General features: G+C 49.9%; 5 protein-coding genes and 1 long non-coding RNA gene across 12 annotated transcripts; 5 read left to right on the top strand and 1 right to left on the bottom strand.

Moving 5' to 3' along the window:
- The first annotated feature begins 8,257 nt into the window (after positions 1-8,257).
- IDH2 (isocitrate dehydrogenase (NADP(+)) 2) lies at positions 8,258-16,442 on the top strand. The gene is made up of 11 exons (XM_082199269.1): positions 8,258-8,475; positions 9,982-10,073; positions 10,899-11,064; positions 11,454-11,614; positions 12,980-13,123; positions 13,302-13,438; positions 13,647-13,798; positions 14,548-14,660; positions 15,234-15,331; positions 15,787-15,879; positions 16,000-16,442. Exons 1-11 carry the CDS (start codon positions 8,361-8,363, stop codon positions 16,082-16,084), a joined length of 1,356 nt encoding a protein of 451 aa, XP_082055395.1. The 5' UTR covers positions 8,258-8,360; the 3' UTR covers positions 16,085-16,442.
- A 138-nt stretch (positions 16,443-16,580) lies between these two features.
- On the bottom strand, positions 16,581-39,315 carry ZNF710 (zinc finger protein 710). Of its 3 annotated transcripts, none has more exons than XM_082199266.1 (6): positions 39,080-39,315; positions 35,985-36,140; positions 18,857-20,312; positions 18,238-18,429; positions 17,650-17,824; positions 16,581-17,410 (listed from the first exon to the last, which is right to left on the bottom strand). In XM_082199266.1, the coding sequence occupies exons 3-6, from the start codon at positions 20,279-20,281 to the stop codon at positions 17,241-17,243; spliced, it is 1,962 nt and encodes a 653-aa protein (XP_082055392.1). In that variant the 5' UTR covers positions 20,282-20,312; positions 35,985-36,140; positions 39,080-39,315; the 3' UTR covers positions 16,581-17,240. The 3 variants fall into 3 exon arrangements, with proteins under 3 accessions (XP_082055392.1, XP_082055393.1, XP_082055391.1); XM_082199267.1 differs by having other exon boundaries at positions 39,147-39,315; XM_082199265.1 differs by lacking the exon at positions 39,080-39,315 and having other exon boundaries at positions 35,985-38,311.
- Positions 27,070-28,995, top strand: LOC309518787. Its single transcript, XR_014213614.1, has 2 exons — positions 27,070-27,735; positions 28,643-28,995. It is a non-coding gene; the product is annotated as an uncharacterized lncRNA (long non-coding RNA).
- Positions 35,207-47,292, top strand: ARPIN (actin related protein 2/3 complex inhibitor). Of its 3 annotated transcripts, none has more exons than XR_014213612.1 (7): positions 35,207-35,450; positions 40,273-40,348; positions 43,721-43,853; positions 44,294-44,500; positions 44,903-45,066; positions 45,279-45,469; positions 45,500-47,292. XR_014213612.1 is itself a non-coding variant. In XM_082199270.1 (6 exons), exons 1-6 carry the CDS (start codon positions 39,458-39,460, stop codon positions 45,285-45,287), a joined length of 918 nt encoding a protein of 305 aa, XP_082055396.1. In that variant the 5' UTR covers positions 39,443-39,457; the 3' UTR covers positions 45,288-45,491. The 3 variants fall into 3 exon arrangements, 1 of the variants encoding a protein (XP_082055396.1); XR_014213613.1 differs by lacking the exon at positions 35,207-35,450 and adding an exon at positions 39,443-39,786; XM_082199270.1 differs by lacking the exons at positions 35,207-35,450; positions 45,500-47,292 and adding an exon at positions 39,443-39,786 and having other exon boundaries at positions 45,279-45,491.
- A 3,990-nt stretch (positions 47,293-51,282) lies between these two features.
- ANPEP (alanyl aminopeptidase, membrane) lies at positions 51,283-82,729 on the top strand. Of its 3 annotated transcripts, none has more exons than XM_082199263.1 (21): positions 51,283-51,422; positions 63,654-64,484; positions 65,578-65,720; positions 66,983-67,119; positions 67,289-67,415; positions 68,557-68,711; positions 69,047-69,160; positions 70,099-70,242; positions 70,570-70,635; positions 70,932-70,997; positions 73,425-73,597; positions 73,834-73,910; positions 75,503-75,642; positions 76,787-76,842; positions 77,934-78,081; positions 78,323-78,414; positions 79,167-79,277; positions 80,217-80,384; positions 80,986-81,126; positions 81,236-81,317; positions 82,192-82,729. In XM_082199263.1, the coding sequence occupies exons 2-21, from the start codon at positions 63,826-63,828 to the stop codon at positions 82,339-82,341; spliced, it is 2,949 nt and encodes a 982-aa protein (XP_082055389.1). In that variant the 5' UTR covers positions 51,283-51,422; positions 63,654-63,825; the 3' UTR covers positions 82,342-82,729. The 3 variants fall into 3 exon arrangements, with proteins under 3 accessions (XP_082055389.1, XP_082055390.1, XP_082055388.1); XM_082199264.1 differs by lacking the exon at positions 51,283-51,422 and adding an exon at positions 60,057-60,383 and having other exon boundaries at positions 63,647-64,484; XM_082199262.1 differs by lacking the exon at positions 51,283-51,422 and adding an exon at positions 60,057-60,387.
- Positions 82,730-100,182: 17,453 nt separating this feature from the next.
- LOC309518660 (uncharacterized protein) lies at positions 100,183-102,272 on the top strand. The gene is made up of 2 exons (XM_082198988.1): positions 100,183-100,913; positions 101,410-102,272. Exons 1-2 carry the CDS (start codon positions 100,209-100,211, stop codon positions 101,470-101,472), a joined length of 768 nt encoding a protein of 255 aa, XP_082055114.1. The 5' UTR covers positions 100,183-100,208; the 3' UTR covers positions 101,473-102,272.
- The last annotated feature ends 8,558 nt before the right edge of the window (positions 102,273-110,830 follow it).

The raw sequence follows: 110,830 nt of genomic DNA, 5'->3' as shown, positions 1-110,830 counted from the left end.
GAGCGGGATTCCCTTCTGACCACCGCTCGGAGCAGCGGCAACCCCCCAGGGCTGCATTGAAGACAGCAGCAGGAGCGCCGCCCCCCGATTTTGGCTTCCTCCCCGCTCCCAGGTTGGGTCGAGTTCAAATCCTTCCCCTCCCCCGCCCATAGCATTCCCTGCTGCCTATTAGGATGATTGTAAGCCGCTTGCGGGCAGAGACCGCTCCTTCCATTTCCTTATGCAACTCGATCAATGCCCTCCAGGGGGCGCTCCTGCAGGGAGGATTTTCCAGAATGCGGAATTAAGCGAAGGGATTCCCGAAGGTGAAAGCAAGTGGCGCTGCCACGGAGCGAGGAAGCAGCGGCCTCTGGCGGGCAATGGCGGGATGCGCATGGAGCCCTATAAGGCGGTTGGTACCTGGAGGGGCGCCTTTGTTCATCCAGAGAAGCCCCTACAGCAGGGGTCAACAAACATTTTCAGCAGGGGGCCAGTCCACTGTCCCTCAGACCTTGTAGGGGGCCGGACTCTATGTCGCCATGATTATGACCCACATTTCTGGCAAAAACCCTTATTGGGACCAACCCCAACGTTGCCCAAATGTGATTTTTTTTTTTGGGGGGGTGTTCCCACATACACCCACACTGCTTCATTTGCGTTTTAATCGTTGACAGTTATTATTTCTCTCATAAGGCAGGGTGGGAGGCTGAGGTAAGTGTGCCATTTCTGTCAGCCCTGGAGAGCGTGTGTGCATGTGTGTGCAGGGAAAAGCCGTTGGCCACGCTAAGTCAGGCCAGTGCCGCTCAAGCAAAAATGTTCTTTTCCCTGCGTGAGGGAAGACAAGGCGGCGACGGCTATTTACCTTTCCATGGCTCACACCGTGTAGCTAACGAGCGGCCTCCCCAGCAGAGCGCAGAACTGCTTTGGAGTGCAGCCTCCCAGGTGCTCCCTGCTTCCTTTGGTGGGGAGCACTGCCGCCACAGACACCAGCGGGCATCGCTCCCGAGGCGCCTTCAAGCCCCTGCTGCCGCAACTGCCCTTCCTGAGGTCAATTGCCGGCAGCTCCATGGTGGAAATCCAAACTCTGGATCCTTTTCCCTCTTCCCCACCCCCAATCCTGGAAGATATGGTTGCTGCGCATGCATGAGGACGAAGAAGGGTCTTGTCTTGAGCAGCCACTAGCCTCACTTTTGACCCCCAAGCCTGGCTGAGTCACAAAAACCATCATGCGCGCTCTCGCACTACTCTGACTGTCTGAATTCCCGGACCGTCCGCAGACCGGATCTAAAAGGCAATTGGGCCTGAACTGGCCCGCGGACCTTAGTTTGCCAACCCATGCCCTACAAGGACAGGTGTCTGTTCCAGTGATCTTCCTTGGCGAAATGCCAGCAGCAGAAGAAAGGAAAGCAACATTGACTGTCTTTGGCTTCCAGCTCAAACCCACCAAGAATTATGCCAAGAAAACCAGCCAAAGAAAACGAAGGTTAAAGAGCAAAATGTGTCCTGAGCTGTATTGGTTCTTGCAGGGAAGAGAACACCTCCAAACCACAAGAGAGCAACCACTTCACTAAGAGAAAGGGCAGGAGGGAGGGAGGGAGATTCCAGGTTCTCCAGGCCTCCTCTCCAGGCCGGTTGTGAAGCAAAAGACAAAACGGAGAGAGAAAAAGTAACAGAGACACAGCAAGTGTCCTTCCCAGAGGCAGACTATTGTTCCATCTAGCTTAGCACTGTCTACACGGACTGGCAGAAGCTCTCCAGGGTTTCAGGCAGGGTTATCTCCCATCCTTACCTGGAAATGCCACCAGAAATTGGGCCTAGGACCTTCTGTATGCAAAATGGATGATGATGATAAAAAACTGTTTCCTTAAATATTGTGCTTATCTTTCTTATTCTTGATGTATAAATGAAGTGAGAGAACCTGAAGGAAGGCCTTCTCCTGTATGCACCAGCCCAATTCAAGGATCCTCGGATGAGCTTGTCTTGCGTATGTGCTGAGATCCTTCCTGCAACAACCCAAATAAGGGACTTTTCTGTTGTGGCACCCAGCTTCTGGAATGGCCTCTCCTTTGAAATAAGGCACCAGCGTTGATGGGCTTTTCCTGCTTGCTGAAGTCAACCCAGAAGGCATTTTTGGGTGACATCTGGCTGGCCTGTGATGTATTTTATTACTGTATATATTTTAATGTACCAGTTTTAATATAATTGCATTGTTTTGAACCACCATGGTATTATTAATGAAGGGTGGTATAAAAATATTTTTCAGGAATAAGGAGTTTGTAGAATCAATTCTTTGAGTGAGCAACTTTTTTCTGGCTTCAGCTAATATTGTCTCCTTTGTTTTATTGTGCATAAATCTTGCAAGTCCCCTCCACTGGGATCTTTGCTTCTCCATGAGAGGAGAAAGATGGTGTATGCTTTATTGTGGAGGCCGCAGACATGTCAGGGCTCAGGGGCACCAGCTTCCAAGCCTGCTCAGGACTTACCTTCAGTGCATGGAGGCCTTGCCCATTTCTTCCAGTTCCAGGAGCTGGCCAAGTCAACTTCCAAGGGAGATTTCTGTGCCTGAACCCCCTACTGCTTTAGCAAAGTCAGAAAATGAAGCTTTTGGTGGCCATCTTTTTCAAGGTCTTCTTGTTTGAGATACTCTTCATTTATATTTTTACAACGCATCGTGTACTTTGTTCTGCAGCTCAGCTGTGCTATCTCCTATGTTTGCAGTTTGTTTAAGAGTTGCCTGGACCTCATTTAACTGCTGTCTGAGTGGTCAAGCTTAGAAGCTTATCATGTGTTATAAGTTCAAGAGAAGTCATGGGTTAGCTTTGTTTGCTTGTTTCCTGGGCTGTTCTTTCCTGCTCTGCTCTCCAACTGATGCTATGTCCCATTCCATCCCACTAAGTATTTAATTTCTCCTTTTTTTCAGGTGTTCCTTTCTGTATGGGGAGCCCTTTGGGTAGGAAGGGGTATCCCGTGGGGGGTCTCCAGATGTTTTTGGACAATTCCCATCTCCCCTGACCATTGGCTATTCTGCATTTGGGTGCCTGTTTGTTCTCACTGATCAATATCCCCCATGAAGCTTCTGAGATTATTTCTGCTTGTTTGCGACTTTTCCTTCCCACCTCTCTTCCAGTCTGGAACACACAGATGCCAATGACAAAAATTAAATAAAATCACCATGCAGCAATAAGACACAGTAAGAACCACAAGAGGACTCTAATGCAGACTAGAAACTTTTGGTCACCAAAACTGGCAGAAATGACTGGCAGAATCCGAGACCAGGGAGAAGAGTCGGTGGAAGAAGATTGGAAAAAGTTCAAAGATTATTTACAGAAACATTGTAAAATTAATGAATGTTAGAATGATGTTGGATAGAAACTAAGTGGTCTTTTGCTGTAATGCTATAAGGGAATATGAGAAAATGGTTATTAATAGGTAAAAAAAATTAATGTTATAAACATTTCAAAATTGAAGATTAAGATGAATGAAGAGGGGAGGGATTTGCTGAATTAACAATTGGAACTGGAATACAGAAAAGGAAGGCGTGAGGAGGTCTGGGAAATAAGCAAATGAAAAATATGTGATAGAAAGATTGAACTGGTTTTTTTTAACTATTTTTATTTTGTATTTTGTATTTTTCCTTTTTCCTTTTATTCTGTAATTTTTCTGAAAATCTAAATAAATATCTTATTAAAAAAAACCAAAAACTTTTGGTCACCAAGACCAATCCCAAATAAATTGGTTCATTTATATAATGGGACCAAAACCGAACTTTCCAAGCCCAGATCATAGACTCATAGAATTGTAGGGTTGGAAGGGATCCCCAAGGGCCATCTAGTCCAACCCCTTGCAATGCAGGAATCACAGCTAAAGAATCCCTGACCGGAGGCCATCCAACCTCTATAATCCAGTTGAAACATTTCTGTTTAAACCATCCTGGTTTTGAAAGCATTGCCATATGGGCATGAGCCTTAGCAAGCAGCATAGGTGGGGTTTTTTTGAGAGAGAGAATCTTTATAAATATCTGCACATAAAAAAGTTGCAATCTTGCCTCGCTTGTCCAAGAGACAAACATGGCTTCATTGGATCTAAGCTAGTGTATTTGCTTCTGTACCATAAACACACATGGACCTACAGACCCTGCGGATCTGTCCATGCTGCAGATGCAACCTCAGGCTCTGGGTACCTGATGCAGTGCAGAAGATATTTGCACCATAGGTAAGTAGAAGGTAAGAAGAAATGCCAGAATCTAGCCGTCATTGCTACTGGTGAGTGGCTGCATCTTTTTACAGTCAGGGCCAATTAGGGCGATGGGGGGCGGGGCAGACAGGTAGGATGGCCATTTGCCCAGGGTCCTCAAGCTCAAATCGGGCCTCAGATTTAGACACTTGTGAGTTTTCGGTTTGTCCAGAAGCAGGGGTTTTGTATGCAGCCTGTTCCAATAGGGGCCCTGCCAAGAGCTAGGACTCCAGCTGCACAGCTGCAAATAAAACATCTTAAGTGTGTTGTGTGACACTAGATGGTGACAGTGAGCTATGGCAAATTCAATGTATTTTTCAAAACGTTTTTTTAAAAAAGCATTTTCACAGTGGTTTTTTAATATGTGTGTAGATTCCACTCAAGTTCTCTTTCTGTTTTCTCACTCTAACTCTGTGAGAGATGTCAGAAGAGCCACTTGTGCATTGCCACACATTGTGTATAGGCACAGGAGGTGGGTGAGTTGTTTTTTGCAGCCAGAGCAACTCCATTCTCACCCTCTCCTAAACATGCAATATGCCTAATCTTGGAGCTGAGAGACACGTATTGTCTCTCCAGGCCTGCCTGAAAAGCACATTGCGGTCTGCAAAGGACCACAGTCTAGGCGGTGCCTAAATCCAACAAGACAACTTTTGCAACCCATGAGAAGATTTTACACGCCGTAATTATGAGGAAACTTTGTGCTTTAATGTCTGTTAAGTCATCAAGTCTGTGCTCAATTAAAAGATCTTGTCTGAAAGTTGGCGAGGCTGGCAATTCCAGAAGATCACAGCTGCTGTTGAAAGGGATCCTGGGCAAATGCAGAGTTTGCATGGAAGGGTGCCCAACCCTGCCTGCAACCACCAGGGTGCCAAACTGGCACCCTTTCCTGCCCCGTGGGAAGCAGAGTCAAGGAGGCCCAAGTGAGAAGGAGAGCAGTACCAAGCCTCTTCCTAAGGAGGGGAGGTAAACAGGCTGGCCTCTTGGAGTGCCTCTGGGTCTGTCTCCTTGGCTCAGTCAATCAGAGAATACTAGGAACATAAGAAGAAACTGCCAGATCAGGCCAAATGGGCTCATGTAGTCCTGCATCCTGTACTCACAGCAGCCAGCCAGATGCTGTGGGAAACCTGAAAGCAGGATTCAAGCACATGAGCCCTCTCCCCTCCTGGATCCATTGCCTAAGCCTGTCCAGCACCAAGGAGGCCTCCTCCAAGATGAAGCCAGTCATGGCCAGAGCGGCCAACTCTTGCCAAGTAACTCTAGCCTGGAGCCCAGCATGCTGCCAGGGGAGGAGCCCAGTGGCTCAGGGCAAACAAGCCATGCCCAGGAGGCAAGAAGCAGAGGCTGGTGCTTCAAGGATGAAGTTTGCCAAAAAACATGTGCTTTCTAATCTCCAATGGCCAAGCAGCACAACACAGTTCAGATGCCAATTGTCTCATGAGTAGCAACTATGAGTGAGCCCAGTGCAGGTATCCCAAGCAGCTGGTGAGCCCTGTGGCAAATAGCATGTCAAGCTGCAGGTCCAGTGCAGTCTTATGCACAGTCATTCTAGAAGACATCTACCCATTTCACAGATAGGTAGTGTAAAGGATGGGAATCCATTACAGAGAACTGAAAGAAGCCGCAGAACAAACGGCTGGTCTGTTCATGCATGAAAAGGTCAAGGAATTTTGAGCATGTAGGAAAGAAGCAGTTATATTCTGTTGTCACAAGTGCTCACACTCAGCATGAGCCAGTGCAGCCCAGACTGAGTGACCCCTACAGCCCTGGAGATTCCCTCTCTCTCACACACAGGGAACCCTGGCTCTGCCCTGGTGCCCCCTAGCCTTCCTGTCCCCCTCTCCTCTCTTCCCCAGGGGGATGTCCAACTGGCCAACCACTCGGTAGGCAAGGCTGGGTAAGGGGGAAGCTCTAAAGCAGACCTTTGCCTATAACTTCTATTATCCTTCACTGTTGCCTCATTATGCCTGGGGCTAATGGGAGTTGCAGTCCATGCATGCTGTCTCTGATCTAGTCAAGAACATTGGTAAATCAAACTTAGTGGCATCTCCACCAGGACTGGAGTGGGGCGAGCCTTTGGCCCTCTACATGCTGCTGGACTACCCAGCTCCCGTTTAGTTGGAACTTTGATGCGTGTAGGTGTAGGGGTCAGCTATATGGTGCCCTTGAGGCAGAGCTTTGGGGCAGAAGCCCCCACTTGGCAGAATGGGCAGGACAACGCCACCCCATACACAGTCAGCACACAACTCTAAAGGGGGTGATGGGCAGAATTAAACTGAATTAAGTCCAAAGTCTAAATTGCTCAACTGCTCTGCTGGCTGAGGCCTTGCAGCCAAGAGGGCAGAGGGGCAACTCCTCCTCTCTCCCCAAACTCAAGCTGGGGTGGTCTTGGCAGGCTGCTTCCTGACTGGTGGTGTTGCTGGTGAGTGTGTTTGTGTGACTCCTTTCTTGTGTTTCTGCCCTGAGAGCATGCAAGGTCCTGGCTGTGTCAGTCAATCAAAGTTTATTGTTCTAGCCAAAGGCTAGAAACCTGCAGCCACAGTCCCAATAAAACAATAGAGATCATACATCCATAATATGAGGCAACATCAGTGATGTAAGACAGAGGTTGCCAGATACACCCACAAACTCAAATCCAGTTTGATTTAAAATTAAACCTCACCACAACTTTATAGTGTTCTATCGAACTCCCTTTTCCTGATAGTTATTTGCAGCTGGTGGATAGAGGGCCACGCTGTATGTTACAAAGCTATTATTGTCACCCAAAGGAAACTGGACCGTTTCTGCCGGGATGCACCTGCTTGCTTCTGTGAACAAAGGTTTCAGAAAACGATCTTTTGGGTCTCTATATAAGGGGCAGACTAACAGATGTTTAACAGCGATGTGTTCCAACTGAGGCTGACCACAGATACAAGGATTAAAGAAATTCAAGGAAGAGATTGCTTTGCGCTACCTCCACTGCCGGAGGCAGGATGCCTCTAAATGCTAGCTGCAGGGGATCATGGCCTTCCTTCTGGGGTATCTGGTTGGCCACCATGAGGACAGGATTCTGGGTGGCCCCTCTTTGGACTGATCCAGCAGCCAGACTGTTCTTGTGTTTTGACCTTAACAGCTCAGCCAGTGCTGACCCTGGGTGGTTCAAGCCAAGAGCAAAGCAAGGGCTGCTTGGATTGCACTGTGCTCAGTGCCAGCTCCGACTCCCACCATGCCAACGGGTACTAGCCCTCCAGGCCCAGTGCCTGCCTTCCCAAAGGGGCTCCCTCCTCCCTTTGGCTGGGTTGTCAAGAGGGCTTCTTGCACCTCCAGGCGGAATGGAAGGAGGGGCCCTCGTAGGAAGTCCCCACGGGGCTTCTCTCTTGGGCACCACGCTGCAAGGCAGGGGAGCCAAGGTTGCCCTTCCAGCCCAGCCTGGACCCTGATCTGCTCCGCTCCGGCCCCTCTTCCCCGGGGCTATTTGCTGCGAGCTCCTGGATTAGTGGCGATCGGCGGCTGTCGTCTGTGTGCAAACAAATGGCGCAATGCCCTCCGGCTCTACCAATGCCCTTCAGCCCCGACGGCGGCCCAGGCAGGCCACGTCCAGCACAGGAGCGCATCCTGGGAAGCTGGCCTTCGCCTCTCGTCTCGATGGATGTCTTTTATCAGCAGCCAGACCTGGCCTTGGCGCTCCCGCCCGCCTGTCTGGCGGTTGCAGCTACTGTTGCCCAAGCACAAGGCGAAGCAGTGGGGAGTGAGCTGGGTAGCCCTCCGTGCTGGGCGTCTAGGGCACCCCACCGCGCAGCGCCCCCGCGAAGGCCACATTTGTAACGCGGGGGGGGGCGGGGGGGGCGGGCGGGCAACAAAGGCAGTGGAGATGCTGTCGCCCAAGGGAGGGCAAGAGCGTGGCACTCGCGGGAACCAAAGGGGCAGTAAAAGAACAATGGCTGCTGCCGCTGCGTGTCTATTTCCCGGGTGGCCCGCTTCGGACCTCGGCGCCCCGCCCCGACGGGGAGGTTCCCAAAGCGCGGGGACTTAGGGGGCAGGGCAGGCGGGCGGCCGCTTCATCTGCTCCGCCTGGCGCGCTTCGGCTGCTCGGCTTCTCTTTGCCGCCGCCGCCGCCGCCGCCACTGCCGCCTGCACGTCCTCCATTTCCTCTTCCTCCGTCCGCCGCCACGATGGCCCACTACCTCCGCGCTGTTGCTCCGGCCGTCGCCTCGGCCGCTTTGGGCCGCTCTCCTGCCGCGCTGCTCCCGGTGCTAAGCGTCTCGCAGCGCCCGCCGCACCGGCACTGTGAGTGGCGGGGGGGGGGGAGCGGAGGAAAGAGGGAGGGGGGTTAGAGCAGAGGGTCCCGGCGCTGCCCCCCTCCGAAGGCCTGGCGACGGGAGCCACCTCTCTAGCCCCGCAGAAGCCGGCCAGGCGTTTGCCCCCTCCAAGAAGCCCGGCGCCATGGCCGTGCCCTTGTGTGGCGGGGTCCTGGAGCGCCCCGGCCCCCCTGTCCGTCGGTGACCTTGCGATGCCCCGCCGGCTGCCTTCCTCTGCGCCTGGGCTCGCTCGGCCCCGCCTGCCATGCTGGGCCTCCCCAGGGACTATATTTAGAGCCGCCTCGGGTGGAGCCGCTCCCACTCAACTCCGGGGCGGCCTCGGGGCACCGGGAGACTTGGAGGAGGAGAGACCTGCAGCTGGGGGACGCGAGGCCCACATGCCAGCCCCTCTTTTGCCCCGTCTCGAAAGTGGCCCGGGTGGGGGGGTTGGCGGGCAGAAGGCTTGCCAGCTTGGCGGGTTCCTGTTGCATGGAGCAGAAACTGGCACAGCACACAGCTGGCCTGGAGGGGGCATTAAGACCCTGTCTGCATATACGTGCTTGACTCATTGAGGCTGTGCCAGGCCTGGGTATGTAGGCCGGCAGTTGCTTTGCTTCTGTGTCGCCATGGAAGACCCCCCCCCAGCCCCACATGGACACCCTAAGGCTAAGCCCCTGTGGAGGCCTCTTTCCAGCTTGACCAAGACTCCTTTTCCTTCCTCTGTGTGTGGATCTCGAACAGAGGATTTGGCTGACCCCTGCCCTGCCATTCCTGCTTTGAACAGCTAGCAGCTGGCTCCAGGACCTGTTGGAGAGCCTTGCCAGCTCACTCTCGGAGGGGCAGGGAGGAAACCGCAGAGAGAGGGTGTGCCTGCTACTCCCCTGCTGTCCTCTGAGGGTGACCTTGTCCCTTGACCAGCTGGCTGGAGCCGTGGAGTTGCAGGTCCAGTCTGTGGAAAAGGGGCTGCGGGCAGATCCCCAGCGGAGGAGCCTCACCCCAGGCGAATGTGCTTGGATTATGGCTTGTGAAAGTCAGCAGGGCTTTGGGCTCAGCTGGGATTAGTTAGAGAGCCACTGGGCAGCAGTTAATTCACTTTCTCTCCTGCCAGGGTCAATCACAGGGTAGACACAGCAGGCACCTTGGCCTGCCTGCTTTAGCTCCACTCTGTGTTGTGCCTATTCTCAGCAGAGCTGGGGAAATACTTCAGATTCTTAAGAAGCACGGGAGTCAGTTGCTGTTTACATATATGAAGGGGGAAAGGCTTGCAGGAGAAGTGCAGGCAGTTTCCACAAGGGAGGCAGTTTATCAGTCCCTAGACCCCAACAAGGATTTGTTTTGAGAGTGGTGTGCTGGGATGGAGACACACACCAAGGCCCTGGGATTTTTCTTCCAGTGGTTCTAGCAGCTGCACCCTGGCACAGCCCACATCACACAATTGTTTGGGTGCTGGAGGTTGTCTCTGGTGTCTCTTCAGCATTCTGACATTTCTCCACAGATGCTGACAAAAGGATCAAAGTTGCCAACCCTGTGGTGGAGATGGATGGTGACGAGATGACCCGGATCATCTGGGCTGGCATCAAGGAGAAGGTACCTGGAAGTTTTGGATCCGAGGGGCTGGGAATAAAGCAGCAAGGACCACGTCTTGATGGCCTGTACATTGGTAGCACAGTCATGTTTCTAACATGCTCACAGTTTGTGGAAGGGTGAGGAAAGGGGCAATAGAAAGTTAGAGGACTGGAAGATGTTTCTTCCAGTAGGCTAAGGCGGTCTGGGCTTCTCAGCTTTGAAAAAGTTCCCAGGGGAAGTATGATAAGAGATTTATAACATTATGAATGATGTGGGGAGAGAGCCGGGTTTTCTCCTTACAATTTTCAACATCCTTGGATATATCTTAGGTAAACCAGATGATGACATCTGACACAGCCGTATTCCACATGCAGCAATGAATGAGTTATATAAAGTCAGGCAGCCCCTGCCAACCTGGTGCCCTTCAGCTCTTTTGGACTACAGCTCCCTTAAGTCCCAGCAAACATGGCTGTACGATGATGGGGCTGATGGAAGCAGAGCTATACTGGCTGAGACTGATGGGGGTTGTAGTCCAAAATATCTGGAAGGCCCCGGTTTGGAGCTGGGGAGGCTGGGGCAGGTTAGTGTCCCATTTCCCCACAGACCAAATGGAGCTTGGAGAAGACACCATCCTTGCAACAGGAGGGAAATTGTGTGAATAACATGTAATTATTATTAATTTTTTAAGTGTGTTTTTTGCATGCACGGGAATGGTAGTGTGTTGAAGCTTCCTGGGGCACGTCTCTGATGAGCCTTCTGCACTTGCTCAGTGGTGTGTTGATCTCTACTGCGGGGTCTGCATCTCTATACCGTTGTCCTCACTGCCTTCCTCTCATCCTGGCACAGCTGATCCTGCCCAACGTAGATGTCCAGCTGAAGTACTTTGACTTGGGGCTGCCGAATCGGGACCAGACGGATGACCAGGTCACCATAGACTCTGCCCTGGCCACCCAGAAATACAGCGTGGCTGTCAAGTGTGCCACAATCACCCCCGATGAAGCCCGCGTGGAAGGTACATGGGAAATGCCCTTGGCGGGGTTCAAGGAATCTGGCATGACCTGCACTCCAGGCCCCCTCTCCCAAGAGGAAGTCCCTCAGCCCAGAGCAGATCGCAGCTCACTTTCTTGTGGGGAATGTTCCTCTTTTCTCTTGGGATGGCTGGAGTGGCTGGTGCTAAGGCAGTGGATTGGCAAGGAGCCATTAAAGCTACCTTGTTTGAGTCAGGCTCTTGGTGTAACAGGCTCCACTGACTTGCAGCAGCTCTCCAGGGTTTCAGGCAAGGGACCTGGAGATGGAGCCTGGGACTGAATCAGGGATCTTCTATGTGCAAAGCAGATGCACTCTGCTGAACTGCCACCACTGGTCTCTTGCTCTGCACCTAACTACTTCTTCTTCCCCTAGAATTCAAGCTAAAGAAGATGTGGAGGAGCCCAAACGGCACCATCAGGAACATCCTGGGTGGGACAGTCTTCAGAGAACCAATCATCTGCAAGAACATTCCTCGCCTGATCTCGGGCTGGACAAAGCCCATCGTCATTGGCAGGCATGCCCATGGTGATCAGGTGGGTTGGAAGGGAGAGTGGGTGGGTGGATGGGCTGCTGGATTGGGAACAAGGTGGGATGTACAACTGGGAGAGTAGAGCATTCTCTTCTCTACAAACACTCTGGGATAGAGCAGGGCCAGTCAGTCTCTCTTACCCCTTGGCAATTGTGTTTTGATTATCTGTCTGGCTCCAATCTGCTCCCCACCTCAGACAGGCATGCACAAAGTCAGGAGTAGCAGGGGGAATGTTGTCGGAATCCTGCTGGCTGCGTCAGGAAGTGATGGCAAGAGTACAGAAAGCTTTGAAAGAACCTCACTGATAAATCTCCTTCATCCTTGAGTACTAGGTACAGTGGTACCTTGGGTTAAGAACTTACGGTAATTCATTCCAGAGGTCCGTTTTTAACCCAAAACTGTTCTTAACCTGAGGTACCACTTTAGCTAATGGGGCCTACCGCTGCTGCCGCCGCCGCGTGATTTCTGTTCTTAACCCGAGGTACTACTTCTGAGTTAGCGGAGTCTATAACCTGAAGTGTTTGTAACCCAAGGTACCACTGTACTTGGTTTAAATACCTGTCCTAAATTCAGATGCTGTATAATCTTCTATAGGAATAGAATCAGAAGAGAAAAAACTAGAATTTTCTTATAGTAAATGCCCTGTTCTGCAGTGAAGTGAGGAGGACATTTGGAATCCTTTGGGGTTGGACCCTCCCATCTTCAGGAGGAGAGACCAGCTGCCTTGAACTTGACTCCTCCATGCTCTCTGTAAAGCAGACTTTGCAAAAAATGTGCAGGGAACAAACAGACCCTCACTCAGACTTTGGCAGCCTGGAAAGCCCTGCTGTGGGTGATGAGCATGGTATGGTGGAGGAAGGATGGATGGTCACTGTAAATGCCCAGCTACAGCTGCCATAACTTCCTTTGGTTCAGTTGCCCTTGAACCTCCCAGAGGCAGGTCATAACTGGGGGGGGGGGCAGGCATATTTGCCTCCCAATTCCTCCACCTTCACCCATGTGGTTAAAAAAGCTATGTCCCTCTCTAGGGTGTGTGGAGGAGGTGGGTGGCTGTAAGCAGAGAAAAATAAAAACCGAAATTAACTGGAAAAACCCAATCCCTTAGTGAGGGGCTCATGAAACAGGGCTAGTCTAGAAGCTAGAAGTTCAGCTCAAATTGCCCCTGCCTCCTACAGGTGGTGGGGTAAACCCAAAGGATTCCAGAGGCTGCCCCCTTGTTCTTCTACAGGACAGTACTGTGGATCCTAGCTACAGAATACATTGGGAGGGAGCAGGCCGCAGCATGCGGCTAATTAGGGGGTTTGATGTGGGGAATTGAGACACTTTGATACTGTTGGGCTCTCCTAACATGTGGGTTTCTGCTTTCCAGTATAGAGCCACAGATTTCGTTGTGGAGAAGTCTGGGACGTTTAAGATGGTCTTCACTCCCAAGGATGGCAGTGGAGTCAAGGAGTGGGAGGTGTACAACTTCCCCGGCGGAGGCGTCGGCATGGGCATGTACAATACAGATGAGGTGAGGGCAATGCTAGCTGGACCCCTGCATTAGTTGCTTCCTGGGTCCCCTCCATGGGACGAGGCTGGCTGGTACATCCTGGGGACCTGCTGCTCCCCTTTGAATAGCAGGGTGGCAGCTCCTGCAGGCTGCTGCTTCTGGGTCACGTCCCACTGAGGGCCCTGTCTTCCTTTTGCAGTCCATCTCGGGCTTTGCCCACAGCTGCTTCCAGTATGCCATCCAAAAGAAGTGGCCCCTTTACATGAGCACAAAGAATACCATTCTCAAGGCCTACGATGGGCGTTTCAAGGACACCTTCCAGGAGATCTTTGAAAAGTGAGCCCTTCTGACCCCACCTCTTGGCCTAAGCCAGGAAGCTGTGGGTGAGAGTTGCTTTCTCCCACCTTCCCCAAAACCCAGCATTGCCTGCTGAGATCCTAAGTGCCAGAGCACCTCCCTGTTGGGATGGGTTGGAGGTGCTGTGTGAGGAGGATTAGAGGGTTGATGCTGCATGAGTAAGTAACCTCTTGTTCTCCACTGCCAGGCACTACAAGACTGATTTTGACAAGCTCAAGATCTGGTACGAGCACCGTCTCATTGACGACATGGTGGCCCAGGTGGTAAAATCCGCAGGTGGCTTTGTTTGGGCGTGCAAGAACTACGATGGAGATGTCCAGTCTGACATCTTGGCCCAAGGTGCGGCGCTGGGCAGGGGAGAGGGCAGCTGTGAAAGGCTGCAAGTGGTGTGTGTGCTTGCAACTTGTAGGGACCGGAAAGCAGGGGGAAAGAGTTTTCTCTATTCTTGCAATAGCACCGCAGAACATGGCTTCCTGTGTGACCAGGGCACTTCAGGGGGCTTGACCCTCCCATGTAGGGAGCTGCCGCTGGTTCATCTTAACTGGCAGCACCTCACCAGGAGCCTTTCCCAGCCCTCTCTGGAGATGCTGGGGATGGCACCTGGGATCTTGTATGCGCAAAGCACGCACTCTGCTACTGAGCTATTGCCTTTCTCCAAGACTGCATAGCACTCAAAAGGGTAGGTTTCTGCTCTCAAGGGGGGAAGCAATGTTGCTGAGGTCTTCGTTAGATTAATGGTTCTCAGGAGGGAGACTGCACAAGGCAAGGCCAGAACATGGCTTTTCTCTCCCTGTGGCTGTTCTCCAGCTCTGCTGCAGTTGTCTGTTCTGCAGAGTGCAGGTGGCAGATCAGATGCCCCGCTGATGGTGAAGCTGGAGAATTCAGATGTTTCTTCCTTCCTTGCGAGTCAGCTGAGCACTTGGCTTTAATCTGTTGATATAGAGTGCCAGGTACCTCATGCCCCAGAGGGGAGCACCTCATAGGCACAGGAACAAAGTGGCCCAGGGACCTCCCCTTCCCCACAGAGGAGGGTGTGGAAAGCTGCTGTTGCAGAGACAGCCAACAGGAGTTTGGCTTTTCCCCCCTAGGGTTTGGCTCACTCGGCCTCATGACTTCCGTCCTCGTCTGCCCGGATGGGAAGACCATCGAAGCGGAGGCAGCTCACGGCACTGTTACACGCCACTACCGGGAGCACCAGAAGGTGGGTCAACTGGGTGGCTGTGGAGGGGGCTCACCTGGCCCCTTCTTTAGGCATATTGTCTCACTCTTTTCCGTACCAGGTGAAGACCCTTTCAGCTTCCCAGGCTTCAAATAGCTTCACCCTTTTAATCCACTGAGTCTTAGAATCGCCATGTACTTTTAGTGAAGATGTGCTAGTTTGCTTGTTTCTGGCTGAAAATATGCTGCTTATTATAGTTTTCCCATTTTATTTTAATGTTTTATTGCTGTAAGCTGCCCAGTGAACACTGTGATTGGAGGATATAAATATGGCCAATAAAATAAATGAATGAAATAGACCAGTGGGAGGGATGTGAGCGCCCTCTTCTGGCCAACTTGCTGCATCTGTGTTCTCACCGCAGGGATAGGGAAACTGTAGTCCTCTAATGTTGCTTTAAGTCTCTTTAAGTATTGTCCATGCTAACTGAGACTGATGGGGTCCAACAGCCTCTGGAGGAACACAGGTCTCCCCCTCTCTCAAGCTAAATGCTTGGTCTGCTACCTCTGTAGCAGTGGCTGGCAATTAACTGTGCCTACCTGTTTTCCTCCCCTGCAGGGCAATCCCACCAGTACCAACCCTATCGCAAGCATCTTTGCCTGGACAGGAGGCCTGAAGCACAGAGGCAAATTGGACAGCAACGCTGACCTCATCAAGTAAGGGCCACTGCCCATCAGCATGAAAAACATTGCTGTGGGAGAGCAAGTTGGCGGGGAGGGAATAGGGCTGCAATTATGTCAGGCTCACGACAGAGATTTTTGAAGTACAGGCATAAGAATGACCCAGATACTGTAATGGGAGAGTGCCCTGGGCCCCCCAGGGGAAAAGGGGGACCCTGAAGAAGGAAAGGCAGGGCTCCTGGAAGGTGTTGTGAAAGACCTGCTTGAAGGTGAGCGTCAAGCGTGTTGCTGGCACACTCCATATTGTATATAAGTGATGCACAAATCAAATAACAGCAGTAGCACAGCAAGACTGAGAAAACAAACAAGCTTTGCTCCCTGCAAAACAAGAGTGAGGCTGGGCCTGTCCTGTCCGCCAGAGGCTGCAGGGAGATGTTGGGCCTTGCTGTTTTTCCTCCTGTGCTAGAGGCTGTTCTTTTTTCCATGGCCAGGTTTGGTGAGACTCTGGAGAAGGTCTGCATTGAGACGGTGGAGAGTGGTGCCATGACAAAGGATCTGGCTGGCTGCATTCATGGATTAAACAAGTGAGTATTCCCGGGCTGCTGCAGGGCTAGCCTGTGGCTCCTACCTTCTCTCTCACGAGTTGAGGAAGCCCAACTTGCCACTGGCTTGGGCTTCTCATGCTCCCCCTTGTGCATTTTCAGTGTGAAGCTCAACGAGCATTATTTGAACACCACCGACTTCCTGGAAGCTATCAAGAACAACCTGAACAAAGCTCTGGGCAAATAGGAGGAGCTGGAGGGGGGCGCTGGAACGTGCTGGTAGTGGGTGGAGGAGGGCACAGCATAGCATGGAGGCACATGATGAAGGAAGGGGGATTGCCTCATTTTTAACAGAACAAATTATGGCTGTTTGTACTGTCAACCAGGGACATTTTTGTAACCTGGTAGTTTTTTAAAAACTTTTTTAGCCGCCCTACTTGGGCTCCAATAACATGTCCCACCTGCTGCTACTGCTGGCTTGGGGGAAGGTCTCAGTGCTGGACCCCCCACCCCCTGCCAGGCGGTCATAATGGTTTGTGCTGTAATTTATGTACTGTGGTTTGGGCCTCGTGGTGCCAAATAGAGCTATTAAATTATAGCTTTTACACATGGCTTGTTGTTTTTATTGATTCCCAGTGTTGACTGTCTGTTATGGTGACTCTTTTCTGGGGAAAGGCAAGTCTCAGCCCCCCTTGAACCTCTCCCACACCCCGTCTTTTGCTTCAGCACCAACTCATCTGGCTCTTCTTCCAAAGAGTATTCCTTTATTGCTGAACTTCTTCAGAACAGAAAATAAACACAGTAGATCTATGCACAAGTGGGACAATCCACCTTGTGGAAATGACATAATAATTTAAGATGGCCACAGGCTGCACAGGGATGTTCTCCACAGCAGGCTGGCTTAACTGCTCTGCCAGGGATAGGGGATGGGCAAAGGGGCACTCAAGACCCATTTGGTTTTGGGGCAGAGACCCTGCTCTGTGTCCCCCTCTTTTTGTGCGCAGGGCAGAGGTAGTTTGTAAGAGAAACATACAGGAGCTGATCCAGTTTGGCTCTGCAGTACAGCCTGGTGTCTGTAGCACTCAGCTCTAGCTGGTCCTGGCCTATCAGCACCACTACAAGGCCTTCTGCTTCTTTGTGCTGGGTGCAAGGTGCTGTGGGAGGTAGTCTAAGGCAAGTGCTGCCCCCTCCTGGTCCTTTCAAGCTGGAGAGAATAGTACTGCCAGCTCAGTCCAGCAGCAGAGCCCAGTCAAGGGTTGGTGGCAGCAAGACTTCCACAGATCCAGTGCAGGACTAAACGGCTGAAGAGGACAAGAGTATCAAATTCCGTGCTGCCCGAACAGAGCTTTTCGGAGGGGGTGGAAACCGCTGCTTGTCCCCTTCTTCACTCAGTCTGCCCCAGGCTACAACATGCTGTAGTAGGCCATTTCCTTCATGGCGTGTTCGGTCAAGGCAGACTCGTTGGCAGGGTTCCCCACCACCCCATAGTCATACGAGTTTTCCTCCTCGTAGTCCTCCATCTCCTGCTGTCCGTCCAGCTCTGCATGATCACCTGCCAGCTCCAGCATCGGATCTGAGGGGACAACAGGACAAGAAGTGAGCAGCACCTGGGCGGTAGTGCTGCAATGGCAGGCAATGTGGATTCAGCACTGGCCACCACAGCCTCCTTTGCCAGCAAGCCAAGACAGCCTGCAGAGGGAGCTGCAGTGCAGCCTTTCAGCATGAGAAGGCTGCCTCTGCCTTTCAGGGCTTGGGGGGGGGGGGTAGGATGCCTTAGACCCATCCCTCCAGCTCCCTCCCCACTCCACCTACCTTGGCTGTCCAGGCTGATGTCCATCACCCCATGCTTGACCTTCATGTGCCGGCTGAGGTTGCCCTTCAGGTTGAACTTGCTGGAACAGTAAGGGCACTTGAAGGGTTTGCTGCCTGCGTGCAAGTGCATGTGGCCCAGGAGGTTGTACATGCGGTTGAAGGATTTCCCACACACCTGCGGAAGGTGGGGTGGGAAAAGGAGATGATCACCTGTCGGCAGAGGCTGGGGCAGCTTGGACTGTGGGCAGCAGGGGTGGGATTCACCTGCCTGCATCCACCCCAGTTGCCCTTCCAGGCCAATGGCAAAGAACCAGGATCCACTCCACACTCAGCTCTGAAAGCCGTCAGCAAAATAATTTCCGGGCTCAGTCCAGGCAGCTGGCAAAACCGGAATGACTAAGCTGTGCTTGAGAGGAGGGTGGATATGTTGCTTATGTGGGAAGTCTGTTCTGGAAATGACCACTGCCACTCTGGGAGTTGAGTCTGGCCTGTCTTTGCAGCCTCTGCCACTCCGTTTTGCCCTGATCTCAGGCTCTTCATAGTCCACCACCCATGGCAGCTTCTGCTCTTTGCACTTCTGCCACCTACCTTGCACTTGAAGGGCTTGACGGGCGAGTGGACGATCATGTGGGTCTTGAGTGTCTGCTTCTGCACAAAGGTCTTGAAGCAGATGTGGCACTGGTAGGGGCGCACACTGGTGTGGATCAGCATGTGGCGCTTCATGTTGGCCTGCAGCGTGAACTCTCGCCCGCACACTTCACACTTGAACTCTTTCACGCCCTGAAGACAACAGCAGGCAGGTAACAAGGCTTCATTGCAGCCAAGAGGTACCACCCTATCCCACCTTGGCCAAGGAGGACAGTGCTAACCACGGTGATTTCATGCTCAGTAGTGTTTGGGGGATTTCAGAGCAAGGGGGAAGAGACCAGGGCACTTTGGATCCCCACTCCCTCCCTCCTATGGAAGCAGTTTTAACCCAAATTGTGGCAAGGCCTCTTTTTCAGAATCCAGGTCTGTGGTGACCCGAGGACAACAAAAACAGCAAGCCAGCTAAGGTGAAACCCTTTGGGTACCCCTTCAGGGCACTGCAGGTAGACACACACATACTCCTTAATAAAAGCCCTTAGAGCCACGGATGGGAAAAGGCTTTGGTTATCCAACAGCCCCCCTCATGCCCTTCAACTTGGTGCTCTGCTGCCTGGCCTACCTTGTGGGTCAGCGAGTGCTGCTTAAGGTGATGGATCTGGCTGAACTCCATGCCACACTCGGTGCAGACGAAAGGCCGCACGTTCTGGTGCTTGAGCATGTGGTTCTGCAGCTGGCTGCGATAATGGAAGGACTTGTTGCACTCTGGGCAGGGGTAGAGGGTGGGCCCCTGGTGGGTGGCCAGGTGGCGCTTGAGCTGGGTGAGGGTGGAGAAGTCCAGGCCGCACTCAACGCAGACGTGGCAGCGCCCGTTCTCGTGCTTGCCCTCGTGGGCCTTCAGCTCGCTGGGGTAGGCGAAGCCGCGGCCACAGAAGCGGCAGCTGTAGGGCTTGATGTCGGAGTGCAGCAGCATGTGGCGCTTAAGGTGGCTGGTCTGGGTGAAAGCCTTGTGGCACACCTGGCACTTGTGGGGCCGTGTGCCCTGGTGGGTGAGCAGGTGGGTCTGCAGGTGGCTAGGCTGCTTGAAGAGCTTGCTGCAGTGCGGGCAGGAGTGGGGCTTGATGCCGTTGTGGCCCAGGATATGCGTCACCAGGTTGTACTTGGACGTGTAGGACTTCTCGCACAGGCGGCACTGCCAACGCTTCTCCACCAGGTAGGAGTCATCTATCTGGACGTTGATGTCCAGGCGGTCCAGCTGAACCTTCTTGCTGTGCTCGCCATGGGCCTCCGCCTCAAATTCCAGGGGCTCCTGCCACACAAAGCCCAGCTCACTCTTGCCCTGCCCCGGAGGAGAGTGTGGTACAGGATGCTCCAGATTGATCAAGGGAGGTGGAGCACCAGCCTGGAAGCCGCAGTCACTGGAGAAGGCCTCTGCACTCCCCGGAGTGCTGTCCAGGGTGGCTTGTGGGGTGCTTGGGAGCCTCTCCTCATACCCGCCCAGGGACAGCTCTTCTGGGGCTTGCTGTCGCAGGTGCCGCAGGCGTCGAGGCTTCCTGTTGAACGTGCTGAGATCTATCATCTTGGTAGTGCTGCTCTGCACCGTCTGCTCACAGGGGGACTCCTCCAGGCTCACAGGGTGGCTGCCCATCTGCTCCTCCTTGCCCTCACTTGCTACTGATGCTTCGTAAGCGCCGTCCTCCTGCCCCCACTCCCCCTTCTCGGGCTTCACTTTTGGCACCAGCCTCACAGGCGGGCGCTTCCTCCTCCTGGCATGTTTCCCGAAGGAAGCCTCTGCTGCTTCATCCTCCTCCGCTGGCTCGATGTGACCTTGGCCTTCATTATCCAGAGGGCAATGGCTTTCCGGCTGCTTCAACTCAACCATGGACATGCCGTCGAGCCTGCCCGCGAAGCTGGAGAAGAAACCTCCGGGGCTGACGGTGGCACCAAAAAACTCGTTCTCAGTCACCAAGCCCAGGACGGCTGCTTGGGCCAGAGACAGCACCACCACGGCATCTGTCTGTGTTCCAGAGTGGGCAAAGCGGTCCATGGCTCATACCATCAAGCACAGCTTCTGTTGTCTGCAGGAACAAAAGGGAGAAAGAGAAGCCATTACCCTGTTGGCCAAGCAGAGGGCTGTGGGCTGAGAGAACCCAGTTGGCCAGCAGGGGCCCTAGCTGGCAGCTCCAAAATCATGGCAATGGAAAGTGGCATCTACTCTGGACATAGCCTTTAAAATGAAAGGAACACCAAAGGGCAGAGCTTAGAACCTGAAAGCATCCCATGTTTTGGAGCTAAACAAATATTCTGTACTCCCGAAACTGGAGCAAAACCTGAAATCTAAACATGGGTGTGCTTCACTGGCAAGATGAGGGATGGTGGTGGTGGGAATGCCTAGTGGCCAGATGACAGGCCAGACATTTGTCTCCTTACCATTTCCCAAGACTAGCAGAAAACATATATTCCATAGAGCCCTGTACAATGGCTCAGTTGTGCTGTGTTTATTCTTTATTGTAAAGGGCTCAGCGTGTAGCAAAATCTTGTGGCCTTCTATCTGATACCTGGGGGGGGGGGGAGGCTTCTGCATGCCAGGTCAGGAGCCTCCCCAAATGTGGCAAATTCTGCACTTCTAGAAAGAGCAGGTAGTCTGATGACTGCACCTCCCCAGGTATTGGGATGTTGTCACCCACCAGGTTGGGCTGGATTCCTTTCTACAAGAAAGGGCACAGCAGCCTCCTTGGTTGTGAAGGTGGCAAGCAGGGCCAGGCAGGACTCGCACCTAGGAGGCAGCCCTTAGAACCCTAGGACCTCCCCTCTCAGTGTGTGCTTTTTGTGTGACTGCGAAGCACCAGAAAGCCAAGCCAGAGAGAGGAGAGCATGGGGGGGGGGGATACTGCTCCTTCCCCCAGTATGGGACTAGCAGGACCAGAAGAGCCAGAATAACTGTTCCTCGCCTGAAATACAAAGCCAGTCTTCCTGGGTGCAGAGCAGAAAGACAAGCCAGGCTTGGACTAACCCTGAGGCAAAGGAAACAGCTAGACAGAACAACCTCAGAACTTCCCACTTTTGAACCACTGGAAATAAATGAACCTCATTCTCCGCCAGAGCTGCCTGCATGCTCTTAAACTCTGTGCGGGTGAGGATGGCTGGTGCAGAGAAAAGAAATGTGAACAAGGGAAGACAAAAAGAGGAAATGGAGGGGGGAAAGATAGCAAGAGGCAGGTGGGGGGAGGAGGGGAAGGAGACAGCAGTGTATGGAGGCAGCCAAAACAAAGGAGAGAGGGGAGGAGGCAGGAAGGAGAGAGGAGGAAGAAGAAGAGAAGAGGGGGCTGGCAGGCATCGGAGAAGAAAGGAAGAGAGAAGGAAGGAAGGAGGCTGGGTATGGGGGAGGATTAGAGGAGGCAGAGGCGGCAATGAGCGCAGCAGGGCCAAGAAGGGGCCCATCAGGTCACCCAGAGACAAGCAGGAGAAGGCCATGTAGTGACCCGCAGGCTGGCCTCAGTGCCTGACCCATTTTGCATGCAAGCTGCACCACAATGAAAGGAGGGCCCCTGTTAAGCACACTTTCATGTCAATGGGCTGTAGAGGCAAAGGGGAACAACAGTATTGATTCCCTCCTCACAGGAGGCAGCCTTGAAGCTGGAGACTGGCCATGATGGCAGCCACTTCTGTGCCAGCCAGCATGTCCTGGGCACAGAATGGTAGCAATCCTGAGCAAAGGTGCCAGAGGGGAGCCCACCTAGAATTATTGATTGTGGGCATAGGCAGCTTTTTTTTTTTTTTGGTTGGGGGAGGGAGTCAGCCTGTCCAGCCACTTCAGTCTTTAAAATCCATCTGCTTCTCTCATTCACCCTTTAAAATCCATTGCCTGCCCTCCCTCCCTCCCTCCCACTTCCCTTCCATTTCTGATTCTTGCCTCTTCTCTCCATCTTTCTCTCTCTCCCTCATTCTTTCCGTTACCCTGGCAACGCCTCTCTCAGCTTGATAGTTCAGTCCTGTGTGCCTCTCTTATCTCCTCTCTCTTTCTCTCTCACTTTCATCAATCTCCTAATCTCCTTCTGTATTCCAACCCCACTCTCTCACCCACCTCCATCTCCTCTAATGTCCCATCTCAGCTTCCAGGTGACATTAGATCTGAATCACATATTTCGGTGGGTGGGTGGAAGAAACTTTCAAAGCCAGGCTCTGCAAGGTGTATGGATTTTGGATGGGGTCCCTTCTCATTGGCTACCTCCCTCTTTAATCCCCAAAGTGTGGGGCTGACCACCCACACCAAGACCCACTTTCCTACCTGAAGGGGACACTCTTCACACCAAGCCAACCTTCAAGAAACCAACCAGATCCAACTGCTACGTAGGGACAGCCAGGATTGCTTCCCACAGAAGCAGGCACATCACCATCACCATACAACCAACCCAGGTGCAGGTTTGGCTTCCAGACAGGTGTGTCCCTGCTCCCTAGTCATCTGTACCTTTGCTTTCATTTGAAGCAGGTTCTCTCAACCCTCCTACTTTTGAGAGCATCTCCATCACAGAAAACAAGCATCTACATCAGCCCCCTTCAGACTTTTTATGCCCTGACATGAATGAAAGCATAAGCACCTAAGAATTGGCTTTTGCTGGACTGGGCCAGAGGTTTACCTAGCCCAGCACTCTGGCTCCCAAGACTTGTTCCATTTCTCTCTTTGGAAATCCATGTCTACTGGATGACTCCTGTCTTCATTTCTTGACCAACCATCTCTTGTTGAGGAATTGACGTAGGACTGCAACCCCGGCCAGTCCAGCCATGTGATGCTGGAGCTGATGGGCGGTGGCATGTGGAGGCCACTGGTTTAGGGAAGGTTGCCATAGGAGAACCATCTGAGAAAGGGCCAGGCACTCTTGTATCATAGACTTTCACAGAAGAACTTGGTTTCTCTCTAATGGCACAGGAAGAAGTATTTGAGTTGCAGTTTGCTGCCCTTGACTATACCTCTCTTTCCACCACCTGCAAGCCTGATCCTCTCCAGCAGGAATGGAGAATTCACACTCTTTCCCCAAAGCAAAGTGTTTATCAATACTACAGAAGACAATTACTACTAAAAGGCACTAATTCAACAATGAAATTCAGGAGATAAGAGGCTGGGAAGTCGTAATGAACAAAGGGCCCGTATTCGTGGCATCCTGCCAGAGCACAAAAATTCTGATTAATGTGGCTATTGGGGGCTAGTCAATGCTTTAAGCAATGCACATCTAGAGATCTACAAACTTGAGATTACACAACTTTAAGTCTTCACTGCTGCTTTCCACAAAATTGTTCTCTGCATTAGCATGGAGATCTCCTAAGCTCCCTGCTGAAGGTTCACCATGAAGGACAAATTGTTCTAAAGGCAGCATCCAGCACCCAAGTGGGCCCTGCAGCCCACAACTCTTGGTGCAGAGCTAAAAGAAATGGGTGATGTCAGAAGTTGCAAAGAGGGGCATCAATGGGGTCTATCCAGGAAAGCAGCCATGCCTCTTGTGTTTCTAGCCTCTGCACCAAAATGCCCAGGGCAACATAATAAAGAAGCAAAGCTGCCAGTATTTTAGCATATTACTGGAGATGTGATCACTTATGAATATTTGTGGGGGGGTGTTTGTGGGAGAAGAGGCAGGAACAAAATAAAGATGGGTTTCTTTTTGTCGCCCTTGGTTCTCTTGCTTTAAAAACAACATTTGCTGAAATAAATGGAGAAAGACTTTCAGGTTCCTCCTTTCTGAAACGACTTCTCTTCCTACATGTTCCCTGTCCTCTCTGAAAATAGAAAAGCTATTTTAAAAGAAGCAACCAAAAAAAAGGGAACTGAATAGAGGAATGAGGAAAGGGGAAAAAAGAGCCTCTAGGGGGGTGGTGGAGGGAAACAGAATGAAAAGAGATGAAAAATAAAGGAGGGGGAAAAGAGAGAGAGAGGCAGAAAAGACTCTGAAAAGAAAGAATGCTTCCAGCCTGAATAGATTGTGCATGGAAGGGGGAAGAGAGAGAGAGAGAAAGAAAGAAAAAGAGAGAGAGAGAGAGAATGCTTGAAAAGAAACAGCTACACAAAATGACCCTTGATTCACAGGCTGTGCCAATCACCACAATGCAAAAGTCTTTTTTTCTCACCCCCCCTCCATTCTCCCTCTTTCCAGTGGAGGCGGAGGGAAAGAGACTTGATTCTCAACCTAGCAGAAAATAAATCTGGCCAAATGGATGGTGAAGCGACTTGTAAGAATCCTTGTTTGAAAAAAAGCACACACAATCCAATGAAAAATAAATAGGTTCTTTAAGAGGAAAGCTTCTGCTTTAACAAAGCCTCCTACAGATTAGGAGAAGGGCTCTCTCTTATGGGAAAATATTCAGAGGCAACAGAAACAGGGACCTGCTTGTCAGAAACACCCAGCCCTGGAGCTGGCAGAGAACAAGTTGCTTTCCATTGAACCTCCAAACTAGACAACAAGAGTGTCTGTCTGGGCATGTGTGTTGGTGAGGAGATGAGACCCTTTGCCTGGTCCTTAAAGGTCCCATGCCATAGAGAGAGACAGAATGAATGAGAATAAACCTTGAAACCCCCAAGCAGCCAAAACAGCTCAAATATTTTTCAACAACCTCTCAACATTTTAGATTTATTGCAACTGGACCAAAGTGTTGGTTGGTCAATAGGAAGAAAACTGTGGCCTACTGGCCAACTTTGGAAGGGTTCTGCGTCACCTTCCTCACAGGTGGGTTAATGCTGGCAGGGCTCATCTTCCATCCAAGAATTGCTAGAGTCAGAGCACCAGAATAAAAAAGCATTGGGTTTTTGGGAATAGCAGGGATGGGGTCTTGGAAGGGTCCATAATTCAAGTAATGGAAATCATAACTCAGAAGAATTACACACTTGGAAGGCAGTATCTTTAAAGACAACTGAGGATTTGTTTTTAAAAGGAAATAGTAAATCATTGGTTGGCTTACAAGGCCATGTAAGTTTACAAAAGCATTTAAAAGTAATTTCTGACACACACAGCGTTGCTAAGCTAGTCTGTTGAGGGCTGCGATTTCCTTGCTCAGTTGCTCCGCATGCTACACAATGACTGGGAGGGAATGAAGTTCACACAACACAACCACCCCTCTGCTGTCTATTTAAGTCATAGCATTGTTGTCAATGCTTCTCAAGGCAGACAGGTGTGTCAGCCCTAACCTGCAGCAGGTCAGACCTACAAGGCACATCATCATTTTAACTTCCTGTGGATGTTCCAGTGTGAATGTCTGAGCTTTATTTCCCACACCTGAACTCTCTGTGATACAGTGTTAGAAACATGCACAGCAAAGGAATGCCATTTGAAGGCAGATCTACCAGCCACAGCTGTGGACCAGCAAAGACAATGCCTCTCCCCTTTCACAACAGTGGACTTCCTCCCTGCACAATGTGAAACCCAATACAGGAGTTGTGTGTGGGGGGGAGTACAGGGAGATCCAAGCTTCTTCAGGTAAGCTCCACGACACAGAAGGTGAAGGAATAAGTAGAAAATGCTTTAGAGCTGGAGTGTACTGTCCCAGTTTGACCCATTGCAATATAATACAGTAAGTGTTAACTGCATCAGCCCCAGCACACAAATGCTTTTCTAGGTAACTGATTGATATGGAAGTTAGCAAAACACTGAGATTGAAGTTCCAATCTTAAAAATTACCGTATTTTTCACTCTATAACACGTACCCGACCATAACACGCACATAGTTTTTAGAGGAGGAAAATCCGTAGGCATGCCACCCGTAGGCATTCCCTCCATAACACGCACAGACATTTCCCCTTACTTTTTAGGAGGAAAAAAGTGAGTGTTATGGTGCAAAAAATACGGTAATTGCATGCACTCTAACTTGAAGAACCAACCCCTCTGCAGAAAGACAGGAGTCAAGAATGCATTTCAAATCAGCAAGAGTCTGCACGACAACTTAAGCCATCACACAGAGGATTTGCCAAGTTCAGCAGGTTGGAGCAGCCACCACAATGGACTTTCCAAGAGCAAAAACTAACACTTCCTATATCTGCTGTAATCAAAATTTATCTTTTTACAAGGAATCCATAAAAGCTTAGTTTGGAAAACTGAGAAATGCATAATAGAGTAGCCTTCCCCAACCCAGTACCCTCCAGATGGTTTGAACTACAATTCCCATCTCAGCTCCAGCCACCACAACTGTAGCATGGTGGAGCTGATGGGAGCTAATAGCAGTTTCAGTTCATAACTTCTGGGGGCTGATGGGAGTTGCCATCCAAAACATCTGGAGGGCTTGAGGTTGGGGTGGTTGTAACAGTGGGCTAAGCTGGCTGGGCCCTCCGCCAATGACCAGCAGGTTTTTTTTGTGTTTGAGTTTATAACTTTATTCTAACAGGACAAGTTCCACCTGGGCCTGGCCAACATGGTGTCCTCCAGGCGTTGCTGGACTCTTCCCTGACCACTGGCCATTCAACTTCTGGAGGATACTGCACTTGTTACCTCTGGCATATGGTATGGATTTGGAAAACGTGTGATTTCCAACTGCACCAGGAGGAATGACAAAGCAGACATCACAGGACATTTGTCATCCCTTAGCCAAAATACTGAATCATACAGGGTCTGCATGGACATGTTAGTTCTGCTCCTGGGTACCACACTTACTTGAATGAGGGGATCTTTTGTAAACTGCTTTGAGAGCCTCTTAAGGGCTATGAAGCAGAATATATGCATTTTGAATGAATATGTCAACCTAAGCAACTGCCACTATACTGATTCTCTGACAGACCCAGTTTTCTGGCTTGCATCCCAGCAGGTCTCACAGTCCTTTCACCTCAACTTTCACCTCTATGATTCTATGATTCTATGACTGTCTCATACATCACGGTGGCAGCACTCAACCCAAGTTGGAACATAGGAAGCTGTGTTATATTGAGTCACAACCTTGATCCACTCAGCTTGGAGTTGTGTACACTGACTGGCAGCAGCTCTCCAGGGTTTCAGACAGGGGACATTCCAATTACTACCTTGAGATACTGAAGATTAAGACATTCTGCATGCAAAGCGAATTCTCTACCACTGATTGATGACCTCTGTAGAGTCTGAGAGGTCTGCCACCCTAATGATGCTTGGAGTCTAAGTAGACAGAGAGTGGAAAGGGTCATTAGCCCTGAGCTCTTGCAGGAACTGTGGGAGATTAGCAGCCAAACCTAAAAAAAATGCATATTCTTACTAGTTAGCAATAGGAGGAGTGAATACCACAGAGTTGTATTGCTGATAGGCAATACAGACCATAGAAATATAATTGGTAGACAGGACAATTGGTGTCATTTCCCTTCGTCTCCTGGACAGGAAGGAGCATATAGTGCTTCCTATTCCTCTCTCCTCTCTTCTTTTGACCAGCATTGGATGCAGACATGGCTTTGCTTCCTTCAGCTTTAGGCACATGCCTGAAGCTCGTTGTAATGTACTGTATATATATATCTTTTTCCTGCATAGTTTTTACTACTGCCATTGCTGTGAACCAATGCAAGATTATGTGAGTAAATTATATTTTTAAACTTTGCAAGTTGTTGGCTGATTCTTTGCTAAGCAGGGTAAGAAGGGGGAAGCCAGCTGGACTTGCCCAAAACAAGACATTGCAGCCTAATTCCTATGCTTTTAATTTTGCTGCCAAGGACGGGATTTTGAAACTCTGTTCAACCTACACATGTGGCGCCTGGATAGATAAATTGCAATTAATATATGCTCTATCCATTAAAATCTATCCATTAAAATCCTCTATCCACAGGAACATGCTTCCTAGTCCCTCTCCCGTCCTGAGGCCAGCTTAACATGACTAAGATAGGGAGGACATGGCGAAGCCTTAGTAATAAAAAAATACCACACATGGCAAAGTTATAGCCTTTATTGAATAGCCTTTGGGGAAGTGGGGGGTGAGATAGAGGCCTAAACAAACATAGGCCTGTTTTCAGACTGGTAGCCCCAGCTGGGCTCCTGTGCCTTTGAAAGTTGCATGACAGACAACAGAGTAGCAGGAATTGTGCTGCTTACAGAGGAAGAACTGGAAGTGTGGGGTGGTCAGGTGGGAAAGTGGGCAAGGCTTCATAGCTGTGTAGAAAGGATAATCCCAGCAGGTGCAGCTTTCCTGGAAGCCTGCATGTAGCTGGGCATAAGGAAGGCCCTCTTGCCCTCTTCCTCTGTTAGAGAGCTGTGAAGGGAGACACACAGAGAGTAATGAGCAGTGATCAGCAACTGGAACAACTGGGCCCTGGATGCAGAGGTGCTTGTGAGGGTGACAGCAAGAGAGGGAGTGGTGCCACTTAAGCACTCATCCAGCCCCCTTGCCTCAGTCTCCCCTAAGAAGTAGGCAATACACACCCCTTCCCCTGCAGGGGGCTTGCAGCATGTGTGCAGCGGCTGTTCGTTCTGTTCCCTATGTCCAGGCTGTGATCCTGCAAGGCAAGAGTTCTTGGGCAGGATCAGCACCCTCCAGCAGAGAACACTTCTGCATGCTGACCCTCACGTTGCCTAGGTGGGAGATGCTGCTCCTCGCTGGTCCAGAGGAAAGAGGCTTCCAGCAAGAGGTGATGAAGACAGCTGCAACACTTAAACTTAGTAGCTTGTTGTAGGGATGCTTTGTTCTGGCCTCCCCAGTTTGAGAGAGGGAGTAGAGTGTTTTGACCTGATGTCCCAAGACAAAGTACCTGTAAGAGGTCTGGGGAAGAAGTGTTACCAATGTGCTCTTTCTATATATGCATGACACGAGATCAGAGCAATAAAGTCTCATGCCCCGTCATTTGAGTTGTGGTCTTTCTCTCCCTGGGATTTTGACACTGATATTGGTGTGCTGCAATTAGATTCTGTGGCATCCTGAGTAGGGCAGGAGGGTATGGGGAACAGTGGTTCTTACTCCAGTCCACTGAGTGGGTGATATTTCACATACAGCTGTTCTGAAGTTGGCGTTGAGGTCAGGACTTTTTTCTGGCTTTGGGGCAGGAAAAACATCTGAAGCACTACAAGGTTCAGCATAATTCTGCTTCTCCCCAGTTCCATCCACATCTCAGCATTGTTTTGAGCTTATGCTACAAGAGTTCTGCTGGTGCTGCAGGTGTGTTGGTGTTATCTCCAGTCCAACAGACACTATCTTCAAGTTATGCTAGGACAGTGGGGCTTCCACTATACTGTACCTTATAGCTCCCATTTGGCCTAACTTGATTATAGGATTGTGCTGCAAGTGTGTTTTATGGATTCACCCCACCCTTATATTTCAGTTCAACTACTTTTGACTGTTGGAGGTACTTGCAGTACACAAAATTAACATGGCATTTTGTTTTCACTTGTTTACTAAATATGAACCAATAAACATGCCAGGTCAGATCTCAAGTGATTTAGGGGAGTGGGAAAATTTGAAATTTCATGGAAAACATCCCACAAGACTAGAACCAATTAAACTGATTGACAGTAGGGCCTGGATAGATGAAAGCAGTACCTCCTCTCACAACACATAATTAATCCACAGATTTTGCTGTCTCAAGATGTAGCAATGACAAATTCATGGCAGAGAGGCCTATCAACTGTTATTAGCCACTGGTATCTCCATGTTCAAGAGGCAAGGGGTCCACATAGCTGTGGGAACGGTCTCTTTCCTTCATGCCTGGGCTTGTGGGCTCCCCAGGAACATCTGTTTGGCAGTGGCTTCTGCTGGAGACGCGGGTGGCACTGTGGGTAAAACAAAAACCTCAGCGCCTAGGACTTGCCGATCGTATGGTCGGCGGTTCGAATCCCCACGGCGGGGTGAGCTCCCGTCATTCAGTCCCAGCTCCTGCCCACCTAGCAGTTCGAAAACACTCTTAAGTGCAAGTAGATAAATAGGGACCGCTTTCTAGCGGGAAGGTAATGGCGTTTCCGTGCGCTGCGCTGGTGCTGGCTTGCCAGCTGCAGCTTCGTCACACTGGCCACGTGACCCGGAAGTGTCTTCGGACGGCGCCGGCTCACGGCCTCTAGAGCGAGATGAGCACGCAACCCCAGAGTCGGACACGACTGGCCCGTACGGACAGGGGTACCTTTCTGCTGGAGACAGGATGATGAACAAGATGAATCCTTGGTCTAATCCAACAAGGCTTTCCTGAGGTTCCAAATTCCTCCAGGGACACAGATTTCACAATCTGGGGCATAGTTCTGCAACCCCAATAGACCACAACCTGCTCACACTCTATTGTGCAAGCACTAAAGAACTATGCTCAAACAACAGAAGCACAATGACCAACAACCATGAACTGTAGGAGAGCTTCTGTCTTGGGTTGTTAAAAACTTTTTTGAACATTTCTGATAAAACTTTTTTTGCTTGTTCCACATCATCCCAAGTTGGATTTTATTATCAAACTTTTTCAAAATGAAGGGAAGTTCACATGCAACGGGCAGCCAGTCGGAGATGATCTTGAGACCAAAATGTGAGATCAGAATACTTCTGGAGCTTATGTGTCTAAATATTGGTCAGTGGTTGCAGACCACAGAATGGCAGGCAAAAAGATGATATTAGAAAAAGGAACAGGTGTGACAGGGGGATTAACTCAAAAGGCTGATAAGAAGCAGAGGTGGGAATAATACTCAGCATCCAAAGAACAGAGTGCATATGTGACAGCAAGCTTGAAAACATCCATATTTTAGTTTTTGAGAACAAGAAAGCAGCAGAGTAAGTTTAGTGAACAAAGACCTCTGCAAGGGAAACATTGCTCTGTTCTCCCATAGGCTCACTTCTTTTAATTTCAGTGCTGTTACCCAGGAACACACAGAAGCCAAAGTGCCTTTAATCTCAAGGGCTGTAAGAAGATCCACAGAACAGCTGGCACACTGGATCCTGGGAGGGGAATAGCTCCCATGGAAACACTCCCCCCCCCCCACACACTGCAGACATGGCTAAGGAACTGAGGGGGGGTTGTATAGCAGTTCTCAACATTTTTCAGCTGGACAGGCAGGGGGAAGGGATAGGAAGGAAAACCTCAGAGCAAAACAGCTACAAAGCTGATGGGACTGAGAAGACCTAGTGTCTATACAACTTGAAGGAAATTACACCAAAGTACGCATCTGTGAAGATAACAGAAAGACAGAAAATGTGTCTGTGGCAGGAATACTGTAAAATATTTGAGTACATGCACAGGCAACACAAGACAGAGAGCGAAACAGGAAAGATAAAATTAGAACAAGCTAGCATTCTTCCTTCTGTAATTCTAGCACTCCCTCCTTCCTTCCTTCCTTCCGTCCTTTTCATTCCTGCATTTGATCACTTGGGATAGCCACCAAAACTGCAGACCAGACCTTCACTGATAGGTCCAATATTACCGGTACCTTCTTGGATACACTGAAAGCATTTTAAATGTTTTGCTGGGAAACCAACTACAATATCACATGCTTGTGTGTTTCTGCTCCAAAAGCTAAGTCAGTGGAATTCTATGAGACAGTTTCACATCCTGAATTCTTGATAACGGTTCCCCACCTTTAACTGATGCTTGAAGCTGCAGCTGTAGCTGCTTTGAGGACCAAGAGAAAGTGAAACTCCTGCCTGGGAGAACCTAGCATAATGGTATCAAGGCAAGAAACAGTGACTGTCAACCCTTTCCATACATAGGCCATTCTTGCTACACTGAGCACTTCCAGGTTGGCCTCAGAGCCAGAGCTTGCCCACTGTCTTCTGACTGGCCTCCCTCTGCCACCTAGCCATGCCATAGTAATTGGCTGGACCAGCACCAGCACCAGCACCTTCTTATATGCTGATTAAAGGTGGTCAGGAGAGGGGGGTGGGAGGAAGGAAGAAGGCTTACTTCCTCTGATGGGAAAGGGCTGGAGGAGGTGTTGAAGGAAATTAGCTAGTGAGATAAAATGTTGTTACAAAATTACATATTACTGATGATGATGATAACTGGGAATAGAAAGGAAGGGGATAAGAGAGGAAGAATGTAGGAGAAGGAATGTTAGAGTGAATGTAACAGGGCTAGAGAGGAGAGATTAAAAATGGCACTTTTTGTGGGGGAGAGGAAGGAATAAGGTTCAAGTTGAGTGTGGCAGGAGAATGGAAGATAAAATTACAGGAGAAGAGTAAAAATACTCTGAGAGGCATGTGAGGGCAGAAGGAGAAAGGAAAGGGAAAGGGAAAGGGAAAGGGAAAGGGAAAGGGAAAGGGAAAGGGAAAGGGAAAGGGAAAGGTATTCTGCATTTAAGAGCCTCTAGATTAGCATATTCTGCCTAAAAAACAAAGAGAAGACCTCACAATCTCATCAGAGCAGATGTCTGTACTTAGCTTAAGGAAAACTGAGCTGTGGAACTCCTTGCCGTGAGGAAATGTCAATGGCATAGAATCTAGCAATTTCCAAATAAGGATTAGCTATCAGAAAATGTCTGCAACTGCTATGCCAAACTCAGCTTCCACCTCCTACCACTTTGTGACTGGTGGGTCTCAGTAATTTTCAGATGTCTCAAGTGGGCTCTGGGGGTAGAAAGTTTGAGAACTCATGCTCTGCAGGTATACTCAAAAGTTTAATTGGGCTCCATGGAACGGCCTGCCTCAGGAGGTGGTAGATTCTCCTTCCTTGGAGGTTTTTAAGCAGAAGCTGGATGGCCATCTATCGTGTATGCTTTAGTTGAGATTCCTGCATTACCAAGGTGGGTGGGTGTGGACTAGATGACCCTCGGGATCTCTTCCAACTCTACAATTCTATTATTCCTCCTGGAACTTCATTCTCCACACCACCCAAGTATATGAAGCTGCCATATACTGAGAGAACATTGGTCCATCTAGATCACTACTTTCTACACTGGTAGGCAGCAACTTTCCAGGCTTTCATGCAGGGTTTTCTTGTAGCTCTATCTGGAGATGCTGGCACCTGGGACCTTCTGCATGCAAAACAGTTGTTATACAGTAAGCTACAGCCTTTCACTATAGTGAGCCGGGTAACTGGTTCATGTAGTTCAGTATTTACAATGACTTGCAGTTCTCAAAGTTTCAGATGGTCTTTTCCTGGCCCTATCTGGAGATGCTGGGGATTGAACCAGAGGCCTTCTGCATGCAATCCAGATGCTCTGCCACTGAGGCATGGCCCTTCCCCACCACAGTTCAAGAACCACTGCCCTAAAACTTAGCCCTGAACAATCTCTCTCTCCTTTTTTTCTGGTTAACCTTAAATTCTACACCAAGAAAACTTTATAGCACCCCAAACAGAAAAAGAAAACATTTCAAAAGTCTCCAGTGAACTTTCGACATCTTTTCTAATTAGACACACTCCAATTATAAAGTTTCTACTGCAAGAATAAAGGAAAACTTTAAAAGGAGAGAAAGGTATGTGCATGCTTTTAGAAAAGTGATGCACCATTTTAGACAACTGGGTCCCTTCCGACTCTACAGTTCTATGATTCTAAGCATTTCTCATAGGAACGTCACCTTCCAATGACACGAAAAGCTATTAAACAGCAAGCTATTCCACACAGTAGACCATCTCTGAGCTCCATAAGGAAAAGGCACTGACCTCTTGAGGCCGACCCGTGGTACTCTCTCTGAGCCTCAGTTTCATAAGGGAGTAATGATTACTGAGATAATGTATGTCGGGGGTGGGGAACCTGTGACCCTCCAGATGTTGTTGCAGCTCCCATCAGCTCCAGCTGGCAGGGACAAATATGATGGGAGTTGGGAGTACAGAGCTGGGAGAGCACTGCTGCACTTAGGTCTTGTTTGCGGGCTTCCCAGAGGCATCTGGATGGCCACTGTGAGAACAAGGTGCTCAACTAGATGGATCATTGGCTTGATCCAGCAGCCAGGCTCTTCTTATGTTCTTAACACCAGAACATCCACAGGTTCCCCACCCTTGATATATGGAAAGTGCTTTAGTAACAGTTCCATACAAGTATGACGATTATTAACAAAAACAGTAACATACTCTATATGGGGAAATGAAATCCTTGCTTTAGAGGTATACATTATCTAATAACTTATCTAATACCATAGGTATTACTACCTTCCTATGAAACACCCTCCCTTGTTAGAGTTTTCCTCTCAAGCTATGTCAGGAAGGAGGCACCATCTTCACCAGGCAGTCATTTTACAGTCACAGCCAGTTGCAAATGTAGCTTAAAGAGTTACAGACACCATTCCAAAAGCAGATCGGAAGTCTAAGGTTGCATTGATTAAAAGGTGAATCTTTGATTTTCTGCCAGGACAGAGTTGCTTTGAAACAGTCCTTGGAAGATGGCAAGCAAGCAACCTTTTCTGTGCTGCCTGCTGCAATCCATCTGGGGTGCCCCACACAGTGCATACCTGATACTCAAGTGCCAATAACACTTTAGAATTTAGATGTGAGTTTTTGTTGTTCACACTGTTTAGCCTATACTGCAAGGACCATACCCTCCATTCAAGGAGACAACTGTAGCTGAAGCATTTCTGAGATAAACATTTTATGTTGCTAGTGGGTTTTTTTTGGGGGGGGGGCAGCAGCGGCAGGGGGAATCATCATTGGAGAGGTCCATCAACAGAATCATCTGCTGCTTTCCCACCACTCATTTCCTCAAAGTATCTAGATAGTACTAAATTCTTCAGATAGTTCTGGAAGTGGGAGAGGAAGGGACATGGACAGGGCTGAGAAAGGTGCCCAAGAGCACAGACCAGCCCACTCTGCAAGAGCAGCTTCTATGGGCAACACCTCTGAGTATGTTTAAGAACCATCTCAATGACACAGACCTCTGCAGGGCAGTCAAGGAGAGAGAAAGCAAAGATGCTGCACAGAATGACTCCCACTGAACAGCGCAGATCCCAACACATGCGAGTCCACAGAATCAGTCAAGGAAAAACACATTCTCATCTGTTAGAGTTAACGGAAGGCACAGGGGTTGGGCAGACAAAGAGCAAAGTCCCCCCTTCCTTTGCAGCCACCGCTCCAGGAAAGCTGCTTCCTAGCTCTTTGGCAAGGCCAACCAACAGCAGGCAGAGAAGCTTCAGGCACTATCCGCAGGCTGCAGTTTGAGGCGGCGCGCTTTCCTAGAGAGCGAACCCCGCTACTACTGAGCCTCCGCCAACATGCAAGGGACCAGGTCCGTCCCCCTCCAGTTTCTTTCCGTCCCCTCCAATCCTATCCGGAGGATTGTTAAAGGGAAAGTTCACCGCGGCCAGGCACAGAATGGGAAAGTCCAGCCGGCACTTCCCTCTCCAGGGGCGGTTCGAGAACGAGGGCCTCGTCCCCCTATGGCCAAGCACAGCAGAGACGGCAACAGGTAACCCACCGGCTGCCTCCTCCTGCAAGCCGACCAACCGAAGAGGGGTCCACTCCATCAGCTCCACGCCGGCACCTCCCGAGACTCCCCTCCCGCGGTTGCCGCTGCCTGCTTCCCTCCCTCCTCCCCGGATCGGCTCCCTGCAGAGCAAAACTTTGTGTTGTAAAGCAGCAAGAAGAGGGGAAAGTTGCAAGCGAGCAACAAGGATGTGGGGGAGGCTCCTCGAGTGTTAGCCCCCACGTGCTGCGAGCCCCAGCAAGGCAAGAAGCGCCGCAGTCCAAGCCCAGTTGTGCGTCCTCCTCCCCCTCCTCCCCCTTCTTTCTATCCTTCCTTCCTTCTTTCCCTCCCTCCTTCTCCAGACGCCATCACTCTTTTCTCTCTCTCCCTGCTCTGGCATTAGAGCGCCGGGATGGATAGAGGCGGCAGCGGTTGGGGCAGCCCACCGGGCCTCCCGCGGGGCTTTCGGCGCCCGCCTCCTCTCCGGCCCGGGAAGAGAGGGCTTGGCTCAGCTGGCTGGGGCTGAGGCGAACTCACCCTGGGACTCCCGAAGAGGCTTGGCAAGGGGGGCGGGTAACGGGCAGGCAGGCAAGGGAGGCCGCTTCACCTCTCCTTCTGGGGCAGATCCTCGTCTGGGTGCTGCCGGCTCCTCGCTTGCTCGCAGTTCCCTTTCTCTTTTCTCTCTCTCGCTCTCTAGCAGGAAGGAAGAAGGGAATGAGGCAGGGCTGACGTGAAGGGATGCAAAACAGCCCCTCCTAACCCAGCTCTGAGAAAAAGGGAGAGAGAAAAAGAAAGGCGCAGAGGAGGGAGAGCGAGAGCAGCAGCAGCAGCAGCAGCCCCTTTTATCTCGCTTTTGTTTTCGCACTTCCTCTCTCTCCGGCCCTGGCCAAGTTTCCTTTTCTCTCCCTCCTCCCCACAGAGCTTCTCCCTCTCTTTCTCTGCCCTCCTTTCCCAGCACCACAGAATCCCCCCCCATCTCCCACCCTAGTCTCTCTTAGCGAGGTGTGCAAGTGCACCCAGCCAGGCCTTTGCACAGGTGAGGCGGGGCGGCCCAAAAGGGCTCCTCTAATTGTCCCCCATGTCTGGGGTTAGGTGAGACTTCTAATGGGTTCTGTGTGTGAGGCAGCCAGAGACAAGCCTTTGCCTCTTGATCCTGCTTGGTTATCACTGTCAATAGATGACCCTGCAAGTTCTGTTTACTAGAAAAGAAAAAACTACCCTCCATTCATGCTTTTCTCATTTATAGTTTTATAATCCTCTACACTGAAGTGCTCCAAACGCAGGGCCATCAGATGGCCCTTGTGCTCCCCCAGCAGCTGCTAGGCCACAGCTACTGCCAAGCATAACACAGTCACGCTCCTCCTCTGGTGAACCAGCAGCAGAGTCAACAGCAACACTGAATAGACACACCCACCACAGCGGGCCTGGCAATTCTGCCACCAACCACAAAGATTATGCTCACCAACAACACATCTTCAGCCAGGCAAGGAAGGCTCCTAGCACTGCATAGCAATATTCAGGTGACCTTGTGGGGCTACCCAACCCTGGCCATGCTACCAGAACAAGCTATATTGTCTTTCCCTGCACAAGCCAGCCAGGTACTTGTGGATAAGAAGAAGCCTGTGCAAAGAGCCCTCTGCCCCATGCAGGATTTAAGCCCTGCCGGCAAAAGAATGCTTCCTCTGCAGCAGCCATGCACAAAGTGTTTGGAACCAGCCTTTTGCAGGGGATAAGGGACACCACACAAAAAGGGGGAATAATGGAACTGACAGTGGTAAGACTATGGTTGGCACCACCCACCTTGTGTGGGGATTAGTAGCAACATAATAAAAAGGATACAGGACCTGGACGTTAGGGAGATCTAAAAGCTCCTATTTTGGAGGCCCTGGTGGGAAGAATAGTTTTAGGTGAGAAAAGGATGGCACAGCAAGACCACAGGCCTTGCTCCTTGTTCCATGCAGCCGGACACAGACGAAAGTGCCATGATGGAGCAATTGTATTAATTTCCTAGGGTATCCCCCTCTTTTCTTCTCCTTCAGACCCATAGACTAGCTTTCCATGTAGCCATAGCTAAGCTGGAAAAAGCAGACTCAGCACACATGAGATCCTGAGTTCAAACCCTGGCTATGGACTCCCACGGAAAATAGCTGCAAAAAACACTTGATCTGGATCAAGGTAGCCTAATAGCTTGTGTAATTGGCCTATGACCCAATAATCACATTCAGGTTTAGGATGCTTTCATTTTGTGTAGCCCCCTTAATCTCAAACAGCCACAGAGCTTCATTTTTATTTCCACTGTCTGCTGGCTGTTATCCCAGGTCAGCTGCATACCCAACCTGCTGCTCCCACTCTCCACTTCATGCAGTCCCAAGTTTTAGATTGATCATCACACCAGCAGTAATGAGGGATGGAGGATGCAGAGATCTGCACTGCAGCAAGGGAGGTGGAACAGGGGGAGGAGGACCAGAGTGGCAGCCATCTGAGGCTCCCTATTGACGTTAATGTGGGTGCCACTTTCCCCTGCTGGCAGAATGTTGCCCTCTGGTAGTGCAAGGGGCTTTAGAAGTGATTCCTTGCCATCCAGTGGGCATAACTCGACAAAGGAATTGTAGTTGTGATTGTAGAGCTAATGGGCTCTTAAGCTTTTGCCAACATAGTACCCTCTAGCTGTTTTGGACTTGCTGGGCACCAGGTTGGCAAAGACTGCATTAATGAAATCCTCAATCTGCACTCCACTTCCCTCAATTTTAGTCAAACATTTGCCCCCACCATGACTTTTTAAGAACATTACATTAAGGGGGCTGCTGCCACAGAAAGTAAGGGATGACCCCTCTGGTTGCAATTCCCATTTTCCCAATATTCTTTTTTTTTAGATGCAGTGGCACCAAGGATGGACATAAGAGCAACATGATCCTTGCTTCTAGGCTTTCCCCACATCTTACCACTCAATTCACTTTTCTACTGCTACAGGACTCTGGGGCAATATCCTTGGAGTGATCCACAATGACCCCAGAACATCTAGTTGGCCACTGTGAGAACAGGATACTAGACCAGATGGACCATCAGCTCACCAGCAGGCTCTGCTTAGGTTCCTGGGGAGGGACGACCCTCCTTATTTTCCTTCTGCCAGCAGGTGAAGACTGTTTTGTTCAAAGAGGCCTTTGGAAACTTTTTTTCCAAAGAGGTTTTAACAGTGTACAGTATTTTTGTTTTTCATATTGTTTTAATTCTATTAGAGTTTAACTGCTTTTTAACAACTGCCTTTTGTATATTTTTAGCGTTTTGTATCTAATCTGTGTCGTTTTGATTTGTGGAAGCCGCCTTGAATCCCAGTTTGGGGAAGAGGTGAGATATAAATAAATTGTGCATAATAATAACAGTATTAATAGTAGAGCTCGGGGGTGGGGGGTGCCAAAAGGATCCTTATGTGGCTTTTCTGTGCTCTGCATGGCACCTCTGCACCTGCCATCCTGCCAGGTTTTAAAGGCTCCTGAAGCACTTCCTTCCCCTTCCTCTCTGCTCACTTTCACTATGGAGGCCAGAGAGCTTGAAGCAAAAAGCCCTGGCAGTGCTGAGCCTCCTGGCTACACAGAGCCACTTTCTGAGTCCTCTCAGCCCCTTGCTCTTCTCACCTGCGGCCACAGGGCCTCGATTACCAAAAAGGCAAGAGAGAAGGGGGGGGCCCTTCCCACGGCCCACCTGGGGCGCTTCAGCCTTACAAGGAGAGGCACAGGCAGGCAGCCTCAACGGGGTGCCTCAGGCAGCTGCTTTCAGCTGCGTGCTTTGAAACGTCCCCTGAGCTGGCTTCCCTCGCAGGGTCGTTGTGGGTGCCTCGCCTCACGGGAAACACGCGTAGGTGAAAGTGCGCAAGCGCGTAGTCGCCCCTGTCTTCCTCCCCCCTTTTCTTTCCCGCCATTTTCCTCCTCTCGCGTGCAGGGGGCGGGGATTCGTCCATCCGTCCTCCCTCTTAATCACCCAATCAATGCCTTCACCGGCCGAACCGCGGACCAATGCCTGGCTCGGAATCGGCCAACCCCGCGGCGACGGCGACTCGCCTCTATCCTTCCACTCTCCCTCCCGCAGCTACACTCGGAGCCCTGACGCAGCTCAAGTGGCGATCACAGTTCTGTCCTTGGCGGTGTTTCTTTCCCCCTTTGCCGCTACTGCGCAGGTGCAGGGAGGGTGTGGGCGGAGCCGCTGTCTCCCGTAGCCCCACCTCCCCCGGCCTTGCTGCGTTCGCCGCCATCATGAGCCGCATTTACGACCAGGGCGCCCTGAGCACCAAGGCTGTGCACACGGAGCGCCTGCGCGGCCGCTGGGACCCCGCCTCCTGGCAGCGGTAGGCGGTGGGCCGCTTCAGCGGGGAGGGGCCTCTGAGCATGTGCAGAGTGCGCAGAGACGCTTCCCGCCCTTGCAGGCTGAGGGGGTGCAGCGTCGAGGGGTCGGGTTTGATGCGGTCGCCCAGGGACATTTGTGTGGAGGGAAAAGAGCTGAGCACCAAGAATGAATCCTTGAGGGGCCCCTTAAGAGCGAGAGAAATGAATGAATCCCCCACCCATTGAATATTGGACAATTAGGAAGTTGGACCACCCAAGAACAGAATCATGGAGACCTATGGGGTCCTTTAATGCTATTCTCACAACAGCCCTGTAAGGTAGGTCAGGCAGAGAGGGAATGGCATAGATGGAGAAGTGAAAAAAATAAGTTTCCCCTCTATGGCATCAAAATTCCCTGATATGATATAACCCCAGGGGATTGTGGGGCGATTGACATAAACTCTTCACTTGGAGTTCTTCCCCTGTGTCTTAACTTTTCTCCCCTGCAGTGGTGACGGTGTGATTGTGGAGGGGCAGCTCTTGGACGTGTCCCGCCATCTCATCTTGGATGATGCTGACAAAAAGGTGAGGCTTCTAATGAGAGCAGAAGAGCGATCCTGCTGGATTGGACCAGCACTCAGCCTCCCGTTGCCCTGCAGGTGCCTCTGAGAAGCCCCATAAGTGCAGGGCAGGAAAGCCATAGCCTGTTCTGAAGCTCTGGTGCTGGAAGTCTGACACAGCCATCAAGACCAAAAGCTATTGATAGCGTTATCCTCCATGAATTAGTTCTCACTTGTTCACGGCATTACACTGGGAGGTAGTTTGCATTGAAGCGGTTCGTGTGACCCTCTCCTTGCCATCTGCACCACTCAGAATGCTGCCTTTGCTGTGGGAAATGAAGGGGTGTGTCTGCACCACAAATACAATAATCCCACCTGCGAATCCTGGTGTGGGAGTAAAAGATACATAACCTCCTTTACCATAACAAAAAAATATCAGTTCTCACAATTCCTGGCAGGTCGAGGTTGTGTGCCTTGAATTGGAGAGATAATGGGGTCCTGCTAAGTAGCAGTTTTAGGCAGGATGAGGGCAATAAACAGCAGTTTGGGAGAGCTGGCTTTGGCTTTGCTTCTAGATGGCCAGGTGGCACCAGTGGCCAGGAGTGGTTTCTTTTACTAGCTGTGTCTTAAATGCCAGCTGTGCTCTTTTCTTAAGAAACCAAGGCTGGTCTTGTCACCTCCAAACTACACTACAGTGGTACCTCGGTTTAAGAACAGCCCTGTTTACAAACTATTCGGTATAAGAACTCCGTAAAATCAGAAGTAGTGTTCCAGTTAGCAAACTTTACCTCGGTCTACAAACAGAAGCCAAACGGTGGAAGAGCACTGGTGGTGGGAGGCCTCATTAGGGAAAGAGCGCCTCGGTTTAAAAACAGCTTTGGTTTAAGAACGGACTTCCGGAACTGATTAAGTTCATAAACCAAGGCACCACTGTGCTGTATGTGGGGATGCCCTTGAAGACCCTTCAGAAGCTTCAGAATGCAGCTGCTATGGTTTTGATGGCGCCAGTCATTCTGATCAAATTAACTTCAGTCTCATTCCATCTACATTTACTGTCACTTGCTTCCATGTTTCCGAGCACAATTCAAAGTGTTGGTGCTGACCTTTAAGCCCTAAATGGCCTCTACCCAGTATACCTGAAGGAGCGTCTCCACCCCCATCATTCAGCCCGGACACTGAGGTCCAGCTCCGAGGGCCTTCTGGCAGTTCCTCACTGCGAGAAGTAAGGCTACATGGAACCAGGCAGAAGGCCTTCTCGGTAGTGGTGCCTGCCCTGTGGAACACCCTCCCATCAGATGTCAAGGAACTAAACAACTAGTTGACGTTTAGAGGACATCTGAAGGCAGCCCTGTTTAGGGAAGTTTTTACAGTAATGTTTGATGTTTTATCATTTTTTTATATTCTGTTGAGAGTTGCCCAGAGTGGCTGGGGAAACCCAGCCAGATGGGCAGGGTATAAATAAAAATCATCATCATCATCATCATCAAACCCTAAAGCACCCAGGACTGGAATATCTCAAGAAATGCCTCCCTGTATGCAAGTCTGTCTGAGAACTTTATTCCTCTGCTGGGACTCTGCTTTGGGAGTCCCACAGTCTTCAGAAATAAAGCCAGTCTGTTCCTTGTGGTTGTGGCACCCAGATTTGAAACAACTTCCCTGCAGAAATTCCTTGGCCTGACTAGATTGCTTCCCATCACTTTTAGAAGGGCAGTAAAGGCAGCGTTGCTTCAGTGGACTTTTTCCAAAAAAGATGGTTTTGTTGCTGCTGCTTTCATCAGATTTGGCTATTAATGCATATTATTTTTATTTTAGGCTGCCTTGAATATTTCATAGTGCACATTTTGATGATAATATTGAATAACCTGCAGATCCAAGGGGTTTTTTGTGTGTGGGGGAGATTAGGAACTGGAGTCTGTCCTCAAAACAGGAGAGGCCCTTGGGTCCTAAGCCTCCTGTCCTGCCCCACCCTGAGAGGATGAGCAGGTGATCCTCCTTGCTGGTGGACTGGATTATTTGCCAGATGGGGAGAGAAGGGAGGGGACTGACACAACCTGAAGGTTGTGTCATGTAGCCAGATTGTATTGCTGACGTTTCTCCTTGGATATTTGTTTGTTACCTTGACATCCTGCCTTTCCATCAAAAGGTAACTAACAGTACTTCGTCCAAGGTAATTAACAGTAATAAAATCCGCAATAAAAAAGGATCAGTCTATAGACAACATGGCAATAAAACTGGATAAAAGCATATAGAAAAAGGCAGTTAATAGAAAGCATAGTTAACTTAGAAGTACATATTTAAACACAGCAACAGAGCCAAACAAACCAGCCTAGTGAGCCAAACACCTGTTTGAATGAAGATGGTTTATCCTGGCTAAATGGAGTCCGTCCTCAAGGGGACTATATGGCCTTCCCCCTGCCTCTGGATGCAGTCTCTGGGGAAACTCTTTTCTCGAGTTCCCAGCAGTGTGCATCAGATGTTGGCTGGACAGATAGAAAGGCCTCTCTTGAAGACCGCAATACCAGATCAGGGCTGTGCAGTAGAGTGCCCTTCAGGGAGTCTATCCCTGAGCCTTTTAGGGATTTATAAGTCACAATTGGCACATTGAATTGTGCTGGAAATGGTCTGGGAGGCAATGGTAGCTGTTGTCACCTTAGAGTCCCAGGCCTTCTCTCACCCCTTGTCAAGGTCCAGGGGGCAATTGCCAGAAGCAATTCCTGAACAATCTTTGAGGGACGGCTCCATGTAGAGTCACCCATGTAGCAGTCACCCAAACAAGATGTAACAAAGGCATGTCTCACCAGGGCCAGAGCTGACACCTCCATGCACCAACCTCAGCTGAGTAAAAAGCACACCTGGGGATCTAGAAAAGAATCTAGGGAGCAGCCCCTAAGCAAGGAACCCCATGTTTTTTCAGTGGAAGTGCAGCCTCATGCAAAACCAACTCTCCTGATCTGACTTTCAGTTTTGCAGGAGCAGCTCTGCCTTGTCTGGTTCAAGTTCCAGCTCGCTCACCCTCATCCAGTATGACACTGATACCCTGCATATTGTTCTAGAGGAAGAAATATAGAGTAATTCATTCTTGCTAGTTGTGAGTGTGATTTTTTTTGCGCAACCCACTGTAATTTTTGCATTGGTTCTGTGACTGTTGGAAACTAGAAATGAGCAGTTTTCGTTTTTGTGTCTGTCTACTTCATGATGATTGTTGACAATGGCTGGTGCTGGGGATTGTCAACACTGGCTGGTGAACGCCAACATGCTCCAGTTTTTTTACATCCACAGTAATACAGAGTTGCAAATGTAGTGGCAATAGCACTGGCAGGTGGTAACAACAGTCAAAAGTGATGGTGTTTTCTGAAGACTCAGAGTGAGCAGATTCTCTGTCCTTCCCAAACCCCAGGAGCGCTACTTCGTGCTATACATCAGGCCAAGGCTTGTTCATCGCCGCAAATTTGACCCCAAGGGGAAGGAATTGGAGCCCAACTTCAGCGAAACTCGGAAGGTCAATACTGGCTTCCTCATGGCATCCTACAGTAAGTTTTGCCCAGAAGTCTCTCCTTGGTCTGCCTTAGCAGAGCAGAGGGTAGTGTTTCCGCAGAGCAGACTTGGGAGGTTGCCCTGTTTTCCTGGGTAGTGAACTGGGTTGTCTCAGCATGTGATCTGCCTTTCCTTGTCGCATGAATTTCTCCTGCCATGTGGGGTGGGGAGATTGAGAGCGTCTCAGCAGTGGAACAAGCTGTCCAGCATGGTTGTAGAACTGTAGCCCCAAAATATTTGGAGGGTACCAAGTTGGTGAAGGTTGCTCTAGGATCTGCTTGGGTGTAGAAGGCTTTTTTCAAGGAGGGCAGGTGTGGTCCCCAGCCTAAAACCAGGAGATGGGAGTTGATGGCTCCTTTGTGTGTGTGCCTGGGCCTTTGGGTAAGGCCCTCCCTGTACTCATCTGTCTTTTTTCCTTCTGTGTTGTGATGGACAGAGGTGGAGGCCAAGGGCAAGACCGACAGGCTGACCCCAGAAGAGCTGGAGCACCTGGTGACCAAGCCAGAGTTGGTGAAGGTGACGCAGCCCTACACACCCAACCAGGCTGTGGCCTTCTGGCTGCGTGAGAGTGAGATGGAGAAGATGGAGCTGGAGGTGGGGATGGAGATCCGCCTGAGGACTCTGGGAGATGGACCCTTTGTCTGTAAGTGCTGCAGGCAGAGCTGCTGCCCCAAATCCTCTTTTCCCCGGTCAACCCCTTTACCCATTTACCATCCCTGCTGGGCCAGCCTGGGGAATGAGCCTTCCTCGTGATAGGACCTGGATTTGCCAAAGCATTAACACTTTCTGGAAGGGGACACCCTGGTGTGACTAGACTCCTTCCTCCAGTCTGTATTCCATGTAGAAACTTCTGGGACGTAGGAGGCTGCCTGCAGCTGAATCAGGCCATTGGTCCATCTAGCTCAGTACTGCCTACACTGGCTGGCAGCAGCTCTCCACAGGGGACTTTTGCCCAGCCCTACCTGGAGGTGCCATGGGGAATTGAACCCCCATGCCAAGCAGCTGCGCTGCCACTTAGCTCTTGCCACTTTTTTATTCTTTCCAGTCTCCTTAGCCAAGCTGGATGTGGGGACAGTGACCAAGTGCAATTTTGCTGGTGACCAGCAAGCTGGGGCCTCCTGGACAGACAACATCTTGGCTTTCAAGGATCACGGGGAGCCATCTGATGAACCCCGAGGGCATGGGGATGGTGCGGAAGATGCCGAATGGGTATGTGGATGACCACTCTAGATTGAGCAGCCAGGGCAGGAGGTTCTCTCTGGTATGGGCTGAGACTTGGAAACTCATGGATTTTCTCCAGCCCAGGAGCCAGACTGACCCTGTTCTGGTGGGGCTGACTTCAGGGGCCTGTGCCTGGGGCCCTGGGTGGGAACAAAGCCTGTCTAGGGGTCCCTTGGAATAACTGCTGCTGTTCTCTGCAGGATGACTGAGGCAAGAAGAACTGAGAGGACGCAAATAACTCCCTGCTGCTCCTGGACTCTTCTCTATTCTTCTGTTTCCAAAGCTTCTGGGGAAGGAGGGGGACACTTGGGGGTGGGGAGGGAGTGGTGTGTGCTCTCTCAGCAGGGCTGGGATTCCTGCAGCCTTCCTGAATCTTGATGATTCTTCCTGGGTGCCTGAGGGTGGCAGATCAGTGCCTGAGGTGCCTGAGGGTGGCAGATCAGAAGATTTTACTTTTAAACGTTACCCCAGGCTAGTTGTGGGCTCTTCTACGGCAGGCACTGCCACAGCCCCTGGAGCAAAAGCCTCAGCCCTTCAGCAGCATACCAAAAATTACTGGTAGCAGTTTCAGGAAGACCAAAGAAAGTGATGGCCACCAGCCACTGAGCACCAAGCAGTGGGAGAACCACCGGGAGCAGCAGAGGTAGCTTGACCAGCCACAAGTGTGGAGGACAGGTTGGTCAGTGTCTCTGGCCACAGTGCTGAAATAGGCTATTGGAACAGGGAGCTTCCATCTCTTGAGTACCAAATGCTGTGGGCAAGCAGCAGGCGATGGCTGTGTCACCATAGCAGCTTGAATGGCTAGTGGTACCAACTGCAGAAGGCTGGTCCAGTTCTGCTTTGTGTTCTCATTTGGTGCCACACGCCTTACCTTTCAGTGGACTGTTTCCTGCTCAGAGCAGCAGCGGGATTCACCATCATGTGCTGGTGATTTGAGGGGCAGACTAGGTTTTAGCTTCATGGGGCTTTTATTTGGTGCTTGGACAACACCTTCCTTCCTTCTGCTTCTCTCCCGTATTCCTGCCCATGCTCAGCCCACTCTTCTTTTTTAAAAAAAACTTTTTTATTCACTTTTACACTGTACATTTGAATTCAAAGATTAATCATAACCATCAACATTTAGGATTCCTTGAACCCTTAGACTTCCCTCCACTCCTCCATGGTTTCCATTATCAAACTTTTCCTGCTGCATCCTATTTTTTCTCTATTTTTCTTAAAATAGTCCATTTTTTACCTTAGTTTTTTATACATTACACACATTACACAAATTCTGCCAAAGTTTTTAGTTGTTTACAGTGTTGTAATTTCCCCCCATTCCTTATTAACGTTTCTATCTTCCTGATTTTCCCAGTCATTTTCGCCATTTCGGTGTAGTCCATCATCTTTATCAACCATTCATCTCTGGTCGGGACTTCATCTTCTTTCCGTCTCTGAGCCAATAGTATCCGCGCTGCTGTCATTGCATACATAAATAATCGCCCACTCTTCAGTCTGATCCTTCTGGACCAGCTGAATAGATTTGTCATATATTGTACCAAGAGATGGAACATAACCCTTATTGATGGAGGCTGACCCATTTCGTAAATAACTTTTTTTTGTGTGTGAAACCAATAAACACATTTAACAAAATACAACTTGATGGTTGTTTCATCAATACTGAAAACAGTCCATAGAGCATAATAACTTACCCATTTCACACTAGAGATTTACACGTGATTGTGGTGGTAGAGTTTGGTCATATCTCTGTATGTACAAGATGAAAGGTGGGTGGAGGCCTTTCCTTAAGTACATAGGAACGCAGGAAACTGCCTTACATTGAGTCAAGCCCTTGGGTCCATCTAGCTCAGTTTTGGTGACACTGACTGGCAGCTGCTCTCCAGGGTTTCAGGCAGGGGCATTCCCAGCCCTACCTGGAGATGCTGCCAGGGATTGAACCTGGGACCTTCTGCATTTCAAAGCAGATGTTCTACCACTGAGCTACGGCCCCTTCACCAATTCCTTCTGGATGTTTCCAAAAGATGGCTACAGGATGCAATCTTCAGCTGCTGTCTTTGGGGGCAGCAGCAGCTTGGTGGAGGAAGTCCTAAACAGTTGCCATTTGGCCTCTGGGCCTGCGCTAAGTAGGCAGGAGCTGGGAAAGGCCTGGTAAGAGAACCTCAGCTCTGCTCAATGCTCTGTATACATTCTGTAATAAAATATTTCCATTTCCCCCCAGTCTGCCTGCCTCTTTCTGTGGGGGGAGTCTGGGGAAAGTTTGTTTCATTGGCTGTTTCTTGGGCAACTGCGACCACCCTCCATCCTGATCTAAATATATCTCCTCTGGGCCCAGAAAGACCACCAGGTGGTTGTGGGGGAGATTTCCTAGACTGTTGCATCAATGAGCCAAGCCACTGTAGACCCCTAATGGTGTATTGTTGTGGAAAGGTTGAATCCTTATGGCAACATAGGCTAGGCTGGGGGCTAAAAAGTCAGCATTCATTAGCTGCCCCCCCCCCATCCCTTAATTTTGCCCTTCCTGGCCACAATGCCTATTTCCCCTCTGTAAGGAACAGGATGTATGCTCCTGAATGTCTGCTGCTGGGAATCGTAAATGGAGAAAACGCTGCTCTTGCACTCAGGACCAGCTTTTGGGCTTCTTCTCTTTGGGGTATCTGGTTGGCCACTATGGGGAGAGGTCGTTGCACTAGATGTGCCCCTTTTGGCCCAAACAAGCAGGTTCTTCTTAGGCTCCTTGACTGGACAGGCTTTGAGAACAACCCCCTTTTTTCTTCCTTTGCTTTACTGACCTTTTGCCAGAAGGTGGCGCCTTTAGGATAAGCTTTCAAAGCAAAGGAAGCCTTTGGAAGTGCAGCAAATTTTGCCCTGGGCATCTCTCTCTAAAGGGTGGTTGGAGTGAAGAACTTATGCCAGAGCTTCTGCCTGCATGTCTTCAGGACATGGGCAGTCAGGAGGGAGAGGAGAGGATCTCCTTGTAGTTCTCTGGGGAGATTTGTGTTTGATTGGCAAAGGCTTTCTGACCCCTTCAACCATTGCAACGTCAAAAAAGGCTCCCCCCTCCCCCCAAATGGACTGCTCCACTTAAAAGCTTAGGAGAATAAACCTCTGCCTGGTGGCTGGAAGCTGATCATATGAATGTCAGGGCAAGTGTTACTGGGATGTGTGTTGGGGGAGGGCTTAATGCCTTAGGGGGGTGTCTTTGGTTGTCATGCATTCATCCGACACCTGCAGCCAAGGTCACCTGTGGCAAGGCCTCTGACTGAACTCTAAACAAACAGGCAGGTTCTCCTGGGAGCTCAGATCCATCCCAAGCGATGCAGAGCTTTAGGGGTCAAAAATCAGCACCTGGAATTGTGCCTGGAAACAGCTGAAGCCAATTTGGATTTGTTTTGAAGCCAGTGCAATGTATTTCCAAGCAGCCAGTGGCAATAAGTAATCTGCCTGTGGTACTCTGTACCAGCTAGCCTCTTCCAAGTGGCAGCCCTGTATGCGGCAATTAAGCCTGTGTATTGGTTTGGCAGCCCTCCCCTCATAATGCCACAATCGCAAAAGCAAAGCCTTTTGGCACTTCCAAGACAAGCTATTTTATTGTCACTTGTTTATAAGGTGCTGCAAGAGACTTGTTTTTGCTGCAGCTGACAAGCAGAATGCTGTGTCAGTGCAAACTCAAGGCGGATTAAATAAGGGTTGGTTGCCACTGAGGACTAGTTCCCACACGCCTGCTCCTTGCTTCTTGGCTGTAGCCTCAAACACTGCCTGGCTTGGCTGACTCATTGCCTTCCCTGTGCCTTGGCCATGGTTCTCAGCAGGAAGAGGGTAGCCCAGATGAGGCCTCTTGAAAGTGATCTGTTGTGTCACTTGGGTGAGGCAATTTCCTTCAGCGCAGAACAGCTGTGCACAAACTTCCACAAGCATAAAATATGGGAAACTTTCTGGGAAAACCCGAAGCTGGAAGGGGACTCGTGTGTGGCCAGCTGGGGTGGAGTGTCCAGGGGGAAGGGAAAGAGTCATCTAGCCTCAGAAGAGTTAACTGTTGGCAGGTCTCTAGGGCAAGCTTCTGCCCAGGCCTCTGGACTTCACTCCCCTGAGGCTGCAGAGAGGCTGTTTTTGAAGCTCAAGAAAAGTATGGGGACGATGCTCTGTCCCTTGGTCTTTTAAGTCCTAAAGAGGTAAAGGAGGATGCTTGTGAGCTCTTTGAAACAAGGGACAGGAACACCATGCCCATGGGCTGTCCAGCAGGACCACCCTCCCACTTTCTCACCAGGCTTTGTCCCACCCTGAAAGATTCCCCCAACTTTGCTTGCAAAGTCAAGGAGGTGGCACATCACCTACTACAGGGGGAAAAACAATTATATAGCATGTGACACAGCATTGACACCCCATCTCTTGATCTATGAGAAAAGTAAACACAAAACAAAGTGAGCGTCCTAAATCTTTTCAAGTGGTGGGAGGCTTTAGGGTTGCCAGCACCCACCTTGGATTAGGTTTCCTAGGAACAAAGGTCACCGGAGAAGGAAGTGCCTTGGTGAGATACAGGTTTATTTACACATATGTCTATCCTGAGCATTAGATGGCAGGGCTCACAGCATTCCCTGCCCCCAACAGGTTTTGCTCCCCTGCTAGGTTACCAGGATGATCTCAAAGTCCTCACTTCGGTTTCAGCAGAGAGAGAGTCAGTCAAGCCACTGTGCCTTCCCAGTTCAAGCCAAGACTGGCCTCTGACCAGTTGCTCCCCTATGCTTAGGCTGAAGTGTCCTCCAGCCAGGTGATGGCAGAGGTGACAAGCGTGGTGGTGGTGGGGTGGGAACTGGTACAAATTACCAGGGCTGGAGATCTGGAAAGGGGATCCAGGGTCCAACTACCTTGCCTATGTTTGATGCTGGGATTTTTTTTTTTAAGCTGGAGCTCAGCTCCAACACCTCTCAGGTGGGCGCAATTGCCATTCTAACAAAGGAAAAGTTCGTGATGAGCTCCAGCATCTCTTTTTCTAGAAAAATAGCACTGGTTTTATGGAATTCTTAACGAAGCATATATTTCATGATTGATGCATGCACAATTCTGTATAATGGCTTGCAAACTTACGTCGTGAACTAAGCACTTCTGATTCTATATGAACATTCATTGCTGTGCTTTGACAGTATGACTGCAGTCTCATTGTATTATGCCTAGTATCGTTAGTATGTTTTCCTTAGTGAACACTGTGCAAATACAACAAAGCTGTTGTGTGATACACATTGTGGTGGGCTGCACATAAAAGTTAAACATTTAAAGTGCATTGCTGGTTCAGCAATGATTGTCTTGACTGCTTACTTTATTGGCATCATTAGGATCTTAATATTCTTAGCAAGTATGAATATTATTATATCTATTATTAACATAAAAATGAGAACACATTTATTGTATATCCCATGTAAAGATTTTTAGCCAATCTGCCCTTGCTGTGGGGGTCCAAACGTTTTTGGTTTTTTTACTATGGCCTGAACCTGCTCTCTGTGGTCCTAGCGAGTGAGGGAGAGTCTGCACCCTCCTTGTGGAAGCCCTGCTAGGTGGGTGTTTCTGGCAACAAAGCACCTGTACTTGGCCAGCTCTTCTGTCATGTAAAAAAGATGCTTAAGAGACTTGGCTAGTGCTGTCAGCTTTTTAACAAAGAGACTAGTCTGACCACTTCAGAACTTCCTTCTACAGAATCCCATCTGACAGATATCAAGCCACAGGCTTGGAGGGGACCCAAAAATAATATCCAGACCAACACCCAATCCTACAAGAGGGTCATATTCCTAAATAGTAACAAAACAATATTGTTTTCCGCTTGAAGACCAGCATTTCTTCTAGCATAAGCTTCCATGGACTGCAGAAGACTGAAGCTTGTGCCGTAAGAAATCTGTTGGTCTTTAAGGAGGCACAATACTTTGCTGTTTTTGCTGCTCCCATCCACCCTGTGACTGAGAAGAGAGAAGGCTCCCTTATTCCAGGCTGTGACCACCATGCTTGCCTAATTCTTCTCTGCTGCCCCTGGTAATGGTGGAACCCTTGCTGGGCATAGGGCTCCCTTCCCATCTGCCTCTCTGGGTGGGTGGATGGATGGGTGGAGGCAGTGGTTATCTTGTTTTGGCACATCGTAGACCCATCAGCTTCCCTTTCCTCAAAACCACAGTGGCACTCCTAGAACCAGCTCAGCAAGTCCGATAGCGGGACGTTCCACCCACAGGAGGTTACCCAATTTGATACTCTTTGGAAGTCGGTTTCACTTTACAAGCCATGACTTCTTCCACCTAATGAACGTTAGGATCCTTTTCTTGGTCATCTCACACAGACCTCTCCCTTCTGCCTCAGGAAGCTGCAGGTTGGTTCATTTTGCTCATTCTTCAAGTAAATCAGAGTGGATAAATGGGATGTGAAGGGTTGTCAGGACTGGAAAATGTGAAGCTGTTGTGCTTCCTATTTTGGCCAGTTAGTATTTGGGATTATTTATTAATTTGTTTGACTCATTAGTTGCCTGTTACCCAAAGCCCTATGAGCAACTTAGAGCACATTTTAAAATGTAAACATGAATGCATTGGAGCAGCTTGCAGGATGCAGAAGCTTCTGAGTTGCTTAGGTGTGATGTGTAAGAATTGATGGTCAGCAGAGGAACAGAGGAAGCTGTCTTATACCAAGCCAGACCAATGGCTCATCCAGCTGAGTATTGTCCTTTCCTTTCCCTACTACATGGAGATGCTAAAGGGAAGTGAACCAGGGACCTCCTGCATGCAAGCTCAGTAGCTATGGCCATTCTCAGCAGCTGCTTGGGCCACTCAGACTTGTGACGCCTTTGGCTGTTTACTGAGGTCGGGGTGGCATAAGTGCCCTCCTTTTGCTGCCAACTATTGTTTCCCCGTTGTATTATTTTATTTCGTTAGGCTGTTATAACAGGGCATTGATGGATGACTGGAAAAAAACTTTGAGCACTTCCTGATCTGAATCAGCCAGGGTGACAATTGAGCAATGTTCAAAGCAGAGGATAAGCCCTTTTACAGGCAGTCAAACCCCCTGGACACGTCCCAGAGTGGGGAAGAGCTGCTTTTTCTTAAACAGGATAGCCAACTGTTCTCTTGGCACCTTGCAGGGCGCAGGTTCATCAGTGCTGCAAGCAGGTATGAGCAACCATCTCGTCATAGTTCAACTGCTGTTTCCCCTGAGCCGTCTGTCCTCGTGGGTTCCCGATTTGCCAGTGACCCTGAGGAAGCCCATAAAACAATTCAGCAGCAATAATCAACTGCATCACGAACATATATACTCTCCTGATGAACATCTTATCTTGCAGGCTTGGCAAGTGTTAAGTGTGGGGCAAAGGCTGCTGACTGTGGAACTTGCTCCGACAGGAGGCAGAGATGGCCACCAACTTGGATGGCTTTAGAAGACCATTAGACCAATTCACAGAGGAGAGAGCTATCTGTGGCTACTAGCCATGATGGCTATGCTCTGCCTCCACTGTTGGAGGGAGCAATGCTTCTCTGAATCCCAGTTGCTGCAGGATGTGCTTGTGCACTTCTGCTCAGTTCCTGCTTGTTGGTTTCCCACAGGCATCTGTGAGAACAGGATGCAGGGCTAGACGCAGGGCTATTAGCCTGTTTTAGCAGGCTCTTCTAAGACCATTAAGGAACCTATTATTATTTTGTTTTTATGATGCATAAGAGCATAAGAAGAGCTGGCTTCTGGGTCAAGTCAAAGGGGGCCAGTCTAATCCGGCATCCTGTTTTCTCAATGGCCAACCAGATGCCTCAAATAGAAGAAGCCCACAAGCAGGACCTGAGTGCAACAGGAGCAGCTCTCCTCACACGCAATTCCCAGCAACTGGTATGCAGAGGCTTCCTGCTTCTAGCCACCGTGATTAGTAGCCACTGCATTGCTTTGTCCTCCATGAATTCCTCTGATCTCATTTTAAAGCCTTCCTGGTTGATGACCATCACTACATTTTCTGACAGGAAATTCCATAGCATCGCTATGTTGTGTGAAGAAGTCCTTCCTTTTTGTCCGTCCTGAATCAGCTTCATGATTCCAGCTTTCAGAACTCCCTGCTCACTTTCCCCCACACCACTCAGCGCCTTTCCTCATGGATAGCTCAGCAGGTTAGAGCGTGGTGCTGATAATGGCAAGGTTGCTGGTTCAATCCCCGTATGGGGCAGCTGTATTGCAGGGGGCTGGACCACATGATCCTCAGGGTCCCTTCCAGCTCAATGATTCTATAGGGGACTTGCTGTATCCCTGTAGGGAAGGGCTGCTAAGGACCACCCTGCTACACCCTTATGGGTGGTATTCAACTATGTTTTTCTCCAGGTAGACCTGCTAGAGCTGAAATTAATGGACCTAACCTAGCATTATTCACTGAAGTGGGTCTGCTCTGACTAAAACTCAGTTGAATATCCCACTATGTTTCCCACCTACTTGGATGCAGAGTCAGAGCCTCATTCTACAGGGAGCAAATCCCTGACAGCAAACAGCTGGAGTTATATGCAGCTGCAAGGGAATGCATGCATGTCCTGCTTTCAGGTTTCCCATCGGGACATCTGGTTGGCCACTGAGAGGACAGGATGTTGGACTAGATGGGCCACAGCTTGACCCAGCAGGGCTATTCTTAGGTTCTATATTCTCAAGTGCCTCATATCCTTCTATAAAAGGAGCTCTGGGGGAAGGGAAGGGGGAGAAACACTAGAGCGGTCAGCCGACAGACTGGCTTGGATCCCTATGGAGCCAGAGGCAGAGGGGGGAAATCCTGGAAGAGGCACCTGGGTGGGCACTGAGCTGTGGTCCTTGTGTGAAGAATGGAGGCATCCTGTGTCCCTGCAAGGTCTAAGCACAGATAGGGAAGCAGACCTGGCAAAGTGGGGAGGTCCTGAAAAAGAGGTTCAAGAGGGTTTTTCCCTTCCTCCTGCTTGCCCCAGATGAATGTTGAGTCAGGGCTGCCAGGAAAGGAGCTGCTTTGCTTGAACAAGGAAAGCGAAGGCAGCACTCACTCCTTGCAGGAGAGCCCTAGAGTGGCCTGGGCTGGGGGTTTCGGGAAGAGGAGGGCCATGAGCATGGGGCCAAGTCCAACATCTACCATCATTTTAGCTGCTCTTTTCTGAACCTTTCCCAGCTCTACAATATCTCTTTTAAAGTGCAGTAACAAGAACTGTATTCCAAGTGTGTTTGTAGCATAAATTTGTATAACATCATTATGACGCCAGCAGTTTTATTTTCAGCCCCTGTCTTAATGACCCCTATGTATTTTGCTGCTTTCCCCTCCACAGCTGCCACACACTAAGTTGACATTTTGAGCTTTCACCACGACCCCAAGATCCTCTGGTCAGTCACCCCCCAAAACATCTATGTGAAATTAGGATGTTTTGCCCCAATGTGCGTCACTTTTTAAAGTTGAACTAGGACAGAAATCTAAACAAGCAAGCAAATAAAGGTGCTGCATGGGGAATCTGGCCACTGTCTGGATTTGTCCTCAGTCAGCCTTCCCCAACCTGGTGCCCTCGAATGCCTTCAAATGTTGGGAATCATAGAATTGGATGGTGTCTCAAGGGTCATCTAGTTACAGCTAAAGAACCCCTGACACATGGCCATCCAACCTCTATTTAAAGGCTTCCAGTGGAGGATAGTCCACCATTTCTGAGGTAGTGTGTTCCATGGTCAAGCAGCAATTACTGTCAGAAAGTTCTTCCTAAGGTTTAGTCAGAATCTCCTTTCTTGTCATTTGAATCCATTGGTTTGAGTTCTACAACCTGCAGCAGCAGAAGACAAACCTGCTCAATCTTCCATGGGACAACCCTTCAGATATTTGAAGATGGCTATAATTCCTCATAGCACTTGGTTTCCAGACCCTTTATCATCTTGTTCACCCTTCTCTGCATAATGTTCCAGCTTGCCAATATCCCTCTTAAACTGTGGTGCCCAGACCTGGACACAGGACTCCTGGTGGGGTCTGACCCATGGCAGAATAGAGCCAGTACTGTTTCTATCATCTGAGATATTAACTACTCCTCCCAGTTTGGTGTCATCTGCAAATTTGAGGAGCATCTCCTCAATTATTTCATCCAAGTCATTCATAAAGATGTTTAACAACTCTGGGCCCAGGACAGAATCCTGTAGCACCCCAGTTGTCATTTTGTAGGATGACAAAGAACTGCTGGTGAGCCCTCTTTGGGTTCAGTCAGTCAACCAGCTACAAATCCACCTAACAATAACACATTGCCAGCTTCTCTGCAAGGACATCATGGGAGACTTTGTCAAAAGCCTTACTGAAAGCATACCCCTGATCCACCTTTCCACATAATGCTACCCCCCTCCTTCCTGTTTGGCCTATAGGTTATACCCCTCACTTACTACATTCCAGTCATGAGACTCCCATCGTCCCTGGCCACTGCCTGTCTAAAATAACCAGAAGGGCATCAGGCTAGGAAAGGCTGTGACACTACGCCACCTTGGAGACAGCACTGCCAGAAAGGATGTGCAACTTCCAAGCCTAGCCTAGGTATCAGGCCCACTCCCAGCACCTGCCCCTCAAGCCCAGCCCTCCTTGCTGGGAGTACAGGAGGGCTTGGAAGGCTGCCAACTGGAACTGGCACACGGGGTGGGGGGGCACCCCATCTCTTTCGCTCTCTCCAGTGCTTATGGAGAGCTGCAGGAAGCAAACCTGTGCCAAGTCTGGCTGGTGTTTTCCCAGCCAACACGGCTGGGCTGATTACCTGTTTTCGGGTGGGACCTTTGTCCTTTTTTATGACACCTTTATTCACCCTTGCCCGAAGCTGCTTCTGCCTCTATTCTAAGGGTGCCTGGAGCGCCTGCAGGGGCGCCTATCCCTGGGTGGATTGATTGGGGGGGGGCCTGCTCTGCCACAGAGCTTGAGGCAGCAGCCGCTCCTGCCTCTTATGCTCTTATGCCCCCCGCCCCCCCCCGCCTGGGATCAAGCATCCTGTGTCCCTCAACCCGGTTCCTGCTGGTTCAGAATGGGTCTCCTGGTCCCGATCCTGGCCTCAGACCCAACCGTGCAGCGGCAACAGCGCCCGAAGCGACCCGCCCCAGCTTCTGCACCCCTGCTCTGAAAGAGGGGGTCTAGCCCAGGATCTAGGCCGCTCTTTTTGTGTGACTTAGTCCGAGAGCAAGGAGTCAGAAGAAGAAATCCTCTCCACGGGACAGATTTTCCCATGGGCTTGGCAGCAAGCCTGGCCCAGCCCTCCGAGCCGCCTCTGCGGAAGGCCGGACCTGCAGCAGGACCACCCGCCTCCCAGCCTGGGTTAACTCCTCGCCTGCTAAAGGCCGGGAGCTTTTTTTTTTCTTTTTCCTTTTCATTCTCTCCCATTGACCCCGAGCAAGCGGGCTCCCTGGCTCTGCAAAGGCAGCGCTGGGCACAGCACCCGGCTCCTCTTGCCGCATCCCCGCATCCGCCTCCTTCTGCGTGGGACCCTCCCTCAATCTCTGTTCCTCCTGAAAATGCTTTAGCCCTGGTGTGGCTTTGCTGCTAGGCAGTCCGCGCTCATGGTGGAAATTTTATTTTTATTTATTTATTTCACAAAATTTACACACTGCTTGATTGTTAAAAAAAAAGAAAACAATTCAGAGAAGTTTACAATGAGAGTAAAACAGTAAAACCATCATTACATTAAAGCAATTCTATTCTAAAACTTCACAGAGACAGAAAGGGTTAAACTAGGTGACATAGCAGGAGAGCTATGATTGGATCTCAAAGGGGGGAGGGAAGCCCAGGAGGGGTCAAATGGATTGGACTGTCGTTCCCCTCTCCCCACACCCTTTCTCTAACCCAACCCTCCATCTCTCTGCTGCAGAGAGAACTTTCCTTGGAGCATCTCACAAGAATTGACCCATAAGGTGTCTTAGTAACTCATGCATCTTCATCCTGAGCACAGCATAGGGGTTAGGGCAGTGGCTCTCAAAGGGGGTGGTGTGCCACACTGGTGTGACAGGAGAGGGTGGCAAGTGTGGCAGGAATAAACCAAAGAAACCTTGAAACATTTCAGTGTAGTAGAGTATTGTGTTCATGAGGAGAGTTTGTCTCAAAGTGGACCTGATATAAATGAGATTACCTGGCAAATGCACATTGAGTTTGTACACATACTTAAGGTACATATGTGAGAGGCATGTTTATAATTATATTTTGGGAATGATGCATGTACTTGTGTAGCTGCATTGTTTTATACTTTCTGGATGTCCCATGATCATATTTTAAAGTACTTGTGTTCTAGCAGTGCTTGGTTTATAACAGGAGTCGTTTCTTTTTGGTTTCCAATGTATTTCTTATCAATTAAAAAAATCAGTGTGGTGTGAGCATTTTTTTTATTCTGAAAGTGTGGCTCTTATCCAAGCATTGTCACCACCACAAATATTTTTCTTCAAAGGAAATGCCAAGGGCTCCCATCATAGATCTCTCATGCCTTGCCAAGTTTGACACTAACCACAATTTGTGCTGGTGCTTAAAACACTGACACTGTCGTAGGATTAATTACAGGGAGCTAAACATGCTTAGTTAACTCAGCACCCACATAGGGAACAGAACTGGACCCATAGCTAGCCAGGGCTGGCGCATATTATTGAAGGTTTGGAGTCTGCATCTTTCTGGAATGTAGGCTCCTTGGCTGCAGAAACCTTTTGGTTGTGAATCTCTCAATGGCATCATGCCCCTTGATAAAGCAAACAATTAGTGAAATCTCACCCCTGTCATGAACTCACCAGGTTTTAAGCACATCAGTCTCCCCATCAGCATTCTGGGGAGGATAATATTTATTTACCTTAAAAGGTGGTGGTTAGGACCACTGACATAATGCACCTGAAAATTGTAGATAGTTGCTAAAGATATCCGTTTGCATAGAAGTAGGCAGGTAAGAGAACATGGAGGCAACCTGTTATCATTTCCTATATCCAGCTGCATCAGAGTTTTTGCTAAGTCACATTCTGGAGTGACTCACCAACCATTCACTAGCCTCCCACAACCAACCGCTTGAGGGTTGGGTCTGAAATAACTAGTTTCTGAATAAATCTATTCCCACCGCCACCACCCACAAGAAAAGTGGTGCCAGCTTTGACTTTTGGTTATGCTCTGCTATCTTCCCTACATACTCATTAAATACACAAGTAGTAAAGAAGACCCCAAGAGTCACCTAGCCAGATGGGTGCAGGACCCCCCCATCTCCATAGTTCACCAGCAGTTTTGCTTCCAGCTGTGGCATGGCCAGGCAAGAGCTTTTGGGGACTTTTTCAAGCAGGTCATAAACACAAAGGCTTTCCCTGGTGCTTCTCCTGCACACCTGCTACTCAGAAGTAGACTGCCTCTGAAAATAGGGGCTCCATTTAGGACCTGAGAGAGCTCTCCTTCTATTCCACAAATTTGTCTAGTCTTCTCCTCTCCCCAAAAAGCCATTTAAGCTTTTGAAAAGTTAGGTGACAACAAAGTGTTGGATTCTGTTTGTTCTTCAGTGGAAGAAGGTGGCTGTCATGCTCTAAAGCCTTTTCTGCCTATGCTCTGTAACTTTTCTTGGTGTGAGCACACTTGGCATAAAGGGGGGGGGACTGCTCTCTCCTGCTCCCCAGCCTGGTCTGTGAGAATTCAGCCAGTCAATGGCCCTTTCCATCCTGGCTCCAGTTCCAAGGGCTGGGCTTCTGGGAGATGCTTAAGTTGGTGGCTATTTCCCAGCTCCTGATGTGCATGGAAGTCTGAAACTCAGTCTGGTCAGAAACTTAGGAACTAAAGGGCTGCAGCCAGTGCTAGTCCTACTCAAAGTAGGCTAATTGAAATTAATGTACACAACTTGGTCCTATTGATTCCAACAGGTATACTCTGCGCAGGACTTAGCTGGCTACAGCACAGAGTAAGCTTTGCCCCAGATCTTCCTTCTCCTGTGGTTTCCAGAAACTGGTATTCAGAAGCATTATTGCTTCTGGCCGTGCCGGTAAATTGCAAGTTAAACAAAATAAAGCAAGAAGAAAATGACTTCTTTACAGACTGAGCTGTGTTTCAAGCTTTCATGGAAATGAGGAACTGGGGACTAGTCACCAGCATCAGGCTCACAGCCTGTACTTGTTCCGCTAGCCAGCCAGGCCCCCTCCAGGGGCACGTCCTCCTCACAGTTCGTGGCATGACAGGGCTTCGAAGGAATTTCCCTGTGGTCACCTTCTGCTCCCCCACTTTCCTGCCAAGGGATAAGAATAACGCTTCCAGCCATGGACACCAGCTAGGAAGGAGCTGCTGTGTCCTGGGCAGGGAGCACCAACCCACCTGCCTTCTTGCCTGCCGTACAATCTTGCTTAGACCAGGTACGTGTGTGTGTTGGAATCAGGCCTTAGGAGGGAGCTCTTTTAACTCCCCCAGGGAAAGACCTGTCCATTTTCCCCATAGCCCTTTTTGGGGGGAAGAGTCAGTTCCAACCCTCAGTGGTCCTAGTGCATTTGAGTGGGCTCTAGTGGTGACGGCACTCCTCCTCCCCATTAATCCAGCCTTTTAAATAAGTAGAGCATTACCTGTTGTTTATTGTAACAACAGCCCTGCGAGGTGGGCTGCTAGCATCTCTGTTTCACAGACTAGGATTTCAAGCTGGGAGAAAGCAACTTGCCCCTGAGTCCCTGGCTGGCACTTTGGAGGCAAGGCTGGTGCAGCCTGCCCGAAACTGGGCCCTGAACAGGGAGAGGAGCCAGAGGCGAGTCCCTCCGCTGGCTCCTTTTCTCTAGCTCTCCCTGGGTGTGCAGCGAAAGCTGCTCTAGCTCGGAGCCCCGGGATCCTGCAGTCAGAGGCCCTGCAAAATGACCCCGAGGATTCCCAACGTCCCCTCCCCAGAAAAGGGACCTCCACTTCCAGGCTTCCCCTTCCTGCTTCCAGCACTCAGGAGCCTCCACTCCGCTCCTCGCTGAAATCCTTTCCAGATGTGACAGTCTGGCAGCTGGAGAGGAGGTGGGCCCGGGGTGTGTGTTTGTGCGTCCAGCGTTGTGGGGCAGAGTTGAAGGCGCAGCAGGAGCCTGGGACAAGTGTGGGATGACAGAGAGCGACTGGCCAGGACAGAGGCAGCCTCCTCGCTCCTTTCCCTCTTTCCAAGGCAGTGCTCTCTTGAGCCTGGTTTCCTCTGTCCCGCCCAGCAGCCCAGGGGTTAAGACGGTGAGGGATCAGCGCAGGGCTGGCTACTTCCTTCGGAGCTTTGGAAAGAGCCCTCTCCTTGTGACTGATTTTGGAGAGAGCAGCCGAGAGCAGGCCAGGCGCCGTGGGCCAGGAGAACGCCCCAGCTGCCCCAACTAGGAACTCGGCTGTGAATGGAGCCCAGCCTGGGGATGGGGGAGTCAAGGTGAGTAGGCAAGAGGAGGGGTGTGTGGGATCATCCAGCGGATGGTGACGATGATGGGGTTTCCGCAAGGCTGACGTGGGCGCCCAGGTCCCTGTGCCCCTGGGCAACCCAGATAGGCGGGGTACAAAATAATAAATTATTATTACTATTCGGAGCTGCAGGAGCAGCCTGGAGAAGGAGCTAGTGTTTATGTGCCCCAGAGCTCTTAAATCAGCGCCCTTTGGGGGGGCCACGGCACTCGCTTTTCAAAACGTTGCTTTTTCCTGCAACATGCCTGAACACAGCCTTCCCCAACCTGGTGCCCTCGGCGTCTTTTGGACTTCCATCAGTCCCAGCTAGCACAGACACCGACACCTGGGACCAATGAGATTCGTAGTCCAAAACATCTGGCGGGGAACTGACTGGGAAAGGTGGCTTGAAACATCTTTCTCCCAGGTTTTGGGGAGAAATAAGGAACTTGAGATTTTAAACAAATTTTGGACTGTCCTTTGCCCCCCTCCCTGCTGTGCCCACCATTTCTAGCTTTTTCTTATACATAAGGAACTGACTGTTTTTCAATTCATAACACATTCTCAATCCTATAAAGCCATATATGGTTTAGGTCCAGGCTGTCTGAATGACCGTATTCCCTCATCCAAACCTGACTGGCCTCTTCAGGGGAGGGCCTTCTCTCGGTCCCACCACCCTCATAGGAATGCTTGGTAGGGATGCAGGAGAAGGCCTTCTTGGTGGCTGCCCCTTCCTAGGGAAATTAGACTGGTTTGCTCCTGTCTGTCCTTCTGCTGACAGGTGAAGACTTTCTTCTTCCAACAGGCTTTTGGGAACTGGCTGTTTCTAAGGAAAGCCCTGCTGCTATAATGTTTTTATTGCAATGATATCTCTCTGTGCGTGTTTATTCCATTAATTCTTAATTGTTTTTTAAATGATTGTTAAGTTCTATGTTTTTAGCTGTTTCTACTTTAGCTGTATACTGCTTTGAGTCAAGGAAAAGGTGGAGGAATAATAATAATAATAATAATATACAGCCGGCCAATTTTGATACTGTCCTGTGCAGGAGATGGTTAGCTTCTGCCTGCTCCAGGGTTTTGTGGCACCTTAAAGACTAAAGAGCTCGTTTTGTCAGATACATGAAAGAAGGATGACCCTGAGTTGCAGGCACATATATACGAGGTTGGGAAGGGGATTGTGAGCAGTGAGGTCAGAAGGAAATGTTAGACAAACAAAAAACGTACAGAAGATTACCGGTATAAGTATTAATAGAGGCTATTCACTCAAAAAGTTCTTGATAACACAGGCATCTTGGCACTCATAAGCCAATCAGCACATGCCATTCATCTAAAAAAAGAACTACCTTTGTCACAGCAAGTGATAGCACTGCACCTTTAATGAACTGCAATTCAGTGGTTTCGTATTGCAGGCAGTTCCTTTGAAACTCCTTTGTTTAAGGGTAGCTGCTCTACAGCCAGTTACAGAGTGTCCTGGAAGGAGAAAATGTTCCCCTGCTAATTTTTAGTTATTGCCATTGCTGACACCAGAGTTCTGTCCATTTGTTCTTCTGAGTGGAGACTGGCCTGTTTGTCCCATGCAGACTCTAGAAAGGCACAGGTGGCAGATGATGATATGCAGATCACTCCAGAAGAGGCGAATTAACCCCTCATGTTGCAGATGACATAGTTAGGTCCTGTAATAATGTTGTCAGAGTTGTTGAGGGCAGGCACCGGAGAGGGGTGATTCTGTAGACATAGTGTACTTAGGCTTTCAGAAAGAACTCCGAAAGAATCTTTGCAAAACTAGGTGAAAGGACATTAAAATGACAAATGTGATTCGGTGTAAGTGAAAGATGAACACTGGAGGAAACATCCTAACTTAATATATTCGCTTATGGGGTCTGAACCAGCAGTGACTGACCAAGAAAGAGATATTGGGCTTGTGGCAGATAATGTGATAAACATGTCAACCTATTGTGTGGCAGCTGAGAAAAAGGCAAATTCCATGCTAGTGATCATTAAGAAAGGGATTGAAATATCAAATATATTCAGATATCTGAAGGGCTATCCCATGGAAGATGGAGTGAGCTTGTTTTCTGTCGCTGCAGCGGGTAAGACCAGAATCAATATAGATTCAAATTACAAGAAATTACAAATTACAAGAAATGAGATTTTGACTAAACATTAGGAATAACATTCTTTTCTTTAAAAAATAGTTTTTATTAAATTTTCAATTTTTACATTTCAGAATAAACATTTTACATACTTTTAAATATCCTGTGACTTCCCTTCTCCTCCTTCCATGGTTCATTGTGCAAATCTTCCATTCCTGCATATTTTGCTATAACTGTTTAAATCAGTTCTCCATTTTTACATTGTTCAAACATTAATCACACTGTTGAGTTTATCTTAATATTGCCAGCGTTTTCAGCGATGTGCAATTATTTTCCATATATTCAATAAATATTTTCTACTCTTCTTTCAATATATGTTCTTCTTCTCTTATTCTATGTGTTAAACCTGCACGTTCTGCATATTCTAGCACCCTAAGTTAGCAATCTTCTTTACCTGGGACCTTGCTCACTTTCCAACATTAGGAATAACTTTCTGACAGTAAGAGCTGTTTGATAATGGAAAGAACAACCTCGAAAAGTGGTAGTCAAACCTTCATTGGTGGTTTTTAAACAGAGGGTTGGGGACTCTTTAGCTGTGATTCCAGCACTGGAGGGAGTTAACTATGATGCTATGAAAAACAAGACTGCCAATATAACAATGTTTTTATTCAAATCTATGGGACGAGCACACTTGGAATATACTGCCCATTTCTGGTCACCTCGCCTTAAAAATGCTGTTGTAGAGTTGGAAACAGTTCAGAAAAGGGCAATCAAAATGATTGAGGGGGTGGAGCAACATCCCTATGAGGGAAGATTACTGTGGTTGGGGCTTTGTAGAGAAAGTTTAGAGAAAAAGGAAGGAGAGGAATGATAGAGGTATATATGAAATTACTGTACACCTGATCTGGCAATAGCATTAAAATCAGAGGTCATCCAAGTTGAATGTTGGGTGATTCAGGGTCATGCACCCTGCCAGGCTTGTCCAGGGTGCATGACCTTGGGGTTCCTCCTAACTCCACAATTCTGTGATTCTAGGGCAGACGAAAGGAAGGATTCACACCCACCCACCCTGCCCCACCCTCCAGGAGTGAGAGAGAGGCAGGTAAAGATTGCATGCACTTTGAAGCTGCTGGCTCTCAGTTCCCCATTAACTCTCCCACAGGGCCAAGGGAAGAAGTTGTCTGCAAGATTGGGAAGCCTCAGTGACCTTTGCCCATCTCTCAGCTGTTTGATGATTAACTAATGAACCAGGATCAGTAAAACCCCAGAGCCCACATATAAGAGGCCTGCAGGCCCTTGCCTTCTCTTTCTCACAGATTCACTCTCCTGCCATCCTCAACCATGGCCAAAGGCTTCTTCATCAGCAGGACGCTGGGCATAGTTGGGATCGTTCTTGCGGTTGCCGCTGTGGCCACCATCATTGCTCTGGCGGTTGTCTATGCAGAGGAGAAGCAGAAGTCAAGCAATGATGTGTCTGACCCAACCCCATCTAGCTCCATCTCTACCGCCACTACCACCACCAGAGCTACCGCTGCTACCACCACCAGTGCTGCCACCCCCAGTGTTCCTGGCACTACGACCAACCCAAACGACCCTTGGAATCAAATGCGGCTACCCAAGACCCTCGAGCCCGTGCACTATGATGTCACCCTGCAACCCTTCCTGACCCAGGATGCTCAAGGACTCTATGTCTTCACGGGCAACAGCACAGTGCAATTTGTGTGCGTGGAGCCCACTGACCTCATCCTCATCCACAGCAAGAAGCTCAGCTACACCGAGCAAGCGGGGAACCTCGTCTCTCTGCGTGGGGTAAACGGGTCCATAGCACCAGCCATCTCTCGGACCTGGCTGCAGGAGAACACTGAATACCTGGTGGTGCAGCTTAGCGGAAGCCTCCAGCAGAATGCGTCCTATGAGCTGCTGAGCATCTTCCGTGGGGAGCTGGCGGATGACCTGGCTGGCTTCTATCGCAGTGAATACGTGGAGGATGGGGTTCGCAAGTAGGTGGAACTGTGTGTGTGTGTTTGTGTGGTGGGGCAACCCTACAGTTCTATGGTTCTATGAAAAATACAGTTCCTGCAGCCAGTCTCCATGTCTGGGAAGATCTCTGGACAAGCCTGGCAGGGTGCGAGTTGGGGAGGCTATAGACACTGGATTGTGTTAGCAGCATCTGAAGCAGGGGGGAGGCCAGAGCCATCCCTCTCTGCTGCCTGGCACCCACCTGCCCTCAGGACAGGCTGGGCTTCTCCTCCCACCTGGCACCAGGTCACCAACCCTGCAGCTCTGGGGCAGCCACAGAGATCCCTAGCAAGGACCTGGAGGAAAATCCACCCAGAATGGGACACGGCAGCAAAAGGTGGTGCTGCGGATGAAGGCAAGGGACTCCCCAGCCGTTTGTACACTCCAAAGCTTCTCCTACCTGCCCACAGCTCCTTTTTCCCTTTTGCAAGTCCTTGATGTGTCCTCCCTAGGGCCTCTGTAGAACCCCAAACCACAACCTGTTGTTTAGTTTGATGTGGAGGTGCCCCACCCAGGGCGGCTGATCCCCCATAGCCCTCTTGCCACCCCTTCCTGCTTGCCTTATGTTGAGAGGAGACCAGTTTACAGGAGAGCAAAGTGGGACGGATGCGGCATAGCACTGTTAGCAGGGACCTGGTGCCACTGTGGTGAGTGACTAGGTGGCATTGCTTGAAAGTTCCAGAGTTGAGCTGGAACTGCCCCCCCCATGAAATGCCCCCCCACCCCCGTTCTAGGACAGGGTAATGGCCAAATCAGGCCTGGAACTTCTGAGGTTGGGATGGAGACTGTTGCCACTTGACTCAGAAAAGGGGCTATGCCCCCCACGCCCCTGCTCAAGAGCTCCAGGTACTCCCCACCTGCACCCAACCTGGGGAGCTCCACCCACACCTACCTCCTCCCATGGTGGGCATTTGCATTGCAACTTGCCTTGAAAATATCTGGGCAGCTAAGAAGCAGGGCAGACCCTGGAAGACACAAGCCCCCTTGTCTCAATAAATCAAGAAGACATGGCATGGCGGGTGGGTGGGTGGACCTGGGGGAACATGCATTGACCAGCCTCTGTCCTCCTCCCAGGGTGGTGGCCACAACGCAGATGCAGGCGGCTGATGCCCGGAAGGCCTTTCCTTGCTTTGATGAGCCGGCCATGAAGGCCACCTTCACCATCGTGTTGATCCACCCATCTGATCATGTGGCTCTCTCCAACATGCCTGTGCAGAGTAAAGGGGGTGAAGGGAGGGTGGGGCAAAGGGACTCCTTTTGGTGGTGGTGGTGAAGCACACCTGCCACTTCCTCCTCCTCAGTTTCCATCTGTTTTCATGACCCCCTCCCTCCTCTCCCAAGAGATTGCTGCTCTTTCCCTGCATGGGTAGAAGGGCAGGAGGGGAGAGCCAGACTGGAAGTGTGAGGAGACTGAAGGGGAGGTTTCTGTGCCCACACTGGGTGCCTCTTCCTTCCCACAGGTACTTGATGGTGTTCCCATTATGCAGAGTCTGGAGTCAGGACATGCTTGGGGGGTGGCTCTGTATCCAGTGGAATGGGAGGGGGAGAAGTCTTCGAATCACCAGAAGTTTGGGGTCCAAGAGCTGCTGAGTCAGCCTTTCTGAAGGGAAGAAGCCTGTGTGGGAGGAGGGAGGCGATTTCCCTTGGGAGCTCAAGTACAGAGGCTCACACCAAATTCCCAGGCAGTCCAAAGAGTCCATTAGGATGCACACTATATAGGCAGATATGTCATCTTACCTGTTCATCCTCTACCCAATCACCTTCTGCCACACCAGCACTTCACCCTCTCTCATCCAACCACAACTGACTCAACCCCTTCCCCTTTTTTACTGTGCCTATCCGACCCCTCTTTGTATGTTATATGGAATTGGTTTTCCTCCTTTAACAGTCAGCTGTCAGGTTCCTCTTTAACTGGTTCTTCCCAGGCTTGTGGTCAGTTCACACTGGCCTCACTATTAGTGGGCTTAACAGTAATTCCACCTCAGCCATCAGGGCTGGCACTGTTGGGAGCTGTCCAAAATGTGCTGAGGACACCTAGTGGGTGGAGGACACCAAATGAGAGAAAGGGAAGCAAGAGAGGGCAACTGGGAAAACATGCTGGAGGGAGAGGATCCTGCTTCAGAATGGACTCAGCCACAGAGCTAAGGAACTGTGAGAGCAACGCACAGCCTCAACTTCCAGCATTGAGCTGGGTGCTGTCATTTGAGGGCAGGACTCTCTTGCCTCCTCCTTCTCTCTGGGGTAACAATGCCTGTTTGCCTGGTGTTAACTGATGACACTCACAAGGTGGATGGCCACATTCAGTCCAACAATGTAGTCTACCAACTGCACTGGGATTGGGACCCTTGGACTCCAGAAACTGCAAATGCAGACAAAAAGTTAAGGGGTTTTGGAGACAAACAGGGGTCATGGTTGGGCCTTGACTTTAGGCAAGATCAGCAGAGCAGGTTTATGGTCTCTTCTCCTCCCCGCACTCTAGGCACCACACAGATACAGCTGGATGGACAGCCTTGGAGCCGGACAGTATTTCATCCCACACTCAAGATGTCAACCTACTTGCTTGCTTTCATCGTCAGCCAGTTTGACTATGTGCAGAGAGAACAGAATAACACCTTGGTAGGCGTGGCAGTGGGGCAGACCGCCTCCTTCTTGTGGGCCTTGGGAGCGCTCCTTGCTCGGAGGGATTTCTGGGCACCTATTCCAGGCAGGAACCCCAGGCCCTGCTCCCACGCAGGCTTGCTCCTCTGCTGACGATTCTTGCTGAGACATCCCTATTCTGTTTCAGATGCGAATTTGGGGCCGCCCCAAAGCCATTGCAGAGGGCCAGGGAGACTACGGCATCAATGTCACTGGACCCATCCTGGATTTCTTTGAAAAGCATTACGCCACACCTTACCCACTGAGCAAACTAGGTTGGTGCAGAAGCAGGAGGGAGGGCTGACGCGAGGCTCGGGTGGGAAGCGGGTAGCGGGGGCTGGGGGAGCCTGCAAGAGGATCTCAGTAAAGAAGAGAAACCCTTGTCAAGGAAGGTGAAAATCACGTTGGTAAGGTGGACCTTGGTAATATGCTGCCTTGTGCATGGCCAACATTTGATGCCTTCCCCTCCTCACTTAAGCCTACTAAACAAGGAGCAGGCTTTGGGAAGGGCATTCAAGGCTCTGGCAGGGTCCTTACTCCTTCTCAAAGCCTTGTGAGTGCTTGCCCAGCTTTAGGAAGGAGGGCTCTAGGACCCTTTCAGAGCCCTCACACCTCCTACCCCGAAGCTGGGCAAGCAATTCCTGGGCTTTGAGAAGACCCTCTGGCTGCGTGCCCAGGACCTCTCTCTGCACCACTCACGCTGCCCTAAATCCACCTCTGCTCTCACAATTTGTTCCTGCTTATTCTGAAGCCTGATCTCCACTGTCAGAGACATTAAATGCCTCTGAATGGCAGTTGCTGGGAATCACTAGTGGGGAGTGTTGCTGCTGCTGTTGCACTCAGGTCCTGCTTCTGGGCATCACATTGGGACATCTGGTTGGCCTCTGTGAGGACAGGATGCTGGACCAGATGGGCCCTCCTTGGTTCTTATAACCTCCTTCTCCGGACTGTTCAACTGTTTCCACAGACCATGTTTAGAGAAACCTAGGATGTTCTGGAAGTCTTGGGCTGCAACTCCCATCAGCCGCAGCCAGCTTGGCTGTGCTGGAGTAGACAATACATCCATGCTGGCTGGGCCTGATGGAAGTTAATAGGATGACGGTATGGTAGCTTTGGAAGAGACCCAAAGGCTCATCTAGTCCAAGCCCCTGCAATGCAGGAATCACAGAGGTAGTCTAAGACACCTGGAAGGCAGCAAGGTGGGGAAACCGGGCTTGGGACTTCAGTTCCCTGTGGCTGAATGATAGGGCAGGTCTGCAGCCCCGCCAACTCTTTACAGTATGATAGTGCTGTTCACATGTGGTTTTTAATATACACAGCACTGCTTGTAAAAAGGCCTAGGAGTGACAACTGACTCCCAGCTGTGGAAGCCTGGCTGGTGGTCCCAGCCTGGCTCATGGAACATTCTCTCCCCAGACCAGGTCGCCCTCCCAGACTTCAATGCTGGTGCCATGGAGAACTGGGGGCTGTTGACCTATCGTGAGAACTCCTTGCTCTTTGACCCACTCTTCTCCTCCATTGGGAACAAGGAGCGGGTGCTGACCGTCATCGCTCACGAAGTGGCCCATCAGGTACTCTCTACGGGTTTTGGAACCACACGGGCCACTTGAGTGGGGAGGGGGATCTGGCACTTGGGTCCTGTTGATGGGCTTTCCCCTGGGTCACCTGGTTGGCCACTCGGAGATCTGAGTGCTGGACAGGATGGGCTGTGTTCTGGTCTAGCTGCAGGGCTCTTCCCAGGAACTCCTGCTCAGTCAATAGACCATTTTCTGAAGACCTTCTCCCAGCCCATGAGGTGATTGTTGGCTGGGCACCTGACACACTTCAAACCCACCCAATACCATGCACCGAGGGAGTCTTTGAGGGGGCTTCAAGGCTGACTAACCTCCTGCTTCCCCATCCACAGTGGTTTGGGAACCTCGTGACCCTCCGTTGGTGGAACGACCTGTGGCTGAACGAGGGCTTTGCATCCTATGTGGAATATCTTGGTGCCGATGCGGCGGAGCCCACCTGGGATATTGTAAGTTGCTTTTGTGAGATAGAACAGGGCTGGATGGTGCTGGGAGGCTCCTGAGGAATAATGCAGCTCCTGACCCAAGTCCTTCTCAGGCAGCCTGAGCTCTGCAAAGGTAGCTGGCAAAAGGAGACGGCTGGGTAGTGTGGGGTTTGGAGACATATTCGCCCTGGAAACCAAAGATGGCTGCTTTCCAAGTGATCTCAAGGTCCCTGGATTTCTCTGAAGGTGCTGATAAGGTCTTTCATACACTCATTTAAAACACCTTCATCTCACTGCAAGAATTCTGCGAACTGTAGCTTACCCCTCATAGAGCTACAATTCCCAGCACTCTCAACAAACTACAGTTCTCAGGATTTTTTTGGGGGGTGTGTGCTTTAAATGCATGGTGTACACAACCCCAATCTCCCCACAAAACTATAATTTTCATGGCTTCTGAGAATTAAGCTGGCTTGAGGAAGAGAGCTAGCTCAGTTGGAAGAGCATGAGACTCTTAATCTCAGGGTTCAAGCCCTGCATTGGACAAAAAAAGAAAAAGAAAAGAAGAATTGCTGCATTGTAGGAAGTTGGACTGGATGACCCTCGTGGTCTCTTCCAACTCCATGATTCTATGAAAATAAACCCACACAGAGGCAGAGTGTGGATGTGGCCCATGTAGGAGCGAGGGAAGAGCTGGTCTCTTCCTTATGTTGCGGCAATGGTGTGGTTGCCACTGGAAGGAGCTCCTGTGTGGCACAGGAAGAGCCTCCAGAGCATGATGGGTCCACTTTCTGGGTAGAAAGGGATGTAAATAGTGGGCAGTGAGCTTGGACCAGGGAGAACTAGATTTGAATCCTTGCTCAGCCATAAAGCTTTTGACCAGTCACTGTCCCCCACCACACACTCTTACCTAAGAGCGTTTGTTGTGAGGATGGACCATGAGATTTTGGGGAACTGATTTGCAGAAAGACCTGATGGTCTCCAGCGAAATGTACCGTGTGATGGCCATTGATGCACTGGCTTCCTCGCACCCGCTGTCCTTCCCCGAAGCGGAGATCAACACACCAGCGCAAATCAGCGAAGTCTTTGATGCCATCGCCTACAGCAAGGTGAGTGTGCCTTGGGTGGTTGGGTCTGGGGGAAGGTGGAGTGCCTGCCTCTCTTCCCTTCCCAGATGGAGCAACTTTGGCTGCAGAGAACTGAGCTGGGAGCAGCCGCCGCCTCTCTCTTGGTACTTCAAAGCTAAGACTGACAGAGGGCCACCCACCTATGAAAAGGTGGTGGTTCTGAGAGGATCTGCTGCATTACTGGGGCTTGTGGAATTATCCAAGCCTGGCTTTTGGGATTTACATTTGGGTGTGGAACCCCATCATGGGTGGGAGTGAGAGAGGACATCCTGTGGCCTCTCCCTTCACTGCCCTCTCCTCTCTCCACAGGGAGCTTCAGTCCTGCGGATGCTCTCCGAATTCCTCACTGAGGACCGCTTCAAAAAGGGGCTGCAGGTAAGGCCTGTCTTGGCAAGCGCTGGGTCGTTCATAATGATACCTGCACTGCCCTGGTCTGGCGCTTCCTCCCCCTGCTTTGCCTTGGGGTGGGGTGTGTGGAGTGGGGAGAGACCTGGGTGAGCAAAGGGGAGGGTCTGTGCGTTCCCACCTCCCCAGCAAACTCTAATGGAGCAAAGGCAATGTGGGCTGCACACCAAGGAGGTATGGGCTTCCCAAAGGCCCAGTGGCAGCTGGGGTGGGGGGCGTCAATCTCTCCCCCCCTCTCTCTCATTCTCCTTCTGTTCTATCTGCAGTCATACTTTAAGGCCTTCGCATATGGAAACACCGTCTACGATGACCTCTGGCATCACCTCCAGTGGGTACGTCCATTTAAAATGCCAGTGGCTGCTTCTAGTTAGGGCGGAAGGGCCATAGCTCAGTGGGGAGAGCATCTGCCTTGCAAATCAAAGGCCCCAGGTTCAATACCCATTGATGTCTCCAGGGAGGGGCTGGGAGAGGCTCCTGCCTAAAATCCTGGAGAGCTACTGCCAGTCAGTGTAAACAATACAGCTTCCTGTGTTCCTGGCCAGGTAGTGTCTGGAGGCTACTTCTCTCAGTTGCAGGTGGGCGTGAGGGGGAGGAGGGCTTTCATAGGTCTCCCAACCATTGTTGCATCCTGGTTTGTTCAACGTGCTGGTTATACAGGGCTCATCCAGACTTGCCCTTGTCCTGTGGATATGAGTGGTTTCCCATTTGTCCTGCACTTTCTAGGCACAGGTCTGAGAGGTTTTGCCCTTCTCTTGCTGCTTTCTCTCAGAAAACACCCTCATTAGCAATAGATCGGTGCAAGTATCAATCTGGGGAAAACTCAAGTGACATTTGCTCCAATTTGGCAGTTAAGATTGGCTTTCCCTGGGGAAAGGCAGCGGGGGCAAGGGCAAGTTTGGATGAGACCATACACACATCCACAAGGTTCTTAGACACAATATTGTTTGCTTTCTTGCATGAAGTTGCTTAATCCATTTTCAAAAGCCCATCCTTATTTATAAGAACACAATTGCTTTTTGTCTTCAGCGGGCAAACAGTCATCCTCTTAGCTAATTTCTGGAATTCTCAGAAACATCTGGAAACTGTGAACACACACACACACACACACACACACACACACACACACACTCCTTGGCCAAATATATTTCCCCTGGCCTTCCTCCAGCCTCTCCCCCCACCCTCAAGGATGGGCTTTCTAGATTCTGGGTTATCTTTGGAGTTTTCCTTGAAGCCACTGACTTCTCCTCAGCAAGCATGCATTTGGCCCTGTGATGCCAGGAACTCAGGTCTTTGAATGAGCATGGCTTGGCCAAGACTGGCTGTGTCTTGGTCCAACAGCTGCCTGGGTCTTGGACTTGCCTGCCTCAGGATGGTTGCATTGATTGACTTCCCTGGGCCCAAATGTCCCCTCTGCCCGGTTGGCTCCTTTGCAGTGCAGCTCCCTTTCAGTCCACGATCTCCTTCTTGGGCTTTTTGCTGAGCGCTGCTTCCATGTGTGTAACAACTTACAGCTGTGCATTTGGCATCCCGCGGCACAGCCGTTGCTCAAACCCTGAGCTCATTTTGAATCCTCTTCTCCTGCTGGCATTTTGCTGTCAACAGATTTTAAGCACATCCCCCTACATCAGGGCTGCCAGTCAGCCCATCTTCTGCCCTGGGCACTGCCCACTTAGACAGGTGTCAAGTTTGGCTGAGGAGGGAAATCCACAGGATCTGAGCATAGCTCAGCCTTCCTCTCTTTCTGCTCTGTTCCTGCATTATCCACCACCCCATGATTTTCACCCTTCCTGCTTATTTAATTGGCTCTACCTTTTCTCTTTTTTCTCCACCTCCTTCCCCCAGCCGACTCTCTGCTTTTGCATATTCCCTCAAAGGTTGCCTCTTCTTCCAGGCCATAGGTTTTTCACTCCCACCAGCCTCTTCTCCAGCCACAGGAGCCTCAGTGACCGTGACCTGCTTCCATTTCTCTTTGCCACCCTTTCCCCTCCTTCAGTCGCACCTCTCACTGTTGAAGTTTAGACTGCAAGCTGCTGGGGGCAGAGACTTTCCTTCCCCTTGCTTGTGATGCTCAACAAGTCAGTGTCTCCTGTGCTAAATACTGGACCGACTTCATTCTCCAGAGAGGGAGGGAGGGAAGAAGAGAGCTTTTCATGGTAGCTTTTGTTCTTGGGCACTCTTTGCTTTCTGGCATGTGACCATGTGCCAACAGCTCCCCTCCCTTTCCTTCTGCCTCTGCACACGACTTGATGGAGGAGGCTGAAAAGGGGAGGAACAGCTCCCTTATACCAAGTCAGAGTCTAGGTCAATCTAGATCAGTATTGTCTACACTGACTGGCAGCAGCACACCAGGGTTTCCAGGAAGGAAGTATCACCCAGCTGAGGATTGAACCTGGGACCTTCTGCATGCAAGTCAGATGCTGAGCTTTGCCCTTTCCCCTTTCCCCTTAAATATTACCTTTGGGATTTTCAACAGAACTGGGTTATTTCCTGGTTGTCCATCCATAGCTATGAGGGCTAAACCCTTATGTGGGGCTGGAGGGCTCAGCCCTAGGCGGGCACACTGAAGCAACATAGAGTTTTGGCAAGGGGTGTGTGACTGTGGCCAGAAGCCACAGCTGAGTGTTTTGCATTGATTGCCTCTGACAAAGCTTATGATGCCATAATGCGCTTGGTAGGCTTTGCATTGCCACAAGTCTTCTTGATTGTTTTTTTTTTGTTATGAATCCCTGTGCCTCATTAACACTCCCTCCCTTGGACAGGCAGTAGATGAAGACAGGTTTGAACTCCCTGGCACAGTCAAAGAAATCATGGACCGGTGGACCTTGCAGATGGGCTTCCCAGTGGTGACTGTGGACACTGCTACTGGGAGCCTCACTCAGAAGCATTTCTTGCTGGACCAAACATCTGTTGTTAACCGATCCTCACAATTCAAGTAAGTAGGGAACCCTGAGCCACAGACTCCATGGAAAGGCCATATCCAGTCCAGAACGACCTGGAGGAAAGAGTGTGCTTGTGTCCAGAGCATTGTGGCCATTGGCAGTTCCTGGCAGGGCATCACTAGACTTCCTGGCCAGTGCACTCTCCTCCTCCTCCTCCTCCTTGGAAGCCAAGAGACCTTTGGCTTGATTCAGGACAAGGGAGGACACACCTGTCTGTCTCTTTCTGCAGCTACACCTGGATCGTCCCTGTCTCCTCAATGAAGTCAGATAATTCAATACCCTTGTACTGGCTCACAAGCACAACAGGTACCCTTCACTGCGACCATCTTCCCAGCTTTACCGTGATGTCGCTGGGATTATTATTGCATTCAATTGACTTTTACTCAAAATACACTCACTGAAATTCATGGCCATAGCTAACTGAGGACCATTAATTTTCAAAGGGTAAAAGTTTGTTGAATACAACTTCTCCTCCTCCTCCTCTGTCTTCCCCTCCTCCTCCTTTAACGTATTACCCACCCTTCACCAACAGGCCCCAGGGCAGCTTACAGCTATTCAATATTCAATATTTAAAATAGCTAAGTTGCAGTCACAGGAGTAGGGCGGGTCCTGAAAACATGTATCTTGGGTGTGAAAGGCCAGGGTAAAGAGGTTCATCTTCAGCATACATGTGGGGAGGGAATTTCACAGCATACATGTGGGGAGGGATGCCACAGAGAATGACTTCTTCTCCCAGGTGTTCTGAACCGCAGACCCAAAGGAGGCCTCATGGGAGTGGTTGGGTGCAGGATAACAAAGAAGGATGCCCAAAACGCCAGAATGATCAGTTCTAGTGTTCTATTAAGAAGAAGGGTGTAGACTTGCAGCAAATCAGCCTGCCAGGTCTCCTAGCCTTTACAGACGTGGGACGGGCACCTCAGCAAGGGGACGGATTGTCCTCACCCAAGCAAGCATTCATACATTTTTAAATACACGAAGCAGTATATGTCACTTTGTCTAGGACTTCTCATCGCTTCACCTGACTAGAGGAGACGACAGGTGGCAACTACCCAAATCTTACCGATAGTTCCCCTTTCTGGGCTCAGAGCCCAGCACCCAAGCCCATAGATAAGGATAACATCAAAGCAAAAAATATAAACATATATGAGTTCGTTGCTACAACTACTAATAAATTATGGGGTTATCTTGACTACTGAGATGGTGTTTACAGAGCGTCCAGAACAGTTCACCTTTGGTTCAACACACACTGGGCCACCCCCACAAATTTCTGAGGGTGGAGGAACTACCAAGAGGGCCCTCTCTGCTGATCTTAGCACCTGGGAGGGTCTGTAGGGAACAATATATTAGGCTTTTCAGACCAAAGTACTGGGTCACCCCAACCTTGCAAGATGGTTGCTTGGTTGAGGCTTTTAAGTAAGTTTTGTAGTCAAGTAGGCAAAAGTGGCACCATACTATTCCCTGGCTAGCTAGAGAAGAGGGACAGCCATCACCATTGCCAAGAGACGCCTTTCTAGCCATCTAGCTACTGGAGAGCCAGTGTGGTGTAGTGGTTAAGAGCAGTGGACTCGTAATCTGGTGAACCGGGTTCGCGTCTCCGCTCCTCCACATGCAGCTGCTGGGTGACCTTGGGCTAGTCACACTTCTCTGAAGTCTCTCAGCCCCACTCACCTCACAGAGTGTTTGTTGTGGGGGAGGAAGGGAAAGGAGAATGTTAGCTGCTTTGAGACTCCTTTGGGTAGCGATAAAGCGGGATATCAAATCCAAAACTCTTCTTTCCTAGAATCACACTTTGTAGCTGGGCCACTCTGAGCCCACATTGGCAGGGGGAGGGGAATTGGCTCTGGAGAATGGGTCTCTCTAGATCACACGCAAGGTCACCCCTCTCTCTCCTTTTGCAGCTCAGAACTCCAACTTCTCAATTGGGGCTGATCCTAACACATGGCTGCTCCTCAACATTAACGTCACAGGATATTTCCGGGTGAACTATGACCAGGTGAACTGGGACAGGCTCCTGGAGCAGCTGAAGACAGACCACCAGGTAGCCACAGACCTGGACTCCCTTCTTCCCTCTCTACACAACCAGGGTCCCATTCATCTGAACACAGCCAGGAGCCCAGGCAGGTCTCCATCTTCCTCCAGTTCAACTTCTTCAAGGTTTAACTGGAGAGTCTGTGAGGCAAGGGCTCCCCCCCCTTCTCCCCCACAGCCCTTGAAATTTGGTGACTGATGGAGGGGTGTGGGTGGGGTGGGGGAAATACTGTTCCTGACTCAGTATTAATTTATTTCATAAAATGTATACACTACTTGATTGTAAAAACCCCACACACCATCAAAGTGGTTTACAAAAGGTAAAACAGTAAAATCAAGGGTGGGAGGGAATTATTCCGCTGAAAATGGCTCCCAGAGTGGCTGACAACAACCAGTAGTGCTATAAGACTGACTTTGCTCTCAGGGTTACAATCTAAGTGACATAGCACAAAAGGAAATGGGCTGTTTCAGACAGACTGGGAACCCCAAACGAGGGACTGGTCCACAACTCTGAACTAGCAGGAAATGTCAGCAGTGTTCTGCCTTCATCATGAGTCTCGGGCGAATGTGGGAACCTGGCCTTGCAAGGCAGGTGGGGCGGGGCTTCCCTATGGCTGGATTTGGCCTGGTCTAACACAGAGGTTTTCAACCTTTTTGAGTCCACAGCTCCCTTGACCAATTACAGTACATTCTTTCTCTGGCACCCCTGTGGGGCTCAGGAGCCTAGTTATGTCACCCCTTGCCAGCAGAGCTGGCAGCCTCTCACCCTTTTTCACACACCCTCCCTTGTGGAGTGTTCCCTCATCCTCGTCTCCTCTCCTCTCTCCTTGGGAGTCCCGAGGGCAGCTGCTGTTGCCGTGCCTGGTCTCTGAGCTGCCCCCACCCCAAAGAGAGGTGCCTCCCAGAAGCACCATTCGCCTGTGGAGCAGACGTAAGAGGGCATCAGAGGAGGGAGGAAAGGAAAGAGGGATAGAGGCCAGTGTTGCCCACAGCACCCCTGACCATCTTCCAAGGCACCCCAGGGTGCCACGGCACACTGGTTGAAAACTACTGGTCTAATGTTTCAGCTCCCTTCCTGCCCTCACCCTTTCCTACCAGCCTGCCCCTCCCTCCTGTTCCTCCCATCCTGACCAGCAACTTCTGCTGCTTTCCAGAAAATCCCAATTCTTAACCGTGCTCAGCTGATTGATGACTCCTTCAACCTGGCCAGGTGAGACTTTGGGTTACCTACAGCTCCCCTGTATCTGGAAGTCACTAATCTCCATATACACCTGCAACGCCATTCAAGCCAAACCTCTGTCCAAGTGCCCCCTGGTGGCGTATGAGGATACAGCAGGGTTCTTGTGCTGCTTGGATGCAGAAGTGGCTATTGTCGGTGCTCTCAGGTCCAACCTGCCTGGTCCTTCCTGGGCTGGTCTCTGGAACCAGCGAGCCAGTCTGGAGTTGACACACATACCCCCACCCACTTATGTGGAGTGTGCATGCTCTCATTTTTCCAAGACACCCAGGCTTACTGCTGCTCTTGTGTAAAATCGAAAGAGTGTGAGGTGCCAGAGCTTGTCTGCCCAGAAATTTCCCCTTGCAAAGGTCCATTGGATCCCCTAGTAGTGACAGCAGGGCATTTTGCCCATGCTCAGGAGCTTCACATCTTCCTGGGCCAGCCTTCTACATCCTGATGCCTCTGGATGTTTTGGATTACGGGCACTTTCAGACTGTTGCAGCTTTTGCATGGGATTCAGTCACATCTTTGCAAATTTGGATTGCCTCATTATATTGACTGAGAGTTTTGCACAACCAAAGCTGCTCTCCCAAAAGAAACTGGCTTTTTGCAAGAAGGGAAGTGATGAGGAAACAAGTAACTGCACATTTATTCAAAATTCAGTGTAAACTATTTAATTTAATCCATTCAACAAAATGGATGGACTCAAACCAGTGATGCCAGCTTTTCAAATTCTGATAGTCATTTACACCTTCAGCACCCACTTAACCCTAACCCCTTGCCTCTTAGCACCCCCTAGGCAATCCTCCCCCAGAGCACCCTCATTGGGAATCACTGGTCTAAAACACCTGGAGGGCTCTAGGTTGCAAAAGGCTGCATAAGTCTCACTGCTGGCACTGCAAACAGGACTCTGGGTTAGGTTTTGATCCAAGAATTGTGGGGGGTGGGGTGGGGGTGGGCAATGACTTCCTGTGGTCTTGGTGGCCTTAAATGCAGGGCTGCGGATCTGTGCAGGGGATGGGAGGGCCCCCACCAGTCTGCTCCACACACACCCTCCACCCAAAGCGGTCTCAATCTTCCAGGGCAAATTACACCAGCACGGAGCTGGCCCTGAACACCACCCTCTACCTGGGGAATGAGAGAGACTACCTGCCCTGGAGTGCAGCACTCAGCAACCTGGGCTACTTCCAGCTCATGTTCGACCGCAGCCAGGTGTATGGGCCCATGCAGGTGAGCTCTGGTCATGGTAGGCATGGGTGGGGTTCCAGGGACCTGGGGTGCCAGGTGGGCTGGGAGGGAGGAGGAGAGTCACTCCTGCACCCTCTGAGAGCTCCCCCCCAGCCTCACCCTGCAAATGGTGCTAATCAGGGATGGAGTTGGGCAGGGGGCTACAAGGCAGGCATCGGTCCATTTCTTTCTTAGAGAGAACGTTGCCTAATGACTGCTGCGTTGTTCTCCTCTCCCTCTGCAGAAATACATCCAGAAGCAGGTCACTCCTCTGTTCAATTATTATAAGAACCTCACCGCTAACTGGACCAAAATCCCAGATGGCCTGATGGACCAGTGAGTTTCCTTGGAACGAGGGGAAAGTGTCAGGGGGGCACTGGAGGGGCTAGGCTGGGGTTGACAACTGGCCTGCTTGGGGCAGGAGGACCCTCAAAGGAGGGGCTGAGCGGGTTTGGCTAATCTTACTGGCCAACTGTCTCTGTTGCCTCTTGCTCCTCTTTTCAGTTCTCACTTTGGCTCTGGGCAGAGGGGAGGTGGGAAGATAAGCCTCCATCCCATCATTTCACAGTGGCAGGGGAAAAGGCTGAGAGGCTTCCTCTGTGCCCGAGGAATGGTGCTCCAAGCTGGGAACATACTGTGCCTGGGATTTCCAGGTCCAAGCTGCAGCCAGGAGGCCTCCTGGGTTGCTCTTCTCTCTAGCTCCAAGTCAGAGAACCACCAAATTGTAGAGCTGGAAAGGACCCAAGCTTTATGAGGAATGGCTGAAGGAACTGGGTAGGTTTAGCCTGGAAAAGAGGTGACTGACAGGAGATATGATAGCCATCTTCAAATACCTTAAGTGCTGCCACGTGGAAGATGGAGCAAGCTTGTTTTCTCCTGTTCTGGAGGGTTAGTCTCGAACCAATGGCTACAAGTTACAAGAAGGGAGACTAAACATCAGGAAAAACTTTCTGACGCTAAGAGCTGTTTGACAGTGAATTGGTCTCCCTCAGCAGGTTGTGGACTCTCCTTCCAACTCTAATATTCTATGATTCTATGACCTCAAGGTTCATCCAGTCTAACCCCCTGAGTTTCCTTTCCTTGCCCAGGTACAACGAGATCTCCGCCATCAACACAGCCTGCTCCTTTGGCATCTCTGAGTGCCAGAACTTGGCCAGTGACTTGTTCAACACTTGGATGAATGACCCCAGCAAGAACCCGTAAGTGTTTGTGGCTGTGCCTGAATGGTCCAGGACAGACCTCTGGGGAGCCCTCCGCCCCTTGAGCAGACCAATCCCTCAGGCTGGTTTGGGGTCACATCCACACCAAACCATGAAAGCACATTTGTAGAACTTTAACAGTCACTGCTTCCCCAGGAAAATCACAGGAATTGTAGTTTACCCCTGACAGAGCTATGATTCCCGCTACCCCTAAGAAACTACAGTCCCTATGATTCTTTGCAGGAAGCCACGTGCTTTAAGTGTGGAAGTGACCCTCGCTTTTTCCAAATGTAAAAGTTGCAATCAGATACATCATTTCCAGTAACGCCCACAGAGCACAGAGAGATTTACTTCCAAGTAAGCATGCACACGGTTGCATTGGAGAGGCAAATCCTCTAGATCAAAGTGTAACAGCAGTGCCTTTTTAGGCCAGTCAGGCAAGTTTGCCTCTCTGTTTTGTTTTCAAAGAAATTCCACTCCTGCAGGATCTCAGGACACACGAGTGATCCGAGTGTCCTCAGCTGCTGCTTTGCCAGCTAATCATAAATTTAGTTTTATATGCCGCTTAATCAAAAACAAATACATTTCTAAGAGTGGTTTGCAGACTAGTATTATTATTGTTTATTTATATCCCTCTTTTCTCCTGGACCAGGGCTCAAGGTGGCTTACAAATAAAAAATGCGGAACAAAGCTAAAATAAAAGAACTAAAAATCATTAAAAATCAACTAAACACCAATAGGATTAAAACAATATATATATATATATATAAATAAATCCATTAAAAATAGGATCTGTTAATAACAGCAATAAAATAGTAGCATAAAATATTCACTGGCATGTAAATGCATATCTTAAGGGCATAAAATGAGTATTTTAAATTGTAAAACAGAAAATTTAATAAAAATTATGCAGAATCGTTTCTTCATTCCCGCCTTCAGGATCGCACCCAACCTGCGCTCTGCCATCTACTGCAGTGCCATCTCTACAGGTGGGGAGGAGGCCTGGGACTTTGGCTGGCAGATGTTCCTGAATGCCACCGTGGTGTCTGAGGCTGACAAGCTCCGTTCTGCTTTGGCCTGCAGCCAGGAGCCCTGGATCCTCCAGAGGTGAGGTGGCCCCAGCTGGACAAGGCCCTTGTAGGGTGTGGAGGTGGGGATGGGGAGGATGCGCCAGGCTTCTTCAGAACCTAGGGACGAGCAGGGGCCAACCTTCCTCTGGTCAGGCCTGTGGCCCCTTTCCCCTGGGAGATGCACTCCCAGGAAGCAAGCGGCAAGGGGCAGATGTGGTCTTCAAGGACTGAATAAGGTGGAGTGAGGGCCAGGTTTCAGCCAGGAAAAGGGTCAGCCAGTGGCGCCAACTTGGGCCCGCTTTCACTGTGATGGGGTGACATTGCAGCGCAGTGCGAGCACATGCGCCCCAGAGCCACAGCAACGCCTGAACCAGGGCCTGAGCCTCCACCGTGGGATCTCTGTGTGCCACACGGCCTCCACCTACAGCTGCAGTGGGCCCCAACAGAGGCCCATGGCAGAGGTGCAGGCCCTGGCCTAGTCGCCGCTGAGGCGCCTGAATGCCAGAGGTAATGCAGCGGTGGTGGTGGTGGGGAGGTTGGGCAAGGGTGAGGTTTTGTGTGTGACCAGACCCCCAAGGTCCCCTGGAGTTGCTGCCAGTGGTGCCAGCTCAAGGACCTGCCCCCATCCGGTTCCACAGGTACCTTGAGTTCTCGCTGGACCCCATGAAGATCCGCCGTCAGGATGCCACGTCCACCATCATCAGCATCTCCCGCAACGTGGTTGGGCAGGGCCTTGTGTGGGACTTTGTCCGCGCCAACTGGAAGACGCTCTTTGACCAGTGAGTGGGGTGATTTGAGCTGGTGACAGGGGAGGGGCATTGGTTGTGTGTGTTTGTGTGTGCCCAGGCTCACCCTTTCCTCCCGTTACCCCCCTACCCACCAAACCAGGTACGGTGGAGGCTCCTTCTCCTTCTCCAACCTGATCCAGGCGGTGACGCAGAGATTCGCTTCCGACTTTGAGCTCCGGCAGGTAAGGACCGTATACAGTTGGAGGAGCAGGAGGGAGGCCTGTGCAGAGTGTGGGTGGAGGGCAAACACCTTGATGAGCCAGAAGCCATGACCCTTCGCAGGCCACCCAAAGGATGCCAGGCACTGAGCAGAACACCCAAGGCTTGGTGGGGTGCTGGAAAAACCGCCCTATGGATCTGGGCCACAGCCTCCCCCAATTCCAGACCATCACATCTGTCCTCCACTTGGGGGTTTCCAACCTGCCCTGGGCAGCCACACTTTAATCAATAAGGGTTATAGCGTAAATTAAGCAACTGATTTTTTAAAAAAACAAGATTTTTTTAAAGGGGCTGCTCAGGTGAATTGCAGATCCATCCTCTCCCCCCACCCCACTCACCCCTGTGGCTACTGTTGTGTTCATTCTTTTTCATTTTAAATATATTACTTGCCTTCCACTAGCAGGTCCCAGGGAAGGTTGCAACAATTTAAGATTAAGTGTTAAGAAGTGGGCCAATTCTTTACAAAACAAAATGGGTTCTGTTCTCTATGGGTTGCTCACGTAGCAAAGGATGGTGTTGGTTACCCCAGTGCAACGCACATGGCACTTTTTAGTTAAAAAGCCACAATTGCTTATTTATATTCCACCTCCCCTCCAAAGTGGAATATACGTAAATGTGATAGATAATTCATCCGCACAACCACCCTGCAAGGTAGGTTAGGCTGAGAGAAACTGGGGCTGGTCCCCAAGGTCATCCAGTGAGCTTCTTGGCTGAATGGGGTGTGTGTGGATTCGAACCCAAGTCACCCAGGTCCTAGTCCAGCATTCTGACCACTTCCTCACACTCTCCGATGATAACAGTGACGACCCCCTGCCTGCTTTCTCTCCCTCCCGGCAGCTGGAGCAGTTCAAGGCAGACAACGCGGATGTGGGCTTTGGCTCAGGGACACGAGCGCTGGAGCAGGCCCTGGAGAAGACGAATGCCAACATCCAGTGGGTGGCTGCGAACAAGGAGCCTGCCCTGAAGTGGTTCCAGAGCCAGCTGTGAAGGTCTGGGGGATCAGGCTGAGGTTGTCCGCAAGCAGTTTTGCTGCCTGTCTTTCCATGTTGCTCTGGAGTCCCCCTTTACTGCCAAAGCTGTCTCTTCTCCCCCATCCTTCTGTGAACCTCGTCCTGCTCCTTCCTGGCCACTGAAGAGGCCTGGCCGTGTCCACCACCCCAGATTCCTTTCTGCCCTGGGGCAAACGGGCCACGCTTGCTTCTTCGCACTGCCCAGAAGCCTCTTATCTTGCACTGCCTGGGGAAAGAGAGAGGGGTCCCCCTCTCGACCATGGTGATGTTCCCCCACCCAGAAAGCTCTGTATATTTTTATACCCCTAACTTTATAAATTTTTAAACCCTAACTTTATAAATTAAAAATAGTATCCTGAATTATATGCCCAGGCTGTTCTTTAATTTATTAGTGGGAGGGGTGGGGTTCTCTGTAGCTCTGTGTATCCCCCCCCCAAAAAAATATCTTTGTGAATTGAAAGAGACCAAGTCTTTGGGGTTGGGGAGTGGGAAAGAGAAAGAGAGAGAGAGAGAGAGATACTGTAACCTAAATCAGTGGTTCCCAAACTTTTTCAGGCCACTTTCCCTTTTTTTTTTTCATATAAATATTTTATTAGTTTTCTAAAAGTAAAGAAAAAAGAATGAAATACTAAAGCATAAGAATAAAGAACAAAAATAACAACACAAGACAGATATACCATATATGCAAATAAAAAGTTTTCCACCTGTCAAATTAACATAGTCGTTTCTTCCTGGACTTCCTTCAACCCGCCCGTAAATCTTCCGCAATAAAATTCTAAGATACACATTACCTAGTATGTATTGTCATTAGACATTCTTCTACCTCTATTTACCTTGGACAATACCTCTTCCTCTTTCACAGTGCTTCTCTGAATCCCCTTAACGTTATTTGACCTTCACTAAGATGCTCCAAGTAATCCACATATTTCCCCCAGTCCTTGACAAACTTTTGGTCTCTTAAATGTCTGATCTTTCCAGTCAATCTGTCCAAATCCGCGTAGTCTAGTAACTTCGATCTCCACTCCTCTATTGTTGGCATTTCCTTTTTTTTCCACTTCTGAGCAAGGACTATCCTTGCTGCTGTTACTGCATAATACATAAATTTGTGGTCTTTCTTCTTAATTTCATTCCCTAGTATTCCTAGCAGGAAAATTTCGGGTTTTTTGGTAAACGTATATTTTAGAACCTTTTTTAATTCAATATATACTTCCTCCCAATATTCTCTCACTCTCCTGCACTCCCACCACATGTGATAAAAAACACCCTCCTTCTCTTCACACTTCCAACATTTGCTGTCTACTTTGTACATTTTTGACAATTTCGCAGGTGTTATGTACCACCTGTAAAACATCTTCATAACGTTCTCTTTCACCGTCATACACGCAGTAAAATCCAGACCCTCTCTCCATACATTCTCCCAATCTTCAAATTGTATAGCGTGGCCCACATCATTGGCCCATCGAATCATTACTGTCTTAACTTCTTCGTCTGCCAAATTCCAATCCAGCAACATCTTATACATTCTAGATATTATTTTCACCTCGCTATTTATAATTTCCGTCTGGAATTTTGATTCTTTATCTGCATACCCTCTATCTTTGGCCTCTTTTCTAAACATCTCGTTAACTTGGACATGGTGCAACCAGTCATACACGTACCCCTTGATCTGCTCATACGGTTTTAATTTCCATTTCCCATTCTCTTTCGTTAGCAGTTGTTCATATGTTGCCCAGTCTCCACTCATATTGATTTTCTTGAGGCTCATCACTTCGAGGGGTGAAAGCCAGTGTGGGATCTTAGGTTCTAGTATGTACTTATATCTTTCCCATACTTCGATAAGTGGGCCTCTAAAAATGTGATTTTCAAACCCCTTGTGCATTTTCCTCTTACCACACCACAGATAGGCATGCCAGCCGAATCTGTTATTAAAACCCTCTAAATCGAGTAACTCCTTATTCTTTAGCTTGGCCCAATCTTTTATCCAGCAGAGACATACTGCCTCATAGTAGAGTCCCAAATCCGGTAAGGCAAAGCCTCCCCTTTCCCTTCTATCTGTCAACAGTTTATATTTTATACGGGGTTTTTTGCCCTGCCATATAAATCTTGATAGTACTCTCTGCCATTCCTTGAACACTCTACTTCCCTTAATTATGGGAATGGTCTGAAATAAAAATAATACCCTCGGTAATACATTCATTTTAATAGTATTGATCCTTCCCCAAAGAGACAGTTTCAGTCTTCCCCATGCTTCCAGGTCTTTTCTTATTTCTCTCCACACTGGCTCATAATTATTTTTAAATAAGTCTATATTTTTAGGCGTAAGCCAGATCCCCAAATATTTTATTTTCTTAACCACCTGTATCTGTGACTGTTCTTGGATTATTTCTATTGTTCTTTGATCTATATTCTTTACCATCATCTTTGTTTTCCTCTTATTTAATTTAAAGCCTGCTATTTCTCCAAATTGGTCTATTTCCTTTAGGATTTCTTCTATTGTAGTTATTGGGTCTTCCGTCATAATGACTAAATCGTCTGCAAATGCTTTGGTCTTATAAGCGTGTTGTCCAATTGTCACTCCTTTAATTTTCCCGTTTTGTCTGATTGAATTCAGAAGTACTTCCAATACCATTATGAACAGCAACGGGGAGAGTGGACATCCCTGTCGTGTTCCCTTCTGTATCTTTATTTCTTCTGTCACAATATTGTTTATGATCATTTTGGCCTTTTGATCTCTGTATATTGCGTTCACTCCATTAAAAAAATATCTGCCTACATCCAGGTGTTCTAGGTTCTTCATCATAAAGTCCCACGCCACATTGTCGAACGCTTTTTCCGCGTCTACAAACATCATTATCGCCTGCTTATCGATTCTAACCGATAGGAATTCTAGCATATTAACTATATTTCTTATATTGTCCCTCATATTCCTGCCTGGAAGAAATCCGGCCTGGTCTTTGTGAATAATTTCCACCAATATGGACTTCAGTCTTCTTGCTAGAATACCTGAAAATATTTTGTAGTCCGTGTTCAACAACGAGATTGGCCTATAGTTGTTAACCTGGGTTAAATCTGTGTCCTGCTTCGGGATGAGAGTAATGAACGCCTCCTTCCAGGTCTCTGGGATTTCTCCTTTTCTTAAAACATTATTCATAGTCTCCTTCAAAGGATTCACAAGTACAGATTTCATCTCTTTGTAGTAACTTGCTGTGAATCCATCGGGTCCCGGAGCCTTCCCTCTTTTTAGATCTTTAATTACCTCCTCTATCTCTTCTGTTTCAATTAACTTATTCAATCGTTGTTTCTTATCAATTGGGATTTTCTGCACCATTTTCTCTTTCAGAAATCTTTCTATCTTCCTTAAGTTGTTTCTATCTTTCTTTTTGTAAAGGCTTCTATAGTAATCTAGAAACTCTTTTCTAATTCCTTTTGGATCAGTGACCTCTTCTCCCTCTATTATAATTCTATTTATTGTACTTTGTTCTTTTCTCTTCTTAATCTGCCACGCCAACCACTTTCCAGATTTATTTGAGAATTCGAAGCTCTTTTGTCTTAACTTTTTAACATTCCACTCTATCTCTCTATTTATTATCGCAGCAAATTGGGCTTGGAGAATTTTTATGTTTTCTTTTATTCTCTGAGAGTTGGGTTTTCGAATTAATTTTTGTTCACTGTCCATAATCTGCCTTAAGATTTCCTCTTTTCCTTTCTCTCTGTTCCTATTTTTAATCGAATTCTGTTGGATAAAGTATCCTCTTATCACAGCTTTGCTGGCGTCCCAGACTACGTTAATGTTTGTACCTTTATCTCGATTATCCATGAAATATTCTGATAACTTTTTATGCGCATTTTCTACAATTCTTTGATCATTTAAGAGATAATCCTTTAGTCTCCATCTGAAAGTTCTTCTGTCATAGCTCTCCAGTTCCCATTCTATCGGACTGTGATCAGAGATTACTCTCGGTTTTATTTCAATTTGTTTTACCCTAGGACAAAGTTCATTTGATATCCAGACCTGATCAATCCGTGACATCGAGTGATGTGGCTTGGAATGGAATGTATATTGCTTGTCCAATGGATGTCTGAGACGCCAAATATCCATCAGATTGCAATTTTTAACCATTGTGAAAAATGATTTTGGCAATTTCCCTTCTTTACTTACACCTTCCCTCAGTCTGTCCGCTTCTAAGGAGACTACGCCATTCATGTCCCCCATTAGAATGATTCTCTGATCCATATATTCCAATATTTTCGTTTCTAGGTATTTATAGAAATCAGTCTTGTTGTTATTTGGTGCGTAGATCCCAATCACAATCAAACTTTCACCTTGCCAGCTGATCCGAACCGCAACCATCCTCCCCTCCTCATCTCTAAATATTTGTTTAGCTTCAATCTTTTTTTTAATATACAATACAACCCCTCTTTTCTTTTCTCTATCGGAGGACTCAAATTCTATTCCCAATCTTTTGTTAATTAGCATTTTTTTGTGTTTTTTAGCCACATGCGTCTCCTGGAGACAGATAATATCCAAATTTTTCTTTTTCAAGAATTGCTCAATTTTATTCCTCTTTTTTTTCTCATTCATTCCATTAACATTCCAACTCAAAATCCTTAACCCCATAATGTCTAACACTCACTAAACTTTTCTCTCCTTTTCCCCCTTTTCCCCTCCCTTTTTCCTCTCTCTTCCCTTTATTAGTTTTCTGTGTTCTCTTCCTCCCCTTCTTCTTCTTCCTCTTTATCTGATCCGCTTTCGTTCGCTTCTTGTTCGTCCTCTGTTTTCGTATCTCTAGGTGATCCTTCCTCTACTTCTCTTGCTCCACCCTCCTCTGTTCTTAACTCCTTATACTTCCTCAGGAATTTCCCGGTCTCCTCTGAATTTAATAATCTATATCTTTTCCCTCTGTATTCGAATGATAATCCTTCGGGAAACTCCCATCTGAATTCGATTCTGTTCCTCTTCAAAGTCTGTGCTAGTGGTTTGTAGAAATCTCTTCGTTTAAGTAATCTAATTGGGACATCTTTAAAGATAATTATGTAGTTTCCCCCTATATTCAATCTTTTTTCCCTATTCTTTTGCAACACCCTATTTCGAAATTCTTTATCTCTAAATGTTATCAGACAGTCGCCTGCATATTTTTTAGATTTTGTTGTTTTTACACGCATTCTAAATACATTCTGCACATTTCCAGTCATTTCTTCTGTTGATATATCCATCCAGGCCGCCAATTCTTTTATCAATTTTTCCTTAATATTCTCACCTTGTATCTCCGGGATAGCTCTCAGCCTAAGATTCGCCTCTCTCTGTCGGAGTTCATTCATTGCGATAATATCTTTTATCTCCTCTTGCGCTTTATTCAAATCCGACATTTCAGCTTTTATTCTTTCCTTATCCCGTTTGATATCCTTTAATTCCAATCTTGTCTTCTTCACCCCTTCCTCTACATTTTGCGTTCTTCTAAATATCTCTTTTATCTGGCCTTTAATTTCATTTACTGTTTCATCAATCTTTTTATCCATATTTCCAATTTTGCTATCTACTTGTTCTAACTTCTGCTCTAAATTGTTTTGGCTCTGTTTAATTTCCACTAGCATTTTCATAATATCTGTCTTGGAATCTGGTTCTTGTTTAGATCCCCTCCTATCTCCGGGAGTCCCTCCATTTGTACCTTTCTTTGCCGTATGTGACATCTTATATTCCTATATTTTATCCGTCTCCCCTACCTTATAGCACACTTATACCTCCCACCTCCACAGCTCCCTCTTTTACTGACAGTTTTGCATAAATATATTATTTCCTGCTCAAGCATTTACCAATCATATAATACTTCCCAGCGTAACCCTTTTCTACCCAGAGCAGTTTCCCAGTTCAATAAACAAACAGTCACTTATCTCTTAGAAGAGGTGGTATAAAGTAAACCCAAGGCAAGAAAGAGGGGGGGCAAAAACCGAGGGGGGGGCAATAAATTGTAAATCCGTTAATTTTAGTCTGTCCTCTAGAGGTCACCAAGTCTTTACAAAATAACTCTCTTTCTGAGGTGTGGCTATTTCCTGTTATCGAAAACGCTCAGTCACTTCTATCCTTCCAACAATCTTGAAGGGTGAGAGAAAAGAAGGGGGATGTTTTTGTAGAAAAACCAAGGTTTATATATTTCCCCCACTGCAGGAGTGGATGTAAGCACACTCTATCCTTTGTCTTCCTTTCTCTTAAACTCTTTCTCAGTCCACCACGCTCCGAAGTCTTTTGATAGTAGTGAAGCCTTCTCTTCCGGTTCGCCTTCCCTTTGTCTTTCACATTCAGAAAAAAATGAGAAGAACTCCTTTCATCTATTTCTGCCTCCGCTTTCTCAAGGACTCTCAGCTGCGACTGTTTGTCCCTGGTCTCCTCTTTCCTCCCGCCAGCCTTTTGATATTTAGTCTCTAAACAAAGTTCGCTTAGTAAGGGAGATAAACGGGGAGAGATACAATGTGTCCGCCAAGGCAACTCACTTTCGCTTTTCCCAGCACTGGAGACGCGCTGTGCCAAGCAGATTCCGTTTCGGGCTGAACTCCTCTCATTTCTCAGTTCTCCTCCCGACCTCCTTATTGGTGTTTTCGCATTAATAAACAGTTCTTGGGTCGGAGTTCTTTTGCGTTGGAATGCAGCGCTTTCGCAACAAGCTCGGGGCTTTGCTAAATGGAGGTCGGCAATGGCTTCCCTCGACCGCTGAGCAGCACCGCCGTACTCTTCGCTCCAATTTTGGAGCTACCTGACGACCGAACCGCCCGCTCTCCGTCGTTACGGGAACCAGGTTCTCTGAACACCCTCCAGAGACGTTTATGGGGGGCCTCCGCGCCCTGAGACACCCCCAAACCTCCAAAATAGCCCGGGGTTTCCCTCTCGGTAAAACCCCCGCTTGTAGCGCGATCGCGCAGCACCGGAAGACTTCCAGGCCACTTTCCCTTGGTTCCATAAACTCATCCCCAGTGCAGTGCTCTACCCTATAAAAGCTGCTTGCACTACTCACTTAGGACGATAATAACACAATAAAAATCAAAGCAGTAACAATTAATTGCACGTTTATTCAAAATCCATTAAGTTTAATTAATTCAACAAAATGGATGAAATTGATCCGGTGATACCAGCTTTTCAAAGTCTGATAGCCATTTACACCACCAGCATCCCTGGCTGCCCCCTTGCCTTTTAACAGCCCCCTGGGGAGGGGGCAGTTCTGCCTACTTTGGGAACCGCTGGTCTAAAACAAACAAAAATAACCTTGGATTCAAGCAAGAAGATTGCCGCTTATTAATCATACAAGGTTTTTTTTTGCTACTTTTAAGTGTGTGGCCTTGTGGATCCTCACAACAACCCTGTGAGGTAGGGTAATGGCCGGACAGAGAGGGCTCAATGAGTTTGTGGTTGAGCAAAGGTTTGAAGAACCCAGCAGGCACCTGGAGGCCAAGTCCCCAACTGCGCTTGCTGCAGTCAGAGTGGGTCTTTGGACTGGAAACCTCCAGAGAGAGAAGATGCTGCTGTCCTGATCGTGCCCTAGCATTTGGGAGCTCTGAAGAAGAGAATCTCCTGCTGATGGGGACGAGGATGCCTTCAGTGCAGGTGGAGGGTGCTCAGGACAACCATAGGACCTCCTCCTTTGCTGTGGCTTCTCCTCTGTGGCTGCTTCTCACCCAGCAGGCTCACCCTCTTAAGGTCTGGCTGCTCCACAGGAAACCACAGGAAGGGTGCTGGGTGGGGAGGTCCCAAGTAGCTCTGTAGGTGCCGTCCTGAGGAAGCCAAGAAAGGAGTCACAGGTGGGTAGGGAGAAGCAGCTATCAGGCAGCACTCTGTCGGGTGAACTTAGTTCTGGGACCTATTGATGTTATTTTTATAAATTATAAATATATATTAATTGCATTTATACCCCCCTCCCCCCCCTTGGTTATTCACCACAACAGCGCTCAGGCTAGTCTGAGAGCGAGTGACTGGCCGAAGGTCCCCCAGTGAGGTTCATGGCTGAGTGGGGATTTGAACCTTGATCTCCTAGGTCCCAGTCTGACACTTCCACCAGTATACCACACTGGGGTACGCACGCTGCGTGTAGAAATGCACTGCAATTACTAGGACTCTTTGTTGTTTATCCCTCTTCCCTCTGCATTCCCTATACTGAGCAATTTGCAGTGTATAGCAATATTTCATGCTTTTTAAAGATGCACTCGCCAGAAAAATAAGTAAATAAAAAAACATACCAAGTTGTCAATACCTTATAAAATATGGACTGTTCCATTACACATAATAACATAGAACTAGATATATATATCAGAGGATAAGAAAATTTATTGAGGGCTCTTTCATTCTAGGAGAATAGAAAAAGATCAGGACTGTTCATCTGAAGAAAGGCATGGCTAAAGACCCTTTATAGAAAAGGGTGCATGCAAATCATAAATAGGGTTTTATCATTTCACATGGTACTGGATTTAGAAACCATCAAGGCCTGGTTTACTCTGCACATGCTCAGGGAAATGCATGTTTTCCATATATTCCAGAGCTGGAACTTCTTATTCAAATCCCAGCCAGTCCTGGCTCAAATGTAGTTCAGAGCCTGGGAGGGAAACCAAATCCCCCCCTCCCCTTGGCTGTATCTTTAATTAATTAACATTTTTATTGTTCCCAAGGGTGGGTTTCCAGCAATACGGTATCCAGTTACGAAATGAAAACAAGTAAAGCCGTAGCAACCCTCTGCCTGCTTCAGAGAGATCTAGCAGCCTCCCACTTCCATCCGTGGGGCACTCGTGTCAGCAGCAACCCACAGTCAGGGCTGGGGAACCTGCAGGAGGTCAAAAGCCACGTGGCGATCACCGCCTGGCGCAACAGCGTCTGCTCACCAGGAGATGCAAAGGACTTTCCCCCCACAAGGGGGCAGCCTGCTCTCTTCGCTGCAGCAAGGAAACCAGCGCGCGCGCGGGGGGGGGGGGGTGTTCCTCCGGGCCAGCCTTCTCCACCCTGCAGCCCTCCAGATATTTTTGTCTACATCTCTTATCAGCCCCAGGGGCATCCTACAGCCGTGTTGGCTGGGGCTGATGGGACTTGCAGTCGAAAACATCTGGAAGGCACTAAGAGAGAGTGTCTTTGGACATATTAATTGGTTAAAAATACATCCCAGCAGCCTTCTTCGTACTGCAACCCAGGGCAGCTGACAAACAACATCAGAGCCAAATGCACAAATCAGCGTTTGTGCGCAAAAATCAACAAAGCCAACGAGACACAATGGTGGAGACAAACAAAGGGAGAAAAGAGGTGTTCTTGTCCATTGACAGCACATGTGTTTCTCTCCCTACTGAGTACCACTGCACAGCCACACAATCTGGGAGGAACCGATTTCTCCCAAAGCCAGCCTGCCTGTAGGCACCCTCGGCTGCTCCTATACCCCCTTCCTCGGTCCCATAAGGCAAGACAGGTGGGAGGTCGTCTTGCAGGTTCCCGTGCCTGATGGAGGTGGGGTGGGGTGGGGGTTGCCCATGTGCTGCCAGTCTTGGGGAGATGCTTTTCAAAAGCATTGGTGCCAAGGCAAGCGGCAGTTTGGGACTTTCAGGAAGTCTAGCATACTGGAATGTGGTCCTGAGGAGGGGGGGAGCCCCACCAAGGCAAAAGGGCAAAGGGCCCTGGCAGGGGTTGGGAGGGGGCACTTTGCCAGGAGGAGAGGCACCCCCATGCAGCACCTACCTTGCAGCCAGGTGGCTCTTCAAGGTCCCAGGCTGGCCCTTCCCAGGTGACAACAGGGGCATCTGCTGCTGTTTGCTCCCCAGGCCAGACTCTGCCTGGTTTGTCCATGGGCAGCCTCATGCAAGGTGAGGGAGAGCAAGGAGTCCTCTGCAGCTCAGGAGAGGCCTGGATCTGAAGAGAGGGCGCTGGAGGCACCCAGGTTTCTGCAACGGCTGCAGGAGTCTCATCCTGGAGGCCACAAGGAGCCAGTGGCCAGGTTCTAGAGTCGGGGACCTGGACCCCCTGACCCATTCTGATCAGGCAGGGTGGGGAGCCCATCCAAGTCTCAGGGGCTGGTCGGTCCTGGGCTGGGGACTCTGTGGTGTCCTGGTCTGACCTCCTTGCCTGGCAGCAGCCAAGCCCCGAGAAGCACAGGGGGCAGTGAGGCCGTGCCAGCACTGCCCTCTGCGCCAGTGCCTCCTCACTGAGGCCCAGCTGCTCAGAGAGGTGGGTGATGTAGCGGATGGCCAGGCGGAGCGTCTCGATCTTGGTCAGGCTCTGCCCAGCTGGTGCCACCGAGGCCGGCAGGTAGAGGCGCAGGGTGTGCAAGGCCTGGGCCAGGCGTCGCATGCGGTGCTTCTCTCTCTGGCTGGCACTCTGGCGCTGGCTGCCGGCAGCGAGGCATGATGCCCTCTGGGGTGCCCTGGCCTTTGGGAGCCAGCGGTGGGCCTGCTCTGGGACCAGGCTCTGGCTGTAAGCCGTGGAGGGGCTGCAAATGCCCACGGAGGGGGCAGAGCAGGAGCCGGCCTGGCCCCACGTCATGGCCCAGCTGGGGAGAAGGAGATCCTGGCCAAAGAGATGTGCTGGAGAGCCGGACATGAGTGGAGGACAGCGGCCACTTTGGCCTGGACGTGGGAGGGGTCCTCTTTATGCTGCCCTGGGAGGTGTGAAGTGGCACCTCGCAGGTTTGTGGGAGGGGTCAAAGGCCACAGGGGGGACCCCAGCCCTGGAGCTGTGGGAAAGGCGGCCTCATTTGCAAAGGTGTGACTTTTCGCTGCTCTGCTCCTGATCGTTGCCACCCTGGGCTTGGGAAGTGTGCAGAAGGCAATTCACACAGTCCTGTCAGCTGCTAATTCTCTTTCCAAGCCTCTCTTGGCTCCTATTGCCTCCCCTCCTTGGCCAGGGCTCCTGAGTAGTTGCCCTCGCAGCGAATATGAGGGGACCTTGACCTGCCTCCAAGGAGACCCGTCCTGCTCCCTCTTGCAGTTACTTCCCCAGAACCCCAAAATGTGCAAAGCTGTTTGCTGCAGGACCTGTAGATTTCTCTTCCCAGGAAGGTTCCACAAATCCAGAGAGAGAGAAATTGTCTTCCCTGACTTGGTTCCCTCCTATTGCCCCAGACAGCATGACCTTCATGGGAGAGGGAGAAAAGCTGTTCCCAGTCCCTTGTTTCTCCTTGCCTTGTATAGTACAGTGGCGCCTCGGGTTAAGTACTTAATTCGTTCTGGAGGTCCGTTCTTAACCTGAAACTGTTCTTAACCTGAAGCACCACTTTAGCTAATGGGGCCTCCTGCTGCTGCCGCACTGCCGGAGCACAATTTCTGTTCTCATCCTGAAGCAAAGTTCTTAACCTGAAGCACTATTTCTGGGTTAGTGGAGTCTGTAACCTGAAGTGTATGTAACCTGAGGTACCACTGTATTCAGGAGAGTAACATCATGTGGGATGCATATAGCACTGGGCCTTCCTCAGCCGCCTAACAGGTGAATGGTGGTGTGTTAATTAATGCTTCTGGGTGGGCAGGTAGCAGGTAGTGCCCAAGATGGTGCCCCAATTTCAGTGGTGGTGGTGGGCAGGGGAAGGCATGGTGGGAGTGGTGGGGTTGCCACCACCTGGGGCTGAGGCCTGGGTGTTTGGCCTCCGTTCCTCGTTCTAGCCCTCTCACTCCACCGGAGGTTACTGGCAGCATATCCACTGAACCCTCTGGCCTGGTGATGCTGTTGCTGGATGCCAAATCAATCTGTAATAAATCCATGCTCATTCACAATTTGATGTTGGGATAGATTGATCTCAGCATTCTGGTTCGAGCCCCACGTTGGGCAAAAGATTCCTGGATTGCAGGGGGCTAGATGATCCTCGTGATCCCTTCCAGCTCCATAATTCTGTGTTTGTGGATGCGTGGGCTGATCTGGCTTAGGCGAGGAAGCTGGGCAAACCTGACGTCACCCAGCTCTGCCCACCTGGTTTTTCAGTGATGCACCAAGCCAGACTGGGGGTTTGAGTCAGGGGTGTTGCTGTTGTCTATAGGAGCACCATCTTTTTGTTTGGGAAGCACCTGGTGCTGGGGTCAGAGAGACTGGTCCTGGTTACCTTGGGGATTGCCTGAACCCTTATAATATCCCAACTTGATCACTGAGACCATCTGCAGTAGCAGCATCGGTCATTCCTCAAATTGGCAAGGCTTGTTTGGCAACAAGCAACTGAGCTCTTAGGTCCAGTCCTGTGGAACTCTCTGCCACTTGTGAGTCAGCAGGCTCCTTTTGTGCCAACTTTTAAATGCCTGCGGAAACCTATCTGTTCCACCAGGTTAACTGATGTCTGTTTTTAACTTTTCCTTTATTGCTGTAAACTGCCGCAATATATTTTTCATGACACAGCAGTATATAAACATTTTCATAAAGAAACAAATAAATAAATACATGAAAATAAGTTAAAGAGGACTTCTCCACTGCCTTCCTGAGAGCACATGCCCATGCCGTCTCATCTGTCAGTCGCTGGATTCTTCTCTACCTGCTGTAATCTTTTCTCCAAGATGAAAGCATAGATCTCCTTTTCCCCATTTTAACTCACAACAAGCCTGCAAGGCAGCTTAAGCTGAGAGTGAGTGACTGGCCCAAGGTCACCCAGGGAGCTTCATGGATGGGCAGGGATTTGAACCCTGGTCTACCAGGTCCTAGTCCAACAATGCACTACCCTGGTGCTCACAGAATTGTAGGGTTGGAAGGCACCTGACCCAAGGGCCATCTAGCCCAACCCCCTGCAGTGCAGGAATCATGGCTAAGCTGTCAATCATGAAGGCTGTGTCATACCACCACCAACAGGAACAGGAGGCACCCCCAGTGGCTGGGAAGCAACAACAGGAGATGGCTATAGCACATGCATGGACTTACTATTAGGTTGGCCACCATGAGCCCGGGATGCTGAGCAATGTGGGCTTTGGCCTTGTTCCAGCTGCAGGACTCTTCTGAACCCCTTCACTTTGGACCTCTGCTGCCTGCCATTGCCAGGCAATCTGCCTCTGCCCTCCTGCAGCAGCAGGGCCCATGGATTCCCCCCCTCCCCTTCACACCTTGAATATCATTAGCTGTGGTGCAGCTAAACTGATCCAAAGTGGGGATTGAAATCTGCCCGGGGGGCCTCTTCACACTTCCCCAGGTCTTTATTTGGACAAGTGGAGGAGAGAAGGTCTTCACACTCAGCCCCCTTGCCCTGAGAAGCTGACCCACAAACAGATTTCCCAGCGCTTGGGAAAAGCTGCCAGAGATTGGGGTCCACAGGGTGGGAGGTGGTGTGGGAGAAAGCCAGGGGATGGACCCATACTCTGCAATGATCACTGGAGGCCTTTTCATCCCTGAGCTGGGCATTCCAAGCTGCTCTTTATCTGAAAAACCTCGGATGTGCACATCCTTAGCTATTCCTTAGCCTTAGTCTTTTCTGTAATCAAAATGTACCTGCCTTGCAGGGGGGTTGGACTAGATGACCCTTGAGGTTCCTTCCAGCTCTGCAGTTCTATGATGACAAGGCCTCCCCAATTCAGTGTCCAAACTCTGAACTTTCCTTCTCTGTGTTAGTAGCTATACAGAACACCACGGCATAGGTGCCAACTCCCTAGGGCCCTGGGTGTTTCCTCCTTTAATCCCAACAACAACCCTGTGAGGTGGGTTAGGCTGAGAGGCGGCGACTGGACCATGGCCACCCAGTGAGATCAATGGCCAAGTGGGGATTTGAACCCTGTTCTCCCACACTTGATAACTACTACACCACACCAGTTCTAGTAATGCACAATTGTCAAATACAGTGGTACCTCGGGTTACAGACGCTTCAGGTTACAGACACTTCAGGTTACAGATTCCGCTAACCCAGAAATAGTACCTCAAGTTAAGAACTTTGCTTCAGGATGAGAACAGAAATCGTGCTCCGGCGGCACGGCGGCAGTGGGAGGCTAAAGTGGTACCTCAGGTTAAGAACAGTTTCAGGTTAAGAACGGACCTCCAGAATGAATTAAGTTCTTAACCTGAGGTGCCACTGTAGTAAAGCCGTCCTCCTCTGTGCTGTGTGAAGTGGTCCCCCTTTTCCTCTGCTCTAAACCTGCTAACATTCAGCATCACTGGATCGTCCCACTGGGCTATAGGATTATGAGAGAGAAAATATCTCTATCCACTTTCATCACACCAGGCATGGTTGTATACATAGGTGGTAGGAGTCCCCAATACCCCCAAACCCTGAAAAACCCTGTGTGTGTTCTGCATGTACTAGAGGGTGTGCCCCAGAGGGTGCTCACCATTGCTCCTCCATGTGGGGCTCATCCCTCCTGTGCAGGTAAGGGGCTGTCACTCATCAGATACCTGACCTGGCAGCAGCCATCACCACAAAGATGCCCTATGCTCCATCCTCCACAAGGGACCCCCCCATCCAGCTCTCCCAGGATGCAGTGCTTGCATGGGGGTCTCTCCTGAGCCCACCAGTGCTTGCCCAGGTGTGCTGGTGTTTGTGTTCAGCTCTTGTTGTCTCATCACACTTCGCCCACGCCGGTATTTTGGAAGCTGCCTTTGCTCTGCGTTCCCTCTGGATCTTTCCCCAAAAGGTCTGTTTCCCAGAACAGCAAGGCTGGGTTTCCCTGGCAACCTTTGCACCAGGGGTGTCAAGGGCCTCCTGGGCAGGGCCTGGGAAAGCTACCCCCCCTGCCCCGCTGTAGTCCGTCCAGCTGTTTCACACTCTGGGACTGTGGGCTCCAGAGCCTAGTGCAGGGCTCAAGGCAGAATCTGCTGGGAATGGGGGAGCAGGGTGTATGTGTGTGTTGCTCAGTTTGGAAAACTCAGTGCAATCAGGCCTGCAATGGAAAGTCACCAACACCATCATCTGTTTATTTGAATCCCACTTTCCCACAAAACTGTTCTCAAAGTGGCTCATAACATATCAAAGGAACAAGTATAGCCATTCAATAGATAGATTAGCAAAAATTAGGAATGACATCAACTATATATATATATATATCAGTCCACACAAGTTTGCATAAAACAATACAAATAAACCAACCTAATTTAACAGCTTACATCTAAACAAGAGATAAGATTGTGCCTAACAAAGAAATAAAAATTAGTGTACAAATCTCCCACATTGCTCTAGATGCATCTATTTCCAACAGGTTTTTTTACTGTGTTTTTATCCCAACTTTCCCCCAAGCAGCTCAAGTTCTCCCTCTACTTGTTTAATCCACACAACAACCCTGCAAAGCAGGTTAGGTGGAGCGAGACAGTGGCTGGCCCAGGGTCACCCAGTGAGTTTCACGGCTGACTAGGGATTTGAACCCTGGTCTCCCCGGGTCCTAGTTCAGTTCTCTAATCACTACACCACACTGTTTGGACTCAAGGCTCAATCTTCATAGATCCAGGGGCCCACCCTACTTCACATCTGGGGTATTGCAGACACCCGCACTCTGGCTCACACCCAGAGGAGCTTGATGGCCACTATTATCATGAGATCTCGCTCCACAGAGAGGCCAGTAAGTTTCATTCCACATCCTCCTAACAAGCTGCATCCATCCATCTGGGCTGGGGATGAATACTATGCAATAACTGATACTAAACTGAAGGAAACTCCTAACAAGTCAACAACCTTGAGGAAGGAGACTCCAGCTTTCTCTCTCTCCCTTTTGCCACCTGAAGTTTGAACCCTTGGGTATGCTAGAGGCTGCTTTGCTACCTCCTGGTGCCCCTCAAGATTTGGGTTGAGTGAGTGCATGTGCCCATATGCCAGCGGCAAACCTTTTGACCCTGTGAGCTGGGCAACCAGCAGGCATCCTTCTGCTCCTCCGCTGGCTGGCAGAGGAGGGGACCCAAAGTTTATTAGAGGGAGGGTGTGACTGGCCTGCTGGGCACATTCCTCAGGCCTCTCCCTGGCCTCCCTGGTGGTGCCAGGTCTCCAGGCTGGGAAACTGTACGCTGGATAAGAAGAGGCCTGATTCTTGAGGTCAGGGCTGATTCTGGTTTGACAGATCGGTATGCCATTCCCCAATAAAGAAGTCCTGAACTGATTTACAACCAAGGTGAAAATACAATAATAAAATGACGAAAACAGATTAGAAACAGATTGTACAATATATCCAAATATTGTTGGTGTTGCCCAAGAACACAAAAGATGTATTTGCTTGATGGCAAAATAATGGCAAGGTTGGCTCCAGGTGGGCCTCTTTGGGGGAGAGCATTCTATATATGCAGAGGTGGTTGGGGCTACTACAGAGAAGTCCCTGTGCAAGTGGCTGGTAGGTCCTCCCAGTGAGCAAAGAGGGGCTTCTGGAGGGGAATCCCTCCTGGCACTGTCCAGCTGAGGCCCTCAGGCTGGATTAGATACTGTGCAGGTTTCTGGCACTGGAGGCATTTTCCAGCCACAACAGAACATAAGTGACTTGGGGGCCTAGTGTGTGCCATGCACAAAGAGCCATACAGATCAGTGGGAGGCCTACCTTGCAAGGGTGTTGGAAGGGCAAATGATGCTTATGCTGACTGTACCCTGGAAAAGGAAAGGCTAAATCACATGCGCCAAAGAGTGACTAGTTAGGAGAGAAACTTGCTTTGCATCACACTCCTTAGGGGCAGGGAGCACAAACCATGTGACTATCAGTCCTTGGACCAAGCCTGGGATTCCCCAACCTGGCGCCCTCCAGCTGATGTGAGTAGTAGTCCAAAAACTCTGGAGGGCACCAGATAGAGGGAGGCTGATCTAGTCCTCCTTTGGCTGAGGAGGGGCTCCATTTTGTCCCTGGCCTGTGGCGGGGCAGGGGGCTGCTGTAGGCCCTGATGCCTGCCTTTGCATGTGGCACTTGCTGCCCTTGGGCGCTGCTTTGGCACCTGGGAGCCAGTGGCGTAGCGTGGGTTGTCAGCACCCGGGGCAAGGCAAGTAATTTGCGCCCCTAACCCGTGGATTTGCGCCCCCTAACCCTAACCCCCAGATGTTGCGCCTGGTGTGGCCGGCCCCCCCTGCACCCCCCACGCTACGCCACTGCTGGGAGCCCCTTCCAATGCCAGTGAGGTTTCCTTTGTTCCCTGTCAGTCAGACTCATGTCTCATCCCACCTGCCCAAGTTGAGGCGCCCCATTCACCCCCCATAAGAAGCAAGGGCCCATTTAGTAGAGTGTCCTGTTCTCACAGTGGGCAGCCGGACTCCTATTACGGGAAGCCCGCTAGCAGGACCTGAGCACAAGAGCATGCTTCCCTCCGGTGGCTTCCGGCAAATCCAATTCCATCTTCAAATATATCTCAAGGGCTGTCACATGGAAGATGGAGCAAGTCTGCCCCGGAGGCTAGGACCCAAACCAATGGATTCAAGCTACAAGAAAGGAGATTCCAACGAAACATCAAGAATAACTTTCTGTTGGTAAGAGTTGTTCAACAGTGGAACGGACTCCCTCGGGAGGTTGTGGACTCTCCTTCATTAGACGTTTTTAAGCAGAGGTTGGATGGCCATCTGTCATGGTTGCTTTAGCTGAAATACCCGCATTGCAGCGGGTTGGACTAGATGACCCTTGGGGTACCTTCCAACTCTGCAATTCTATGATTCTATTATTCTTTTAAAGCCACGAAAGTTGGTGGTCACGAGGGCCTCCTTCGGCAGGTAGTTCCACAGGTTTAATTAGGCACTGCGTGAAAAAAATAATCGCTTTTCTCCTGAAACTTGTTGCGGGTGGATTAGGGTCTCTTAGAGAAAGGAAGGGGCGTCCCCAACGTCCCCAAAGAGGACCCCCCTCGGCCGGAGTGGTACTCCCTCCTCCCCCCGTTCAAAGGGCCCGGCTTTGATGCGCCGCTGGGCTTCGCGGAGGTGCCAGTTCACACCTTCGGGCCGGCATAAAGGCCGGCGGCCGCCTCGGCGTCCTCTCAGAGCCAGCTCGGCTGCAGCCATGGCCCACGGCTATCCCACTGCCCCACTCGGGAGCCCACCTCTGGAGCTGCCCTCCTTCTGGGCCGCCCAGCCTCAGCCCCAGTACCCGACGTGGGGCTGGCCCGACGGCTCCAGCAGCGCCTCCCCGGCCTCTTCTCCGGACTCCTGCGGCTTCTCGCCCTCGCCTTGCCCCTGGAGCAGCGCGGGCCTCGGGGCCAGAAAAGGCAGCGGCGGCAGCAGCGGCGGCAGCAGCAGCGGCCGTCGGGCCCGGCTAGGCTTGGGGCAGCGCCAGAACGCCAGCCAGCGCGAAAAGCACCGCATGCGGCGCCTGGCCCAGGCCCTGCACACGCTGCGCCTCTACCTGCCGGCCTCGGTGGCGCCTGCCGGACAGAGCCTGACCAAGATCGAGACGCTCCGCCTGGCCAGCCGCTACATCGCGCACCTCTCCGAGCAGCTGGGCCTCAGCGAGGAGGCGCTGGCCCGCGCAGCCCGACGCCCCCCGACGGCGCCCGATCCCCTAGCTTGGTCTCGCGGCCTCCAGCAGGACCCCCTCGACGCCTCCTCCTGCTGCTGCCGCTCCCCTGCCTCGCCGTCGGCCCCCTGGCTGCTGGGTTCTCCGTCCTGCTCCGGAATCGGGGCCCCTGCCGAGTCCTCCACCGACGGAGGCGGGCGAACAGAGCCGCCCTGGACTTCGGAGCTCGCGGAGCTGGATCTTTCCTCGCAGGTACGTCCCTCGAGCCACACCCGGGCAGCAAGCTCCGTCCAGCGCGGACCGGCAGCGCCTTGAGCATGTGGCCTTTTGCATGCAGCTCTGGGCCTCCTTCAGCTGCAAACAGCCCTTCCGACTCCGGCTATTCTCTGCTCCCCCTGGGCAGGTTCAAGGGAAGCCTTAAAGCGGGAAGGACCGTCGCAGCTCAGGGCTACGCATGCAAAAGGTCCCAAGTTCAATCCCAATGGGATTTCCAGATAGGGCTGGGAGAGAAACCCTTGCCTGAAACCCTGGAGAGCTGCTGCCAGTCAGTGCAGGCAATACTGTACTGAGCTAGATGGACCAGTGGGTCTAATTCAGATGTTCAGTTTCCTGTTCAGCAGCTGAGCATAAGGCAAAGCAGGGGACAGCCAAGAACAGAGCGCTCCTTCTGCCCCCCTCCCTGACCACTTGCCCTTGACTGATGCTGACCCCCTACATTGCTCTCTCTCTCTTTTGCCTCTCTTTCCAGATTCTCCCCGATGAGCTGGTGGCTTTCCTGGAGGGCTTCCTTCCCCCGGCATCTCAAGGCTGACCTTCACACCCCCTCGCCTGCCCTGTGCCAACTGGCCTGACTGGCATCTGGAAGCTCAGGAGCCCAGTGGGGACATCGCCATGGCAAGAAGCGCTCTGGAGCATAAAGACCCCTCCCAAACTGAAAGACTCTTTCTTCCCTAGAGGCAAGGACCTTCTAGGAAGCAATGACCCACAGAGGTGCCAATTAAGCTCTTCTGCCAGCTGCCCCTGCCTTCCCTCCCTTCAGGTTGCTTTGGAAGTCTAAGAGCAGTTGGCAAGGTTGTGGCATTTGTGAACAAACTTTGCCCTAATCCCTGCTGTGATAGACAAAAGGAAAAGTCACTGGCATGGCTCCCACAAGAGGCATTGATTGCCACCAACGTGGAAAGGGTTAAAAAAATTAAGACCAGAAGAGTGTGGTCAGTGGCTACTAGCCACAATAGCTATCTTCTGCCTCCATGGAGGCAGGACATCTCTTCTTGTGTTCTGATGTATTCTGTCCTTTGCCTGCTTGGCTCTTTGTGGGCTGGCTTTGTGGGTAGGGCAGAAGAGGACGTTGCTTCCAGTGTGGTGTAGTGGTTAGTGCGCTGGACTGGGACCTGAGAGGCCAGGGTTCAAATCCCTACTCAGCCATGAAGCTCACTGGGTGACCCTGGGCCAGTCACTGCCTCTCAGCCTAACCCACCTCACAGGGTTGTTGGGGGGATTAAATGGTGAGGGGGAGAACCATGTATGCCACCTTGAGCTCCTTGGAGATATAGATGCAGTGAATCAATGACTCAATCAAGCTCCAAGTCAGAACAATACATGGGGGCGAGATGTCGGAACAGAGCCTCTGAGCAAGTGCAGAATAGCTTTCTTTTTCCACTGACCCTAACAAGTCTCCCTCCCTTCATCTAGGGTTAATTATTGGCGTCTTCCCCAAGGAGCCTAGACCAGCATTTGTCTCACAACAGCACATCTGGATCTCTTCCTGTTTTTTTGGGTGCTTTGGGGGACAGAAGCCTCCTTAGTTACCCTACAGACTTCTGGTGCTGTCAGTGGCTGTTGCTTTTCATTTGCCCTTTGCAGAATTGTAAAGATGGAAGGGACTCTAGGGGTCATCTAGTTCAACCCCTGCAATGCACTAATCTGTTTTGTCACAAGTCCACATCTCCATGACACTTGTGGGCAAGGTTATCTGGGGTCAGGAAGTGTTGTTTCATGAATCTGCTGGTGGCACCCTGCTCTGTTCTCCAAGAGAAGTGGTATTGGCTTCTCTGTGAACTAGATGGAGGTGAATAAATGTAGACTTAATCTTGAGTGGAGTAGACTGGGCCACCTAGGCTCACTGGCTATCTAGAGGACTGTGTGGCCTGGAAATTCCTATGACTCTCTGGACTCCTAGGCAGCAACGGATATGGCCTGGAGTCTGTTAGTCCACTTTTAGGGGTTGGTCTGGCTGCATTGCTGGAAGATGGAAGCCCACGTGGTCAGAGTCATCCGTTCCTTGGCAATTTCTCAATGACATGGCTGCAAAGTGATGGGCCACGATGCCCTTGAAGGTCTGGAAGCATCATCTGGAACCTGGTACTGAACACAGCTAGGCTACTGATGGGTAGAATCATACAGTCATAGAATTGTAGCATTCAAAGGAAGCCAAGGGTCATCTAGTCCAATGCTCTGAAATGCAGGAATCACAGCTAATAAGGTGGTGGCAAACTTACTTTGCATATTCTAAAGTCTTTGCTCAGGTTGCCAGTTCCTTCCCAGGTCCAACAAGACTCTTGTTTGAAGCCTTAATTGGTCTTCCACCTGATGTCTCTACCCCACTCCACTCTGAGATCTACCAGAAAATTGTGCTGCTTTCTAATCTAGATGAACAGGGCCTTCCTTATAGCTCACCCCCAAGACCCTGGAGAGGCCCCTCCCTCTTCTTCTGCTTCCTTTTTAGAGGGAGGTGAAGGTGTTTGAGGGCTTAATTTTATGAATATTTCTTGAGCTGTTTTCCCCCAATTATTTTTATTAATTTTCTAAATTATTACAAATCAAACTGAATTGCTTTAATACAATTTCTTAAAATCAGGTTTCCCGCTCCTGTTGCAAACATATGTTTGAGCTGTTCTTTTTACTTTTTCCACCTGATTTGTTGTGAGTCTCTGATAATGATATTGTTTCAATACTTATTATATTAATTGATGTTTTAAATATTTTTGTAGCTCCTCTGATTGTAGCTTTTACCCAGAGAGAACATGTGTGGTACAAATGACTGTAAATAAACAATCCCACTTTAACCTATTTGTTTATTAGAGGTTTATTTAACTGGTTCCAACTCTAATTCTGTGAACTGATTAGAGAATATTTGACAGTGAAAAGCAATATACAGATCCTGTGAATGAAAAAAACACCCTATGCAGTAATAATAATAATAATAATAATAATAATAATAATAATAATAATAATTTATTATTTATACCCCGCCCATCTGGCTGGGTTTCCCCAGCCACTCTGGGCGGCTTCCAAAAGAATATTAAAATACTATGATACATCAAACATTAAAAGCTTCCCTAAACAGGGCTGCCTTCAGATGTCTTCTAAAAGTCTGGTAGTTGTTTTTCTCTCTGACATCTGGAGGGAGGGCGTTCCACAGGGAGGGCGCCACTACCGAGAAGGCCCTCTGTCTGGTTCCCTGTAACTTGGCTTCTCGTAGTGAGGGAACCGCCAGAAGGCCCTTGGTGCTGGACCTCAGTGTCCGGGTAGAACGATGGAAGTGGAGACGCTCCTTCAGGTATACTGGACCGAGGCCGTTTAGGGCTTTAAAGGTCAGCACCAACACTTTGAATTGTGCTCGGAAACGTACTGGGAGCCAATGTAGGTCTTTCAAGACCGGTGTTATATGGTCTCGGTGGCCGTTCCCAGTCACCAGTCTGGCTGCTGCATTCTGGATTAGTTGTAGTTTCCGGGTCACCTTCAAAGGTAGCCCCACGTAGAGCGCATTGCAGTAGTCCAAGCGGGAGATAACCAGAGCATGCACCACTCTGGCGAGGCAGTCCGCGGGCAGATAGGGTCTCAGCCTACGTACCAGATGGAGCTGGTACACAGCTGCCCTGGACACGGATTTAACCTGTGCCTCCATGGACAGCTGTGAGTCCAAAATGACTCCCAGGCTGCGCACCTGGTCCTTCAGGGGCACGGTTACCCCATTCAGGACCAGGGAATCCCCCACACCTGCCCGCCTCCTGTCCCCCAGAAACAGTACTTCTGTCTTGTCAGGATTCAATCTCAATCTGTTTGCCGCCATCCATTTGCAGTAAGGCAAAGACAGTTGGGTGGGGGTTAATGGGTTACTTAAGGCCTGTTTCTGCCCCTCCAAACCCAGCGCCCCTGCCAGGGTCACCCCAGACCTAAGTTTTTACAGTCAGAATTTATTAATTTCATCCAGGAGGAGTCCCATTATTCCCCTTCTGTAAAACCCTCAAAACATAAAATCCGCTTTAGATTTAGAATATTTATTACCCGCTTTTCCCCAGAGGTCTCGGAACAGATTAGAACAGTACAAAATCAATACAATAGTCTGTAAACAAGACAGCAAACCAAGCCCCTCGGCTTCCTGGGATTTGCAAGAACCAGAGAAGCTGCACGTATGAACACAATCCTGGGCAGGAGTGGGAGGCATGGGGGGGGGGCCCTCTGCTCTGCGGTGAGGGAAGAGAAGCCAGGCCCCAGTCGGAGGGAGACAGGAGGGCGGCCCGATGGCGCCCCTCGCCTCACCGTACATAACAAAGGCCCGGCAGCAGCAGCCACACTCGACGGGGCGGGCTGGACGTGCGCGGCATGTGCTCCTGCTGCCGCCGCGTGTCAGGATTTGCGTGAGCTCTCGAGTCCTGCTCGCCCCGGCACCCCGCCCCTACTGGCGACTGCCTGGCGGCTGCTTGAGCCTCTTCCCCCGCCCCCTAATGAACCCACCTTCCTCGCGCAGGGACTTGCTAATCGTCCTGGCGGAGCCTTTGAGATGCAGAGTGCGGTGTCCGCCCCGTCGGAGTCTACCCCGCTTGCGGGCCGCCGCCTCCTTTCTCTGCTCCTCCTCCGCTTCTCAGCACAGCTTGAGGGCAGCCCCCGGGGGCTCCAGAGACCCTCGCAGACAATCGTGTTTCCGTTTGGCCCGCCCGTAGCCCTAGAGAGCCGCTGCCTGTCGGACGGATAATAATAATAATAATAATAATAATAATAATAATAATAATAATAACAACAACAACAACAATAATAATAATAATAATAATAATAATAATAATAAGAAGAAGAAGAAGTAGTAGTAGTAGTAGTAGTAGTAGAAGTATATAGCATGGGCATAGCCAGGATTTATTTTAGGGTTGGGCAGGCCTTATGTTGGGGGGCAACCAAGGGCAGAACCAAGTTATCTGTGATACAATTGGCCATTTAGTTAAGTATTTTTGTTTATTTATTTGATTTAGAGGGGGGCAGGTGCCCCCCTGCCCCCTAGCTATCCCATGCTATATTATTATTATTATTATTATTATTATTATTATTATTATTAGAGTTTGGATTTGATATCCCGCCTTTCACTCCCCTTCAGGAGTCTCAAAGCGGCTAACATTCTCCTTTCCCTTCCTCCCCCACAACAAACACTCTGTGGGGTGAGTGGGGCTGAGAGACTTCACAGAAGTGTGACTGGCCCAAGGTCACCCAGCAGCTGCATGTGGAGGAGCGGATAATAATAATTATTATTATTTGCATTTATATCTCTTCTTTTTCTCCAAGGAACGCAAGGTGGTGCCTGTGCATCATCCCCTCCCTGTTCAATCCCCACAACAGCCCTGTGAGGTGGGTTAGGCTGAGAGGCAGTGACCCTGATCTCCTGGGTCCAAGCCCGAGACTCTAACCACTACACCATGCTGGCTGTGATGGAGCCCTGGGTCTGCCTGGGTCCATCTACTCAAATTCTGGCATCGTCCCTCATTTTCTACTGAGATGTGAAAGAGCACCACTCTTCAAAGTGTGCCCCTTGGTGGCAGCAAACAGCAGCAGGACACTCACTGGTGCACACTTTTAATGACTGTTTGTTAGGCCTTGCTCTACTGGGCACTGTCTTCAGGGACACCACCTGTCGGCAGACCATCTCTGCGTTACAAAGATGTCTGCAAACATGACATGAAGGCTGGCAACTTCAACCCTGCTCTGTGGGAATCCCTTGCAGATCATAGCAGTGCCTGGAGACAGGCAGTTAGGTCATGTATCTACAGCAGTGACCAGCGGAGGAATGACTGCTGAGAGGCTTGCAGAAACTGGTATTGAGAAGCTTTGCTGCCTAGCCTCCATTATGGCTAGTAGCCACAAATGAATTTGATTCATTCTCTTTCAAACCCATCTAGGTTGGTGGCCTTTACTGCCTCCTGTGGGAGTGAGTTTCGTAGTTCAACTCTGCACTATATGAATAAGGACTTTCTTTTATCTGTCCCGCGATCTTCCCCAGTTTATAGCAGGAAAGAGATGGCCTTTCAAAAGGTAGTATCTGCAGATGACTTAAGGTTTATCCCAAGGCAAGTGGAGGTGACTCCTGCAAGCACGGAACAGGCTGACAGGGGTTCTCAGGGGCTACTTTCTGATGAGGAAAAAGATGCCTTGTCTGAACTACCTTAGCAGCTGCTGCAACCATTATCTGCGAGTCTCTGTTTCTGCTCTTAGCTGAGATGCAAAAAGAAACCAGCCTTCTTTTGCACTTCTAAACAGCCTTGGTATCCAAGCTGGGGTCTGTTTTTGGCTGCGTATGCCCCTTCCTCTGGGCCCGTGTGACATGGGATGGTATTAAGAGGAGAGTACAGAAGCCTCTGCCAAGGGCACTGAGCAGCAGGAAGGGAGCTGAGTAGCTGGGTCTGTTGCTGTGAAGAGGAATCTGCCAGGTGAGCTGGGGCAGGTGCCAAGGAGGTAGAGAGGTGGGCAGAGCCTGAGGTGGAGGCTTGGAGGGGCCACGCTTGAGCCAGTTGAGTCAGTGGCCCCGAGAGAGACGGCACAGATACAGCTGCTCCAGAGAAACATCCCTTCTGCCTCCAGGTGAGGCAGAAGGGTGGTGGTGGTGGATGAGCAGCAAGGGATCTGCTGGGAGAGGGAGTGATATCCCCATTAGCCTGCAACCTATAACTCAGTTTGTGTGTCTCCCCCGGCTGCCTAGGTGGAAGCGAACAGTCCCCACAATGACCCTGGAGGAGAATGCCAGTTTGGCAGAAGTCATGGCACCCTGTGGAGGCTTGTTCCCCTTCGAGGGGGCTGTGGGGGCCAATGGCAGCACCGCGGCAGAAACCCTGAAGCTGCCCACCTTCTTGGCAGGGGCCAAGGCTCGCGTGGCCATCACTCTGGGGCTCTGCATGATTTTGACAGCCTGCAACGTGGCAGTCCTGTGGGTTGGCATGGGCAAGCCGCAGTCCAAGTATTCCCAGGCCCGCCTGCTTCTCCTGCACCTGGTGGCTGCCGACCTACTAGTGGCCCTGGTGGTGATGCCTGTGGATGCCGCCTGGAACGTCACCCTGCAGTGGTGGGCGGGCGACTGGGCGTGCCGCCTCCTCATGTTCCTCAGACTCCTGGCCATGTACACTTCAGCCTTCATCACTGCCATCATCAGCCTGGACTGCCAAGATGCCATTCTGCACCCCCTGACCATCGCCAAGGCCCGCTGCAGGAGTCAGGTCCTGCTGTACGCCTCGTGGCTATTGAGCGCTGGGCTCTCCATTCCTCAGGTACTTGCCCCCCTCCCTTCGCCAACTGGTGCCCTTTCAGATTTATTCATTTTATCGCATCCCTATCAAACCTTTTTTTATCCATGGAGCGCAAGGCGGCGTTCACAGTTGTTTCCTGCTCTGCATTTGATCCCCACAACAGCCCTGCGAGGTAGGTTAGGCTGAGAGAGGCAGTGAGCTTCATGGCCAAATGGGAGAAGTCAGTAGAAGCCAGGTTTAGGAAGGCTGCTTTGGGGGATGTATTTAATGGGATAGAGCCAGCTCCCAAGCACAAACACGGGGTCCTCTGGCTGGAGAGCAGCCTGGATTTGCAATGCAAAGTCACAGGAGAAGGAAAATGGCAGATAACCTTCTGCGCTGGAGGTTTGAAAACAGAAGTTGGATGCCCAGCTGTCAGGGATGCTTTAGTTGTTATTCCTGCATCGCAGGGGGTTGTTCTGGACACAGTGGCATAGGTAGCTGCTCGGATGCCCGGTGTGGTGCGTGCGTCCTGTAGCCAGGGTCGGAGCAAGCCAACTCCAGCCTGGAGTGGGGCGAGCCAAGGCAGGGCTGTGTGGAGCCTCTCAAAAAAGCAATGCGGAACTTGCAAGCAGTCCACCCGCCATCTCCCCCTCAGGAGAGTTGCGTGGCTCAGGCCCTGCGGTGTGGTGTCCAGTGTCCCCCGCCTCACCTAGCTACCAGTGACATAGAAAGGGGGGTGCAGGAGTTATTTATTTATTTATTTATTTTTAAAGTACCGTGAGCCCGATTTTAACAAAAATATTTTAAAAACACATATTTTTGCCATTTTGTCACCCCTCCTCAGTGATTACTCCCGGGGTGGCCCGCACCTACTGCACCCTCCTTCCTACGCCACTGACTCGACGACCCTTAGCATCCTTTCCAACCCTACAATTCTATGGTTTATTAAATAGTAAGACAGAATTACATGTGAAATGAATATGTATGTAGCCAATATTTTCCAACGGCTTCATTGTAGAAGGCTGGTTTAATTTCGGGTAGCATCCCTGAGCATAGAGTGGTATCTCGGGTTAAGAACTTAATTTGTTCTGGAGGTCCGTTCTTAAACTGAAACTGTTCTTAACCTGAGGTACCACTTTAGCTAATGGGGCTTCCCTCTGCCGCTGCACAATTTTGGTTCTCATCCTGAAGTAAAGTTCTTAACCCGAGGTACTATTTCCGGGTTAGCGGAGTCTGTAATCTGAAGTGCCTGTAACCTGAAGCATCTGTAACCTGAGGTACCACTGTATATGAAGTTATTTCTGTCTCAGAATAAACTTTAAGGTGCTTGGAGGCCAGAGGTTCTGTGAGGTGTAATTGATGCGTCAATGCGATGGGGAGATTTTGGAAGGGTGGGACTGCACTCATCCTGCCTTCTCCACGGCTAGGGACTTGCAGCTGCCTTCTCCCCACCTCCCTGGGCCTCTTGAGCTCAGGAAAGTCCAAGGAAAGATGACCTTCAGGTTCTGCCATCACCCCTCGTAGGTCCTATAGGGTGCCTGGATTTCTGACAATGGCCTTGCCTGTTGCAGAAATCCAAGCACAGCAGCTGTGAGCCCCTGCAGTCGAGAGTACCCACCCCCTCCTGTGGGGGGGGGCAGCATTGTTCTTGCCTCTTTAATCCCAGAGCGTTTGTTCCTGGAACCTGCTGTTCCCTGTTCTCTCTGAAGCTACCTTGACTGCTGCCCTTTCCAGCCGCTGCTCTCCTGTGTGCAGCTGGAGATCATGATTGGGCAGGTAAAGGAGTGGAGGGCTCAAGCTGAGACATCTCTTGCCATTTCCTCATCCTAGGCACGCCCCCCCCCTCCATCAGGGGGAAAGGCGGTGGGTCATGGTGGGGGCTTCTGACTTATAAGCATGGCTGAGGTCTGGCATGTTCCCTTAGAAATTAAGGTAAGTACGGAGCTACTCCCAGCAGTAACTTGTGCAAAGAACTCTGGAAAATGTAGTTTCATGGCAGAGGGTCTTGTCCTTGCTTTTCGGTGCTCAAAGCCAGTTTGCCCTCTCTGTGCAGTCCAAGACAAAATTTGAGGTACAGGGTTGGTTTGGAGTGAGTCCTGCTAAAAGCTGGCTGTGACCCTTGGCCTCGGTTCTCTATCTGCAAAATCAGAATAATAGCGATCTCTCTCCTAGAGAGGACTGTGACAGCAAAGAGTAAATAGCAAAGCACCCTGTGAGTGGGGGCGGTCAGTGGCACTGCCGACAGCTTGCTTCCCCTGCAATTGATGAGCAAAGTCTCTCTGGGGGCTCTTGCAGGGGCTCCCCCACTTGCTGCTCTTCTCCTCCCCACTTGTCGCAGAGGCATGCCTCCCCCTTTCCATGAAATAAAAGGTTGTCGTGGATTGTTTTATTGCATGGGATTGTTGTGTATTTTAATTATGGCGTATTGCTTATTCATTTAATACCCACCCTTCACCCTAAGGTCCCAGAGTGGGTTACAGCATTAAGAACAACATCGAAAACCATTTAAAACACATTACCTGTACATCCATAAGAATAAGGTAAGTGCTACAAACATGCACCTCCAGTGCAGTGTTAGAAACTCAGATGCCGCATATAGGCTAGACGCTAAATGGCTTCTTAAACCAGAGTTACAGTCGCCAAAACAGAATTCCTAGTTGCCATTTGTGGGCCAGAGACACAGCTCAA

Source organism: Podarcis vaucheri, assembly GCF_965113315.1.
Source record: "Podarcis vaucheri genome assembly, chromosome: 14".
Taxonomy (NCBI): Eukaryota; Metazoa; Chordata; class Lepidosauria; order Squamata; family Lacertidae; genus Podarcis; species Podarcis vaucheri.
This window is presented reverse-complemented; position numbering and strand designations above follow the sequence as displayed.

Bases quoted from the DNA above. Each gene is read 5' to 3' on its own strand.
- ARPIN (XM_082199270.1), top strand. From the start codon at position 39,458: ATGCCTGGCTCGGAATCGGCCAACCCCGCGGCGACGGCGACTCGCCTC. The intron at 39,787-40,272 runs GTAGGCGGTGGG...TCTCCCCTGCAG, and splicing joins GACCCCGCCTCCTGGCAGCG to TGGTGACGGTGTGATTGTGG. The intron at 44,501-44,902 runs GTAAGTGCTGCA...TATTCTTTCCAG, and splicing joins GGGAGATGGACCCTTTGTCT to TCTCCTTAGCCAAGCTGGAT.
- IDH2 (XM_082199269.1), top strand. From the start codon at position 8,361: ATGGCCCACTACCTCCGCGCTGTTGCTCCGGCCGTCGCCTCGGCCGCT. The intron at 8,476-9,981 runs GTGAGTGGCGGG...ATTTCTCCACAG, and splicing joins GCGCCCGCCGCACCGGCACT to ATGCTGACAAAAGGATCAAA. The intron at 13,799-14,547 runs GTGCGGCGCTGG...TTTCCCCCCTAG, and splicing joins GTCTGACATCTTGGCCCAAG to GGTTTGGCTCACTCGGCCTC.
- ANPEP (XM_082199263.1), top strand. From the start codon at position 63,826: ATGGCCAAAGGCTTCTTCATCAGCAGGACGCTGGGCATAGTTGGGATC. The intron at 79,278-80,216 runs GTAAGTGTTTGT...TCCCGCCTTCAG, and splicing joins AATGACCCCAGCAAGAACCC to GATCGCACCCAACCTGCGCT. The intron at 81,318-82,191 runs GTAAGGACCGTA...CCCTCCCGGCAG, and splicing joins CCGACTTTGAGCTCCGGCAG to CTGGAGCAGTTCAAGGCAGA.
- ZNF710 (XM_082199266.1), bottom strand. From the start codon at position 20,281: ATGGACCGCTTTGCCCACTCTGGAACACAGACAGATGCCGTGGTGGTG. The intron at 18,430-18,856 runs GTAGGCCAGGCA...TGTTGTCTTCAG, and splicing joins AGCACTCGCTGACCCACAAG to GGCGTGAAAGAGTTCAAGTG. The intron at 17,825-18,237 runs GTAGGTGGCAGA...CACCTTCCGCAG, and splicing joins TCAAGCCCTTCAAGTGCAAG to GTGTGTGGGAAATCCTTCAA.
- LOC309518660 (XM_082198988.1), top strand. From the start codon at position 100,209: ATGGCCCACGGCTATCCCACTGCCCCACTCGGGAGCCCACCTCTGGAG. The intron at 100,914-101,409 runs GTACGTCCCTCG...CTCTCTTTCCAG, and splicing joins AGCTGGATCTTTCCTCGCAG to ATTCTCCCCGATGAGCTGGT.